The sequence below is a fragment of the Heteronotia binoei genome, chromosome 2 (assembly GCF_032191835.1).
Source record: "Heteronotia binoei isolate CCM8104 ecotype False Entrance Well chromosome 2, APGP_CSIRO_Hbin_v1, whole genome shotgun sequence".
Taxonomy (NCBI): domain Eukaryota; kingdom Metazoa; phylum Chordata; class Lepidosauria; order Squamata; family Gekkonidae; genus Heteronotia; species Heteronotia binoei.
This window is the reverse complement of record NC_083224.1, coordinates 141,000,000-141,118,597: the sequence shown is the minus strand read 5'-3', so window position 1 is coordinate 141,118,597 and position 118,598 is coordinate 141,000,000. Positions and strand designations below refer to the sequence as shown.

General features: G+C 42.1%; 1 protein-coding gene across 3 annotated transcripts; it reads right to left on the bottom strand.

Moving 5' to 3' along the window:
- Nucleotides 1-12,893: 12,893 nt before the first annotated feature.
- PRKACB (protein kinase cAMP-activated catalytic subunit beta) lies at nucleotides 12,894-110,556 on the bottom strand. 3 transcript variants are annotated; one of them, XM_060232113.1, is made up of 10 exons: nucleotides 110,305-110,556; nucleotides 53,597-53,658; nucleotides 51,171-51,299; nucleotides 46,815-46,913; nucleotides 45,486-45,568; nucleotides 44,350-44,476; nucleotides 43,770-43,865; nucleotides 43,043-43,165; nucleotides 20,442-20,606; nucleotides 12,894-15,773 (listed from the first exon to the last, which is right to left on the bottom strand). In XM_060232113.1, exons 1-10 carry the CDS (start codon nucleotides 110,348-110,350, stop codon nucleotides 15,648-15,650), a joined length of 1,056 nt encoding a protein of 351 aa, XP_060088096.1. In that variant the 5' UTR covers nucleotides 110,351-110,556; the 3' UTR covers nucleotides 12,894-15,647. The 3 variants fall into 3 exon arrangements, with proteins under 3 accessions (XP_060088096.1, XP_060088095.1, XP_060088097.1); XM_060232112.1 differs by lacking the exon at nucleotides 110,305-110,556 and adding an exon at nucleotides 76,469-76,696; XM_060232114.1 differs by lacking the exon at nucleotides 110,305-110,556 and adding an exon at nucleotides 69,845-70,120.
- Between the last annotated feature and the right edge of the window lie 8,042 nt (nucleotides 110,557-118,598).

The window sequence follows — 118,598 nt, the reverse complement described above, 5'->3', positions numbered from 1 at the left end:
TACTTCATAATCATCAGAAGTATAGATGAGCTCCCATACCTGTGATCAAAAACACAGGGGCCACTGGGCTCTCTGCCTGACACTTCTGCCAGAAATGGGGCTACCTGATGTCACTCTGGAACAGTGTGGGAGTCTGGGAGACAGAATATCCAGAGTGAGATAAGATTTTCATCAAAACACTAGTGTTACCTAACAGCCACCAGATGGAACTGCAAGCCTGGGCTCCTTTCATTTTTCAAAAGTTCATATTATGACTATTATGTACAAGACGTGGTGGAGTTTAAGCACAAATTCTGGAAAAGATGCTAAGTGCAATGAAGAGTTTCAGGGCCAGGTTCCAGTACAGAGTAAAAGTAAAGAGAATTCTATGCTGAATGTGACAATAGAATAATATTATGGACCAGATTTTTCAATCAAGACCACAGTCTTATGCACGCATCCTGAAGGGGTCTAACTTCTGATGCATAGGCTCAAAGTAGTAAGGAAGGATCCTAAAAATGCTGATTTCACTAGTATTGAAATTGGATGTACATCTAGGCAGAACCCAGACAAATGGCTGAACTCAGATTCTATGGCAACAATATTTAACTGGGAGCCTAAGTTGCATGGAACCTCTGAAGTGTTCCATATAGATTCTATACAGATTGATATAGATTCTAAATTGTAATTAAACAGGTTGAAAATACTGCCTTTGAGGAAAAACAAAATGTGGTGGTGGAAAGTGCTGTCAAGTCAAACCCAATTTACGGCAACTCTGCCTGTCTCCATGTCACAACCCTGGACTTCCTTTGTAGTCTCCCAATCAACTCTTAATTAGGGACAGCCCTGCTTAGCTTCAGGAGATCTGACACATTTGGGCTAGACTGAGCCATCCAGGTAAGGGCAAATGTACTTCTACTCTTTCTTCTCAAATTGTTTCCCCATATAAAAATGAATGTGTGGAAATTTCATTTCTGCAGCCAGCTCAAGGGTTGACTCAGCCTTCCATCCTTCCAAGGTTGGTAAATTGAGTACCCAGCTTGCTGGGGGTAAAGTGTAGATGCCTGGGGAGGCAATGGCAAACCACCCCATAAAAAGTCTGCCGTGAAAACGTCATGATGCAATGTCACGCCACAGTCGGAAACAACTGTTGGAGAGGCAGTTTGGTGTAGTGGTTAAGTGTGTGGACTCTTATCTGGGAGAACTGGGTTTGATTCCCCACTCTTCCACTTGCACCTGCTGGAATGGCCTTGGGTTAGCTATAGCTCTGGCAGAGGTTATTCTTGAAAGAGCAGCTGCTGTGAGAGCCCTCTCAGCCCCACCCACCTCACAGGGTGTCTGTTGTGGGGGGAGAAGATATGGGAGATTGTAAGCCACTCTGAGTCTCTGATTCAGAGAGAAGGGTGGGGTATAAATCTGCAATTCTTCTTCTCCTTCATCTACACTCCCCCCCGCCCCCAGCAAGCTGGGTACTCATTTTACCAACCTTGGAAGGATGGAAGGCTGAGTCAACCTTGAGCCGACTACCTGAACCCAGCTTCCGTTATCTTTTTAAGGAAAAATAAGGCAATTTCTGAGAAGCAAAATGAATCTTATCTGTCTGTGTTGTTGAAGAAATAAGGCATATTCTGAAATGATGTTTTCAGGAGATGGGCATGTGGAACTGCGGAAAACAGTGGTGAGAAGGGAGGAATTTCTAGAATATATAGATGAATTGCAAGCTAACAAATCACTGGGACCAATGCTCCCTCTAAGCTGTGGAGTCTTGTAAGCAAAAATTCTACTTTGTTAGCTGCTGGCATTAAAATTGTGAGCAGGTGATTTGACTACTGCATAAATTAGTTTGCTCTAGGGCCAGGGACTTTGCCACCCCCCCAGCAGCCCTCATTAACCCCTGGAAAAGCCTGTGCCACCCTTTCTCTACTTCTTATGTGATTTTGGGTGGCAGGTGGCTTGCTGGCCTTTTGACTGGGGGGGGGGGGGGAAGTGGCTCAGGAGAGTGAGGCCTGCTTAGGCTGGCTGAATCTCAAGCCAGCCCAAGCAGGCCTTGCTTGCCTGGGGCTCTCCTTTCTTGCATCGTTGCTTTTAGCTTGGGGGGGGGGGGCAGGCGGCATATGATAATGAGCTATGCTAATAAGCTCTGCCACCTATTTTTCTACAAAATGACCCCTGCCCAGGGCATTTTAAAATCTCTTGAAAATAGCAACAGTGTCTTTGTGGTAGGCACAAGGACACCATCAGCTCTAGTTAGGCCTTCATGCAATCAGAAAAGGGATAGGTTACATTGGGAAGATGGCCTGTGCATTCTGTCCCATGCTCAGCCTCATCTAGACAGAAGAGCAGTTTCTGACTTTAAGGCACATTTCCACAACATACATCTCCCTGCAGCATGAGACTTCAATGAGCTGAGGCCCACCCTCTCAGCCGCATGAAACTTTACATTGTTGGTGGTGGACAAACAGAAAGGTTCAATTTTGATTAGGCCTGAACTTGGTCTTCTTGCATCCAAATCCAATCCACTAAGCAAAGCACTGACCAGTCTCTGCGCTGCTTAGTTACATAATCACTAATGGAGCAGGGCATTTTCTTTGTCCCAAGGTGCTAGCATATGTCCTCTCTCTCTATTTCTCATATATAGTTTAAAAAACCCCTGTCATTTAAAAAAGCACAGCTATAAAATATATATCATGGAGCTTATGTTCTTTATGGGGAAGCCATCCTATGTAAAATATGCAATGCAGGAAAAAGGCACCAGAATAATTCCTGCAAAAGTATTCATTTGCCTTTGTTAATGTAAAGGCAAAACCCTGAAATTAGGGGCAAAAATGTCAAGTCAGGAAACTTGAATGCTGTATTCAAAACAATTTATGCTAACTGTACAATTTGATCTGCCTGACAGTATGGTAGAAAAGGCTAAATTCTGTATGAGCTACATGAAGCCCACCTCTTCAATCATGGTTACAATCACAGCACTAGTATGTGAGGGTGAAATAAGAACCACAGAGAAAGTAATATAAACAAGTGTACTCCATGGAAAGAACATCAACAAGACCATTGCATCCCAAGCAGATGCCCATAACTTTAAAGAGACTACAGCGATCTTTCAGAGGGATGTCAGGTATAATGGAAGAAAAAGGCATAAAAAGAGCAAGCCATAGGAGCTGGTACACAACACTGAAAAGAATATATCAAGGAAAATGATTATGCATAAGTGATGGAAACAGGTTGTGGGTTTTCCTTTAAATGTTCAGGCAGGGCATGCAAAACAATATAATTCAGGACTGAAGAGCTCTGGGCGGGGGCGGAGCTTATATAGCCCCGATGCCACACCCAGAAACAGACCCGGATATGCCGGGCCAAGTGTCCTGTTGCTCCCTCCTTCTGAGGGGGCAAAGACGGCCCCCAGCCTGAACGCCGGGGATGCCGGCTTGGCTGGGAAGGGCCGGGCCTTCATAAAGCAGACAAAAACAGAACTGCTTTATTTTTACTTGGAATTAGCTGACAGCCTGGCTGGTACAGGAATAGGCAGTCCTTGATCTTTCGTGGTTCCAAGCTGTCGTATTTTGTCAGAAAGCAAATTAGTCACCATTGGAGGTCTCATGATATGGGTAAAGTAGGCTTTCTGTAATACATGATGGCAAGCAATTTCAGCGCTTCTTTTTGCATAAACTGAAGTGTTTTTATTTACTTTACAGTCTTCATCTCTCTCACAGACTCAAGGCAGATTACACAGTGCAAAATGATGTAACCAAACAGCACAAGAGATCTAATCAGCAATGCAAAAGAACTAAGAATCTTAATCTAAGATTACAAAAATTGAAACAATACAAAAAGTATCAGACATGGTATGACAAGTGAGGCAGAAAATGGAATTACAGAAGTAGAAAACAGTGCAGTAAGAGCAGAAAAATGAATACAGTAAATAAGATTGCATATACAGTGACACAGACAACAGCCCTGTTCTCTTTATAAAAGTGACTTCCCAAATTATTGTTATACTGTTGTCCTATTACCTTCATTAAAATGTCCTCCTGAACTCCTCTGTTTTACATAATTTGTGCAATGACAAAAGTGCAGGGATCTTCCTGACCTCCTTAGGCAGACCATTCCTCAAGGTGGGAGCCACAACACAGAATCCACACGTACAAGTAGCTCCCACCATTTGCAGGGAGGCATCTTCAGAAGGCTTTGCTCAGATTTTATTTTTATGTTTGTATTACTATGCTTTTCTCACTGAGACTCAAGCAGATTACAGAGGGCAAATCATTACAATCAACAGGATGGTACATCCGATAAACAATGCAATAGGATGTAGTCAAGGCTTTTTTTGTAGAAAAGGCCAGCAGTAACTAATTTGCATATTAGGCCACACCCCCTGATGTCACCATTGTTTCACATAGGGCTTTTTAAAGAAAAAGCCTAGCGTGAATTCATTTACATATTAGGCCACACCCTCTGCGTTCCTGCTCAAAAAAAGCCCTGGATGTAGTAATGATGACTGCAGAAACCTGAAATCAAGCAGAAATCCAAGACAGGCTGAAACAAAGCATAAGGAGTAACATGACATGTTAACAATGCAGAAATAAGATAATACAAGCACCTTGCACTGCGATTGGCAGGCAGAGGCTGGCTTGCTGCAATCCGGCAGTGCAATGCGAGCGGGCAGGGTGGAGGGGCAGACATGGGGACCGGCTCGCCCCATTGCTGAGCAGGTGACCGCCATCTGGGACAGGAAAACTAGAGAAAGATCTTGTGCACCATTCTCCGTGAGTAGAAAGCTAAGCCAAAGGGAATATTGACAGACTCGAGCAATGCATTTTCAGTGGGAAACGGGAGATCAACGACCACCACACTCAAGATGATTGTGCAAACGGTGGATTTGAGATTTGAGATTTTACTACTTCTTCTGTAGACCATTTCAACAATAATTTATATATTTTTGATATTAATTTTTCATTATCTCCAAGCAGAACCTTTTCCAATTCCGTTTGCTCATGTCTAATTCCAACAGATTTAATATCATTTTCCATCAAGCTTTTTATTTGTTGCATTTGAAACGAGTCATACTTGTTATTTAACTCTTCTGCAGATTTTAATTCAACTTTATCACCTTGAATCTTTAGCAGTTGGTTATATGACATCCCTCTGTCTTCATCAGATTCAGCTGTTATTTTTATTATTTCTGTTGGCACTATCCATAGCGGCTTTCTTTCATCACCATATTTCTTATATTTTATCCATGTATTTAGTAAGTTATTTCTGATATAATGGTGAAAAAAAAGATCATCCATCTTATTTTTCCCATAGTACATATAAGCATGCCAGCCAAATTTGTTCCCATGAGCTTCTAACAATAAAAGTTTTTTATTTAACAGCATCATCCAGTCCTTTGTCCATGTCAAACAAACTGCATCATGGTACAGTTTTAAATCTGGAAGCTGAAAACCTCCCCTCTCCTTAGCATGTTAAAATTTTCATCTTAATCCTCGGTTTCTCGCTGGTCATAGTTTTTGATCGGACATTCCCTTCCTTTGGTGCACATCGTTGACAAGGTGGGTCAACCCATTATCTGCGATCAATGCATCCCGCATGCACGACACCATGCGCCCCTCCCCCCAGCTAACAGTTATTAATACACTATCCATACTGGATGCATTCAGAGGTGTTTTGTCATTGCCTTTCAGTGAGCGCAGATCCTCCCATAACGGCAACATCTACCTCACTAATCCTAATTGGGATTGAAGCATCGGGTTTCAGGTTACCTCAAGGTGTGAATTCGTATTCCAGCCATTTCAAACTATTTAAGTTAATGTGGCCTTCTGCAATGCTTTTTGGGACACCCCCCCCCCTTCCCACACTTTGAGGATCCAACATGGCACACACGGTGTGATTGGAAATGATGAATAACTTTCTTCAGTTGCTTGCCCTGACATCCGAACATCTGAGCTTGCAGGACATGAGTTGTTCTCTGCAGCTTTGCGCACATGTTCCTTCCGTGTAGGGCTCAACGTGTCTCGTGTACATACAGTTATCATATCCTCTAAAATGTTTTTTTAACTCATTTGAACTTAAATGTTTTTAACTCAGAGTTCATGGAGGAGCTTAGGGCTGGCAGGGTGGAGGACCGGACCTCCAAGGAGTCAATGCATAGTTTCATGCAGGATGCTGTGACAACCCTGGGAGACATCTCTAGGTCCCTGGTCCCTCTAGTGCAGGTCATCATAGCTAGACACTATTTCTTGGTGAGCAGCCAGGGACCAGCCCCAACTGCAGATGTAGTTGATGCGGGTGACATTCCATCCAATGATATGGGTGAGCCCTCAAAGATTACACAAGGCGGAGGGAAGGTCCCCCAATGTTGAAAGCGTGCCCCCAAGAAGAATGTGCCTTACTCACCCACCAAGTGACACTTCTTGGATTTACTTAACACATGAAGGGTGTCTCGACATGGTTCATGTCCCCTGACCCCCATTTCTCTTGGCCATAGTTGATGTGCAAGTTCGTTAAAACAGCATGAGGTTCATGACCGTCACAAAATTGTGCTTGTTAATGTTTTCCCCATGAGTTATAGGGCACAGAAAAAAGTTCTAAATTTCGGAATGCAGCACGATTGTACCGTGAATGTTACGAATAAACGACTTTGACACATTCAAAGTTAAGCAACTATTTATTGCAAATACAAATCAACAGTGCCGGGATAGGCATTGGTGCATACATGCCTTTTTAACATAGTGCAAACAAAACCAAAAATGGTGATAGTCAAGCCTATAACACAGTGCTTGGGGTCTTCAATTTAACATGTGGGAGAGTCCAGGTTCCTAGTCGGTGGTGTGGTCTTCCTCTAAACTCTCCTCATTCCTGGTGACCACCTTGCCTTATGCCCCCCCACTCCAATGGTGTGCGGTGCACTTCACCAGTGTCCAAAGCCTCCTCCTCCCTTTCTTCATCCTCCCCCACTTCCTCTCTCTCCTCTTCATTCCCCTCCTCCACCCAATCCTCCTCCTCCTCTCCCTTTGCATCCCCCTCTCCCCGCCTCTTCACAACTCCGCCACGCTTTTCCAACTGCCCCCCCGGACTCCAGACGTTGTTGACGCTGAGAAACAACCATTTGCCTCCTCAGATCTCTCTGGTGCAGACGTTGCATGAAATTCAGCTGGTACTCATGGGGCGTTTTCGCACTGACCTTCAAGTAGCGCGACCACCCTCTTCACACCGGAGGATCTGCCCGGATTTCGCACAAGAAGCGCTGGCGCACCCAAAAGAGCCGGCTACTTCCGTCGCAAAACCCGCTCAAACGGAAACCGCCAAGAAGCAGGAAAACGTTTGAGCGGGTTTCGCGACGGAAGTAGCCGGCTCTTTTGGGTGCGCCGGCGCTTCTTGTGCGAAATCCGGGCAGATCCTCCGGTGTGAAGAGGGTGGTCGCGCCACTTGAAGGTCAGTGCGAAAACGCCCATGGCGTCTCACTATAAGGTAAACAGATAGAGGGGTGCTGGGCAACGCTGACAGACAAGTAGCTTGACAGCTAGTATCTGGCAATGGAACAGTGGATGGAGGAGGATGTCAGCTTATCTTATGAGGTCAGCTCAACCATCAACCAGCCACAAAGTGTAGCCTAGCTTCTAGTTTTGCACACTCTATGTCATGGCATGGCCAATTGCTAGAGTCTGCCAGGAACTTACATCTGCTCTCCACATCTCTCATGTGTATCTCCATTTGTGTGAGCCGCTCTGTGAGATCCGCCAGCATTCCTCCATTGTCCCTTGTCCTGGCGCGGCCACCCACCACTCCAGCTCCTGCAAATCACATCATTGATCTGACTTGATGATCAATCACAGCTTTTCTGATTTCTTCTCTCATTTGTTTGCTCTGATTTTCCTGCCCTACTCAATCCCTCCCTCCCTTCCAATGTGCCTTTCCTCCTCCCTTCCCTCATCCCTCCCCCCTCCCTTTTTCTCCCTCTCCTCCTTCCTCCCTTCCTTCTTTCCTTCATCCCTTTTCCCCTCCCCTTTCCTCCCCCTCCCTCCCTCCTCCATCCTCCCTTCCATATTCTATGTCTTGCTGTCATACTCTCTTGGTGGTCCCACCATGGTGAACTTCATTATGGGATCGTGAGGGGGTATAAGGGTTCCCCTGGAGGAGTGTCAGGAGCTTAATTGGTCTGTGAATGACGAGAGATAGGTAACTCGGGTCGTGCGTGGGGGGGCGGTGGTGGTTTGGAGATCGTGATCACTAGACCATATCGATGTGGATAGTGGCAGAGGTGGTGTTTTGGGGGCCGAAATGCATGGCTTCCAAGGACATGTGATGCGGCTGTCCAAAGATGCCCAGGGACCCTTCTCAATTTCCAAAATCTGAAGACACTGACACAATTTAACGGGATGACATGCAGGGTCCTCACATTTATGGATTGAAGACTCACCATCGTCGGAATCCTGGCCCGAGGTGACCACAACTGGCTCCTCCACTGCCAGCTCTGTCTCTACCTCTACCTCCGCCTCATCACCTGTTCAGAAAAGTGTAAAGTTGTAATCTCGGGCTGCATTCACAATGTTGCAGTGATGGCAATGTGACATCAGGAACTCAGTAGTAGTGCCGCGCATTTGAGAACATAGTGTGGGAATCAATGTCCACTCTCATCTGCCTCTTCCAGTTGGTCACTTCCCAGCATCTACTTGGAGCCGCTCACCACAACACCTGCGAGTAGACAGAAGGAATAACTCTCAATTGGACTCGTTCACCCGATGGTCTTTTCAAAGCTAGAAAAACAATTTTTTGCTCAGCGACCCATTTTTGCCTCTTAACTACTCAGAGACATCCCAGGTCAAGACCCCCCTCTCAGCCATGCACCCCTGTCATGCCTCAAGGTGGACTTGCAAACCAGCAACCACAAGGGGCCATCATGAGTAATGACCACCACATCTCATGATGCAGCCATGCTCCAAAAAAGGGGCATGCTGTCTATAGCCATGTTGCACATTGACTATCCATTTTAATCAAGGGTCAAGTTGCCCTTTTTTTTAAGAATGATGTCCACAGTGGTCCCGACCACATTGGGGTGGAGGCCAGCCCTAATCTTCATGGTACACCGGGAAATATTAATGTCTTCTTGGGAGGCGTTAAGCTAAGAAGGAAAAGTGGCGCATGTCCAATATTATCCGCAGCACTAGAGTTCAGCAGTGCTTAGTGTTTAATGTGAAGGGGTCCTCACCTGAAGCCTCCTCACCACAACTGCTTGGCCCCTCCTCACGAGATGTCTGTTCTGCCAGGTAGGTGAAGCATTTCTTCACTCTCTTGAATCCTTGGAAAAATATAGAGAGAGGGTGGTGAGAGATGGGAGTGGTCGTGGAGCAATGGCCACACAACATTGAGTTAGTGTGTAACCACAGCCACCAAGCATGCAAGCCTTAGGGAGCTGAGTGGGTTCTCACAGCAGCAGCAATTTGGAGGACAACCCCTGCCAGGGCCATGGCTTGCCGTGGGCCATTCCAGCAGGTGAATGGGCTGCACATGGTACATAGTCTGCATACCTGTTAATGTTTTGAAAGAGTGCTTGCAGCTCTTTCTCTAAGCCCTTCATGTTAGATGTATTATTACAGGGCTGACCATGGATAAGCTCCACCCAAGACTTCTTGTATTTTGTTGAAACAAGGTCATGGATGAATGGTTTTCTATTGGTATAAATCTTTCACAGGCTTTTCCATTATAGCAGTATTGAACCACAATTACCAGCTGGTCAACATGTGTCAGATCAGGTATAGAATCAACAGTAACAAGAGTAGTATTTCCTGTCTAGGTCATGGATTTGATTCACAATTTCATCTTGCACATTTCCTCATGGTTTCTATCAGTTCTTCATACACTGTTTTGAATATTTACTTTTTCATTTTTACATTTCTCAAGACATTCATGTAAAAATGGGTCGAACTCTGCAATAAATTCAATGGCCCCCAAGAAGCTTCCATTATTTGGTGAGCCCCACTTCCCATGACTTTTAAATCCCAAACCTTTCACTTAAAAACTTTGTAACGACGACTTTTCAGTACTTCAAAATAGTACTTTGTTTTTTCTCATCTGTTCCTCAAGTTGCTGATCTAAAGAGTTTTTACTTGACTTTCTTGTTATCCAACATAACATCACCCTTTTATGTCCTATGCTGTCTTCATAATTCTCCAGAGTTCTCAGTACATTCATCCAGTCAGAAAACCCACCTGTTGTAAGTAATGTTTGGCATTTAGAAAAGAGTTTGCAAGCAAAACAGTATATACAACCTTTGCTTTTTGAGTAAAATAATCTGATCTGTAAACTAAAAGGAACTGATCTGATCACAGCCTGACCATTCTTCAATCTTTTTTCAAAGTATTTGAGAAACTTCTGTTTTTCTCCTTGTAAAGCCTGCTGGATTCAGTATATACATCATCTGGTTTTTTATTTTGAAAAAAAACCTAATGTCTTGTGTTAAACCATTTTGTATGAAATCATTAACTGTTATGGGCCAGTTTGTGAGGCCACTGTATTCTTTGAAATCACTGAATTTGCTTCCTGCTTCTGCTCTGTCTCTTCTTGTTCCACGGTACTTCCATGTTGACCACTGTGATCATCATATGTATCAAAAGTGTCAACAGTGAGTTGAGTATTGCTAGAAAGATCTCCCATGGTTTGTGCACTATCACTGGTTTCATTGGTGCTTGCTTGGCTTGTTTCAGCTGGAGGTATTGACAAAGTTTGACTTGACATTGTAAAATAGTTTGATAAGTTTTTGACTTTCAGAAATTTTCCTTTAGTTTGCATTTTCAGTATCCACTTAAGTACCTTCTAAAACTCAATGCTATTCCTCTTGTACAATTACACCCATAAAGTTGTTATTGTTAGTTCTACTGCAACTACATGTAGTTATGGATATCAAACACAGTTGGAGTCCAGTACTTTGTTCGACTGCTCCAGACTAACATGGCTGTCCATCTGGATCTATCTACACTTAAACCAAACATAAAAGAGGCAATGCAACAGATTATACCCATAAAGTTGTTACTGTAAGTTCTATTGCAACTACATGTAGTTATGAATATCAAACACAGTTGGAATCCAGTACTTTGTTCTACTGCTCCAGACCAACATGGCTGTCCACCTGGATCTATCTACACTTAAAGACAAACACAAAAGAGGCAATGCAACAGATGTACTCTAACATTAAAATAAACTGTTTATATAAACAAAAGCATGGAGGTTTTCATAGGAATCTTTGTTCATTCCAGTCCAGTTGCTACTACGTCATAGCAAGGCTCTTTAGATTGTTAGCTACAAATAACTTCAGCATCCACAAAGATGCACAGTACAAAAAGACTAAACACATAATACATATATTGGAAGTCCAGGTTAATGCTCACAATACAGGAACAGTAGATGAAATTTCCAGGCTATGCCTGGGAGGCTGCAGTTCTTCTCACATGGATCCTGAGTCCCACTTCACCTTTGTTTTAAAAGATCTTAAATGATTGCACAGGTTACCAACATTTACCTGCAATAATCCAAAGCAGGCCTTGAAACAACAAGATCTGTGCAGGCTTTTCCCCACCCTTATGGTGCTGTTGTTTCTTTCTGGGCCAGGCTGATCTGCTAGGCTGCTGGGAAGTTTAAGCTTCATTAGTTTCAGAGTAGATCCACCCCTGAGGATGGGTGTAATATGCATACTCTGCCTAGCTCCTGACAGTAACTGAGCAGTGGAATTCTAGAATTTGTTGACCTCAAGGGTATGGTGCATAGTTGCATGGATCCTAATGACAGAGTCATTATAGGGAGCTATCATCTAGCCCACGGGTGGCCAAACTTGCTTAATGTAAGAGCCACATAGAATAAACATCAGATGTTTAAGAGCTACAAAACATGAACAGCAGATGTTTGAGGGAGGGAGGGATGAAAATAAAGCAACTTTAAATGCATCCTCCAAACCGTGGCTGGCTTGGCGAAATGATTTAAAGAGAGAAATGCCTTCTCCAAGCTTGCTGACAGGACAGTGGGGGCTTCAAGAGCCGTACAATATGTGGGAAAGAGCCACTTGTGGCTCCTGAGCCTGCTTGGTCACTCCTGGTCTAGCCTAAATGAAGACAGAAGAGTTTTTTGCAACTTCATTACCTTGCTTCAGCAATAGAAAATGCCCTCTGTGAAAATTTGCGCTCCAAATCCCAGTTGTACTGATAAACCAGTGGTGAAGTTGCCATTTACAAAACCAAACCATTTTATGTACATAATTGGACACCTCAGTTAACTTCCTAAGCAGTTACAGTATTTCACACACTCCCATCTTTTCTTTTCTTTTTAGGAAGGGTGATGGCTGCCCTGATTGAACTGAATGGGGAACCTACTTCAGACAAACACAGCTTTTCTGCATGGAATCCAAACCCCCCCCCCCCTTTTTTTTTTACTGTAAAACAACTTTCAAATTGGTGGTGTACATGGGAATTAGGTCTAAATAAAATTATCATAGGCTCTTCAAAACCTTTCGATAGGGCACACAACACAGAAAATTGGACGCCAAAAGTAACTCCTCCCCTCAGCCCTTGATATTCCTGTAATATTGCTCTTGCAGGCTGGGAGACTCTCAGGAAGAATGTGGGATATGGGAATTTGAAACAAAGAAAGGGACTGACAAAAACATATACACACACACACTACTACCCCTGATGAATGCAGTTGCCCTCCCACATGCAGAAGGAATCTCTGGGTGGGTCCCATCTTCAGCATGTACTCTGGGTCCTGTGGCAAGGCAGAATGCAGAAGATATCATAGCTTATAAAGAAGCAGCACAGACTTTATGCAGTGTTGTATATTATTTAATTTGCATTTTTGTATATAAACTTGTACTGTATTGCACACTATTGTAAGCAAACTAATTATTGGTAAAGAAATCAGTAAAATACTTAAAGGGTTTAAAAACAAGGGTTTTAATGAAGTTGACAAGAAAATAAAAGAAGCAATTTACTTAATGAGATACAATTCTTTATGTTGAAAATGAGAGTTACATACAACTAGAGTACAGTTAAAAGATACCACACAGTCCAACACTTAATTCCTCAATTGTGTAAAATCAACAAGTCTCTACTGTCAAATATACAGTATTTCATATGGTGGAAAAGATTTTTGAAATTAAATACAGGCATCATGATATTCTTGTGGCTTTTATATATTTATGGTAGGGCCTTTAATACATTGTCAAAATTGTACTCCAATGAGATGTGAATGACACCTCCTTGTCTTTTGCCAAAACTCCTTTTATTTCGAGTCTAGTACTCCGTTTTAAGATTACCTTGGTTTTTACTTTCCATTTTTAACACATTTCAATAGTTAAGTACAGCATAATAAAGAATTAAGAGGGTATTTCAAAAATGTCCATCCAGAGTTGAAATCTCAGACATGCTGGAATTCGTCCCTTGCAGTTCTTAATGGACATCCAGAATGAAGTGTCACAACCCCTTTTTAAAAATACATACGCACACCCAAGACAAAGCATCTTGTATGTTATCAGATCAAAGTAATGGCTGAAATATAACAGAATCAAAACAATGATCTCCAGCATTTATTAAAACCTTTTCAAGTCCAGAAACAACAAAGCTACTGTAGAATTTATTGTATACACCTAGCATACAACAGCATGTCCTCAGTCTAAATGAAATACAAAAGATTTAACATTTTTCATACAAATAATGTCTTTAAATTTATTAATGTGACAGTATATTTATTACATAAAATTTGCTACTGCAAAGTATCGTATGCTTGCTTTGCACATACGTAGACAAGGGTGGACAAAAATGGCAAACAGACGTCTAAGGAGGGTGTTGTGCAAAACTGCTTGACAACTTAAAAAGACACACAGAATGTTGTATGGTACATCTCATTCCAAGCTGGAAAATGTCTACAGAGGTTCTCTTAAAGGAGTGTCATAGAGATTAAAAGGAAGCAATGCCAACAGTCTCATCTGCATCAGCCTTCTACAAAACACTCATGACTACATACCAATCTAGATCCATTTTAATAAAAAGACATCATTCTTGTATACATGTAAATTGATCAAAAAACATGAGCCTAGTTTATTTTAAGCCATATTGATGTGCCATCCTAAGACAGGCCACTGAGTTACCAGAAACTAAAAAAAGTTGTATTGATTTTTTTTTAAAGCACAAGATTGTGTGCTGAGCCATTGATTGTTCACAAACACAAGTGTGTGTAAAAGTGCTGGAAGCTAGCACATGGCAGCAATACCTTTAAGTCAGTTGGTGAGATTGTAACAAAGCTTAACTCAACCTAAATGAGTCTCTGCGTGACCATACATTCCATTTCAATGAAAGAATGAAATGAAGACACCACATTGCTGATGGTGGCAGTTTTAAACTTTGTCTCTCCCTTTCATGCAAATAAAGCGCTGCTATTAGGAACCATGATTGGAGCAGCACCTCATCCTCAATTTACTAATATAGTATACCAGAATAAAAACTTGGCATTTACTTCTTTTATTCTTCATAGTTAACAGAAATACCAGGTTTATCTAGCAACACATTGATATTTTAATACTAAATTTCCCATTTGCTAAACCATTTATTCTCACAGCTAAAGAGGTTTTTTAAAAAAAGAAAAGGTATTTTTCCCCCTTCATTAAAAAAGGGTTGAAATGTGAAATACTTCAGGAGCCCCAACACTGAAATTTCTAAAAAAAACAAACAAAAACAAAAACAAAACCAGTCCTAGTTTGACAATACTGACCAAACCTTGTGTTTCAGGTTTTAGGGTGTTAAAAAGCCATTTAGATAGCTACTTACTGAAATGACGGTAAATTAAGCATGGTTAAATATGGTCCAAAGCCCAGGCTGGATGGGACTGTTCCTGCTTATTGAGATGGTGCTTCCCATGGCACAGTATGCTTATGCCCTATCTACCTACAGCCCAGGGAGGGAAAAATTAGTATTAGGCAGGGAGAAGAACTGCCAGTATGTAGAAAACCAAGGCACGGGATCTAGCTACTTTACCTTACACAAGCTGTCCAATTTTGATACTAAGTTTGGTCAGTCTCCAGGAAGATGTGTTTAAGTCAATTAGCATACACTCATATGGTGATAAATACAACCTTCAAAAATGCTAATGATTGGCTAGATTTAGTTCAAGCTACTAAAAAAAAATTACAAACTTATGAACTGTAGCCTCAGACATGAGACAGACACAGAAGGATCGGCTGGCACAGACTAGAAGCAACACTTATCTTTCACTTCGGTCTAAGTCACGCTATCCAGAATACCTTCGGTATCATTCACACAAATACATTGTTCAAAATAAAATGGAGAATTCTTGGGTAAAAAGCTACTTCATTTTAAAAGAGGAAAGGAAAGAGAAATCAACAATATACAGAAACCAAAAGGAAATTACAGAAACCAAAAGGTTAAGTAGGAAAAGTGGTCTATAATCTGTGTTATAGCACAAAACGTGCTTGCTTAATTGTGCCTAGTTATAAGGGTTGGTGCAAACTGCACACATGGAAGATGGCAATAAAGACCTCAGTCAGCTTTGTGGAATGAAGTAACTAGGTAATTGTTTTGACATATGATGGTCTCAGCTCCACTTCATGAGTTAACAGAGTGCAAAGATCCCAATATGAGCCCTGATGTCCTGTTATCCTCCAGCAAGTACTAAAAGTCAGCAAATTCCTTTGCACACTTCTCCGTTAGGGACACACGAATGTCTTCTTCCTCATAGTCATCGAAGTTGCTGGTATCTCCAGGGCCTCTACACTTTGGTATGAACGGAGCTTCCACCTACATGTGAAACATAAGTATGGAAAACTGTAACTGCCAAACCAAAATAATTAACCAGAATACCAACTTGCAGCAAGAGCTTCCTGACAGAGAAATTACTACAACAAAAAGTAAATATGAGACTACTGAAACAAAAGAATTACAGCATTTATAGTTTTGGGACAAAGATAGTCCTCCTTTTTTAGGAGGTCACTTTCACTTTTTGGATGCAGGAGAATTAAGAACCATAAGAAATGAACTTTTTTCAAAATCTTACTGGTGAGCTATTTTACTCAGCTTTTGGAAATAAAAAGTCTACATAAAATAGGACTTTTAATGATTTCAAAAAAGCTGATTTTACAAACACTCTTCAGGCATATTATAGAAAAAGACTATTTAAGTATTGCTACACATATTTGCTCCAGCTGCCTTCTAGCTTAGAAAACAAGGTAAGTGGAGAAGCTCAAGCAATGTGTGGGCTGGTAGGGTGTCAGATGCAGTCTCTTATATCATTCTAATCAATATTTCTAATACTCAACTAGGACAAATCTATGGATAGTTAAATCCAGAGACGGAAGTCACAAATAGACAAGACAGTTCTTTCTATAAACCTGAAACAAAAAAAGATTGCAGAAAAATCTGAAATCTTAAAAAATAAAATAAAATCCCAACACGCACTGGGGGTTAACCTCCCCCCCAATAATAGAAATAGTGCATGTAACTTTAAGAAACAAATGCCTTGTCAGTGGCCACTGTGAGGTTGCTACACAACCTCAAGCCTTGGTTTCTGTCTGGAAAAGGAAGGGAGAGGGGACAAGGCATTTTCCAGGTCTGTTTTGGCATTTGAGGGTGAACCCAATGGAGCCAGGCTTGGCAGCAAACACTAAGTGACTTGATACACACAACTTGCATGACTCACTCAGGCCTGGTGGCTTGCTACTACAGCAGCCCCACACCACAAAAGTCAGTGTGATGTAGAGCAGTGGTCCCCAACCCCCAGGCTGCGAGACAGTCCTGGTCCGTGGCCTATTAGCAACTGGGCCATACAGGCATGGTGCTCTCAGCTTTGCGGTCACAGACCCGGGAAGCTGAGAGGGGTGGGATGGTGCATTGGCATGTGCTCTCCTGCAAGTGCAGCTTCCCAGCAACTTCAGCTGATTGGTGGGGGTCTTTAAATGGAAGGGAAAGGCAGTTCGGATATTTCTGCCATCTCACTGCCTAGTGGGGACATGGCAGAAGTGGCCCCAATATCTCCCCCAACATTTAAACCTTCCCCCCATGGGGGCCAGTGACAGGGGCACAGGGTGGCCTGGGGGGGCAAAACCCCAGTGTTGCCACCCCCCCTCGGTCTGTGGAAAAATTGTCTTCCACAAAACTGGTCCCTGGTGCCAAAAAGGTTGGGAACCGCTGATGTAGAGGTTAGAGTTTCAAACTAGGAACTTGGGGTTCCAGGGTCAAATCACCACTTTGACAAGAAACCTCACTGGGCAATCCTGGGCCAGTTATACATTCTCAACCTAGCCTACATCGGAGGCTTGTAGTGAGAATAAAATGGAGGAATGGAGAATACATGAACACATGAAGCTGCCTTATTACTGAATCAGCCCTTGGTCCATCAAAGTCAATACTGTCTGCTCAGACTTGACAGAGGCTCTCCAGGGGGTCAATCAAAGGTCTTTCACATCACCTACTGCCAGATCCTTTAACTGGAAATGCCAAGGATTGAAACTGGGACCTTCTGTATGCCAAGCAAATGCTCTACCACTGAGACATGGCCCCTGTTGTTTTGGTGCCCCACTGGGGCTACAGATGAACTAAATTACTAGTTTAAAGAATTTTATTAATAACATATGGTAACATTATCCATTAATAACTTTTTTATCTTCTATTTTTTATCTTCATATGCTATTTTCTAAATCCCCTCCCCCCGTTACTTGACACCGCCGATGTTATAAACTTAAAATGTTAACACTTAAAGGTACCCTTAAATCATATGAACCATATAAGCCTAGATTCATGTTCTTTTTTCTAATACGTAATCATTATTAAAAAATTGTTCAATGTCCTTTTATTTTCCATTGTTTTTCTACATAACCTCTAAACTTTTTCCACTCCTTTCTATAAACTTCCAAATCATAGTCTCTTAAGATTCTTGTTAGTTTATCCATCTCACTCCATGTTATTACTTTTGTAATCCAATCCCATTTTTCTGGTATTTTTTCTTGCTTCCATAACTGCGCATACAATGTCCCAGCCGCTGAAAGCAAGTACTAAATCAAAGTTCTATCTTCTTTTGGAAATTACTGATCAATATAGCTGAAGTTGGGTGTCAGATAAAAGGTAGGTAAATTAGAAAGGAGAAAAGTAGGGAAAGGATTACCAGATGCTGGGAAAGGGAAAATAGTGTGGGAAGGGTGATACAGGGGAAAGAGCAGTACCCACCGCAAGTTCTTTCAGATGCCCCACCATGCAATTGGGCCTGACTGCTGACCCCATACAACTGGACTTGGCCCAGCAGCTAGCATCATGTAACAGGCCATAGTTTTCCTGTGTAAAGGTTGCCCGGGAATGTAAAGAGGGAAGAGGGGGGACAGATAAAAGTAGGATGGCTGGTGGGTGGAAAGGAGATAAGGAAGCAGGAAAGGGGAGAAGCTATAGGGGCATTCAGGGAAGAGAAAGAGGAAATAATGGTGGAGGAGGAGATGAGATGAGATGCCCCTGCAAGACCTTGAGGGTCCTCCACATGTACTAACACATATCCCAATGGAGCCTGAACAAAATTATTATTTATCATTCAAGAATTTTTAAAGAGGTCCCAGCATTAGAATGACTAATTTTAATAAATACTGAATTTCAATTAAATAGGAAACAATTATTTAAGGCAAGGGTGTCAAACATATAGCTCCACAGGCCAGAACTGGCCTGTCCAGGGCTTTTATCTGGCCTGTGAACAACTGGTCATTACCTTTATTGTCAGATGACAGAGGCTGTGCCTTACGTCCCTGTACGCCATCCCAGTGCTAATGAGTAACGGATGGTAAGAATCAGGGAGATACTTTAAGGAAATACTGTAGGGAGTGTTAATGTTTTGAGCATGTTTGTATCTTGAGTAAAAATAATATTAATTGGGTTTGCCTGTGGATTCAGGTGGGGTAGCCATGTTGGTCTGAAGCAGCAGAATAAAGTTTGAATCCAGTGGCACCTGATCAACAAAGTTTTATTTTATTTTATTACTGCTTTTGTGTGCAAGCACACTTCATCAGATACATTGAATCCGTTTCCTCAAGCCTTACTTTTAGGCAGTGAGGGAGAGGGTTGCTGTCAGGAAGGGCCACTTGGGTTTGTCAGTGTCCTGTATAAAGTTTATATCCATCATACCTGGCATTACATTTTATGGCACACATGGCCCCAGTCTGACAAGGTTACATTTATGTCAGATTCAGTCCTCATAACAAATGAGTTAGATACCTCTGACTTAAGGGAGGAGGGGGGAGAAGATTTCACAACATGGACTAAATGGATATTTTAAAATGCAGAGAAGATTACCCATTTGGCAGGAACATTTGCTTAAGAGGTCTTCCTTAAAAATAAAAGAATACGCTGAGGTGTTAATTGCAGCCTGTCTTGTTATAATTAATGCATTACTGATTATAACTACTACTATACTGTCATGTTGTATAGCTAAACCACCAGTTTCTTTTTATAAACGATTGTTGGATTTCAGAATCAGCTTTTTCAAGTGTTTTTGCACAGAAAAGACTTTTGTATCACTAAATCACACACAAAAAATAAATCCATGACATGACCATCAAAATATGCTTGATCTACAAAAGGTCAGTCCAGCATAGATCATTCCAAAGATAAAAGCTTAATAAAAATTTAAAAAATGTTGAAAATATTTCTTCATGAAGTAACCAATTGTAGAACTACGTGATGGGATAATTTTCAGGCATTTTTAATCATAGCTATAATAACACCATGGTCTTGTGGCTGTTGAAAATGTTTCAGAAATCATCCCAAAAATTATCTCTTTCCAACTCTTTGTGTTTGAACAAGAGGAAAGAACATGTTGGTTACATGTTTGGAGCAGTGTTAGTGCTGGAGGAAAAAAAAAAGTTCATTTGCTGAAAGTGGACAAATTGAATATATATATTCAATATATAATTGCATACATATTCAATATATATATTTAATTTTTAAATATATATATTTAATTGCAGATGGGGGAAGGGACGACAGGGTGAAAATGTGTATTTGTTTTTTATGGAAAGGAAGAAGAGAGAGTGCTCAGAAAACAAAAGTTCCAAGAAAATTCCAGAGATGAAGTCTGTTAGTCTGTTACAGCAAATCTAAGGAGTTTTTGTGTATCCTAAAAATGGCCAGATTCACTGCAGCATACTTGTGGGCTACAGAAAACTTCACCACATAAACTGTGTGAAGTGAGTTATAGCCCATGAAAGCTTACACTGCATAAAATCTTTTAGCCTTTAAAGTGCCAGAAAGCTAACTTTTGTTTCAAGAAAACATGAAGCATTGCCCTAGATGAATATTTTGATATAGCTACCTCAAGATCAAAGCAAAATAGCCCATATTTAGATTTTAAAAACACTATGTGGTAACCTTAATTGCAGAAGGCTACAAAACTTTGCATTCCATTTTTAATAGTAATTTTATCTGAAAGAACCATACCTTTCTCTGATAAATGGCAATCCAATCTGTAGTGGCAAACCATTTGTGATTTTTTATGTCATTTACACCATTCTTGAGATTTCCATACCGTTTGGTCAAGTCTACCTGGAGTAAATTTCTTAGTAGATCCTTAAGGTCTGAACTGAAGTGAGATGGAAATCGTACCTACAAGACATACCACATTTTTACTACTGTAACATAAGCATATTTTGAAATAAAAGGCATATGATTTGGTTTGTATTTTGGGAGCAAAACTATGAAATAAATGAATTGTGAAATACAGCCTATTGATACAAGACAAAACAGAGTTAGGTTAGAATAGGTAGGTACTACAAAACAGAAGTCCCATATCTCTTTCTCTTCTCTCCCTCAGTAACATCTAGCAATATGAAACACATACTGCGCCATCTAGGGATGTTTATACCCACAATCCCAAATTTGCAGCGAAGATCACCTGGATTGTGGCTTATGACGCAAGGTCCATGAAGTCTTCTCTCATCAACCCTCTCACAACCCTCCACATGATTGTTGGAGGTTTGTGCATCTCATGTTGGGGCATGTTGGCCATGTCTGTGACAAACACACAGGCACCAATATATTACTACTGCCAAAGCAATGGAGGGGGATAGACTTCTGCAGCGCTGGAAACACCAATAGTGGCCCTCCAAAGCTTGACAGGCAGTTCTGGCTGTCACTGAAAGAACTCCCATTGTGCTCTATGACTGAATCTCTCCTCAACACACATGCAGCTGTTGTCTTTTGTCAGCAGCAGGCATGCCACACAATAGTTAGAATACAATCCGAGAGAGGTCACAACAAAAAAATGCAAGCTAGTGACCAATTTACTAAGAAGTATATAGAAATCAGTCCAAATGTCCAAAACATGTATATTCAAGTCCCAAAGTAGTGCGGTGACAAGGCAATTGATTAAGTACTTGTTACTTTCCAGTCTTCATCAGACCTGGGACCACTAACAAAAGAAAAAGAGGGACGCAGAGCGTCTCCAGTAGCAATTTCACTTCGGCTACAGCTCAGTATGTGGCTTCTTGTGCACCCTAATGGTGCAACTAACATGTTTAAAAAGGCAAACATCTAATTTACAGCTGCCATTACACAAACCTCTTAAAGGTAAAGTAACATATTTCTAATGCAACATGCTAAAAGACAAACACCACAAACTATATCACAGCAGATACAACATACAAAGTATTCCAAACAAAGAATGTCAAATCCCATAATTTATACAAAAGTATGTTATCACACAGACAAATTATGCACAGCACTCATAATATTATAAAGAAGACCATTCATTAAAAACATGTCAAATCATTGGTCATATTCAGTTCATATGGAGAAATACAATTCAACTGTTGTATCCAGTATGCCTCTTTTTGCAGCAGGATCTTGTACACGTCTTCATTTCTGTCTGTTTGTTCATATTTGTATAAGGTGAAAAATCTTCACAGTCATGATTCTTTTGCATAAAATGGCTGACCACAGGAGCTTCAAGCAAAGTGCCCTTTAAGAGTATGATTGACCGATTGGTATTCTCTAGATCTTCCTTACCACATTACAAATTCTGCTAGACAATCTGCTAAATTTTAGTCCTCATTGTAATCTAGTACTTCTCATCCTCGGATTCTGTTTTAGTAACTGTGTTCTATCTAGATTAGCAGCCCTTTTTCTAGCCATCCCAACATCTTTTTCTGGATAGCCTCTACCAACAAAATGAGATGCCAACTTATCACTATCCTCAAGGTAATCAGACATTGGGGTACTATTTCTTCTCAACCTTACAAACTGGCCATATGGTATATTCTTTTTCAAGGCACGTGGATGGAATGATGAATACTGTAAAAAAGCATTCCTATCTGTTGGCTTTCTGTAGGTTTAAGTTGCCAACTTATTCTCAGTAGTTTTGTACATAACTGTGTCTAAAAAGGGTACATCATTAGTGCTTTTCTGGTAAGTAAATTCCACCTTGTCATGCATTGTGTTCATCCAGTTCATGAGCTCTGTCACATATTTAGCAGATTGTCTAGCAGAATTTGTAATGTGGTAAGGAAGCATTGGCACATTGTAAGTAATATCGGAGGTTGTGAAATGCCACCACAAATAGGATTGCATCACACTTATTCCATTAGGAACAAATTCGTAAGATCTAGAGAATACCAATCGGTCAATCATACTCTTAAAGGGAACTTTGCTTGTAAAAGGTGTGCAATTTGTCATTTATCTATGAATGTCAAAGAATATTATTTTGCTGAAAAGACTAGACCATTTGTTCTACCCGCTGTGTTGTGTATTTGATCATCTGTGGGTGCGGCCTACGGTATGTTGGCAGCACTACTCGAGCACTTAGAGTATGTATTCTGGAACACAAGAGCAGACTTAGGAACCATGTGATTGAAGCTCCTATGGTCAGCCATTTTATGCAAAAGAATTATGACTGTGAAGATTTTTCACCTTATACAAATATGAACAAACAGACAGAAATGAAGACGTGCACAAGATCCTGCTGCAAAAAAGCATACTGGATACACCAGTTGAATTGCATTTCTCCATACGGCCTGAATATGACCAATGATTTGACTTGTTTTTTTATGAATAGTCTTCTTTATAATATTATGAGTGCTGTGCATAATTTGCCTGTGTGATAACATATTTTTGTATAAATTATGGGATTTGACATTCTTTGCATGGAATACTTTGTATGTTGTATCTGCTGTGATATAGTTTATGGTGTTTGTATCTTTTAGCATGTTGCATTAGAAATATGTTACTTTACCTTTGAGAGGTTTGTGTAATGGCAGCTGTAAATTAGATGTTTGCCTTTTTAAACACGTTAGTTGCACCATTAGGGTGCACAAGAAGCCACATACTGAGCTGTAGCCGATGTGAAATTGCTACTGGAGATGCTCTGCGTCCCTTTTTTGAAAATTGTGTAAAAAATCTATATAATTGAATCAATATGTAAGTATGATATATTTTTTTCACTGGAAGAGGGTTTGTGGTGTCTGAATATTGTTCTGATATTTTTGTATAATATTTTCTTTTGTTAGTGGTCCCAGGTCTGATGAAGACTGGAAAGAAACAAGTACTTAATTGATTGCCTTGTCACCACACTACTTTGGGACTTGAATATACATGTTTTGGACATTTGGACTGATTTCTATATACTTCTTAGTAAATTGGTCACTAGCTTGCATTTTTTGTTGTGTTACACAATAGTTAGAGGCAGAAAGAAAGAGAAGGGAACTGGAAGTCATTCCTCATGTGAACAGTGGGGTTGGAGGTGTTTAGTGCCAGTGTGATAGACTGCACTTTTAAAAAGCTCAGAAGTGCTGTACAAACAGCTGAAGGGTTAATTCTTCACAGAAGCCACAGAGCCTTGAGGGACAGGCTTTTCCAAGCAATCTGATAGGTTAGCATCAGCTGAGCAGAGAAAGACTTCTGAACTGCATGCTGAGGAGAGATTCAGTCAGAATACTTTAAGGTAGTTTAGGAAGTAATTCTAAGAAAGTCTACTCAGAAATAAGTCTCGTTATTCAATAGGACTTACTCCCAGGAAAGTATTTTTTAGGACTGTGGTACAAGATGTTTGTACAACATCATATCCAGATGGCCTTAAGAGAGCTGTCTTGCTAATAAGAGTGCGCCCAATTAGATATACCCCCAGCTCACAAGCAGCTGTTGTTTTCTATCGGCAGCAGGCACACTGCACATTAGTTAGAGGCAGAAATAGAGAAGGAAGGGAACTGTGATTTTCCCAGAGAACACTTTCCTTATAGCCCCCCTAAATCCAATCCTCACCAAACTTGACAGGCAGGTAGAGGAGAGTCAGCTGGAGACTCACTGTGAGTTTGGTATCTCTGGTTTACAGGACGGCTGTTCCACTGCATCACAAACCTCACAAAATGAACCAGTTCTGTAAACAGGAGTGTCCATGAAGTGTCATGGCTCATGTGGCCCCACAAATCACGAACCAAAATGAACCTCCATTTTTCCACTTCATGCCCATTCCTAGTATTGTCACACCTTTGAATTATGAAATTAGCCATGGAGGACAAGGATGATGATGATATTGAGCTGAGATTGCTATTTTCTAAAGCCAGTACTAGGTCTGTGTCTTACACTTTTCTTTGCACAGAATTGTTCCCCATTTCAGAGAGTTTTCCTCATGCAGCATTCACTACAGGAACTCACTTCACAAGGGAGGATCACATAGCACATGTGTAAGGTAGGTACACAGTTCATGTCTTAGATCCCTTTTGTACAAGACCTTTCACATTTTTTAAAGGTTTCATACTCCTTAAGGATAAAACACTGTCCTCTCATAGTTAATGAAGCCTTCCTCTGGGTTTTCCAAAACCTGTGTTGATTCCCCTCCATGTGCCCCGTTTTATTCTTTGGTTGTGTGAAACCTTTTTTAAAAAGTCCATTTGCCTTCAGAAGCCAAAGTGGGTTTAAGGAGTCCGTATGAAACCAGCCTTAGTTCTTTAATTTTATTAAAAGAGCATTAAAAATTGTAATAAAAAGATTAATTACAAACTCCATGTTTTTCCTTTTTTATACAACTCCCTCTCTCAAAATAATTAAACCACAGACAACTCTTTTGACTGGATGTTTTTACTGATTCCTGTGTCATCCCAGCATTATTTAAACCAGAACTGGCAAAGCAAAGGCATATTTAGCTAAGTAGAAGCTGGTTAGTTTTGTGGATAGCTCATAAAGTTTGCTTTTAGAACCCTAAGAATTACCAGACTGTCAAGATTGGTAAAGGCCAAAAGGTTATATATGTCCTTTACCATCCTGATATTCTATTTTATACAGATTTTAAACTAAAGGGGAAACACAAAGCCCTTTAAATCAGTAGCACTTAGATAACTATGGCCAGCATCAAAGCACCTATTGAATTAGTCGTGTATGGTCATGGATGCCTAGTTGCTTCAAAACCAGTTTCCAAACTGCATAGTAAGAGATACTTCAAACTACATCTTAGGAGTTTGCTTTTTAAATAGAAGTAATTAGACATTCCATCAGAGAAGCAGAACATCATATTCTACCCTAAAGTAGCTCTCTGGATCCTGCAGCACAGAAGATGTGCCTAGCTTCATGGGTAAACAGGGTATATCAGAAGCTCTGTCTGGCTTCCTATGAAGGACTGTTGGTGAATAAATTGTACTAGATTGGAGTAGGCAAGTGAGTTTGCCTCTAATACTGGAATTGTAGGCTACTAAACATCTGGTTCCAGCTCCATGAAGCATAACAAAGCAAACAAATTTAGGTAGTAGATTTTCAAGTGATTACTATCCTTTCTCCATAGCTTACTATCCTTTCTTGCTGATCCATGTGGGAACAAATGATACTGCCCGTCACAGCCCTGAACGTATTAGAAAAGACTATGTGGCTCTGGGTCAGAAGGTGAAGTTTCTGGGTGCACAGGTTGTTTTCTCGTCAGTGCTTCCTGTTAAAGGCCGTGACTTAGGACAAGAAAGAAGAATATGTCAAACAAATGACTGGCTATGTCAATGGTGTCATTAGGAAAGATTCAGATTTCTGGACCATGGGCTTACGCTTTTGAGATGGTGGTCTTCTATCGGGAGATGGTTTGCACCTTATGGTGGAAGGAAAAAGGGTGTTTGGTAACAGCCTTGCTAACCTATTAAGGAGGGCTTTAAACTAAATTGTATAGCGGAGCTAGACAATAATTCAAAGCCTCATATGATGCCAGAAACTAGGGATAAGAATATTAAAGATTTGCAGAGAGTAGCGCATATGCTAGGTAATGTTAATTTGCAGGTTTGTACAGAAACTAAATCCTCAGAATGCATAAAACGTGGATTCCAATGTCTCTACACTAATGCACAGAGTATGGGAAACGAACAGGAGGAACTGGAAGTCCTAATATAGGAAGGAGACTATGACATAATAGGCTTTACTGGAACTTGGTGAGATAACACTCACAACTGGAATATTAGGATTCAGGGGTTCAACTTATTTAAAAGGGACAGGCAAATGAGAAAGGGCGGAGGTGTAGCAGTATATGTGAAGGAGGTATATAAAGGTAAAGGTAAACAGTGATTTACCTGTTCTGGACTTATCTTGTATTAGTACCAACTGCCTAGGATTCAATTGCCTTGGAGAAAGGATGACACCATATGATCCTGCCTATAATAGATGTAGTAGCACCACTGTGATTTTATTTGATTTTTTTATTGTTATGGTTTTAATACGGTTTACTAATGTTGCCTCTATTTATTTTATGTTGTTAGCCGCCTTGAGTCTTCACAGAACGGGGGGATACAAATCTAACGTAATAAATAAATAAATAAATAATAAAGGTAGTCAGTCCCCTGTGCAAGCACCAGTCATTTTCGATTCTGGGGTGACGTTGCTTTCACAATATTTTCACGGCAGACTTTTTATGGGGTGGTTTGCCATACTTGTGAGAAAATATGTAAATCTGAGCATGGCAGCTCAGTTGAGAGTCTCTGGGTAAAAATAAAAGGAGTAAGAAATAACAATGATATTATTGTGGGGTCTGCTATAAACCACCAAGCCAGACTGAGATACTCCAACAACAGATTGCAAAGTTCTCCAAGAGAAGGAATACAGTGATCATGAGACATTTCAATTACCCGGACATCTGTTGGAAGTCCAACTCTGCTAAAAATGAAAAGTCAAATAGATTCCTGACTTGTCTTGCAGACAACTTCCTTTTCCAAAAAGTGAAGATGGAAACAAGGGGATTTGCTATCTTGGATTTGATTCTCACCAACAAGGAAAAATTGATTGAAGAAGTGGAAATAATGGGCACCCTGGGCAGTAGCGACCATGTGATTTTGAAATTTACAGTCTTAGGGAAGGGAAAGGCTATATGTAGTCAGACCTATAGGTTGGACTTCAGAAAGGCAAACTTTGATACACTTAGAACTATGCTGGGTAAAATCCCATGGTCAGAAATATGTGGGAAGAAGGGGGTTCAGGAGGGGTGGGAATTTCTTAAAAGCAAAATACTGAAAGTGCTATCACAGATGATTCTTTATTAGAAGAAAAAATGGAAAAAGCCTAAAGAAGCCGAGTTGGCTCTATAAACACCTCTCTAAAGACTTGAGAAATAAAAAAGACTCCATTAGGAACTGGAAGGAGGGCCTTATAACCAAGGATGAATATAAACAAATCACCAGTGCTTGTAGAGAAAAAGTTAGGAAAGCTAAAGCTCAGTATGAGCTTAGGCTGGCCAAAGATGCTAAAAACAACAAAAAAGGGTTCTTATGTTCAGAGTAAGAAAAAGAGCAAGGACATGGTAGGCCCGTTGCGAGGGCAGGAAAGTGAAATTGTAACAGGTAATGAAGAGAGGGCAGAACTGCTCAATTCCTACTTTTCCTCAGTCTTCTCTTCTGAGGGAAACGATGCTCAACATGGCAAAAACAAAACATACAAGGAGGGTATGAAATTCCAACCTAGGACCAGCATAGGATAGTACATAAACACCTAGTTTCTTTAAATGAAACTAAGTCCTCTGGGCCAGATGAATTGCATCCAAGGGTTCTAAAAGAGCTTGCGGATGTAATTTCTGAGCCTCTAGCTATTATTTTTGAGAATTCTTGGAGAACAGGAGAGGTGCCAGAAGATTGGAGGCAGGCGAATGTTGTCCCCATCTTCAAGAAGGGGAAAAAAGATGATCCGGGTAACTATCGACCCGTCAGCTTGACGTCTGTACCTGGAAAAGTTTTAGAACAAATCATCAAACAGTCGGTTCTGGAACATTTAGAAAGAATGGATGTGATTACTAAGAGCCAGCATAGGTTTCTCAAGAACAAGTCCTGATCTCTTTTTTTGAGAAAGTGACTACCTTGCTGGATCAGGGGAATGCTGTAGACATCGTTTATCTTGATTTCAGCAAGGCTTTTGAGAAGGTTCCATGTACTATCCTTGTTGAGGAGTTGGTAAAATGTGGTTTGGGTCCTGTTACCGTTAGGTGGATCTGTAACTGGCTGATAGATCGCACCCGAAGAATGCTTATGAATGGTTCCTCATCCATGTGGAGAGGAGTGACAAGTGGACTGCCTCAAGGATCTATTCTTGGACCTGTTTTGTTCAACATCTTTACCAATGATTTGGATGAAAGAATAGAGAGAATGCTTATAAAATTTGCAGATACTAAATTGGGAGGGGTTGCAAATACAGTAGAAGACAGAAACAGGATACAGGATGACCTTGACAGGCTGGAAAACTGGGCTAAAACCAATAAAACAACATTGGTACTTACCGTGAGGGGTCATTCTCCTCTGAGTACAGGAGGACATCTTGGGTGCTTTCCACCATCTTGTCAGGGAGGCAGGAAATAACAGTCAGTTAATATGCAAAAAGCATAACATAAGGAACTGTAAAGAACTGTAGAGCAGCAGAAGAAAATGAAATAGATATAGCAGAATAGACCCTAGTATGAGCGATGCAACGTGGTGGGCAAGATGTCCTCCTGTACTCAGAGGAGAATGACCCCTCACGGTAAGTACCAATGGTCGTTCTTCCTCTGAGTTGGAGGCCATCTTGGGATCTCCTATAGCAGTAAATTAATGACTGGGTGGGGCATTGCTCTCTTCTAGGACCACATGTTGTAAAACCTTTCTGCCAAATGCTGCTTCTGCTGAACTGTAGGAGTTTAATTTGTAGTGTCGGACAAATGTTGAGATAGAGGACCATGTTACGGCCCTGCACACCTCGTCTACCGAGGCATAATTGTTAAAGGCTGCGTTAGTTGCAGCACTTCTAGCTGAATGTGCTGTAATACCTCTGGGCACTTCTAATTCCATCTTGTAGGAATTCCAATATGTCTTGAATTGATGGATTTAGTGGATCTTTTGCTTTTCTGCGACACCACCTATGAAAAGCTTTCCAAGTGGTATTATAAATTCTAATGGTGGACTTCTTTCTGTGTCAGTGATCTCTAAAGAATAACCTAACTTAAGGAATGTAGACCGTTCAATTTCCACACGGTCAATTGCAGCCAATCTGGATGTGGATGCCAAATTGGACCCTGCGTCAACATGTCTGGAACGATCTCTAGCCGGAGAGGTTGAGTGGTTGATAGCCTTTGGATAGATGAGAACCATGGGTGTCGTGGCCGCCACGGGGCTACTAATATGACCCGTGCTTTCTGATGTTGTACCTGTCCAAGAAACCTTGATAACACCGGAATAGGGGAAGGCATACAGTAGGCCCTGAGGCCAACTCACTGTCAGTGCGTCCACCGCTGCCGCAGCTGGGTGAAAAAATCTGGTGCAAAAGGTTGTTACCTGGTAGTTGTCGTGAGAAGCAAACAGGTCCATTATAGGTTGACCAAATTGTTCGACTATCTGCTGGAATATTAACATCTTTAATCTCTATTCCCCTGGTTGTATGGCCGTTCGGCTGAGATAATCTGCTTGAACATTGGCAATGCCCTTGATGTGTTCTGCCCTGATGGAAAGAAGGTGGTGTTCTGCCCAGTTGAATAATGTCTTTGCTTCCCTGGACAGAGCTGACAACCTTGAGCCCCCCTGATTGTTCAGGTAGGACTTTGCAGCCACATTGTCTGTTCTTACTAGTACATGCTGTTTCTGTACCTGATCGTTGAAGAATAATAGGGCTAGGTGTATTGCTCGTAATTCCAATACATTGATCGGCAGTTGGGTTTCTGACGGTAACCATCGACCCTGCATTGGTATGTTGTCGAGCGTTGCTCCCCAACCTAACAGACTGGCATATGTGAACAGCTGCATCTCTCTGGGAAGATAGTAAACTCTACCTTGTCACAGATTGGAACCCTGGACCACCACATCAGAGATTTCTTGACCTCTAATGTGACCTTGATCTGTGGATTCTGTTTTGTCATGATCTGGTACTGGTGAGGGTGGATTAACCTTTGTAACAGTCTCATATGTAATCTGCCCCACTGAACTGCAACTATGTTTGAAATGAGCAAACCCATCAATTTGGCTAAAGCCAATAATGGAGTGTGAGTGTTCCGAATGACTAAATTCACGAGTTGCTTGGTTTTCTGTGTCTTGTCGTTCGGAAGAAAGATAGAGTTCTTTCGTGTATCTATAATCATCCCCAAGTGTTCCAACCTTTGTGTTGGTTCTAGAGAGTTCTTGGCTATATTTATAAGAAAGCCGTGTTCCTATAGATACTGCATAGTTGCTTGGACATCTGACAGAGCTTTCCGGTTGGACGCTGATATGATGAGAGGTCTTCTAGGTATGGATGAACGTGTATCCCCTGTTGTCTGAGATGTGCCACAACATTTACCATCACCTTCGTGAATACTCTGGGGGCCGTGGCTAGACAGAACGGAAGCACTCTGAATTGAAAGTGTCTGTTCCCCACACAGAACCGAAGGAACCGGCGATGAGATAGCTGGATCGGAATGTGCAAATAAGCTTCTGTGAAATCCAGTGAGGTGAGGAAACCTCCTGGTTGTAAGACCTCTGTGATTGACTTCAAGGTCTCCATATGAAAGTGTCGTAGATGAATGAATCTGTTGAGAAACTTTAGATCGAGTATTGCTCTCCAGTCCCCGTTTTTCTTGGGAACCGTGAAGAATATTGAATAAACACCTCGACCCCTCTGATCTGTTGGAACGTGTTCTATGGCATTGATCTCTAAGAGATGTGTGATGGCCTTATTCATTTTTTTGTAGAGTTCTTCTGGATCAGGGACACCAGAAAACGTTCTGGTAGAATGCTTTTGAATTCTGTTGCATACCCGCATGACACGATTTCTAATGTCCAGCAATCTGTTTGGGAAGCCTCCCAAGCATCTTGAAAATAATGAAGTCTTCCCCCTACCAGAGTTGAAGTCCAGTCATGCCTTATTGAATTTTGGCTTCCAGTCCTGCTTGTCTCTATGTTCTGAATTCTGCTTGTTGAATCTAGGATTATTGAACCCTTTTCTGAAGGGTTGTCTTGGTTGGTTCTAGGATGATCTCTTGTTATCTCTATAGTATCTTGATCTGGCCAATGTGTGTGAGGAACGAAAGGACTGAGAATAGAAGCTTCTTCTGTCAGTTCTGCGAATGTTCCTTGGCATGGCTTTCTTTTTGACTTTGGTTTCCACTAAGATCTTATCTAAGGCACTACCAAAGAGCTTTTCTCCTTGAAACAGATATGATATCACGATTTGTTTGGCATGGTTGTCTGCAGGCCATGCTCTAAGCCAGATGCCTCTTCTGGCTACTGCCCCTGACGCCAGACCTCTGGAACAGAAGGTGAGGGCATCTAGAGAAATGTCGGCTGTGAACTCTGCTGCTTTAAGTAGTCTGGTGGTTCCCTCCATCAATTTCTTATTATTTTCTGGTAGCAACTGAGAGAGTCTCCTAGCCCAGACTATGGCTGCTCTAGATACAATAGATGATGCAGTACATGCCTTAATTGCCATAGTTACCACCTCGTGTGATCTTTTTAGGGCTAGGTCAATTTTCTTGTCCCAATTGTCTCTAATGGAACTGTGCCCATCTTCTGACACCAAACCCAGATTTTGAAGAGCCATCACTGGTGCATCCACTACTGGAACCTGCAATATTTCGTTTGCAAAAACAGGCAAATCATATAACTTTTTTACAAAGGCAGGAAACTACCGATTAGAGTTAGGTTTTCCCCATTCAGCTTTTAATTGTCTCTCAAAGAATTGTGGAAAAGGGAAAACCTTGGTAGTCGTGTGTGAGCCTGGGAAAAACTCCCTATCCCCAGTAGTTTTATTCCTGGGATTGGTATCGGTACTGGGATTCTCCTACCCAGAGGCAGAATCTTGGAGCGCCAGTGCTGCCATGACCCTGGTTAACAAATACTGATAGCCATCAGCTTTAAAGCAGCGAACTGACTGCTCTGGGACACAGACATCCTCTACCTCCTCATCTGAAATAAAACTCTCTTGATCTTTGGATTGTGCCTCCACATCCAAATGATTCTCCTCTGAATCTTCCTATAACAATCTAGAGTTAGAGATCTCTTTTCTGGCTGCCTTAGTTGGCCAGTTGTGCTCTCTGGAAAGATTTTTCTCTGGGCGCCTTGAGGAGGAAGAAGGAGGGGAAGGAGATCTGGATCCCACTGACCCCATGCCCATAGCCCCTGATTGACAGGAAAAACAGGTTTCCTACCTGTAACTGATGATCTTCGAGTGGTCATCTGTGCAGTCACACTGATGGGAGTAGGCGCCAGCGCCGATCTCGATCGGTAAACTTCAAAAGCTGCGGATTTCCGCGCCGACGTCCCAGTGCGCATGCCCGGAGCCCCCCTCCCCCGCGCATGCTCACTGGGACAGGAGCGGACATCCCGCCAGTTCCTTCTGACCGCCACGTTAGCCCCTCAGGAGGGACCGTCAGCAGCGGGGAAGGTCGGGCGGGTAGTGTGACTGCACAGATGACCACTCGAAGATCATCAGTTACAGGTAGGAAACCTGTTTATCTTCTTCGTGGTCTCTGTGCATCACACTGATGGGAGACTAGCAAGCTCAAGCCTACCTGGAGGCGGGTGCGACGGTCCATCACGAGGAGACGGACTGCAACACAGCGTGGCCCACGGCGGAAGCTCGTCTCTGCCCCAGGTCCAGCGCGTAGTGTGTCACGAAGGTGTGAGCTGATGCCCAAGTGGCAGCTTTACAGATGTCCTGCAGGGCCACTCCCTTCATGAACGCAGCCGAGGTTGCCATTGCTCGCGTGGAATGAGCCCGTAGAGGGCCGGGCAGCGGCCGCTTGTGGAGCATGTAGCACAGGCGAATCGCCCCCGTGATCCATTTGGACAGACGCTGCGAGGAGATCCGCAGGCCCGTGGAGGGTCCAGCGTACGACACAAACAGTCTGGGGTCTCTCCGCGACTGACTTGTGCGGTGGAGATAAAAGGATAGCGCCCGCTTAACATCCAGGGCGTGAAGGCGCCGTTCTGAGTCATTAGCCGGCACCGGAAAATAAACCGGCAGAAAAATTTCCGAATTCAGGTGGAACGGGGATACCACCTTTGGTAGGAACTTAATGTCAGGGCGGAGCATCACCCCGTCCGCTGAGAAATTAAGGTAGGGGGCATCGCAGCGGAGCGCCGCCAGCTCCCCCACCCTCCTCGCCGAGGTGATGGCCACCAAGAAGGCCGTTTTCCAGGCCAATAGGTGAGGAGAGCAGGAGGCCATAGGCTCGAAGGGTCTTCCCGTCAAGGCCCTCAGGACCAGGGGCAAGTCCCAGGCTGGGGCAGGGCTCCGAACTGCCGGGTACAGTCTCATCATGCCCTTGAGGAACCGCTTTGTGTCCGGGTGCGTGAAAACCGACCGGCCCTCTATATTCCGATGCTGTGCCGAAATGGCCGCCAGGTAAACCCGCACGGACGACTGGGCGAGGCCCTTGTCCAGCAGCGCAATCAGGAAGTCAAAAATCACGGGCAGTCCCGCTCTACTGGGAGGTACAGAGCGACTGGCCGCGAACTCCGCGAACTTCGCCCACTTAGCCGCGTACGACTTCCTCGTGGATGCCTTTCGCGCGTTCATAATGACAAACTGCGCCCTGTCCGAAATCACAGGCGCCATGCCGTCAGCCTGAGATGTGGCACGTCGTGATGGAGGATCCTGCCCTGGTAGGAGAGGAGAAGGTCCGGGGCCTGTGGGAATCGGTAATACCTCCCCTTGGCCAGTCGTAGGACCAAGGGGAACCAGTGTTGTCTCGGCCACCATGGCGTCACCAAGATCCCCTGTGGGCGTTCCCGTAGAAGTTTCTGCACGACCTTGGTTAACAATGGGATAGGTGGAAACAGATACACTGTGTGGTGAGTCCAGGGGATTAGGAGACCGTCCCCGAGGGCCAAGGGGTCTGCACCCCCCCTGCAGCAAAACAGGTCGCACTTCGTATTGTGCCTCGTAGCGAACACATCCAGCTCCGGTGTCCCCCAGCTGTGGAAGACCGGATCCAGGAACTCCGAGTTCAGTTCCCACTCGTGAGACAGGGCTCCTCCGCGACTGAGGAAATCTGCCTGCACATTCTTCACTCCCGGCAGGTGGGCTGCTTGTAGGGAGACCCCCAGCGATCTGCACAGCTCCCACAGCAAGATGGCCAATTTGCAGAGGTTGCGGGACACCGTCCCCCCTTGCCTGTTGACGTACGCCACCGCTGTGGTGTTGTCGGTCAACACCGCTACTGCTTTTCCCTGTAGAAGAGTCTGGAAGGAGAAGATGGCGTGGAAGATGGCCAGGAGCTCCAGCAGGTTGATATGCTGTTGACTGTAGCGACTCGGCCACCTGTCCCCCACGCATATTCCCCCCATGTGGGCACCCCAGCCCCATAGGGATGCGTCCGTTGTGATCGTTAGCACTGGTACTGGTTTGTGGAAGGGGGCTCCCTCCACTAGGCACTGTTTTTGACCCCACCAGCTTAGGGACTCCATCACCTCCGGCGGTACCGTTAGGAGTCTGGAGTACGGCTCCAGGTTGCATTTGAAGCTCCTCAAGAACCAAAGCTGTAGAGTCCGCATCCTCAGCCTTGCGAAGGGGAGCACCGCCGTGGTGGCTGCCATAAGTCCTAACAGTCTCTGGATCTTTCGTGCTGAAACCACCGGATTCTGCCGGAAAGCCGCTACCATTTGCACGATGGCATTCGCGCGGTCTGGAGGGAGGAATGCCTTGCACTCCGTTGAGTCCAATATCGCCCCTATGAATTGCACGCGTTGTGCTGGCTGGAGATGGGACTTCTTCTGGTTTATTTGGAGTCCCAGTTCTTCCACCAAGGCAAGGGTGATTTCTATGTGCCGCAGCAAGGACTCCCTGGACTCCGCCACCAGGAGCCAGTCGTCGATGTACGGGAAGAGTGTTACCCCTTGCTGTCTCAAGTGAGCGGCAATCACCACCATCACCTTGGTGAACACCCGAGGGGCCGTGCATAGTCCAAAGGGAAGAGCCCTGTATTGGAAGTGCTCCTCTCCAATTGTGAAGCGGAGGAACTGCCTGTGGAAGGGATGGATCGATATATGGAAATATGCGTCCTTTAGATCGAGCGTGGCCATCCAGTCCCCTTGTCCCAGCAACGGGAGGATATACTGTAGGGTTGTCATCCTGAACTTGTCGCATCTTACGAATCGGTTCAGGGCCCGCAGGTCCATAATTGGCCGACGACCCCCGTCCCGCTTCGGGACTGCAAAATATCGGGAGTAGAAGCCACGCCGGAGTTGTTGCATAGGGACCCTCTCTATCGCGGCCTTGTCGAGGAGGGAGCATACCTCTTCCCGGAGGGTTTGCGAAGGAGGGGTGTAAACAAAAGTCGGGGTGGGTGGGGGGTTGGTAAACTCTATCCCATAGCCCTGTTGAATAATTGACAGCACCCAGCGGTCCGATGTGATGCGGGCCCAGGCAGGGAGGAAACGTGCCAACCGGATACTGTGCAAGTCCACAGGGCCATACAGGGGCGGGAGGCAGTCAAAGGCCCTGCTTTTGTTTGGAACCCTTCTGCCTGGGTACCTGGGTAGAGGGTGGCGAGTACTTAGGTTTCTGCTGGTACTGGGGCCGCGGAAAAGCTGGCTGCTTGGAGCGCCATTGCCGCTCTGGCGACTTTGAGTAGGGCTTCTTGTGCCACGTCTTTGGCCACTGTCTCTTGGCTGGAGTGCGGGGGCTTGTTACTCCCAGGTTCCGAGATGTCTTTATACTTTTGTCTAGCTCTTGCAAGACCGAGTCCGTGTTTGAGCTAAACAATCCCGAGCCATCGAACGGTAGATCCTCCACGTAGGCCTGCGTGTCGTGTTGCAGTGCCGTGGAACGGAGCCAGGAATGTCTGCGTAGGGCGATAGCAGTGGTCAACGTTTTGGCGCACGTGTCCCCCGAGTGTTTTGCTGAGTTCAGCTGTTGTTTTGCGAGGGCCATGCCCTCCTTTTGCAGCTTCCTCAGTGAGGTCTTCGCCTGCTCCGGGATGGAACCAAGAATGGTGGAGACCTGGTCCCATAGGGCATATTGATATCTGCCCATACAGGCCGCATAGTTTGCAACTTTGACTCCCAGTGAGCCTGTGGTATACAGCCTTCTTCCTATTGCATCCAGTTTCCTACCCTCCTTATCGGGGGGCGTGGAATGGGTCTTTTTCGCCTTAGACGAAGAGGACACTACCACTGAGTTCGGTCTCGGGTGCACGTACAGGAACTCTGCTGATGACTCCTGGATCCTGTACATATGGTCCAACCTGCGAGAGGACACAGGCGTGGACGCCGGCTTGTCCCATGAGGACTTGGCAGTCTGCAACATGACATTGGTTAGAGGCAGTGCCACAGCGGTGGAAGTGTCTTGTTGCACGATGTCGAAAACCGTATCGGTAACGACCGGTTGTGGCTGGACCGTCGGGAGCGAGAGGGTTTGAGCCATCCTCTTTACTAAGTCGCCATAGGACTTGAGGTCCTCCGATGGCGAGATCGGCTGTTCCTCCGAGGTCTTTCCCGGTGGCGATGGCTCATCCGGCGACGAAGGCCCTCCTTCGGGAGACGAACCCCCCGGCGACCTGGGAGACTCGTCCGGGGAGTCGGACAAGTCCGATGGCTGCACCGGCTTCGATGGAGATGCTGGGGCTGTCGGGGTCGACCTCGGCTTTAACGGTGGGGTGAAGTCTTGCTCCTTCGTGCGTGGTTCTAGGGGTTTCGACACCGACGCCGACGGGGCCGTCTTCACCGTGCGAAAGGACGTGCGGGACCGGTAAGATGTCTCAGAAGCTAGGTCCCATTCGGGTTGTCGCGGCGGCAGCCATGGGTAGTGAGGCTGCATTGGGTAAGCCCCATACAAATACTGCCATTGTCTCTGGTCCCACGGGACGTGGGACGGGGCTCCACGAGGCGATCGGCCTTCGTCCTTGCCGAGGGGAGATCGTGACCTGCTGGCTGAACGGTCTCGAGGCCGATCACTCGGTCTGACCAGTGGGCTTCGCTGTCGAGGGGTGCTTCGGCCGAGAGGGCTGCGGTCGGTACCGACCCTTTGGCCCGATTCTATGTCCGAATCAGAGTCCGAAATGACCAGCTGCGTCGACCTCGAGTCTAGAGGAGTGCCGGAGTGGCGTATCGGGGACGCGAAGAGCTTTAGCGGAGGGACTATCGGAGCCGAAGGGTCCACGGGAGACACCGGTGCGGAGAGCGGCGCCGATTTGTGTCTCTGTTTCTTGTCCTTCTTCCCCTTTACAGCTGATGCCCCTTTCTCCTCCTTGCGCCTTTTAGCTGGCGTCGAGGATTCCGAGGTTACCGCAGCGCCCGACTTTTTCTTAGGGCGGTCGGTGTCGGGAGGGGTCTGGTCGGTGTCGACCGACTTCGGTGCCGACTGGTCGGAATGACCGGAGGGCTGTTCCGCCTGCTCAGCCTGCTGGCGACGAGGGGAAAGAGCCTGCTCCATCAGTGCCGCTGCAAGTCGGGCTGCCCTGTTCTTCCTCGTTTGGCGCGAAAACTTGGCGCAATGAGGACAGGAGTCAGGACGGTGCCTCTCGCCCAGGCACAGTAAACACAGTTCGTGCCCGTCCGGAGGGGCGATTTTACTCCCGCACGAGGAGCAGCGGCGAAAGAACCCCCACCGTCTTTCCATACGAGGGAAACGAACGGCGGGGAAAACGAAAGTAGGGAGAGGGGGCCCCGCAGGGCGGGAAAAAACTACCCCGCTCTCCCGCAGCTATACTAACTATCTAAAACTACACTATAACTACAACTATAACTACAACTATCTAACTAACAATAATAGAAGAAAAAATTCTATCCAAGAGTAAGTTCACCGACCGTAGCAGAGAAGATCGACTGATCAGCGCGGCGGTCAGAAGAGAACTGGCGGGATGTCCGCTCCTGTCCCAGTGAGCATGCGCGGGGGAGGGGGGCTCCGGGCATGCGCACTGGGACGTCGGCGCGGAAATCCGCAGCTTTTGAAGTTTACCGATCGAGATCGGCGCTGGCGCCTACTCCCATCAGTGTGATGCACAGAGACCACGAAGAAGATTAAACATTTTTGCTCTAATTGTTTGCTGGAGCATAGTCATAAATTCAATAGAAAATGGCCCTTTAGGGTACAGTACATTACCACTTTGTTGTATTAGGGCTGAGTCGACCTTGGAGGCGTGATCCGATAGGGGTTGGCCTCCTGTATTGTCTCCCGCCGGGAGATTGGTAACCATCCCAAGGGGCAAAGCATAAGGCTCCTGGCGCCTGTCTGGCGAAACGCGTGCCAAAAATCCTCCTTCAAAATGGCTGCCGTCAGATGTGAGCCTCTGGTGAGGAACTTCAAGCCCTTCCATTGAAGCCCCTGGACGTTTCAGCCCACGGTGACTAAAGTCACTAAAATGGGCAACATTGCCGGGAACCGCAGCAAGCTGGGAAGACATACCGGTCCCGGGGTCCACTCCCACAGCCTCAGTGCGAGGACTTACGGAGGACACGTCTTCTAGGAACTCATCCCTGAAATTTTCCATCCACTGCTCTTTGCCACACTCCGCAAGTGAAGGCAAGGAGAAAAAAAAAGTCAGCCGCTTTAAAAGCAGCCGCAGCTGCGCCGCTCTCCCAACTACTGTGAAGGTGTGAAGGCAGATGGAAAGTGAAAGTAGCTCAGTGTAACAGACTGGAACTTAAAAAGATTGTTAGACAGAGGAGTAAGGTTGGGAAAAAAGGAAGAATTAGATTAGGAATAAAGAATAGGATTAAAATTGCTTCCTATCCTCTAGGAGCTAAGCTAGCTAATTGCTCTTCCTCTAGAGGCAGGAAAGAAACTGAGGAGATCTGGATGCTCCAGGGTCAAGGAAGAGGAAGAATTATTCTATTTCCTGCCTCCCTGACAAGATGGTGGAAAGCACCCAAGATGGCCTCTGACTCAGAGGGAGAATGAATTTTAACAGGGATAAGTGTAAAGTGCTACATTTAGGTAGGAAAAATCCAATGCATGGTTATAGGATGGGGGAGACTTGTCTTAGCAGTAGTATGTGCGAAAAGGATCTAGGGGTCTTAGTGGATCATACACTGAACATGAGTCAACAGTGTGATGCGGTGGCTAAAAAAGCAAATGCAATTTTGGGCTGTATTAACTGAAGTATAGTGTCCAGATCACGTGATGTGATGGTATCGCTTTACTCTGCTCTGATAAGACCTCACCTGGAATATTGTGTTCAGTTTTGGACACCACATTTTAAGAAGAATATAGACAAGCTGGAATGGGTCCAGAGGAGGGCGACGAAGATGGTGAGGGGTTTGGAGACCAAGTCCTATGAGGAAAGGTTGAAGGAGCTGGGGATGTTTAGCCTGGAGAGGAGGCGGCTGAGAGGTGATATGATTACCATCTTCAAGTACTTGAAGGGCTGTCATATTATAGAGGATGGCGTGGAATTGTTTTCTGTGGCCCAGAAGATACGACCAGATCCAATGGGTTGAAATTAAATCAAGAGTTTCTGGTTCAACATTAGGAAGAACTTCCTGACTGTTAGAACGATTCCTCAGTGGAACAGACTTCCTCGGGAGGTAGTGGGCTCTCCTTTCTTGGAGGTTTTTAAACAGAGGCTAGATGGCCATTGGAGAGAAATGAAGATCCTGTGAATTTAGGGGGAGGTGTTTGTGAGTTTCCTGCATTGTGCAGGGGGTTGGACTAGATGACCCTGGAGGTTCCTTCCAACTCTATGATTCTAAGTTTCTGTATATCAATAACTTAGGAAACAAATGCTGTAGCTTTTAATCCTGAAGTTGTGCATTATTGCACATCATCTATATACTTGCCAATAATGCTAAAAGGAGAAAATTTTCCCTTTATAAATGGCTTGTAAACTCTGCAGGGTGTAGGATTAATTCTTACGCTTTTCATTAAGGGCCTGGCTAACTGGCAAAGGTGAAAAGAGGTGGTTTGGCATGATGGCTATTTCAGTTAATATAAATATTTAACATAACTTTATGTTTCGGATACTAGTAATTAACACTCTTGGAGTTTAGAGGACAATCAGAACAGGAACATTATTAGAAGTGAAGTTTAAGAAGACCATAAAAGGGAAGCTAGTTTTCCCCAGTGATAATGTTTTGGAAAACTGATCACTTTTAAGGCTTGAATCATATGAACAAGTGATATGAATGCTAAATAGTCTCTGCCATGGAATGCACTTCCTCCTCTGCTAAGCATTCTGTTTTCACAAGATCAATGGGCTGTTGGCCAACTGTAAGTTTTTGCAGAAGAGGAAATGCACTCCATGGCAGACTATTTACGGCTCATGGAACTCATTCACAGGATCCAAACCTATGCCTTTTGGTGAATTAATAATAGTTTCTGTAATTTAAAACATGTCAATTTTGCTAGCCTAAACTAGTGTTTAACAGATTCATAGCACTGGGATAAGATCCAACCAGATGTTCTGCTGGTGAAAAAGGCAGAAGGAAGGTTGCCTTTGGCAATCGAAAAAGGGTGAGAAGATCATGGGACATGCATGTACAAAAGTCAAGTGGGACAGAGGTTCTAATAAGAAGGGGGAATTGGTAGAGACTGAGTGAAAAAAAGTAAATATACTTTCTCAAGGCAATCTGGACAAATGTTGCCACTAATCCAGGCACAAAGCAAAATATATGTACCACATTAACCATACTTCCTTAGTATGTAAAAGATGTGAAATAAAACTGGTGAATAAGCAAAGTTGTACTTCAGCTTCCCATTTGTTATCAGAATGAAGTATAGAAAAGTATAAACTTCTTTTTCCTTTACAGAATAGTTAACTATATATTTTCCCTATACGGTGAAGATAATAATTTATGCATTCCATATTGTGTCTATTGTATCTACATTTCGTTCTGACTTTACATTCTAAATCTTAATTTAAGAATATGAGAACAACCTTAATGGAGGCAAAGTTGGATTTTAAAAAAATTCAGATTAACCTCCAGAATTAATGTGCAATTCTGCCTGCATTATTGTACTTCTGTTGATGAAGAAATGGTCACCCCCCCATGCTGTCTGCGAAAGTTCCTTGACAACCAAGAACAGGAATACTTTGGAGGAGGCTCAGTGGGCTAAAGCAAAAAGCCCTGTTCTGAGAGCTTCACTCTACTTGTGGTACATTGGATCCAACTCATACATGGTATGTCTTAATTATTATTTATTTATTACATTTGACTTATATCCCGCCCTCTCCGCAAGCGGACTCAGGGCGGCTCACAGTATCATATCTACACAGTTAAACCAATAAAATATATAAAACCATAATTTACATTTTCCAGTTTAAAAACATATTACAATTTTTAAAACCATTATATAGTGCTGAATCCATACATTATAAGCGGCATTAAAATTCCAAGCAGTGATCACCGGCATTCTGTGTGATGTCCGGTGGCAGCCGTCTTTTCGTCAAGCATCGAAGGCCTGCTTCAACAACTCGGTCTTACAGGCCCTGCGGAACGCAGACAGATCCTGCAGGGCCCATATGGCTTCTGGAAGGGCATTCCAAAGCTCTGGTGCTGCCACCGAAAAAGCCCTAGATCTTGTCACGCATAACCTGGCTTCTTTTGGTCCGGGGGCAGAGAGTAGGTTTTTTGCCCCTGAACGCAGTGCTCTCTGGGGGATATATGGAGAAAGGCGGTCCCGTAGATATGCAGGTCCCTGACCATAAAGGGCTTTAAAGGTCAATACCAACACCTTGAAGTGAACTCGGAACACAACAGGTAGCCAGTGCAGCTCTTTCAGCACTGGCTGAATGTGCTCCCATCGTGGCAGCCTCATTAGCAGCCGTGCTGCAGCATTCTGCACTAGCTGTAGTCTCCGGGTTTGCGTCAAGGGTAGCCCCATGTAGAGAGCATTACAGTGATCTATTCTTGAGGTGACTGTAGCATGGATTACCATCGCTAAATCGTTGTGCTCCAGGAAAGGAGCCAGCTGCCGCACCCGCCGAAGATGAAAATTCATTTAATACACTTCAAATTGCTGCTTTACTATTCAGCAGGTGAACTGTATATGGCAAATAATCCATAGTTTCTCAAGAGTATCATTCTGGTACTGCAGCAATCCCATGGGATTTTGTACATTCAGATAATTGTATTATCTTTGTATTCAAAATGCTGTATGTATATATTTCACTGCTTTTCTTTACAAATGTAATGATTTTGTGGTGTACAGCTAAAGTAGCTTGGGAAAGATAATTTCTTGACTAGCAAATGAAACATGAAGTAGGTAAAGTGATATAAGTTTGTTGATATGGGGACTAAAAAGTTCTTCTCAAAAATAAGATTCAAATTAGAATACACTAACAGTAGAAACTGATGACAGAATTTTGCTTTTCCTTTTCAATTTGAATTTCTACCATCTAGTGTTATGCTTTAATCCTGTGGACACACCTCTACATAAAACATCAGAGATGCTAGGTAAGACATGCGATCAGAAATTAGTCAATCTTCTGTGGCCAAGAAAACAAAAAATGCACCCTTAAAATGATAACTTTATCATTATATCTCCACTATAGTCGTTTTTCATTTGTCACAGTGTTTCCCAAAAATGAACCTATAATGAACAAATTCTTAGTGAATGTAGGAATGAAGGAGAGGGAGAACACAGATACATAAACAAAAAAGGAGACGGCAACAGCAAGTGTAAGAATCCCTCCATTTTTTTAGATTACAGCAGTTCTTGCTTACCTTTCCTGAAACTATTTTTTCATAAATCTGGATTGGTTGATCTGCAAAAAATGGAGGATATCCAGCTGCCATTTCATAAATTAACACTCCTAAGGCCCACCAGTCCACTGCTTTGTTATAGCCCTGGTAAAGGAGAAATAGTACAATTAGTTTAAGTAGTAGTTTTTCATAAACCCTGAATGTTAAGAACAAAAAACGTGGTTATACAATTATGCAGTAAGCCATCTTTCATTTTCAGAAAATTTGGTAACTCTAAGTCATTTCAGGTGACTTCTACATGAGAACCAGTTCTAAGACTAAAGTAAAACAAACTGTTAATCGCCATTTAATTCTGTTGGTAGATTATAGTGATGACCAGCTGATCCAAACACAGAACCAGTCTTCTGTATATGTGCCACAGAATTCAATATTATTATTATTTTTAAATCTTCAAAAATACTGAATAGCCTGCATTTTATTTGCATTTAAAATCAGCAACACTATTTAAATTTTTGAAACAATTTGCAAGCACATAAGCACTAAGATCTCATCTTCATCAGTGGTGACATGTAATGTCAAATTTCACTTACATTTGATGAAGCAGCTACATTTCATTAATAAAACTGTGCTAACTAATTCTGTCACCCCAGACCTCATTGCTTTAATAAGAATTTGCTTCCAAATTGGTAAATTTGGGATTACAAGCCTCTTCTCTTAAACTTTAACTTCGTGCAATATCTTGAAATACCTTGCTGAGAATTATTTCAGGTGCCAAATATTCTGGAGTTCCACATAACGTCCAAGTTCTGCCTTTTACTCTTTTTGCAAATCCAAAATCTGTGACCTAGTAGTATAAAAAAGAAATACTACATTAAGATATGGAGGGTACTTCTTTTTTAAAAAAGTAATGACTTGATCTTTCAAAAAGTGTTCACAGAAATACTCCCGTGTTTTATGACCAATTCAAAAGGAGTTAATCTTGATTATTATATATCATTTAAAGCAAGAATGCAGACAACAGATAATCTTCTGTTAAAAACCATACATATACTGTGAATTAGCCAAACATAATCCCAAAAGGCATCCTATGCTTAACATTATGCATATACGGATTTGTCAATTCACTTTTTGATTAAAAGTAACTGAAATTGTAAAACCACTGCGATCAAGCTTCTGAACTCCTTCTAATCAATAGCTTATTAAATACTGAAAAGTTTATTTTCCTCATTGTCAACTTTGTTAGAATGAACATATTTAAAGCATGCTATGTCCATATTAAAAGCAAGGAAGATTCATGTGTACCATCTAGTATACATTTGCTCATATACCTGGATATATCCTTGCTGGTCAATTAAAAGATTTTCAGGTTTTAGATCTCTGTAGATGAGGTCTAGTGAATGGAGGTACTCAAATGTTAGCACTATCTGAGCTGCATAAAATCGTGCATGTGGTTCACTGCAAAGAATAAAAAAATTAGGTTTTTAACAGCAGCAATTCAGAACAATACAATTATTCTGTTTTGTATGTTACAGTATACACTCTGAAGTGGAATGCACTAGAATCTATGCTTTTCCTAGAAACAAGTATTTCCTGAAATAATTTCTCATATCAATTTTATAAAATAGAATAAGAAGAGACTTAACTGTTCTAGAGATGGACATAAACCGGTTCATGAGGCAAAATTCAGCACGAGCTTGGGAACCAATGTTTTAATTGGTTTGGCTTGGCTATTTGAGCCATGTCATTTAAATCTTACAGTAGAGTGGCACGAGGCCCACTGCTGAGCTGTTAGGTTTAAATGGTTGGCTGGCAGGCAGCTATTTAAACCTAATAGCTCAGTGGCAGACCCAATCAGCAGTTAGGTTTTGTCCCCCCTTCAAAAGTATGTTGTGGGGAGCAAAACTGAATGGTTACATGGCTATCAGGCAATTGAACCTAAAAGCTATGCAGAGCAAGGTCCGCCACCTGGACAAAGAGGGAAGGAAGTCCTTTCCCAGGCGACCCCCTCCCCCCCCCCGCTTCTCCTGATCCTGTGAGCTGTGGCCGTGAGAAAGGTGGAAGGGAAATCCCTTCCAGAGTTGTCCCCGCACCTTTTCTCCTAGCCACAGCAAGCTGCAGATGGAAGAAAGGGGGAACCAAACTTGCCAGACCGGTTCAGGTCCATTTGGATCAGTTGGGGCTTGGTCTGTGGAGCACTTCAAACCCCAAACTGCCCTTTTTAGTTTCATGCCCATCCCTAAACTGTTCTATAATATTAAAACATTTCAAAAAAACTGCCAAAAGTATGAGAGAACTTGTTTTTCAAAGGCATTTCAGAAACCCTATGAGTTTATACAGTACAAGGAATATTTAGAAAATATTTCCTGATCCTTCAAAAGCCAAGGGCTGCTACCAAGTCTCCTCCCTACCCACATTTCACTTAGTACAAGTTTTCATAAATTCTGGTTTCCTGAACCCATCTTACCTGAACCTTCCAATTCTTCTTAGATGTGAGAACATTTCACCCCCAGGAACATATTCCATAACCATATATAAATTAGAATTGTCCTAAGAGAAAAGGAAGAATGTTCATTTGGGAACCTAGGAATTCTTTGAAATCAAGTACTTCACATTTTACTTAAAATAATTCTTGTACTAAATATGAAATGAAAAGTCAGAAGTTCTAGACAAGAAATATTCACGTTTGACCATGAACTCCAGCTAATGATGTTGTCAAATGTTCTAATTGCTTGATCTGGAATACAGATTTGCCTATTTTGTAAATCTCATATGTATTTTGATGTTAGCATTATTTCCTCCTTACAGTTTTTTTCCTGGTTTGACTAGTATACTAGGAATAAGGCTATTGTGAAGAATAATACAATGGGCTCTAGAAAGAGGCTCTGGGTGAGTGACCCTCCCTTGCTGTCTTCCCACCCACCCCCATGGGTCAATCACTGATGCAGTGCACTACAGCCAATGAGAGATCTGAATTGGGCCAATACTATGATGATCATTGTATTTCAAGTTTGTTGGACTTGGACATTGTTGTGTTGTTGCAGAAGAGTGAAAAATATAGGAAGAAAAATTGCACGATTGCAGCAACAGTTTTAGAATTTGCAACTGAAATATGCATGCATCCGGAACATGCAAGCTTTCTTCATGATTCCCAGGGGGCAATGCCTAGCATCTCACACTATAAGTGCACATATGCCATCAGAACAAGTCAGAAGACAAATCTTAGAACAAGGTATTCCCCTCCACCCAGTGTTTCTTAGTAAACTTAATTGAGATTCTATCCTGAATCAAAGTGGAGGAGACTTCACTCATCACTAAATGAAAGCTGATCAGACTTACACATTGTTCTCAAAGTTTGAGATCGAGGAGTGACATTACAACCAATCCCATTTTAGGATTCATTTGATAATTCTCTGTGCAATGAAAGATGTACAGATCTGTGGGCTTTTATATTCTTTAAGATCACTCCTCCAGTCCCTGAAGGTTGAAATAATTCTAGATGGGTAGCCCTTTTAGACTGAAGCAACAAGACAAAATTCCAGTGGGTCTTTAGTGACTAACAACATGGATTCCAGCAGAAGCTCTTGTGAGTCAGAGCTCACTTCACCATGTTGCTATGGAGATTTTTTTGGATCCATCTGAGATCTAGAGGACAGTCTGTAGTTTAAATAACTGGGAAGTCTAAACCATTTCTTCCTTTACTGAACAAAGTTCACCATTAAAACCTAATCGAATAATAGATACAAAACTATAGAAAGACAATGTGACCACTGATACATTCTAATTTAATGTTTACCTTAAAAGAATACTCCAGTCTTACAAGGAAAGGAAAGTTCACTGCTTGTAATATTCTCTTTTCATTCAGTGTGTGTTCTATTTGTTTCAGTTTGACCACCTATGGAAAACACAATCCATTAGTCAAAAACAAAAAGCCCCAAACAAATGCTATTTATGAAGGAAAGAACAATGTAAGAAAGAAATACTAAAGAATGGTGGCAAAAGTCATACGTAGCCCTAATACTGGCTGAGAACCTATACCTTGCTTCTGCAGCCCTTCATCTGCTGTAAAGCATATTCCTGTGACGCTAGTTGCCTTTGGCTCATTTGTAAAATATTGTCATGTAAGTTGAAGCACCTAGCGCAAGAGAGCTACCTCTGTAACAGAACCATGGTATCGATACAAACCACTGTCTGCTGTACATGAATAGTTTTTCTCTTTTGCTTTATAGAGTTTGCTTCATCAGTAGATGTATCATATAGCCTCCATGCCTATCCCATTTTCAGCTCTCTACTGAGACCATCAAAGAAAGATTAAAACTATTCTAGCAAAGATGGCTTATGTACTACAAGCACTACAACAAGAATCTAGTGTCCAGAAGGTTTCATATCAAACCCATCAGTTAAAGAGAAGCACCTTTTCCTAGAAATATAAGCACTACTATGCACAGCATGTTTGTGCTTATGTTACAACAGGAACTGGTGGTGGGCATTAGCAAGTAGCATGATGTAAATTTTAAAGCTTAAATTGACAGTGGTCAGAATTAACATTAAATGATTAACATTTTCCTGTAGAGCAAAAAGATGTTCATTAGGTAACCAATCACAGTTTCTTACTTTTGCTCCTCTTCCTTCTCAAAAGAGGCTTCAAACTGACAGGTAATTTACAGATTATGTGAATTACTGACCAGGGATTTCTGATCCTTGGTTCAAAGTGTTGGAATATTTGTTGTGAAGTATTGTCAAATACTTCCATATGATTTATTTTATTAAGATGGGTGAAATGTCTTAACAGATCAAGCCCATTCTGGAGAAAGGATTCTCATTTTCAAGCTTAATCAACATAGTGAAGGACTAAGTAAAAGGCTGTCATGTACTACTCCTTAACTGTTGATTTCTTTCTTCCTTTCATTACTGTGACATTACCTATGATGTTCTGCAAATATTGAGAAAAAAGTTACCACAAGCCACAAGGAATTGAGGGAGAGGGGAAATCCCATTTCCTTCTTGCCGGTCACATTGCCCTCTATTTGTTTAAGAAAGGGCATTATTTCCCTACAATATCTGCACACATGAAGATGTTGATCATGTTTTCAAAGCTACAAATTATCTGTTTTTCAAAGAATAAGATTTTTCTACACACCTACCGGTAGTAGTATCATCAGTTTTGCTCTTAGCTCTGTATGGCCTCACTGTGGATTTTTTGATCGGGGGGGGGGGCATACTTGATTGTTGATATATGATATAGATCTATTATAATAGGGTGGGTCCGGCCATTTTACTAAACAAAGTTTGAAGCCTTCCTTTAGCTAGTCCTTTAGCTTCAACATAAGCAGCTCACTGTTCAATGGAACAGCCATTTCAGCTGAAGGAAGGCAAAAAACTTTACTGAGCAGAGTGGCTGTATTCATTCTGCTGGATGGCTGAAAAGTTACCTGCTCTTATTTCAAACAAATGCCATATGTTCCTTCTGTAAGGAGCAGGGAGTGGTCAGTCCTAAAGCAGACTATGTCATCTACAATTCTGCCTTTCCTTGCCCAATACCCTGTGTTTCACACTCTGCAGATCTTCTTTTCAAAGACCTACCATTCTAGTCTGGCTAAACTTTAAAAATTTCACTAAACACAACCCTCCACCCAGTGAAAGCTATAAAGCTTAATCTATATCTTCCAAGCTTGTAAATGACATTCAAAGTGTACTGTTTTGGACAAGACTATTCCAAACCCTTTTTTTTCATTGCATAAAGCCCATTAAGGTTTGTTGCTTAGAGGCCTTCTCCTAGGTTTCTTCCTTTTTCTTTGTTTGCTGAGCATGACTGCCTTCTTTTGGTGAAGACTGTTCAAAACCATAGCCAAGCATGGGGCAAGGGGAGAAATAGATTGCATAGTAACTCAGGCAAATTTATTAGCCCCTGAAAAATGCCCATTTGGCTTTGTTCAGCAAAGTCTGTCAGATGGCTGATACTATCCAACATTCCATCTGTTCTTAGACAAACTACCACAGTTAGCTAATTTCATTACAGTGAATGCACAGAGCTAGAGAAAAAAAGGGAAGGAGCAGGGGCATACAGATACACTGACTAGCACAAGGTTCTCAACGGTGGAGAATTGGGAATGATAAAAAATGCAAAATTTCCAGCAAATAACAAGGTGGATAGTGTGCATCTCAGTTTACATACTTGTACAAGTAGCATATACAAGAGTATGCAATGCTTAAGATGGTAGGCAACTATGGCGCACTTTAGACACCAGTAACAAAGGGGCTGCTTCAACACATGTAGCTCCCATGGGTTTGGGGGAAAGTTCTGACAACTTAGCCAAATGGATGGAATCACATCAGCTGGACTTCAGTGACTGAGACAGTACATCCCCCTCCTACCCGTGCTGCCTATTCTGGGTGAAGGACCAACGTGATTTGGGTCATTTAAATATGCTCCAGCCAGCTGATAGTTCTTAAGAGCAAGTAGGTCATGCAACTAAAGGAACATCTCATTTCCCCCCAGCTCCCACAGTGGTTCTTTGCTTCCTGACTCAAGCTTTCCTCCCCCTGCCCCCCTCTCTCTCTCACACACAGGGAGCTTTGTGGCTGTTTAGTGTGGGAGAGATACAAAGACAAGCCTCTCTCTCTCTCTCTCTCACACACACACATACACACAGCTTCTGCTTCCTTCTCCGAGGTTGCTCCTCCTCTTCTGGGGAGGAAGGGAAGGGGGTGGGAGAGAGAAGGAGAGAGAGAACAAAGTTGTTGGAGTTCCATGGCAGCTTTAAGACCAACAAAGTTTTATTCCAGATATAAGCTTCTGCGTGCAAACACACTTCTTCAGAGAGAGGGAGGATGGATTCTTCTGACAAGCACAATTTACACTGAGAATATTATTTTGGCTTATTCTGAAAAATTAAAAAAAAATGGATTTCTCTGTTCTCATCTGGATTTTAATTTTTTCAGAAATACTCCTGATTAGGAATCAGAACACTTGGATTGGTCTGTATATATTGGATAATGGAGTGATTTCAAATGATAATAGCACACATTGGTAAGGAGACAGGAAAACTAGCTTTCAGTTCAGTCCTGGATGATGCATTGTCTTGATCTTCATTATCAACTGCAATTCAGCAGGCTCACTTTCTAATCTCCCTTTGAAATTCCTTTGTAAGAGCACTGCTACACTAAGTTCAGCAACTGAATGCTATGGTTTCTAATATCAGATTTATTTCCAGTTATTCTTTGCATCCTTCTGGATGGAACTGAGACCTAGATTTCCTGTCTCATTACCAATGCTGGTATCTCCATGCCTACTTCCCTTTGCATATCACACTTAATCCAATCAAGCCTGCTATTGTCATTCACCTGCTATGGCCATTCAGCATCTGAAATCACCTTTATAGAGTTTATATCTCCAATACCTCATACTACATTTTATAGCACACACTGGCCCAGCTCAACAATCCGTCCCTTGGAACAATGAGTTTGACACCTCTGGCCTACATTATCTGAATAATGCATAGCCAAACATAATGAGGTTCAGTTGACAGCGTTAGATTATTTTTCAAATCTCGATTTAATCAATATAGAACCTTGACATTTTAATTTAAAAACAAAATTCTGAACTCAGACATTTCAAATGTTAAGATATATGAATAAAATCTCGCATAAAATTTTGCTCTTAAAACTAAAAAAAGGCTAAAAAATTCCATCAAGATGAAAGTAACACATGCAGTGCAACTGATTTTTCTGTTCTAACCTCCACAGCTTCATGTGCAGTCTTTTAGCTATGATGAATATATTATCCACCATATCCATTTATTAACACTTCACAGATCTACCCTGTACTAATTTATGGTGGATCTCTTCTACTCAGGAACAATTTTTTTAAAACCTCTTGAACTACAGCTGATTAAGTTACTCAACTGTGGTAACTTTATGTAACACAATTAAAACAAAGTGAAAACTGGTGCGCCGTGTTTGCACCTTAGATGGGGAACTGTTTAATTTTCCAGTGTTGAACAAGTGCAGAATAGTCCAAGCAAAGTCATATAAAAGAAACAGTACAGTATTGGCTCAGATTTGCAGTGAACTAAATTTGGAAGATAGCATTCACCAAACACACCAAATCATTATTGCCAAACACACCAAATAATTACCAAACTATACAAACTTTTTGTTTATCCAGTATCTTCATGGCATAATACTGTTCTGTGGATTTATGTTTCACCAGCATGACTCTGCCAAATGACCCTGTTCCAAGTGTTTTTAGCCTCTCGAAGTCATCTAAGCCAGCAGTATTCTAAATAAGCACATGACAAACAATAAAATACAAAAAAAACATTTTATGACAATTACATTAAAATACATTTATTTGTTTCCTGATAAACATCATATTGTATCATATTGCAAATCTGAACAAAAAATCAGAACTAGCTACTGCTTACATTCCACATTCAATTAAGGTATTGGTGAAAATAATCATCACTAACAAAAACGATATAGTGTTTTGGAATTGGATAAACAATAATAAAATCAGCCTCACTAGGAATGGTCAAAAATTGATTGCACAGAGTTACATATTTCACATATTTATTTATTTATTTATTTATATCTAGACTTATATCCCGCCCTTCCCACCGAAGTGGCTCAGGGCGGCTCACAACATTTCAATTCACACAATTCAACTTAAAAACATTTACATAATAAGTTAAAACCATAATTAAAATACAAATAGGAATATGCCAATTCAGCCTCTGTCTCAGTTATCACTAGGCATCTATATCCTTGTCCCATGTGTGGGGGGGGAGAAGGGAAGGAGGAGATGCCAGGCTAGATGTAAAACCTTTGCTGTCCTCAATCATATGCCTGATGGAATATCTCTGCCTTATAAGCCCTGTGGAATTTCACTAGATCTCGCAGGGCATGGATGTCATTTGGCAGAAAGTTCTATCAGGTTGGTCAATGACAGCCAGATGTCTTTTGGGCCAGGGATCACCAGTAGATTCAGCAGAGTGCAGTGTTCTTCAGGGAGACAGTCCCAAAGATACATGGAACCCAAACCATTTAGGGCTTTAAAGGTTAATACCAAAACCCTGAATCTGATCCAGTACTCCACCTGAAGCCAGTGCAGTTGGCAAAGCAATGGTTGGATGTGTGCTGTTTGTGGGGTCCTGGTAAAAACCCGTGCTGCTGCATTCAGGATCAATTGGAAGTTTCCAGATCAATCTCAAGGGTAGCCCTATGTAAAGTGAGCTACAGTAATCTAACTTAGAGGTGACTGTTGCTTGGATTACTGTGGCTAGGTTGGGGTGGGATAGGAAGGAGACCAGCTGCCTGACCTGGTGTAGTTGGAGAAACATCAGTCTGGCTACATCTGTAATCTGGGCCTCCAAAGGTGACATCGGGAGGCATCCAGAATCACACCCAGACTCTTGACAGTTGGGGCTGGTGTTAAAGGCACGCCATCAAGAGCCAGGAGTTGGCACCCCAGTCCTGAGTCTCCCATTCTCAGTCACAGAACCTTCATCTTAGATGACTCTCAGCTGGCTCTGTTCCAACCATCCCACCACAACCTCCAATTCCTTAGCCAAATTCACTGGGGTGGCATCCATCCATCAATAGATACCGCTGGGTTTCATCAGCATATTAGTAACACCCCAGCCCAAAACACCATACCATCTGGGCAAGGGGATGCATGTAGATGTTAAACAACATTGAAGAGAGGACTGCCCTCTGAGGGACCCCACACACCAATGGTTTCTAGGTGATACCCTCTTTCCTAGTGCTACCCTCTGTCCCCAAAACAGGAGGAATGACATAAGCCACTTCAAGGCTATTCCACAAACTCCTACGTTGGTTCACCATCCTCCTGCCCCTAGAAAGACTTCTCACAGATCTCCCTAATCTGGTCAGTGTTATGAAGAAGTGAGTGGCTCCCACAGATTTCTTTGGAGAGCGATTTACAGGACTACAATCTGGAGGCTGCTGAGAGTCACTAACATCTGGGATGGCCAGATTTACGTGCAACTCCAGCACCCCCTGCCAAAATCGTATCTTGTATATAGAGAGTTTAAACCATTAGATGAATCAAATGTATTGGACTTAGAAGTACCAAAGCAATGCTCACAGTCTTTCTTGCATAAGGTAAGATCTTTATAGGTCACAGCATGTAAACCCTAACTATGGGTCAATAGCACAGACAATTATTATGACAATGAGGCTAAAAGGATTTAATATTGGACTTCTATTTGGACAAGTAGATCATCTGTTAAGACTATTAAAATAAAAAAACAGGAAACAGACCACAAAATTGACCAATTATGACCTCTTTTAGGAGTTGACCAGGAACAGAATATTTTACTGGTCAAACCTTCAAGTAGATAATCAAAGCACCCACATGGCCTTCAGATATCTTCTCACAAAACAGTCTCAAGGGATAGAATCATCATTATTTTTATACATTCCTGTATTTTGAGATTTCTCATTTTTGAGTACTTGAGTGTTTTATAGGGGTGAACATATGTATGTGGTTTTTCTTTATTTCTAGAACATGTAGGATTAAATTATATATCAATGGAAGTTATGGTGTTTGCTTACCTGAGGAGGGCTTTCCCATTTTCTTAAGAAGTCTTCTTTGGCTTTGGCTAGGAACTCTTTCACTGAAAGCACAAAATATTATGTTTAGTATGCTTCACTACAATAATAACTGTATGGAATTACTGTAAGGCTGGTTTAAAGGAGTGCCAGTAAACTTGTACTCTTCACACACTAAAAAAGCAAAATATCTACTGTAGCTCTAACAGCTTTCTAAAGCTTATAAATTACAGTATGTCTCAGCACAATACTATTAAAGTTTAAATCTAATCGGCCACACCACTGTACACGCAAGCAGCTTTAAGGTGATGCAGGTAACTCAGATGGACTGGAGACAGATTTTTAACATTTCCTGTTGGTATTTGGAGAGCAAACATGGTTCTTGCTCCAGTGCATCACTTCTGCTTAAAGGCTGTTTGCAAGCTGAAGAACTGAGTGCACAGCATTATTGCAAGCAGAGGCAAAACGCAGGGTTACAAAACTGTGCATTAGAGATGCCCACAGTCAAAGACTATTTTGAACTACTGATTTGCATTTCCAGTGATATCGTTCTACATGGCTGTGTAAAATGTGCACTAAAATATAATCATTCAAAATTACTTTTGCATCTTGTGACTGCCAGAATACATTCTTCTGTAAAATTCTGTTTCTAGAAAAAATGAACTGTAATCTCTGTTGAAAGATTCTGGTCTGGAGTCACCAGGAAAGGGGTAATGTTCCATCTTTCATGAGAAGTTTTGCCTAGCTGATGCTGTTTGCAGCAGCCACAGTGTGGTATGTGTGTCAGGTGGAGGACCCCTCCAGTAGGACTGAAGAATGTTTTCTACACTCATTTCACTTGAGCTTGCTCAAGAGCATTTCAAGTGAATTGAGTCAAAATGTTGCAAAGGATTGGATATGATGTTACTAACTTCTATCTATTTTTCTCTTTCCACTAATGAACAGCTGAGGTATAACCTGGGTTATATTTTACCTGTTGGGTAGCCTCTATTTTAAAGAGGCATATTTATATGTACACAAAGTGAGAGTTCCCTTTCCTTGTTAAGTCAAAAGTTTTATACTCCTCTCTCTATGACTTGTCCTGACTCACCTCCCCGCCCCCCACTTCCACATGAACACCACCATGATGTATTGAACTATTTTAAAAACCATTTCAAAAGTTATTTACTATTTGGAAACGGGGAGTGCAAAACAGTCAGCTGCTCAGGGAACAAATTTGTACCTCTCCCCCCAACACACTGGCATAGATAATGCTTTCCCCCTGCATGGAGACTGGCATGTGTGGTTTCTCTGGGCGTTTTCCCACAGAGCTTACCGCGGAGCGACGTCCCTCTTCACCACGCAGCGTCTGCACGGATTTCCCACCAACTGCTCCACATAACCAGGAAGAGCCGCGGCTTTTGCGTCGCTAACGTAAATTGGTTTTTAGCGGTTTACATCTGCGACGCAAAAGGTCCGGCACTTCCTGGTTCTGTGGAGCAGTTGGTGGGAAATCTGCGCAGACGCTGTGCGGTTAAGAGGGACGTCGCTCCGCGGTAAGCTCTGTGGGAAAACGCCCTCTGTTGCTGCAGCAGCTACTGATATATTGCAGCAGAAACAGGTGTTCCATGTGGCTGATTTCCCTATCCCAGTGGCATCTTTAAAAAAAGAGTAAATCTATAGACCCTTTCATTGTACAGATATGAGAGGGAATGCACATCTCTACAATGGAATGCACTACAGACTTACCTTTAAAAAGAAAAAAAAGTTGGGAATTCAGAGAACCCACTATATAGGCAGTGACAATATTCAATTGGTGAAGAAAAACAAAAAAGCTTTCTGGTGACAAAAAGGTATTTTTTTGTCAATGAATCCTCCAAAATTTTGGAATTTCCAAAATTGGGATCTGGTATCTTTAAAAAATACCAAAAAAAATTCAGATCCAGTAGACCCAAACAAAAAAAATACTTTTTTTTTTGCACGCCTTAGTTTCTACCTTTCTTGTGGTTAGGTCTGTGAGGATGCTGAGCAGAGCCTTGTTTACTATAGCACCCATACTGTAGAATGGTCTGCTTCAAAACATCGGCCTGGTGCTCTTGTTCCACAACTTCCACCCACTGTGAGCTAAAGCCTATTTCAAAAGGTACCTGTAGAAATTTGTTGACTGTATTACAATTGCTTCCAATGCTTCTGAATAATTTTATTGTATTATTGTACTAGTTTTTGAATAAGTTTTACTGATATGTTATCATCATCAACTTGAATGAAATGATAAGTTAAATGTATAATACATTAAAACAAATATGAATTTTCATTAAATGTCTCACTATAAACTGCTGCTTAACTGGTATCTGACTCAAGCATCAAATTGCAAATGTGCTTTTATTCAGAATGCAGCAAGAGTAAAGGACTGCTATATTATTAATTGGCAATGGGTGCTGGTTACCTGAAACATACCAAGCCCATTGTCTGTCTTCTTTGGGGCAGAGAGAGGACTCTGTAAAATCTGAAGACTTGTTTAATGCATTGAAACCCCATCACCACACTTTAATTACCCAGTGCACATTTTAATCATGCCTCAGTTTTGTAAATTTAGTTAATTTCCTTTTCGGAATTTTATAATATAGTCAATGACTTTGGGCTCTAATGAAAGAATGAGCATACCAAAAGTTTCTATAGGTTTCACCAAGGATTTGCAGGAACATTCACCCACACAGATGTGATGAAGAAAAGAGAAGAGAGAAAAAAGTTTTACACATTTTCCACAAGATGCACAAAGGAATTAAATTCAACCCAACTCCTTCTCACCCCTATGATGGATATAACATGCCCTCCCACATTTACACAATGCTCCAGGAAAAACAGATACAATGGAGACAAAACTCAAATTTCTAAAACAAGAATGTACAGACAAGAATTATAAAGTGCTTTATACTGAAAACATACAAAAGTCACCATGAAAAATAATTTCATTTAAAATGTAAAGGAACAGTTAAAAAAGCATACGCTATGTACAAAACCTCAGAAAAACTAGGAGCCATGGTGATTATACACACTCATTTAATAGAAATATTGCCCATTTAGTGGTGCGCTGGATGGCATTTTGAAATGTGAAATCCAACAAATCTCTATTAGTGTCAAGCAAGCTCATTTCTGGATCACATTTTACTATGTAGAGAGCCCAGTCATCAGCTCTCCAACTCTCCCCCATTATTTACAACCCAGAGGGCATGCAGCGAAAACATCTGGCCCTGGGATGTTTATACATAGGCTGGCAGTTGGTACCTCAAAGCTGTCTCCCCCCCCCCACCTTTCACACAGACAACCCTCATCTCTTCACAGAGAAGTGTGAGAAGGTTTTGATGTTTTCAATAGCCTAAGATTCCTTAGTAATAAAATATAGTTGCTCAGTAACCTTTGAACCCGTGACTCAAGTATGCATCTGTAATACAACCTCTGATTATATTCTATGTAGCAACTGTGTAACTGTTGGAACTCCATTATTCCCAAGGATTATGTCCGTGGTAAAGCTCCTGAGTTTCTTACAATAAACCTATCCTTTGATTCAAAACAAAAGGACTCTGTTATTGGGAAATATCGGCGCTTGACAATTAGTATGGGGTGATAGTAGCAGCTTGCTCAACCCAAGATGGCTTATCTGCTGCAACTCCTTATATCACTTATCAGACAAGCCATATTTTGAAGTGAACAGCTGTTTGCTGATTCAACAGTGCAAGTGATTGAAATGGAAGCTATTAGAACCCTTAGCTATTTGGGAAGATACCCCCTATGCCAGGGGTTTCCAATGCAGTGCCTATGGGTGCCATGGTACCTGCTGAAACCTTTCCAAGTGTCCACCAAGTTGTCATGACCCAGATGGGAGTGACACCTGATGCTGCCACCACTCTGGAATTAGGGTCCCTTGGGAAGGCTCAGAGTCCCCTCCCAAGCCCTTCAGATCCCTTGCTTTGGCCAAGAAAATAGGCGTGTATACCAGGCAGACTACCAAAGAACAACTAAAAGGTTTATTTTACACAGGGAAATCAATAAAGGGGAAGTGAACAGATAAGGTGCTTTAAAACTACAGTAACCTGGGTGAAGGAAAATAAAGTCCCTAACATGAGAAAACTTAACTCTTCCTACTCTGTTAGGCCCCAGGCCTCGGTCTGCTCACTCTCTCCCTCAGAATGAGGGACTTCTTCCTCAACAGTAGCCATCCTTCCTGCTTGGCCTCTCAGGAGGAAAGAACAGTGTCTGACTCAGAGAGTTTTTAAACAGTTCCCCTCAGAGCCTAGTTAGACGCTGATTGGCTGAAACCAGCACCAAACATTCTGGGAATTGTAGGCTGTCTCTTTCCACTGAGACATAAGCTTCACAGGCTCCCTAGGCCCACTAGGCCTCTGTCTCACTGCACAGCACAGATCATAACACAAGTGCTTTTAGAAAGTGGGCAGTGACAAGTGAGGCTTCTGCAAAGCAAAGTTTCTGACTGGTCATTGGAGATTTGATTGGCTGTGAATTTTTTTTTAAAATGCTGCTTTTGCAGTTGTCTCCACAGTACAAGGGATCTTCACTGTGTGACTGAAGGTAAGTTGCAGTAGTGATTTTGTGGTTGCACCTCCTGCAGCAGCCATTTGTGGCTGTGACCATCACACTATGTCAGGTTTCCAAAGATACCCATAGGCTCAAAAAGGCTGGAGGCCTTTTTGAGGTTTCCTGCATCATGACCCTGAACTTTGTTACAACATTCCATCATAAAATATGTTGCCTACAACAGAAATATTTTAAAGTTCTACCAGAAAATGTGAAACACTTCATAAGATATTACATAAAATAGATAAAACCAGTTGACAAGATCCAGATAACTTCCTGGATAGCTGAAGCGGCAGTTTCAAAGACTGCTTTTTCCCCTAACTGCTCTGAATATAATGCAATATATTCAACTATTAATAAATTTCAAGTAAAAGCAAGTATGAAATATGCCAAATACAAGGCAAATCAAGTGATTATGGGGCAGGGGGGAAAGATGTAATGTGTTTTTCTATGCTACTCAACTAAAAGCATAAGGTGTTTTGTAAAGTCAGTAGAAATTCATGCTCGAATAATACGAGTATATATTTCCACAGTGTCTTATGAACCACACATTTCCCACCTGTTTTAAAAGAACCAACCACACTTTTTATACACATGCTGTGTTATAAAGGTGTTAAAAAAGCACAGTAATACTTCAAGATTTGGCACCTCTAGGACACTAGGTTATGTGACAACAGCATGAGCCAGTTTAGCAGACCCAAGGAAAAAAAGAAAAGATGCAGATGGTACTAGAGTCAGAAGGACAATGGTAACATGTTTGTGTAAGTCCCTAAATAACTCATTCACAAATAATTGGTTTTTTAAAAAAAAAATGTAGATGGTACCTTATTCACATCAGCACTTGTAAGCATAGCTGGCAAATATTGAAGAAGTGATTTAATGCACACACAGATTATGACTTAATACTAAAGGTTTCTGGAAAGATATTTTACACTTCCCCATAAATTACACATTCATTCATCCTGTATCTAGCCTCTATATTAATTATTACAGATACATTCTGTATCTAGCCTCTATATTACATTATTACAATTATTACAAAGTCAGTCCATCTTAAACTGCGTAATTTGCAGTGGGTTCTGGGGAGGGGGGGGACTCAGGGAGCCAACTGGCCTTTGTGTCAGCATATGTCTGAGATATGCCAACAGGGCCCCAGTGCAGCTCCACCACCTGTGAGCACCAGTTGGCACCCACGGCAACCGCCCATTGGCACAACTAAGGCACAGGCCCCTGCACCAACATGGTTGTGGGTGGTTTGGAGGACACGTCCAGAGTTAGTTGGCTCTCTGAGCCCTTTTAGTCTGGAAACACCCCCTGCCAGAGGCAGAAACTTATGCCAACAAAAAGCATGGCATGGCACATGGGTGCCAATTCAGCTCAAGTAGTTCTCCCACTGCTGCAGCCTCACCAATTAGACTTGGAGGAGCTCAGGATGCTGACTACAGGCTCAGCCAATCACCTCCCTCCCCGGGGTAGCCAAGCTCCCTCTCCAGCACCCAACTGCTGAACTTAATTCATTCAGTCAATTCTAGGCAGATTATTCTTAAGGACAGTGTCAGCATGCCAACAATTGATGAGCAGAGTCCTCCCTGCACATAACTCATGGTTTAAGGGGAAAAAACAGAGTAAACTGATGAATCTAAAATCCCCATTTGCTCTGGTAAATGCTACTTTCTACTTGTTATTTAGAATGCCCTTTATCATACTACAGTTTAATTTCCATGTGAGAACTATAATAAAAATCACAAGATCATGAAATCAAAGCATCCTGACATGGAATAAAACTGGAACTGCAGCAGATGTACTACTTTTTCCTTTAAAAAGTATCCAATTCTGATACTGCTACCTAGCAAGCACCGCTGTGTTCATAATCAAGCCCTGTGTAAAATAAGACTTTGGAGGCTTTTCCTCTCATCGATTCTTTGCTTCATGATGGGTTTATGGGGGCTCTGTGATGGTGCAGCCTCATTTGGAGTACTGTGTACAGTTCTGGTCACCGCACCTCAAAAAATATAGCATTGAAAAAAGTGCAGAAAAGGGCAACTAGAATGATTAAAGGGTTGGAACACTTTCCCTATGAAGGAAGGTTGAAACACTTGGGGCTCTATAGCTTGAAGAAACGTCAAGTGAGGGGTGACATGATAGAGATTTACAAGATTATGCATGGGATACAGAAGATAGAGAAAGAAGTACTTTTCTCCCTTTCTCACAATATGAAAACTCGTCAACATTCAATGAAATTGCTGAGCAGTTGGGTTAGAACTGATAAAAGGAAGTACTTCTTCACCCAAACGGTGATTAACACATGGAATTCATTGCCACAAGTGGTGGTGACAGCTGCCAGCATAGACAGCTTCAAGAGGGAACTGGATAAACATATGGAGCAGAGGTCCATCAGTGGCTATTAGCCACAGCATATTGATGGAACTTTGGGGCAGTGATGCTCTGTATTCTTGGTGCTTGGGGGGGGGGCAACAGTGAGAGGGGTTCTTGTGTCCTTGTCCCAGTGGTGGATCTCCTGAAGGCACCTGATTTTTTGGCCACCGTATGACACACTGTTGGACTGGATGGGCCATTGGTCTGATCCAACACGGCTTCTCTTATGTTCTTATGTTCACTCAGCTACATCACAGACCATGGCAGAAAATGTAACCCGCAAATCTGGGCAGATCTTAAGAGAGGACATACCTCCTTTAATATTACCATTCAGCAACCAAACTAGAAGTATCTCTGTCTCATTTTTACTAGTTTCAACTCCTTTTTACAAAAAATCCTTTCTACATCTTCATGGGGGTTTTTGGGTGTGAGTGTGGAGACCCGACATTATGAAGATGATAAGCTACTATCTGCAGTAGCTTATGATAGCTGAAACACTATCTTTGCTATTAACTAAAATACTGAGATTATCTATGGATACATATCAGGAGAGACAGTCCTTCAAATATGTGTGCCTCAAGAGGAGCAAGTCTTTAAATACAAAAATCAGAATCCTAAAGTGGATTCCTTGCTACTAGCCTGGCTTTCCTTCGCAGCCCACCGTCTGGTAAGGATTTCAGTTTGTATACCCAGTGGCAACTGATAACGTTTTTGTTAGCAGGCAAATTAGTCAAAGTAAACACTCCATTTTCAGTAAGAGAATTATGTTCTGCTTGCATGGCAGTTTGCCAAGCTTGCCTCTCTGTCTCAGGCAAAGTTAACACTTCCTGGTAACTCTTTGGCTCTCTTACATATACATGATTTACAGTAGCGGTATCAAACCCAAATCTGACTGGAGGTATACCCTTTGTACTTCTAGTAGACACTCTAGGCACCTTTTGCTCACTTTGTTCACTCTCAGAGGATTGTTGCCTAGGAGACACTATCTCTTGTTTTACACTTGGCGAAGTTTCCTCTGATAAGGGGAGTATGACCTGAGAAGGCGATTCATTAGCATGCACTCTGTGCCAATTCTGGTCTTCACAAAAATTGGCAGACCTGCTAAAGCTCAGTGTTTTATGTTCATTTGCAAACCTGTATGCCTTCATTCCTGTCTGATAGCCTAGAAATATAAGTTTTTTGGAGCGAGCACCCCCTTTGGTGTAAAGGAACATTCACCCAGGCCTTGGTGCCAAAAATTCTTAAATGTCCCAAACTGGGCTTTTTGTTGTACAACACCTTATAAGCGTTATCTATGGACCTAGTCCAAATTCTGTTGCTTATATAGCATGCAGCCTTCCACGCTTCAGCCCAGTAAGTGATAAACCAGCATCAGCAAGCATAGACTGCATCATAGCTTGCAAAACTCCCCCCTTTCTTTCAGCCACACCATTCTCCTGCGGTGTTGACACATTTGCCACTCTATGAGTTATACCTTGTGCTTGCAACCATTTGTTAAATTCAGAAGACATGAATTCACTTTCCATGTCAATCTGCAAAGCACATAACTCACCCAATTGTTTCTGTACCTTGCGTGCTCAATATTTTACTGTTGTGAACACCTCAGACTTCTTTTTGAGCGCATACACCCATGAGATTCTGGAAAAATCATCAACTAAGATTAGGGCAAACCTCTTATTAGAGTGGCTTTTGGGGTAAGGTCCTATTACATCTGCATGTATTAAAGCCAACGGTTTAGCAGACACTCTATCACTTTTCCTGGCAACCGGGAATGCTTTTGATTTTGTGCATTTGCACACTTCACAATCAAGGAACTGTTTACATTCTTTCACTCCCTCATGCCCCACAATAGCAAATGTTTGCTTATAGTGTTAAAACTGGCGTGCCCCAGCCTTCGATGGAGCAAATGCACACAATTATCATGAGGTTTGTTATTAGTTACCATCTGTGCTCCCACAGATAAATTGTCTATAGCATAGACATTGTTTTGCAACCTTCCCACCGCAAGCACCCAGCCACCCTTCATTATTTTGCACGAGTTGCTGGCAAAAGTCATGGTAAAACCAGCTTTGTCCAAAGCAAGCACACTTAGTAAATTGTTTTCCAGAGCATGAACACACAGCACGTCTTTAAAAGTGTGTTAAGTGTGGAATGTGACACTTCCCTGACATCGTACAGCAGAGTTCCTGCCATCAGCAAGACTCACATGTTGTAATGTTGAGGAATGAATGTCATGAAGCAGGTATTCACCTCTGCAAAAGTTCTGAGACACTCCTGAGTCTAAAAATCCATGTGCCATGTGCAGCAGCCACATCTGTGACCACCAATGTGGCCTTCTGGCTATGTGAAGAGTTGTGAGGCAGTCCTCCAGGTTTGCCTCTCTTTAGAGCAACTTGAGGTGCCTCTCCATGCTTTTTACTCCTTGCTTGGCCAGTCTCGCAGCTGGCCCCTTTTGCATCCTCCACTTTGGAACGCTGCCACGTCTCTGAGGAACGCAACTCCCTCTGCCTGTTTTCTTCCTCCAGCAGGTGTCCAGTGATGCAGGCCAAGGTTAATTTCTTCACTTATGTTGATTCTAGCGAAGTTATCAACATATTATAATCCACAGACAGGGAACTGAGTACAAGTTTTGCCACGCAGCTCCAGTTGCTGAAAGCATTCAGCCAAAGTGTTTAAATAAGCCCTCACAGACTCCCCCGTCTCATTATAGTCCGATACATGCGACGGGTAATTGCTATCAGAGACCCAGCTGTGCTCTGCACGTATACAGCCTTCAGACTGTCCCACGCTTGTTTAGCCTTCGGCTTACCAGATACGTGCACAAGCTGGTCATCTGCCACACTCAAAACAATGGTCGCAAGAGCTTTTTCATCCCTGAAGTTGTCTCCAGCAGCTGAAGGGTCTGGGGGAGCGTCGACATACAGCCACAGACCTTCACATTTAAGATACTGTTCCATACAAAGAGCCCATACATTATAATTAGTAGAAGTGAGCTTCACCACCAGCAGAGCAGTCGGTGCCAGACCCATGCTGTCATCTCCGTCAGGTAGCTGGTCCTCAGAATCACTCCCATCGTCTGTGCTGTTCTCAGGAGCCTGGCTGAGCACGTCTTCCTCCTCAGCTCCAGAAGTGGCAGCTGCGGACATCTACTCAGTCACAGGTCACCACAGCAGTTCAGCCTCATTCAGAACCACCAGAGCATGGTGCAGCAGAAGCATGTTGGGCCCATAACCCTGTTGGTGTATTTGCTGGTATGCTCTGGATTTGTGAGGCTTAAGAATAGACAGAACACTGACTTGTGCTAACTATTTACAATTTACAGATATACAAGTTATAGTTGGTCTGATATACACTCAACAAAGTGCTTCGCCAGACACCATGTCTGAGAGCAGAGGATACACTGTACAGACTCTTCCCAGTTATATACAAATAGCTATATACAAGCACTAATCAGCACACAGTGCTGAGTCATTCTGCATAAGCACAAGTACTCTGGACAGAACCGGTATGCACCTGTTAAGGGAAGCTGTCAGAAACTGTCACAGATCACAAACTGTCATTTGCATTAGACTCCAGCCTGAAGTCTTACTAGCAAGCATATGCTGACCCACCTACCCCTCAATTAACCCCCCCCACCATGGGGGAGCAGGGATGGGGTGTGGGGGCAGCCTGGGGCAGCAAAATATCCAGCATCCCATTGGTCTGTGGAAAAATGGTCTTTCATAAAACCGGTCCCTGGTGCCAAAAAGGTTTGGGGCTACTGGTCTAGACTATTGTGTTCCGTTAGTTTTCATAAACTGCTCTTGTATGTCACTTCTGCATCATTTAAAACGTTATGTTTAAATGCTTATGCTTTAATCCTGCTCTGTTTCAGATTTCTGCAATCCAAACCCTTTTGCACTGCTTATTGGATGCCTCAATCTGTTGACTGTATTTGACTTACACTATGTAATCCATTTCCAATCTCAGTGAGAAATAACGTAAATATATCAACTGAAACTTCCCAGTCTTCTTCAAAGGTGGTGCTGCATAGAGCATACAGAATTAATCTAGCACTGAAATTACAAAAGCATGTCTTAATATGGCCAGATCAGCAATGCTCAAGAAGGATACCAGCCTCCAGGTGGGACCTGGGGAACCCCCAGAATTACAGTTCATCCCCAGACTAGAGATCTGTTACCCTGGAGAAAATGGCAGCTTTGGAGGGTGGAATCTATGGCATTATACCCAAGTTCCTGTACTCCTCAGGCTCTATCTCCTAATTTCCAGGTGTTACTCAACCTGAACTTGGCAATCCTACGCTCTCATCTCTTACTGGTGGCCAGGTGAGACCTGGCAACCCTAGCTGAGAGAAAAGAATAGATTCCTTACAACCATATTGATCTGATTTTGAAGCAAAACAGTGTCTAATAATCTTTCTAAACTCTTTGTAGAGTTAGTACATTAAGCACCATGCCATCTAAAGTGAACTTCAGAACTTCTATCTTACCTGGATTCAGTTTTGGCTTGTTACACTTTAGCCAACTGACTATGGCTGGTGGCACACTGCTACTTCTGCTATCTTATTTAAAGAAATAGAGAGCCAGGTACTATCAGTTTACTGACACCACCAAACCCAAAGATGCAGATAATCTCACTTAAAAGGTTTATAAATTGATAAGCCTTGTTGAACATCACACAACAGGTTCCACAGGTTCAGATTTGCTCATGGCTTCCTGAGTTCGCTCAGACCAAAACGATGACAAACCACTTTAATGTAATATTGTTTAAGCCCACTGTGAACTCATCTCAATAGACAGATCCACTCTGTGAAAATGAAAAGAAAGTTCCTTTATCCAGCTCCAAAAGGATCCCACCATAGCAAGTTAGCAACTTGCAGTTTCCCTCTCAAAGCCAGTTCTGATCAAAAAGGGACAAAGGCAGAAGAGTTATCCAGGCAACCCAAAAATTGCTTTACCCTTCTTCCTTGAATTGCTTTAATCAAAAATGGAAAAAAATTGACCTGTCTATTATTATTCATGGCCACTTTATCAGGATATGACTTTTCTCACAAATTTAAAAAATCATTCAGAGACCATCACCACCTCATAGAGAAGAATTAACAATGTTAAAAGGCAGCACCTTTACTTTATCCCAAGACTTAGAAGTGGAACAGGCAGCTCCCAAGACCCTATTCAACAGTACTTGGAAAAACAATACAGTGACTAATCCACTTCTTCCTCTTAAGTAAACCAGAATCTTAAGGATCCCTAGAGGAATCTGGAAGAGATTCTGTCAACTGACTTCAAGAGCTTGCCACTCAGGCCTTTTGAATAATAACTGTAGAACCCTCATGGAAAGTTCTGAAAATCCCTAAGAGCATTCTGGAAGCCAAAGTGATCCATTAGTTTTCAGAACTGCCTTTACAGGAAGATGGTGTTATGACCAACCAGACCTTGTCTCGAACACCCTGAACTTTTCTTGCTTCTAGGGAATGAAAGATGCCTCACAATATGCACACACACAGTAAACATGCATCCAGGTGCTTCAGCCAGTTGTGCCTCTGGAATACATGCTTTCTAATACATGAAAGTATGTGAAGTGTAGCAGTAGAAGCAGTAACATGAGGTGTCTCAGAATAATCAGCATATGCTTCTACCCCACCCACGCTGTTTTCTATTTAAGGCTCAGGTTTAAAAAAAAATCAGGGAAATTTACTTCTCCAAGTATTCTAAGACTTCATGGACCATAGATACAAAGCTCTAAGGAAGATAAATTGCTGAAGGAGAGAAAAACAATAACTAGCTGGTTAGGTTCTGGCAAGCTTTTCAACAGCAAAGAAATTCGATTACAGGATTTATGACTTAACACTTAAAAAAAGCAATTGTAAAAATTGATGGATGGATGTTTGACAAGACCCAAAAAGAGATATGTTTGGGGGGGGGGGGGTCACAACATGTCATAAATATTGTAATTCCCCCAATTTTCTATGTGTTTCTATAACTATGCAGATAAAATGCTTTAATAATCAAGAAAGTCCTAGAAACAAGACTAAGCACAAAACTGGCATCAATTGCATCTGAACAGGGTCTTTTCTGGTCAGACAAGAACTGTGTGTTTAGTTTATTTATCTACAAACACTATGCAGTCATCAGCTTTTTATTTATACGCATGGTGGTACCACACCTATAGTTATGTTTCCATGACACTTTCTAACTTGGACTTTCAATAGTAAAATTTAACCTTTGGGCTTCACCCCCCTACACATTACAACTAAGGTATTTCACAACTAAAATCAGCAAGACCCACAAAATGTGCACATCCATGTAAGAACGTATTGTTGAACAGAACAGCCAAGCTAACCACAGCAACAAATTTAGAGGCCACATTATCTGATAATATAGTTTGGTCTATGAACACAAACTCTGATGTGACATGTTTGCAAAATTTTATATGTGCACTCTTTTAGGCAAAAGCGTTTAGAAAACACAGGACTATGGTCACTATGTGCAAGTTTTACAGCTTGGGAACAGATGCAAGTTGGGGGAGCGGAATGGAGAAGAGGGCAGCAGAAAATACTAAATATGAAAGCACTTTTTAACACAAAGACTTTCCACAGCTACTAGATATGTGACCATGAATATCAGTTAACAGATAAACACCACCATACAATGCAGATGGGGCTGTCAATATTATCCTGATGAGAGAAAGTGAAATCTGTACTTACAAATAAGGCATTAATTTGGTTGCTGAGGGTAAAAAGTTCAGAAATCTCAAATCATTGCATATGAAGTTTCAACTAAATCCTTTTGGGAAACTAGTTTGCATGAATGGCAAAAAAAACTTTTCTTGCTAATATCCAGTCTTTTGTTGGTCTAGATTAGTTTTAACCACTATGTTCCCATTGCACTGTATGCTTTTCCATACATGTTTTATAAAAGTTCATACTAGAACTATTCAAACAATTCATTTCTGTGTTTATAACTTTAATATAACTGAAGAGTTTATGACTTACAAAATGCCACTAAAATACACAAACAAGAAAACAATGTATGTGGAGAGCAAAAAGCAGACTATATCGTTCTGTCTTTGTAATCATCTTATAACACGTGTACATATGCAGAAGTACACAAATTAGCCAAATTACACACTCCTACATATGGATCTCAGACACCTTCATCCCCACATTATAGTCATCTTTACTCCTTTAATTTTGTTTTAAAAAAGAATTCTGGAACTGTCATACCCGTGCCACAGCCAAAGTGAACCTATAACACGAATATACGATGAGTTAATATGAAAATCACCTCAACACAAAAATATCATGTGTGCATCTACAATGCTTCAACAGCCTCAAATAATAGAACAAAGTAGGAGTCCAGTAGCATCTTGAGGGAAATGCAGATCCAACATCACCAGTGTGTGGGAGGGAACGATGCTAGATGCTCACACATATATTCTATGAAACATTATGGCTCTACAGTAGTAGGATATGGAGAGATACAGTGTGCATGTTTTCAATAAACCCTATGAGTGGGAATACAATCCTAAACTGAGTTACACTCTTCTAAATCCACTGAAATCAACGGTCTTCGAAGGGTGCAACTCTAGTTAGGATTGCAGCTTCATATTTTCTGCAGGATGATACCACACGGGCAGTTGAAAAACAGGAATTGTCTCCAGAAGAATATTCATTGGTTTACAACTTCTTGTACACTAAGCACACGAGTACGAAATAAGGAACTATGGATGCTAGCCAGATGCTGAATAGTCACAGCCTACCCCCTTCAGCCCAGTCCAAAGAACTGGCCACTATACTCACTCAGAGTCAGGGTAGACAGCTGACCAAGGTACCATTTGATTCAGGCTATCCCTCTCAAAAATGATAGTTTTATTAGAACCAAATGATACTATCCACTCTAAATTAATGCAGCCCTAGATCCAGTACAGTATCCTATTGTACATGAAGATACATATGCTGGATCAGGTCATAACTTGCTTCTGCAGACTGATTAACCACAACACCAAAAGTAAACTACTCAAAAGGTGATGATGACAACATTATTTCATTAAGTGGGGGTGGGGGGAGACACCCAAAAGCACAGTATATTTCTTGCTACCTAGTCTTTTGTAAAATTCATGGGAAAAATAGTCAGGATAAACCTACCAGCTTACAATCCTTAAGAGTAAGATTTTTATACTCTATTTGAGCTGATGCATATACAGTTACAATGAATAAAACAGGCAGCTATCCAGATCAGATTCCTTTCGTGCATGTGCTCTGCCTTGCCAAAATACTGAGAGTTTTTTATTTAAAACATTTCTATCCCACCTTATCTCCTCACACTCAAGGTAGAAACATTTCAGCAACCAAGTTTCAAGGCCATAAACGTGAGGATCACACCTCATGGTTCTTCTATGACAACAGGACTGGAACATTAGCAAGACATTGTTTTAGTAATAATTCTTAAAAATGATAGCCCTGCAAAACTCTTTAATTTCTACTATCTTCTGTTCTCAGCTTGCCTTTTATGGAATAGCTACCAAATACTATCTGAATTACTTAAATTCTAGAATGTGCTTTGCTCTTTAGATTACATTTTAACACTACTGAAGTATTCAGCTTTCCTGTAAGGTATACTTGATTTTGAGATAATATATTTTGCAAGCTGGAATAGAATAACAAAATTCGGTTTGGCAAGCTGATCACAGCATCTGCCCTATTGCCTCACCAGATCTGTTTTAAATGCACCTTAATTTAAAGATGAGTCCTGAGACACAAACAAGATGCTTTCCTTCACCATAAATTGGAGTGAGGTGGTTAGTTTCTCTGGCATATCTTTTATAATCAGAGAACAAGATTCACCATTCACACACCATGAAGCAAATGTGTGATTGACCACCATTTGCAGAAAGTGATAAAACACCGTTTATGAAAGAAACCAAGAAGCTAACTAAAATAAAATTTAGAATATTTACACAATTTTTATTTATACAACTTCAATAATATAAAACAGAATACGATAAAAAAGCATTAGCTCCACTATACATTTTTGTTCTATTAAAAACTGCCATGGTGGGAAATGCTGCATTATAATACTTAAAAGACTAAATCATCATTTACTATAATTTAGAATTGTAATTCATTACAATTTACTATGTAACTCCATGATAACTGCATTATGAAACAAACACACACACACAACCCACCCTCATTGTCAATTTGTGGTATGACTATAATTTTGTAGATTATCATTTAAATGAACAGTCAGCTGAACTCTTGATTAAAAACCTGTAACATTAACAATAATGAAAATGACTTACCATTCATGTTGAAAGTCTAGTTTTTGGAAACATGTTGCTAGTAATATTTGTCCAATAAAGGGATTATTTAATCTCTAGAGTAGAAGCATTGTTTCTATAAATACAGCCACTAGAAGACAAGCAAATCCAGGAGCTTCATTCAGGCAGTTTGAGAAGTATCCAATACGAATGCCAGCAGTGAACAGCAGATCAATATTCAGGACCTGAATAGTGATGCTCATTAATGACTTGTTTTTGAGCTTTCATTACCTATACACATTTTTTTAAAAACTCAAAATGGCAGAGAAACACGCACGCATGCCAGGATGTTTTAAGATGTTCTCAATTATATCAAGCACTGCTTGTTTCCATAGCAACCTTAGAGGAGAATTATCGGTTCACTCGTACTCAACCAGCAGATTTTCCTAAAGCTTTAAAATTGTTCCATGTATACAACATCTCTCCCTAGTACCCACATTTTATATAAAAAAAAATTCTGATTCAGTATTTCTTGTCATGCACACAACTTGGAATTTTTTGGCAGAAGCTTCAAAACGTATCAAATGTTTATAGCAAATACTTCTAGAGCACAACTTTTGTCCATTATAAATGTTTCACTACAATGTCAACTAAACATGCTTAGTATATTTGATGATGTATTACTACCCATTTTATAGAAGCGGCAAAAATAAAATAATTTAATGTATAGTGTTTGGTGCTTTTCACATTGGTAACATTGTAAAATATGGCTCTAGCTACTACCAGTTCAATTTCCACTTGATTATCCCTGATGGTGTCGCCTAATATGCTAATGAGTGTGTGACCTAATATGCTAATATTAGGGGATGTGGTCTAATATGCTAATGAGCTCCTGCTGAGCTCATTAGCATATTAGGTATTAGCCTAGGGCGGCTGGCTGGGGATGTGTGTTTGCCAAATTAGGCTCTCCCCACATGTCTTCAAATAGAAAAACAATTATTTGCATTAACTTTGCCAGGCTGCATCATTCCCCCCTTGCTGGAACACTGTTTTTTAAGTTGATAATTGTGTATGGCCCATAAATGATGTAATAAATATCCAAATGGCCTTTGGCAGAAAAAAGGTTCCCCACCCCTGGTTTAGACAGTCAGTGATAATAATGATAAAATCAAAACACAGTTTGATTTCCTGAACTATGTTTGCAAAGAGCTACTATCAAGAATTAAAGAGTGGCTCTGACAAATCAGAGAGAGATGTATCTCGTCCAGTGCCCTCCATCCACACACTAGCCAGCCTGGTATATTAGACTACCAAAATGTTATGCCTGTGTGATAAGGATCTTAAAGATTCAATCTAGCAAACTCATTACTAGGATTTGTGAACTGAGGCATACTGCATGGAGTCCCTATTTCTCTAAAACTGACCGACATAAGCTTTATTCCAAACTCAGATAAACAGAATAAATGGGGGCCGTATGTCACAGTAAAATTAATTTATTTACAAAATTTATACCCCGCCTTTCTACCCTCATCAGGGCCACCATGGCAACTAACAATAAAAATAGAATACAGTATGATATATTATACTGCATTGTAAAAAAAGTCAAGCTTATTTATTCCAAAATTTTCTGTCACCTCTCCAGGAAACTGGACTGAGGGAGCTTACAATGTAAATCATGATAAAAGGTAAAGCACCATAAAAGTTGTTTAAAACACAGCATTCAAAAACACAACTAGAACACACAACACAAAACACAGAGTAATTTAAATAGAGTCTTAAATATTTTTGATTTAAAGTAGTCTTAAAAAAAATAGATTAACCCCTTAGTTAAAGGCCTGAGTAAACAGAAACATTTTGGACCGGTGCCTGAGAAGAAAGTACTGTAATATCAGATGAGCCTCAAGGGGAAGGGCATTCCACAGGTGAGTTGTCACCACTGGGAAAAAAACCCTGCCTCTGGCTGCTCCCCACCCTCATTTCTGAAGGCCAGGACACACAGAGTAGGACTTGTGAGAAGGGTCTTAGCTGGCAGAAAAGACTGCATGGGAGGAGAAAGTCCTTCAAGTACGCTGGATTCCAAGCCTTTTAGGGCCTGAAAGGCACTCTGAATTGTGCCCAGAAACAGATGGGCACTCAGTGAATATCTTTCTGCACTGGTAGAATATCTTTCTGCACTGCACTGATACAAACCCTGCATTTCACCTGTCAGTAGCCTGGCTGCCACAATTTGAACCAACTGACATTTCCAGTCTTCCAAGTCTCAACCGCAGGCCCTATATATTATAGTAATCTAATCAGGATGTAATCAGAGTAAGGATAGTCATGGCCAGATACCTATAGAGATAACTCTCTTTTTGTTCTGCAAACAGAGTACACCAAAGAGTATGTGATTTTCCCCCTTCCTCCCTTGGTGGAAGTCTTTTATTCTTGTTTTCTTTTATTCTTAGGTGAAGTGAGCTAAATGCTCCCTACTCCTGTTCCTTACTGTGCTATTCCCTAATGCATTTTAATCCCAACCAGACTCTGATACTGGAAGTAAGCCTCAGTTGAAGAAAAATGTTTCAAGCAGTAAAGAACAGCAAGATAAACCACAGGAGGGGACACCATTCAGCCCCCTCCTTGCATATTACATTTTATTTTTTAAATATATCCCAATTCTTGCTTTATTTACACATGAATGGGAAGTAGTCTTTTTGATCTCTAACAGGGTTAATAGCAGCTTGGAATGATCCATTTTTCTGGGGCAAAATAATGTGGGTGTTGTTGAGAAAACTCCTTCACTCCCCCCACCCCCGGCAGCAGTGCATACAACAATCAGTTGACATGTCAGACATTGCCTGATGTCTGGAGGTATTTGTCTACAATACTGTCCTATATTAGTTAATAAATAGCATATAGCATTCTGCATACAATCCTACTAACATATCATACTTTGACTTTTAAGATGGTACAGCCAGGACTTTTTTTGAGCAGGAACACACAGGAACACAGTTCTGGCTGGCTTGGTGTCAGGGGTGTGGCCTAATATTCAAATGAGTTCCTACTGGGCTTTTCTTACAAAAGCCCTATGTGTAACAATGGTGGTGTCAGGGTGTGTGGCCTATATGCAAATGAGTTCCTGCTGGGCCTTTTCTACCCCAAAAGCACTGGGTACACAAAAACAGAATGACAAACAAATCTTAACCCATGCTGTAATTTCAGTAACAATTGCAAGGATTTAAACTTTGCAGTCCTTGAGCACACAAGGACATGCTAGTCTTACCAAATAGTGATAAGTCTTGCATGAGTAATGCACTTTAAAAAGATATATATCCAAAGAATTGCCATTCTGAACAGTTTTTCTAGGAAGTAAGTCCCACAGAATTCAGTGGGACACTTCAAAGCACTCATGCATAGAGTTGAGTGACAGAGCATTTAAAAATAAATAAAATCCCAGAAGTAGCCTCTCCAATTAAATCGGGGGGGGGGGGAATCTTGGGGTCCCCCCCCATGTAAGCAAAACAATCTCTGATGTTATGGCGTGGTGATGCAAGTCTTCACTATCTTGTAATGGTTCGGACTTTCTGGTTTCTAGCTCTTGGAAATTAATAGAAATACCTAGCTCATTCATACCTATTTACGTACCGCTACGAACCTAATTCTGCTTCTGAAAATACAATGGAATACAAAACACAGTATAAACATGTGTTTAGAGATATATTTTACAATGTTGCACAGGAATTTTATCTACCTTTGTTTCAGCTGCAAAAGTTGAACATGAACACATATCAGAGTAGCGTCCTGAAATATGTTAACTGTTTCTATTAGGCTCTGTGTGCTCTGGTTTCTATTTAATTTAAAATCTACAAATGATTATTACTTTCAACAATGCTACATGGATAACAGTTATTTAGTTATGTTCACAAGGTTTAAGCAGCAGACACTTCCTTGTCAAACAGGTCATGCAAGTAAGTATGTCTTAAAACTGAGGAAAAGGTTTATGCATAAACTGGGGCACAGTATGACAATATCAACAAAACGTTTCTCAGTTTTAATTTACACCATGGTATGCTCAAAGCTAACAACACAATAATGCTTAATTATCCTTGAAAAACCAGAATCCCTCCTATAATCCCATCCCCATACTTTTGCATACAGAATGAACTAGTAAGGGCAACAATCTTCAATAAACTAACTTTAAAACACATTCCATTGAGGTATAAAGCTGCAGTAAGAGCTGTAAGCACCAATCATTAACAGAGACTGGAATCCAGCCTCTATTTTCTGCAGTATATGTTTCATCTTAATTTGGGAAGATTAACCATATTTAACTTCTGGTTTGAACATTTTAATAGGCAAATGAAGATTTGGCATAGGTGTAGATGGAGTACGTTTAACCTGCTTACCAGTCTTCATGGGTCCTAAAAGCAGCTGATAAGGCATTTAAAATCCATTTCACAATAACAATATAGCGGCCCTGTGGCACAGAGTAGTAAAGCAGCAGTACTGTGGTCTGAACTCTCTGCTTACAGCCTGAGTTCGATTCCAGTGGAAGCTGGATTCAGGTAGCTGGCCCAAGGTTGACTCAGCTTTCCATCCTTCAGAGGTTGGTAAAATGAGTACCCAGCTTGCTGGGGGAAATGTGTAAAAGACTGGGGAAGGCAATGGCAAACCACCCCGTAAAAAGTCTGCTGTGAAAACGTTGTGAAAGCAATGTCACCCCAGAGTCAGAAACGACTGGTGCTTGCACAGGGGACCTTTCCTTTCCAGATGCACATAGTCTCTTCACTTCTAAAAAGCTACAACCGTACAAGAAACTTCTACCCAAACGAACAAATACTATATAAATTTGCTATATATTAGATTTGTGAACCAAAGTGGGTGGGATTGCACTCTCACATAAATTTCATTTATGTTAGCATAAATGCAGTTAATTTCCCCTGCCCAAGTTACCCCCAGTGGTACTTATCACTAGTGTAAGAGTTACAACTGTCTAGTGGCTAGTGTCCAGAACAAAAGCCAGGACTTGAGTCTGCATGGACACAACTGACCATTAAGCTCTGCACCCGAACAATGGTATTTAAAAAACTGGCTGCAGTTAGCTAAAGATAAGGGAAACAGATTTTAAACATAACCACAGAGAGAATTAGTACCTCATTGGTCCTAGAACTGAGTGCTACAATTCCACACAGGCCAAAATTAAATAGAAACCACCATTTTATTATTGATCAATATCCATGGAAATAGGGAAGAAAGCCAGTTATGAACAGTGCACTTTGCACTTTGTTTTCTATTTTTGTTAAAATACTATACTTTACACAAACACATTAATGAGGACAACCTCTTCAATATTATCTAGGGTTTAAAAGCAGCTTCTTTTAGGGTTCTAAGAATTTTGAAAATTTCCACCAATGCCCTTTCAGGTCCTTCTCCAAGGTTAACAATCCTTATTCTTACAAGAAGAGTATAAATGGGGTGTCAAACATATAGCCTGGGGGCTGAGAATGGCCCACCCCGGGTTGTTATCCAGACCATTAGCAACCGATGTGAGGGAGGAAAGACAGGAAGCTGCTGGTGGGGGGGGGGTGCATGGGTGTACACGGTGAGGTGTGTATGTCAAGAAATGAAAGGAAATGGCTAGGGGGTGGGTATGGCATCCCTTGTGGGGGGGAACTTGCATATTGATTAAATACTTTTATGAGGGCTTTTGTGAATTCCCCAATAAAACAATTGATTCTACTCCTAGGAAACAATTGCTGTTTGTATTTTTTTTTTTGGGGGGGGGACACATTGTTAACTGGCTTTGCCTGTGTAATTTATAAAGTTTTTATCTCTGGAACCTGGCATTACATTTTATGGCTGACATGGGCCAGCCCGACAAAATAACATTTATGTCAGCTCTAGCCCTCGTAACAAATGAGTTTGACACCTCTGATATAATAGTTCCTGTGGGAAGGTACTACTCTTCTGTTCATGATAATGGTCGAAGGAACAATAATTGAGTTGGAATGTACCATTCATTGCCTTCAGAAGCCGGTTGATATAAGCTGAGGCAGCCCTACACGTACTTTGGACCCTAGCTATTTGGGGGCTTTAAAGATCAATGTCACTATAGCTGACAATATTATAAGATCACTCCTGACAATCTCAGGATTCTTGCTGCCACACTCCAAACCAATTGCAATTTCCAAGAACACTCTCTTGCACAGTCTTACATCCATAATTTCCTTCAAGTGTTTTCAACAAGTTAAGTCCACACAGGAACAGAAGACAACAATTACCTTAATGTAAGACATTGTATAGGTTACAAAGAGTTACACTGGAGGAAATTAGCCAAGGGAGACTGTATAACTCACATTTCTTTCTAGCAAAAAATTATCACTTTTCACCAATTGTGATGTTTCATGTTAATAGTTTTTTAAAACCATTCAAGATACTAATATGTACTGTTACAACACAGGCATTAGCTGAACAGGGAGGAATGCAAGATGACAACTGATTGACAAAAAGGAAGCTGATGAGCAGTACATACTCTGTGACCTATCTGCCAAGTGTTTTTAAGATTTAAAAGACTACATCCACCTGCTGAACCATTTAATTCAGCAGTTTAGCTGTCAACATTTTTTCTATATTTAGCTTGAAACATTCTATAGTTTGCCATTACAAATTCAGGAAGCCTACACTTACTTGATTTGTCCCACAGTGCAGTAAGTTCAGAGAACTGAGAAGACTCATTTTCCAAAGGTACTTTCAGTTCATTTGCAGAACTCTTGGAGTGCCTGTGAAAAAGTCTATTGGCGAATCCTTCCAGTCTCTGCAAAGCACTAGTTGTCCCTGTGCTCTGGCTGCTTGATAGTTCTCGATGAGATGCCATCTATATGCATTTAAGGTGTATATTAAACGGAAGCAAAAAAATTCTGAACTTCTGTACAGAAGCTAAGTACGATGCATGTGTCAGACTTCCTGTATGCAGTGTGTTAAAACCGCAACTGCTGTTCTGCTTCCTGTTAATATAAAACCAAACTTCAAGGAGCTATTCTCAGCAAAGGCCTCTTGATATCAGCTCAGGGTGGTGACTAGTAAAAAACACTGTCCTGTTGCATGTTAACGTCCCTCTCTTCCCAAACAAAGCCAGTGATTATGACAACAAGAAAGAGCTTGTTAAATGCAAGGAGGACAATTAGAAACAAATGTGTGTGTTCATATACACATATTTTATAATTGTCAGTAGCCAGTAGTCTAATTTTTGTGTACCTTGTTAACCAAAAGTAATCTTAAATTGATGGTTCTGTTACAGTGGTTGAAAAGTGATAAGCATCTCTTCAAAACCGTTCATGTTATGGAAACTTGAAGGCAACTCCTGTATCATTGGATGTATCTGTAGAGTTCTCTATAATGTGCCACACATGCTAACATTAGTATACTAAAAACAGTTAACATTTTAAAACAGTAGATAGGAAGGCAAAGGTAATGCAAGGGTAATGCTGACAGTTTTATGAAGGGAACTGCTAGCATTTTTTCTCCTTTATGTAACAGGCATACGCGCCCCCCCCCCCCCCACTTACTCCAGTAGAGGTTGCTGGGGAAGTGGGTCAAACAGGTAACTCTGTGGGAAGGCTTAGCCCACCTTAGTCTTGTGAAGAGATCTCAACCAAGAAAAACAAATACTGCTTGTAATAATTACAGGATGTATGGTATTTTATATAAGTTCTGCAAGGGGATAATAGGAGAGTTTCATTGTTACAACACATTTTCAGTTGGTGAAGCTAGTGGCAAAAGGTCACTAAAAAAGCACTTTCAAGCTCAGAATAGGTTTTCAATTGGGGGGATATTCTGATGGGGTTCCTAAAGTCTGGAATTCCAGAGCCAATCAGAACAAGCCTTAACAAAGTGTCACCAGTTGATTGGACAGAAACTTTCTGGGAGGGGGTTATAAGCAGCAGTTGAGAAAAGCAGTGAGGAGAGAGGCCACAGAGAAGAAGCTGAAAGCAAACGTGAAGAAAGCTACTATTTGGGCTTCCAAGAACTGAAGTGAGAGGCTGAAAGCAAAGATTCACCACTGAGAGGAAGGCAAGAGAAAGAGCACAGAGAGCCTAGGAAGAGGATAGAAGATCTGTGGCTGAGTCACTCTGAAGAGATGGGAAGACTGAGAAGTTTGGAGCAGTTCTATTCCAGAATCAACAGGGAGCTGCCAGACCAATCGGAAAATTCTCCAGCAGAAAGAAGTACCTGCTGGGGTGGAGAAATATGGAGATCTGGCCTTTTAAATATGGAGAATGTCTATTAAGACATATTGGCAACAGTCTGATAGTGAGGGACAGAGATTTGCAGTTAATAAGACTTAAATGCTTATTTCCAGGGTGCCTGACTGCACAACCTGGTGTTGCTTACAAATCTTTAGGGGTCTTATCAGATTGTCACAGTCAGGGGTCTGCATAGCTGTCAAGTAATGGTAGGAATTCTGCTTTAGCTCTTAAGCAATTATTTAAATAGGTAGAAATCTAGATGGAAAAAACCTGGAGAATTACAACAAATAGTGACTTATGTGGTTCCCCAAGGAATCTTCAGTCTGTGTTTAAAGGTGAGTAGTAATGAGATAATCACCAAGGGAGGGGGATTCAAAGACTGGAAGCAATTGCTAAAAAGAACTTTCTCATGCAATATGTTGTCATACATCAACACTGTTCTTCTATGCTTGACATTGGACAAATAGGTCAGTCCATACGTAATACAATAAACATATATTAAAAATCACAGTATTCAATGAAGAAATATTCTGATCATCCAGGGCATTCTGTTCCTGATGCACACATTCCAGTTCTCTTACAAAAGAACTTCAAAGGGAGAACTGAATGCAAATTCAAGACAATGTACCCCACAAGGCTTAAGAGGTATCTGGGATTCCTAATTCACTACAGGTGCAAATACCTTGCATATGGCACTCCTTACAGATGTTAATTACTGCAGCTATACCCCTCTATAGCATCTTACTGTATCTCATTTGTATTTTGCCTATCTAATAATAGCTGGGAAGTCTCATTCCAATTCTTCATGAAGTTACTATTCTTGGACTGGGCATGTTTTTGAACTGGCTTCTTTACAGTCTCTCTCCTCACTTTCAGTTGTGTGTATATACAAGTTGGCTTGATGGATTTACACAACCATACATTTGAAGAAGTAAGCTCTGACCCTGGAAAACTTGTAGCTGAATACATTTTGCAGTCTTTAAAGATACCACGGATTATGACCAGCAATGGTTTTATTGTAGCATTTGATAATTTTCAATGAAAAGCTTATTTATAATTTCTCACCAGAATGCTTTGTTGTGTGGCATAAATGTGTATGAAGCTCTTGCCACCGCTTATTTATACACAGACTTATTTATACACAGAATCCATTTCATAACGAGTTGCCTTCTATACTGGCTCCAATATTCAGTGAAATTGAGATTTTAAAAGCAATACTGAGAAATTAGGAGAAGTTAGGTTCAGGTTATTTACTTATGAGCTATAACCTTTTATCATAACATTAACAGAATTACATGAAATTGAAGAACTCAGGATTAGTCTTCCGTGAAGAATTTAGGAAGCGGTTTCAATGTGGCAGTAATCAGAAAATATGATAATTAAATGACAAAATCCTGAATTACTGTGGCTCCTAAATTTCTGGTCTGGCTTCTAGAACCAATGACAGTTTGTCAAGGTCCATTTTAAACATATAAGCCTTTCTTCAAGGATGCTCTACCACATATTTCTAAAATTCTCCCTAAATCCTTTACAATATTGTGTTAGTTGTGAATGCATTCCTTTACTGTATTACTGCAGTAAGGTTTTTTTAAAGTTGTTCCCTAAAACAGTGGTAGAACTGCAATACAAGAACATATAAAACTTGCTGTAGCTACAGTTAATATGAAAAGTATTTTTAATGTAACAGGTAGAAGGTACCAAATATATTAGTCTAAAGAAAAAAAATATAAAAAGTTTTTAATAAAAAATGATTTTTTTAAAAAAAAAATATAGTATCCACTCGCCTGGATACTACTCTGTGAAAAGGGAGAAGAAGAATATTCTGTGGATTGTATTAAACCTGATGTTTTAATTGGGGATAGAGAACAAAATACATTAATTGCCACACAGAAAAACCTTAAGCGTGGTATGTATTATGGATGTATTTCTAATGTGTGACATAATTACTCTCCCCATCACTCCACCAAGTAATTACCAGTCAAAATTTAAGCAAAGACCTACTTCGCGCACAATAACTTAATGAGATAATTGGAGGAGGCTGGAACAAGCAGTTTTTAAAAGGAGGGATATAGACATGATGAGTATGGATTAGCTAATCTTAAAATGTAAAATGAACATTCATGACTCCCAATAATATGCATTTTGTAGTTCTGCTATTGTTGCACACTGGATGGGTGAAAGGCACTTTAACCTGGAATGCTATTTTTAGTTTTGCAATTCAGTATGTTCTATTTACCTATGTACTTTATGTTAATCTGTAGTGAACATGAGCAAGATTCATACTTTACACCAAACTCAATGACTGGTTTCCAGAGATCCAAACAACTAGTTCCCCACAGGGGTTTTTTGTCTCACACTATTCAAACTCAAGCCAGCCAAAGAATATATCAAACAGCTTTTTAAAGCCAAGGAGACTTCCAAGCACAGTTTATGGTATGTTCATTCAAAAGGATAGCAAAATTATAATTTCCCTGGTTTCTGAAAAATCTCTCATGTGCCTGCCTAAAGAAGCTTTCTGGGGCCAGATTAACACATTTAGCACTACTCACAATAATTATTAATGCACGAGTATTTAAGAGCCAGTCCAGGGCTGCCTACATCCACAACTGGTCAGCAGAGCTTTTAAAACTGTTTAGAAAGTCTCTTTAGAAGAACAGCAATGTAAAGATGAGACAGCAGCACTTCTATAAATAGTAGCGCCAAGAGGAAGTTGTTGCTATGGCAGCACTGGCCACATTTCTATTTTAATTCAGAAGATATACACTGGCATCTACTGTCCAAATACTATAACTACACTTATACAGGGAAGGGAACTTATCTAGAAAATTCATTTATGCTAAATGAGCAGAGGCTATACCTGAGACAAGGCACTAAATACTTGACTGTGGGAAATACAAAATCGGTTACACTGCAAAAAATCGAAACTCAAACAAGATAATTCTGCTGCATAGCTATGTTGGTCTGAAGGGGGAGTGGGGGTTAGGGATGTGCAAAAAAAAAAAAAATTCGGAATTACACGGATTCGGAAGTACACGGGGAAAAAAAATTCGGATTCCCCATGCACTACTGAATACCGTATTCGGAATAGCCGCATATACGGTAGATGCACGGCTATTACCGAATATACGGCCCTATTACACCCTATGGGCCATTGAAATCAATGGCAAATAGGGTATATTTGAAGCCGCCTGGAGGGGGGGGATTTGAGGGAGAGCCCCCAAATTTGCAGGGGACCTGCAGGGGACTCTCCCCTCCAACCCCCCCAAGTCCCAAAAAGATTGGGCCAGGGGATCCCATTCCAGGGGCACCCAAAGAGGGTTCCCCTATTCCATCATTATACCCTATGGGCGATTGAAATCAATGGCAAATAGGGTATAATTGAAGCCGCCTGGAGGGGAGGGGGTTTGAGGGAGAGCCCCCAAATTTGCAGGGGACCTGCAGGGGACTCTCCCCTCCAACACCCCCAAGTCCCAAAAAGATTGGGCCAGGGGGGTCCCTGTCTTTGGGCTCCCCAAAAGGCCCATTGCCAACAATGATGGGGAAAGCCCAATTAGCCACTTCCTCCACTACAATTGCTGTGGGGAAAGTGGCTCTGGCCAGAGGGGGGTTTGAGGGAGAGGCCCCAAAACTGCAGGGCAGCTTCAGGGGACTCCCCAGCATGCAACCCCCCTGGCCCCAAAAGACAGCACCCATCTGTGGGCACCCCAAAAGGAACACTGCTCCCAATGGTGAGAAAAAAACAATTAGAGCCACTTCCTCACTGCAATTGTCATAGGAAAAGTGGCTCTGGGGAGCAGGAGGTTTTGAGGAGAGCCCCCCAAACTGCTGTGCAGCTTCAGGGCACTGTCCCACACAAAACCCACAAGGCCAAAAAAAAATTGGACCAGGGGGTCCAATTCCTGGGGCACCCAAAGCCAAACCTAACTTCACACCAGAGAATCTCTGTAGGCCCCAAATGCACTACATCCCTCTATCTAATCTATGAACCCTGCAGGCCTGGCACCAATATAAACCCAGTTGCCAACATCACTGCCACACAAAACACAATCTGCTCAAGGTCTGCTCTGCAGACCTGGCTGCAGCAAACCCAGATGCCAGCTCACACCCTCACCAACCCCCACACCAACCAGAGGCAATTTAAAAAACCAAAACAAAACCAGCAGAATCACAAAAGGCCAAGTGTTAAAAAAGTGGCCTTTTCACCAACAAGAAAAGGGGGACAAAAGTGGCCTTTTAAACAATGGAAATTAGGCCAAACAGCACCCCCCCCCCAGCACCCAAAGAAAAGAGTAACAGCAGCAGCATAACACAGCACAGCAGCAACAAATCAAACACTGAATACTTTTAAAACAGTAAAAAATTAACTTTTAGCAATACAGGAACTTTGCCACCCCCTCCCCCCCCCCAAAAAAAACCCCTTCACCCTAACCCCAAGAAATTCAAGCCACCCAAATCAGGAGAAGTAAAAGGACACTGCACTTTTAAAAGTCCTCTCACTAAATTAAGATATGGGCAAATTGGCAAACCCCCCCACCCCAGGCCCCCTCCCCAAGCAGAAACCCCCAAATAAGCTACCCCACCACCACCCAAATCTGGATAAGGGACTCTAAGTCTTTAAAAAAAAGTCCTTTTACCAACAATAAATAAAAACAAGAACCTAAAGAGTGTCTTACCTTGTCTTCTCTAGTCTAGGGAAGTCTGAGTGAGAGAGCTGCAGCTTAAGCGAAGGGCCAGCCAGCCACTGCCAGCCCTTTGCACAATCTCTCACACACAGCATGGAGGAGTCAGCCAGGAAGGGAAGACTCCTTAGAAAGCCCTTCAAAGCATGCATTTGCAATGCATTTTGCAAATGCATGCTTTGGATTGGCTGCTGGGGCTCCTCTTCCCCCTCCCCCCCTCCGTGATCCCAGGGAGGTTAAGGCAGAGGCGGGAAGAGGCCACTGAAGGCGCCAAAGCAGCTCCTTTGAAGCTCCAGAAGCTAATTGCTGCCTTTTGAATTGACAGCTGTGTGCTTACGAATAGCTATTCGTAACTACACAGCGAGCCTATTCGGCTGCCGTATAATGGGTGCTTATGGAAGTCGGCTGCAGGCTATTCCGTATGCGGCCGAATCAGCACTGATTCGGCTGTAAATATGGCTCGGCCGAACCGAATGCACATCCCTAGTGGGGGTCAAACTTGCTTAAAGTAAGAGCCACGGAGAATAAACATCAGATGTTTGAGAGCTACAAGGAAGGAAGGAAAATAGATGGGGAGAGGAAGGAGGTGGAAAGAAATCAACTTTAACTTTAAATGCATTTTCCAAGCTGCTAGCTGGCTTGGCTTGCAGAAGTGATTTAAAGAGAAAAATGCCTTCTCCAAGCCAGCCAATGAGATGGTGGGGGCTTCAAGAGCCACTCAATATGTGTGAAAGAGCCACATGTGGCTACTGAGCCACAGTTTGGCCACCCTTGGTCTGAAACAGGAGGACAACATTTGAGTCCAGTGGCACCTTTAAGACCAACAAAGTTTAATTATGGGTATAAACTTTTATGTGTATATGCATTTCTTCAGATACAGTGTATTGTATAATACATTGACAATACAAGGCAGCTTGCCAAATTTAACAAGCAACTAAATTCCAGGGCTTTAAAAGCTGTTGATAGCAGGAGTTTTAGCAAGGGTTCATCCTCCATCATAGCAGAAGCAGCTGTATCTGCTATAATTCTCCTTCCAAACAGCTGTGTTGAATTATATGCTCTGAATTACATTCTACAAGGCTTAGGTTAATGGTTCCTCACATTTCTACAAACTTAAGGTAAATCTAAGTATCTACATTCCTGGTAATTAAAAATACAAGATTGGATATCATCAGCTAACAATCAAATCAGGTGCAGGGTACTTTCTGTGTGTGTTCTGGCCAGAAGAATACCAGACCATTTTGCTTGAGAGAAAGGGCTAGTTTTCTGGAAAAGGTACTGGTAGCACGGCTGAGGTTCATTGCATTTTAATGTATGTGCCTAACCAAGTCTTCCTGTACTTTGTTTGCCATACAAACTACATAGATAAATGCTGCAAGATTTATTTATTTATTTAATGTACTCTGGTCAAAAAGGTTGCCGATCCCTGGACCAAGTCAGACTAATAGTTACTTATCATGCAAGTTCAAATCATGCACAGTTTTATTAAGCTCAAAACCCTATAATATTCTAGTAATAGAAACGTCTCAGCTTTCCAAAAAGAAACTGCCAGCAAGGAAGTCAACAGTGAAGTTTCAGAATTAGAAAAGGTGGTCTTCCAACAGGCAGATTCCAATCCCTATCAAGTCGCAACCATAGGGTTGTCAAGGCAAAAGACGCTCAGAGGTGGTTTGCCATTGCCTGCCTCTAAATCACAACCCTGGTATTCCCTCCCATTCAAATACTAGCCAGGGCTGATTTAGCTTACAATATCTGACAGGATCAGGCTAGCTTGGCCTATCCAGATCAGGGTGGTCCAGGCAGATCAAGGTCATCACAAAAAAGAAGTGAAGACAGATCATTTTATGCTTTCTTCACTCTGCCGCTTCAGTTTCCTACGCAACAGATCCCATGTCTACTCCCCTCCCCTTTTGCTGGCTGTGGTTTTCCTTATCCAGTAATATACATTTCTACTAAAACCTATTTCAATTGTTATGGTTTCTCATAAGGCTTAAACAGCCAGTGGGTGAGTACTCTCAGCATATCTTAGGGGGTTGGACTAGATGACCCTGGAGGTCCCTTCCAACTCTATGATTCTATGATTTTCTTTAATCTTTACAGATAATCTACTATGGATCTGGGAGACATAAAGCAGGTTACAAAATGCCCAGAATATTTTATTCAACCACCCCCCTCAAAGTACATCTGACAGAACCAGTTGATATAAATGTACAGAGCCCATTTGAATGCAGTTATAGCAGCAAAGAAACCATACTTCTCTGCTACCACTATATCAGCTAATTGATGTCCAGCTCAGTGGCATTCCAGCACCTGTTGGACTCTTAAATATGAGTCATTACATTTTCAGGAACTGGTGCTTATAAAAAAAACTGCAGAAAATGTCACAGCTGAAGTTCTTTTGCTGATAAACATCTTGAATACGCTCCGATTTGAATATGGATTATAGTACATTTGTGCTACATATGCACTCACTTGACAGAACAGGTAATTTTAAAGTGCTACTATAATGGGGAATATTATCAAATCGTAAGAGCATATGCTAAATTTTGTGTAATCCACAGCTGAAAGGAAATTTTCTTTTAGAAGCCCAGAAGGGCCCCTTCATTTTATTCTTTTCAATGACCCCAGCTTTAACAGCAGTAGAGTAGACTAGAAATAGCACTTCCAGCACACAAAAGATAATTGCATTTGTACATATTAGACAATTACGTAAAGAAGGCTTTTGAAAGCACAGTATTGAATTATGGCTACTATGGATTTAACGTGTTAGCTGTTGGTAGCTTCAAATTATCAAAATTTCTGACAGTTTATATTCAACACACTCTATTAAATAAGCCCTCAGAGGTATCTGACAAAGGGAGCTCTGACTCTCAAAAGCTAACACCCCAAAAATCTTGTTGATCTCTAAAACACTACTGGACTTGAATCAAGCCCTTAAATAAGCAGCTGCACTCTGAGGGGAAATGGAGGGGTAATAAACACAAGAGAAATGACCTCACTGGACCTTATACCTCAAAAGGGTTAATAGTTTTAATATCTTTGGTAGTTCTTCAGATATCAACGTCCAGAGATCCTGAATAAGACTTCTAAGATGAGCTGAAATGAGGGTTGAAAGAAAGTTTAACTTCGATGCCTAGTGTTCTACACAAGGGCCACACTTCAGAGGTCACAAAACAGTGCTTCTTGCGCTCCTTTTAACTGCTTTCCTTAATCTGGTAAATCAAACATTTTCTTCCTGTACCTATGACAGTAAAATGTTGGGTCACAAATACCGGCCACCAATTCAGGTCACAGGCTGTATTTCATTCAAAATAGCCCTCTATATCCAGCTATAACAACCTGAACATAGGAGCATACAATTTCCTGTCCCCAATATTTTTATTTATGTATATCAAACATTTAAAATGTGGAAACAAACTATAGTAATTGGAAACATGTCCAGAACATTGCACAGTACATTTGAGAAATTTACCAAGGGAGTCTTACAGAAAACAAACAGCAGTGATGATTTCTAAAAGCTGAAGAATTCTATACAGTATATAGAAGCAATTTAGTTTGGGATATTTTTATGGACCACTAGAAAAGAAATACAGGGCCTTCAAAAATATTCTGATTTGATAAACAGACAAAGTGACAATGGCAGAAATTATCCTCAAAGGACACCCATTCTTGGTTGTAGCTGAAACTGCTGACTGACTGGTTCCCTATGATGCTACAAGGGTCCCCAGCCTCATTCCAAACAGTTTATTAACTTTAACAATTAATGTATATTTTCTTTAAAATAAGATGAGGAATGAATATTCAACTGAATTTTTATTAGTGTGTGGAAGGGGATTCCAAATAAATTAGCCCCTACCAGATTTTTCTGTGAAAAGATCACCACCACAGATCATAAGCATAAGAATACAGTATGGTAAGCTGTCCATAAACTTGAGCAGATATTCTTCAGTAAAAAAACATTTAAAGCAGTTCTGAATGGGCTCTGTCTCAATCTGAAACAGATCTAAGCCATAGTATAAGTACTTCCATAGACAATAAAACTAAAAGCACTAGACATTAAATGCTGTAGTATGCATTACACCTAATTCTTTTTAGTATGCTATCATTAGGATGTTAGGTTTACAGTGCCTTTGTATCTTAATATTTAAACGTGTCTTGTCCTTCACTACCAGGTCTTCCAATACAAATAATATCTGAGTAGTTTTGAGTTTATTTGAACATTTAAACCATTTACTTTATTGAATTTTTCTCCAATAGTTTAAATTCAGATACCTTGACTACTAAAAAAAACTTCTGAGATATTTACACTGCATGTGAAATCAACATGGCATAATCTTACTTAATGCAAGTCATACATGCTAAAGTAGACCTCAATCTGTTTAGGATATGAGACAATTTTCTAAGACATGCAACACTAATCAATACATTGTGGCTGGAAATTTAAAAGGAAGACTGCTAACCTAAAACTTGGTGTGAAGACTGAATTGTAGGGTTGCCAGCCTCCAGGTAGGGCCTGGAGATTTCCCACTTTTACAACTGATCTCCAGAGATCCCCTGAAGAAAATGGTTTCTTTGAAGGGTGAACTCTATGGCATTGTACCATGCTGAGGTACCTCTCCTCCCTAAACCTTGCCCTCTCCTTGATCCACCCCCAAAGTCTCCAGTTACTTTCCAACACAGCTCTGGCAACTCTACTGAATAGGCATTCAGGTCACTTATTACTATGCCTACCTAGGGTTGCCAAGTCCAATTAAAGAAAAATCTGGGGACTTTGGGGGTGGAGCCAGGAGACTTTGGGGGTGGAGCCAGGAGACATTGGGGGTGGAGCCAAGAACAAGGATGTGACAAGCATAATTGAACTCCAAGGGAGTTCTGGCCATCACATTTAAAGAGACAGCACACCTTTTAAAATGCCTTTCTTCCACAGGAAATAATTAAGGATAGGGGCACCATATTTTGGGGCTCATAGAATCGTTTTGAAACTTGGGGGGTATTTTGGGGAGAGGCACTAGATGCTATACTAAAAATTTGGTGCCTCTACCTCAAAAAATAGCCCCCCCAGAGCCCCCAATACCCACGGATCAATTTCCTATTATTCCCTATGGGAATCGTTCTCCATAGGGAATAATAGAGTGCCCAGTAGACATTTCCCTCCCCCCTTACGCTTTCTAAAGGGGGGGACGGCCTCCAAACTAGGGAATCCCCTGCCCCCTCCCTCTCACACACACACACACACACACACACTTACCAGATCTTCCTCCGGACAACTCTACTTCCTGTGAAAACGAAAGCAAAAGAAAGGGAGGGGCCGTTCTCAGAAGCCCTTTCTGCTTCCAGCTTCCTGCCCAGCCTTAAAGGGGCAGACATTTTGCAAACGGCTCAGGAGCTCTACAACATGAAGCCTAAAGGTATGTTCTCCCCCACCCCCCCCCCCGCTTCCAGAGTTTTGCAGAGCGGGAAATGAGGCTGGGAACCCAGAAGTCTCCCGCCAGAGCGGGAGGTTTGGGAAGCCTATGCCTACCACTGGCATGCCAAATACAGGCGCTAGCTAGCCTTATCCTGCTGGAGAATTATGTGCTGCAATGCCTTGTAGTTTTGCCATGTCTGTATACAGACACTGTCACTCCTGTTTGTTCCCATTTAATCATACACTTCTGCTCAAAAATGCTTAATGATGACATAAAAATCAGTGCAGCATTCATGTTGGTCCTGCTTTAAGTCAAAATATAGGAAAATAGCTGACAATGCTACCTTGGGCTAACAGAATAGGAAAAGTGTAAGTATTTTATTTTTTTTAAAAAACTAATATATATATAATTTCAAATACTTGAATACTAAAGTCTGTTTGAAATGCCTGTTCCAAGTCCCCATTCATTTACTTTGTATCCTGTTTTACTATGAGCAATGACCATAAGAAGCATGTAGTATCTCATGAAGGCACTGTTCAGGTCTAAATCTGCTAAGCATTGATAAGGTAACTGCACTGTGCACCTTAAGGGCCCTCACCAGACTAGCTTGTTATTGCTATCAATGCCTTACTTAAAAAATTGGAACACATGGAGCAGGGGACAGAGAGAAATCAGCATTCTCTTTTCCCTCTCCTGCATTATTTAATTATTATCTGAGATATCTGGTCAGGAAGCACCAAAGGAATAGACGTGCCCTCCTGCTAGTGGATGTCTGAATCATGCACTTCAGCTTCATTAAGGGCTTGGCATCTTATTCATAAATACCACGACAGAAGAAGTGATTGAAGCCTTGGTAACTTCCTGCCCTTAGATCTCAGTGTAATCAGCTTTCACTACTTTTCAATAGAGGAGTTTATAGAAGGTCTACATTTGCTTACTAAATAGATACCATGAATAATGAAAAGAGAAACTATATAGCAATAGAATATGAACAGTCAGCATTATAAAGATGGGAACTTTTTAGAAACATCAAAGTCACTAAAGTTCAGCAGTAGCAGTATTCATAGGATGTGACCCAAAACCTGGTGTGAACAGCTTCTCTGCTCACTTGAATCACAGGAAATAGTCTATATGTGAATGGGAAATCCTCATTTCTAGAGTGAGTTAAATTTAAACCATTATATGACAAAGAAGATTTAAATAATTTCAAAAGTTTTCCATTTCTACTTATATTACATTTTTACTTAGAAAAAGTCATATAACATTTTGATTAACAAAACAAAGCATTTATTCTGCCTAAAAGTCTGCAACCAGAATAGAAGCATATCTAAGGATACTGAAAAAATTCATCTGTTTGAAGGTTAAAAGACCCAGCTGGACCTGGGCATATTAGTAGGGATTGTTGTTTTTTGAGGAGACAAAAATTAAATAGTTTGTGTTATCAGACTGGCAATGGTAAAGCCATAAATATTTTTGTCATTAGAAATTAGTAAACTGCATTTTTTAAGTACAAGACCAGCCAAATGGTCTCAGTTAATGATTACAGGAGATACCAGTATCTCCTTGAGCCCTGGCTTAAACCCCGAATGGCTGGATAACTTGGCAATCCTTGGCTTCTAGTATTGTTCTCACTAGTGTAAATATAGAATATAGATCTACCACCCACAGTACCAGAGTTACAATACTTACCTTCAAATGAACCACTGGATACTTAACATGAAAGGTCCTTCTCCTCTGAAGAAACAGCATGGGTTAAGGATGATGATGATTTTGAGAGAGACAAGATGTCCTCCTTTCCTCAGAAGAGAAGGATCCTTCACAGTAAGTATCCAATGGTCTGTTCTCCCTCTGAGACAGAGAACATCTTGGTGGGACCTCTCCAAGCAGCATCCCTATTCTCTCGGTGGGCCGTCTTCTGTGTCCAAATATCTTATAGCACTCTTCTGACAAAAGCTGCATCTGCCAAGTTCATCTTGTAATGTCTAACAGAGGCTGATATTGTTGACCAAGTGGCCACCTTGCAGACCTCTTCATCTGTAGTGTATCTAGCAAAGGCTGCGTTGGTTGCAGCACTTCAAACTGAATGGGCGGTATCCCATTTAGTATGTGTAACTTTTGAACTTTGTAGGCTTTGATAATACAAGGCTTAAGAGTGCTGCTGATGGCTGATCTTGACATCTTTAGACCTTTATTGGGTGGAGAGACTGAAATGAATAATGAATCTGTTTTCCTAATATGTTCTATCCTGCCATATTAATGCCTTTAGTGCATGTCATACATCCAATGTATGCCATAACCTTTCTTTAGGATGAATGGAGTTTGGGCAGAAAGAAGGAACACAAATCTCCTGAGATTTATGGAAAATCAAATTCAGCTTTAGTTTGAAGGTAGGGTCTGTCCACATGACCACCTTGTCTTTATGGAAGATGCAGAGCTCAAGATTAACTGACCAAGTTCTTCGTTCAGATATCCTCCATGCTGATGTGTCTGTTGTAAGGAATAGGGTTTTCATCCTCAGCCATTTCAGAGGAATCTCTTTGATAGGTCTGAAGGGATGTTTAGTGAGAGCTGACAGCACAGTATGCAGTCTCCATGTCAGGAATCTACGCACTTGTTCCCTTAAGACTATGTCCTTAAGAAAATGACAAATATGTGGGTGTCTAGATAAGCTCAGTTTCTTGAACTGAGTATCAAAGCTGCAACCTGATGTCTTAGTGTTGAAGCCTTGAAACCTTCTGCATGATCAGTGTATACAGGCAGATAGTATAGGTGAGAGATTTAAAGACACCAATCACTCACATGAGTTTACATTTAACAACATTCCTTTCTAGAACAGCTCTGTGCTAGGAAAATCTCTGAAAAAGTTACAAGATTACAGGCAAACCAAGAAAAATCTGCACATTGATGCACACAGCATGAAGTTGTGCTTTCTACAAACAGAAAACAATATTAACTCTTATAACAACTACAATGGGAGTAGTTTTCTACTGCTAAGTGCAGGGGTGTGATTCTATATGCTTTTTTGCCACTGGGGCTTGCTTCTGAATAATCATAACTAGGATTGGGCTGTAAGATATGGTTTCAGATACAGTAGTGGTAATAAAACCATCAACATAGCCTTTTATGTACTCAAGCTCCCTTAGCCAGCCGTTAATTCAAATTCCACTTGAATTCTATTCATTGCTCTAGGAGACTGTGTTATTGCTTATGTTTCTATGATGTTTGGAACAAGTAGAAATTGGAAAAGAAACCATGACGACAGACCTGAACATTTAATGAGTATGCTAGAATATGGAACGCACATTGCCTGCCTTGTAAACTCAAATTTGACATCTGTGGCTGAGTTGCCACACTAATGTGAAACTTTCTAAAGTAGCGTTCAAGTGCCCACCCACACAAATCCAAGTGAGTAGCTGAGGCTAAAACTTTAAATAGCCACTTACTATATAACCGTGCACAATAAATAGAAACAAATCAATGGAGAGGCACTGTAAACATTGAGGCAATTCAAAGAAGGCTGTTATCCTGTAACAGAGAAAAATCCTCCAGGGAAAAGCAGTTAAAGACACATGGATATACCGAAGATCTCTAAACATCAACTCAAAGTAGCTGTCAGCATTTTTAAGTGTTCATGCCTATAACTTTAGAAGTACAGTACTGCATAACATGCAGTTCTATTGCAGGGAACATACTTTTTAACATTAAACGTTTATGAAGTGGCTAGGTCGGAGCCAAAGTGCTGCTTCCACAAGCAGAAAACACTTCTTGTGGGGGGAAGAGGCATGTGCCCATTATTGCTTTCCTCTAGATGCAGCCATCTGAACTACAATCAAAGCCCATCCCTAAAGGTGCTTCAACTTTTACTTCTGATTTTTCAATTGAAGCAGCAGGAGCAAGGACAGAAAACTTGTTCCAGAGTGAAACATTGCTCTGGATTCTTAGGATCTAATTTATTTACTTTTATCCCAATTTACACTGTACCTATTAATCCTCTAATAGCCTGAAGAACCCAGAGTAGCCTGAGCTTGGAAAATAAGCAGGGTCAGCCATGGTTAGTATCTGAATGACAAGCCACTAAGGACGGTGAAGGCTGCTATGCAGAGGAAGCAATAGCAAATAACCTCTGCTCATCTCTTGCTTTGAAAACCCCATGGTTATGAGTTGTTGGCCTATTCTTATTACAAACTTTCTTTATATTATCAGCAATATTTTATGAATAACAGAAAATATTAAAGGATAGAATAAACTTTCAGGACATTTTTCCCATCATGAAAGAACCTTTTGTCTTTCCCAACAAGTGATATGGCTTATTTTTATCACATTATTTAGTGAGTTGGATTCTAAATAGCCCTTTTGCTTGCATAAATTGGTGCACTGACACTAGGTGCTTTCTAACGGAGGACTGCACTGCACAAGTGTAAGCAAACATAGGATCCGAACCAACAGTTTTTATACTAAAATATTAAAAGAAAATGCAGCATAACATCTCTCAGGGTTTTGTACACAAATTGCATGAATGTGAGAGAAATGTATACTGCTGCATTTTGTCATCTGCTTCTGATAGTCTTCTAATACCAAGCATGTAGCTTGTTTGCCTCAATAGGCTCAGTTGTGTTGGGGTTAACTGACCTGGTGGTAGGTGGAGCCTGCTTAGTTATAACTGCTTAGCTTCTTTAAATCACCAATGAAAGCTTCACAAACTGTACAACTGCTAAGTTTCCAAAAATGTAGCATTTAAATAAAATGACAGATAGAACCGTTGAACTAAAAGAAAAATAAATAGAGTAAGCAAATTAGATACAAGTTAGACAATTTTAATACAGGAAGGAATAAGTGAAGTATAGGGACACAAAGAATAGAAGAGGAAAGGGAGAGCTCAAGCACACAGTGTGCTGCACTGTCTATGCAAGCACTATTATTTAGTCACTTTTTATTCCAGATCAGTGTTGAGTGGCTACATGAATCCCTCCTAACTCAGACAACAGACAATCCCTCCTAACTCAGACAATCCCTCCTAACTCGGGGAGGGAGAGTGGCTCAGTGGTAGAGCATCTGCTTGGGAAGCAGAAGGTCCCAGGTTCAATCCCTGGCATCTCCAAAAAAGGGTCCAGGCAAATAGGTGTGAAAAACCTCAGCTTGAGACCCTGGAGAGCCGCTGCCAGTCTGAGAAGACAATACTGACTTTGATGGACCAAGAGTCTGATTCAGCAGAAGGCAGCTTCATATGTTCAACAGAGGCACACCATGTATTAAGACCATGGGACAGTAAAGTCAACAGAAATGGAGCCATGCAGACAAGCCTCAAGAGTTTTTGTTCCATGTAAAGTTCTATTTTAAAATCCACAAACCACACAATCTTTGAAATAAAAAACTTAACCAATTACCTTGTCATTAAATAACAGTTTTTACTTTCAGTTTTTGGTATGCAACAAGGAGGGTACACTGTAATAACTTACATGTGTACTACTACTATGCAGGTATGTTGGGTGACTTTGTGCGTACATATACGCATTTAATTACAGAATGCAAAGTCATACAATACTGCTTGGATTACATACCCTTCTATGCAGATAAGAGCCCCGTGGTGCAGAATGTTAAAGCTGCAGTACTGCAGTCTTAAGCTCTGCTCACAACCTGAGTTCGATCCCTGGCGGAAGCTGGGTTTTCAGGTAGCCGGCTCCAGGTTGACTCAGTCTTCCATCCTTCCGAGGTCGGTAAAATGAGTACCCAGCTTGCTGGGGGGGGGGAGGAGTGTAGATGACTGGGGAAGGCAATGGCAAACCACCCCAAAAAAGTCTGCCGCGAAAACGTGAAAGCAACATCACCCTAGAGTCGGAAACGACTGGTGCTTGCACAGGGAACCTTTCCTTTCATGCAGATATAACCAGGAGTAAATGCTGGGGCATGCCTACTGCCAGATGCATATGTAGTTTGCACATATTAATAGTTTCACTGTAGTCTCTGGCTGTTATCCAAAAATGACAAGCAGCAGGAAATAGGTTTACTTCTGTTACATCTTTCTTTTGATGTAAATCCCATTCATTTCAGTGGAAGTACCTAAAAATGCTCCCACTACACTGTCAACAACTCATTGTAAGCTGCTTTGAACAAATGACTTGAAAGGCAGGATAACTGCAGAAATCAAACTGAATAGCCTGGAGAGGAGACAATTGAGAGGTGAGATGATAACCAAGCACTTGACCAGAACCAACAGGTTGGATCAGAACAACAGGTTGAAATTAAATTAAAAGAGTTTTTGGCTAAACATTAGGAAGGAACTTCCTGACAGGTAGAACAGTTCCTCAGTGGAACAGGCTTCTTTGAGAGGTGGCGTGCTCTTCTTCTTTGGAGGTTTTTAGAGGCTAAATGGCCAAGTGACAGCAATGACGGTTCTGTGGATTTAGGCAGATTATGAGAGGGAGGGCAGCAAAGGTTGTATCAAAGCTTAGTTCTTGTGGCCCATGAAAATGCTGATTGCAAATTTGGGGGTCAGGAAACTATTTTCTCCAGTTTGGTCAGTTTGGTAAGGGATCCTGAAGGTTTTTTGCCATCTTCTGGGCATGGAGCAGGGGTCACTGGGGGACTTGGGGGAAGGTAGTTGTGAATTTCCTGCATCGTGCAGGGAGTTTGACTAGATGACCCTGGAGATCTCTTCCAACTCTGTGGTTCTTTGAGGCAGTACAATGTGAGAGGATACAACATATAATGAGCAACATGACCATTAAGACAATCTGGACATGTCAAGTCTGTAAAATGTGCTCATGTAATCAATATTTGTATGCAATTACCTCAAAATATGGTAATTCATCTTGTTCTCACACTAATGATAGAAGTTATAGTAAAGAGAGCAAATGTGTATCTTGAGTTTGGGTATCCCAAAGTAACAGTCCATGAAGATGGTTACACTTCAGAGTAGTTTCTGTTAGCATTCAAATTATGCCAAAAGTTGTACTTCAAGAACAATGCTGAAACTTGCCAAGGTAAAGTCTCAGAAGCCTGTGTACTTAAATAATTACAGCTTGAAATTAGGAATTTGATCCCCCCTCTCCAATCCAAGATCTGTGCTTCAAACATTTAGCAGATAGACCAGGGATGCTTAACCTCAGAGTCACACAGAATAAACATTGGATGTTTGAGAGCTGCAAGACACAAATATCAGATGTTTGAGAGAAGGGAGGGAAGGAGAGAGATGGGAGAGGGAGATAGAAAGAAAGAAAGCAACTTTAACTTTAAATGCATTCTCCAAGCTGCCAGCTAGCTTTGAGCAGTGATTTAAAGAAATAAGTGTCTTTTCCAAGCTGACTGACAGGGTGGTGGGGGCTTTGAGAGCCACACAATGGCCCTGTTCAGACACACAGTATAATCAGATGTCACTGCTGTTTCCTTCCGGATTTAAAGTGGCTGATCGGACAGCAATATCTGCCTCCCGGTATTAACTTGTGGTAGCCTCCCCAATCCTTCTCGGAACTGGATTATTCTGTTACCTGCTCCTTTGTGGTGTTTTTTGAGTTCTCCGGTTTCACCTCGTAGTTTTCTCTGTCTGGATAGTTCTGCTGTGATATTAACCAACTTCCGGATGTCTGAAGGCCGTCCCAGAGCAAAAGGAGCCTCAGACATCCGGTTTACAGTCACCATTTTATTTACTACTTAGTGATATGCGCATAACTGCTTAACCACATAATATTTTAACCCATGCACATGTGCATAATGCATGCAGTGCAATAGTGGAGGAAAAAAAGAACTGCATGGTGCCGTCATGTGGACGGCAGAAGACGGTTTCACCGCCGAGTAATTTGAATTGCAGTATGGCAGTCTGATCGATAATATCTGGAACAAACATATTCAAAACAGAACTGGGTCAGTTTAACACAGACTCAACACGCTGTGTGAACATGGCCAATATGCATGAAAGAGGCTCATGTGGCTCCCAAGCCACAGTTTGGCTACCCCTGAGCTAGACAATAAAGTAAATAGGAATAGACATTTATACAGATTTGGAGGAACAGAGTTTTAGGCTGCATTTGAACATTATTATGAACTGTGATTTTTAAACTATGCTTTAATAAATCTGAATACAGACAGTCCAGCAAACTGGATATTGTTCGTTTGGCACCAAACCAAGATTTCAGATGAGGGTTCAAAGAGGCCGTTGTTAGAAAGCCAGAGCAGTGTAGTGGTCAGAGTTTAGAACAAAGATCTGAGTGAGTCAGGTTCAAAAACTAACTCTGCCATGACAGCTTACTGGGTGATCTTGGAACAGTCACATTTTCTCAGCCCAACCTACCTCACAAGGTTGTTACTGTAAGGAAAAGCTGGATGATGGGAGAACGATGTTGTAAGCAGAATTGTTTACCCACTGGGGGAGAAAAGCAGGGTGTGAAGAAATATACTTTTCCTGTGAGGTATGAAATGAACAAAACCTTCACAGTGCAGGGTCAGAGAACAGGCAGGAGGGGAGAAGTCACTGTGATCGTTTTCCAGCCATACCTCAACAGATGACACGGAGGCAAGGCCTCAGAACTTGGAAGGGAAGCTGGGAGTCTCTGACCCTCCAAGTGGGCAATTCTGTACAAAGTTCAGGTGATGGTGGAAGGATACCATCTTTGGAAAAATGATTTGTGGAAAAGTAAAGCACTGGAAAATTTTCTGCCCCACATCACTGTAACAAACTATGGCAGTACATAGTGACATCATTGTGACATCTGAATATAGCATAAAACTGTCTGAAAGTCACTCTAAAGAGCACTGACTCATTTTAGTTGAATTAATTTAGAGCATGGAAGACAAAATACTAAGGAAGTCTTGCTAAGTCTGTGAAGCGGCTATTTTAAAGCACTTACAGTGCTATCATATGCAGTTACTTCAATCTAAGCCCATTGATTAGGGTTGCCAGGTCTTGCCTGCTAGCAGGGGGACCTCCCTCGCATGTGCAAAGCGCACAGGGTGCAATGACATCATGAGGAAGTGATGTAATTGTGTGTGTGTGTGGGGGGGCCCTGCTCTATTATTTTGGTTAAAAACTCTATGGCCTATAAAGGGGTTTTTAAACAAAATACTAGAGTGTTCCTGTGTGACATGCCCAGCATGATTATGTACTTCTGGGAACACCGAGCACATCAGACGCCGATGGAGCTCTTGAGGGGCAGGGCTTCCCCTGCTGGCCAATCCTGCACCGGTGGGTTGGAGGCCTCAAAATTGGGGGAGGCTGGGAACCCTACCATTGGTATCAGTGGTTGCTGCCTTGTTTGGAAGTTTAGAGTTCACAGTTTTGCTGACAAAAAGGTCAAAAATGAGTACTGTATTCAGCAACCAGCCCACAAATACCTCTACCTAGCAGAGTATATGGACAGATATAGCTCCAGTCATTAATATAAAGACCACAGTACTATCTTATATCAATGCATTTCTCCTTTAAAAATCTACTTCCATGATGAATTGTAATTTTTTATTGTTATTTTTTTATTGTTCATAAAATGCTTCAAGTTAATTGCAATCTGATAAATTCAAAAACTGTCTAGCGACTATAATTTATCATTCTGGTAGTATTTTTGTAATAAAATTTCTTCTTACTAGCTGTAAGCATACTATTATTTTTAGATATATAATATGTACTTACAAATATGTTCACAAAACTCATCATACTAGCCCAAAGAAGCTTATATTAGCCTGTATAGTAGCACATTTATGTTTTCTGGAATTTCAATCTTAAGAAAAACAGTTTTCCAACAAAATGTTTTTCTGCCCACCAGGGCTTTTTGTAGAAAAAGTCCAGCAGAAATTTATGTGCATATCAGGCCACACCAAGCCAGCCAGAACTGCGTTCCTGTGCATTCCTGCTTAAAAAAAGTCTTTCTGCCCAGTAACATAAATTTTGTCAGTCTAATAGGTAAACTGCTATTTACAAACCTCAATTAAAAAATGGTATCTGTAACAGCACCTTCAATGTACATGGAATTTTTCAGTATTTGTGTCTGCAAGGCCACAGAAGTTGGTAGCCCACAAAAATTGTACTAGCCTTCTTATCCAATGGTCTATCTAAAAGAACAAAAAAACAATAAATAAAAATTTGCTTTCACAACGCTTTTCTGCTTGGGTCTCTGGCAACATCTTTTATTCACTGCAGTAACCAGTTCAGGGCTTCTTTACAAGTGTAAGCCAAACAATACCTATAAGCTTCTGCCCTCAGGAAATTATAACCAGCATGATGTAATGGTTACAGCACTGGAAGAAGATAAAGAAGAGGAGGAGATTGGATTTATACCTTAGCCTTCATTTGGAATCTCAGAGTGTCTTACAATCTCCTTCCCTTCCTCTTCCTACAACAGACACCCTGTGAGGTAGGTGGTGCTGAGAGAGCTCTCAGAGAACTGCTCTTGAGATAACATATCTGCAAGAACTGTGGCTGACCCACAGTTACCCAGCAGTTGCTTGTGGAGGAGTGGGGAATCAAACCGAGTTCTCAAAGATTGAATTTTGTGCACTTAACCACTACTCCATACTGGCTCTCAGGTCTTGGAGACCCAGATTCAAATTCTACCACAGAAGCTCACTGGGAGATCTTGTGACTGTCGCTCACTCTCAACTGACTTTACCTCACAGGGTTGTTGTTGTGATTATAAAATGAAGGGAAGAAAGATGATATAAACAGCTTCAGATCCCCATTTGGGGGTGGGAGTGGGATATAAATAACTAAATAATTAACCTGAACAGATCCAAGTGGGCAGCTGTGTTGGTCTGAAGCAGTTGAACAAAGCAGGAGTCAAGCTGCACCTTTAAGACTAACTAAGTTTTATTCAGAACGTAAGCTTTCATGTGCTAAAAACACACTTCTTCAGATGAGGGGATCAGGTATAGTGGCTTGAAATACATGCATTAACCTAAACAGTTACAGATGGAGAGAAGCAAGATTAAAGAGGAATGTAATATAAAGAAATAGAATTATACCAACTTTATTGTAACTGGGGATAAGAAATGGTTCACATTTTTTCAGCCTTCAGGGCTAATTTTATGACCATATTTTCTAATTATTGCTACTACAGAATCTGATCCTATCCCTTTCTCAAAGTTTTTCAAAAATTTATTAATACTATGAAAAAGTATCATCACCACTAAAAAAGCTAAATTCTACTGCAGTTGTAAAACGCCTATTTATGAAGTGCTATAGAACAGTTAGGGGGGAAAATCTTATTAAGTAGGACTCAGGGGTTAATTTACAAATATGTCCAAGAGGCTGACAGGATTTCACTGAAGCCATTCTGAAGATGTACAGCTTTTCAAAATTCCAGCTTCCAGTATTTAAAGTGCACTAATGCAATATTAGTGTTACATTATGCCTTTTCATGCCATGAATATCTGACCCATCCCAGACAGGTTAGGACAAAGCCTTCTGACACAGAGTGCACCTCAATTATGGCTGGGGAAGGGCAGTGGACAAGAACTGTCAGAAGCCAAAGCAGCAGGCTCCCAGATGAAAGATTTACCGTATTTTTCGGACCATAAGACGCACTCCCCCCCAAAAAAAGTGTGGGGGGGAAGTGTGTGCATCTTATGGAGCAAAGGTACCTCCTCCGGGGGGGAGGGGCGATCCGCTGCCTCCGCCTCTGATCCCAGCGCTTCCCCCGCGCCTGCCTGCCTGGCTCCAGCTTCTTCCAGCAAGCGCTGGGATCACTGCACACTGCCCCCAACGCAAACCCAGCGCTTCGCAAGCGCCGGCTGTGGAGGGGGCAGCGTGCTTTCTTTGTGTCTGTCTGCCTGGCTCCAGCTCTGATGCTTAAAGCAAGCGCCGGGATTGGAGGGCGGAGGGAGCGATCCTGGCGCTTGCTGTAAGCGTCAGAGCTGGAGCCAGGAAGACAGGCACAGAGCAAGCACGCTGCCCCCTCTGCAGCCGGTGCTCATGAAGTGCTGGGTTTGCGGTGGGGGCAGCGTGGAGCAATCCCAGCGCTTGCTGGAAGAAGCTGGAGCCAGGCAGGCAGGCGCGGGGGAAGCGCCGGGATCGGAGGCGGAGGCAGCGGATCACCCCCCAGGAGGAAGGTGCGTCCCATGGTCCGGAGCGCCTTATGGACTGAAAAATACGGTACATTTAATTCCCCCCCTCTACCACACACTTAGGTTGGTAGCCACTGCTCCCAACAGCTCTTGTCCACTCTTCCTTGCTTCCAATAATGATGGGAGACTGCGCTAGCTTTGGGAAACTCTGTCCCATCCTCACTGTTGGGGTGGAGCAGAGCTTTTTGAAGCTAGACAAGTCCTTCAGATTACAACTCTTGTGGTGGGCAAGTGAACAAGAGTTGTCAAGAGAACCATCAGCAAAACTAAAAAACAATAAGAGATGCAGGATTTGAGTTCATAGACAATAGTAGTCACCATGAAGACTTTTCAAGTCATCATGGCAATCTGGCCTTTACCGTTTGTCAAGCCCTGACATACATATCAGATTGTGCTCTGGCACTCCTTCACTTCTTGCATTGTGATTCAAATTACTTCCATTTTACAAGACATAGTTTGCTATTCTACCATGCCAGTAAGAAAGAGTTTCTACATCCGCACCAAGCCAGGCTTACAAACAAGCTTCAAGCCATGGCTTGCAAATCCTGATTTGAAGTCCAAACCACATCTATGGCAAGCTATGGCTTGCTCCAAGGTAGAAGTAACTATACTGACAACACATGGTGGGGAAAAGCATAGGACTTGTTTTCCATAATTTTAGTTATTTCACTTATACCCTGCTTTTCTTGCCAATGAGAACCAAAGTGGTGTACAGTATCCATTTTATCCTCACAACCATCCTGTGAGGTAGGATAGGCTGAGAGAGTGTAACTGACACAAAATCAACCAATTAATTTCCAAAGGAGAGTAAAGATCTGAAACCAGATTTTCCGATACTCTTAACCACTATGCCACACTGAATCTCATCCCATACTCTGGCTTTTCAGAAGAATCAACATACTAAACAGCTCTCCTCAGCTGTTCTTGGAAGACATCACAGGATAGCAGAACAAGGAGAGTAATTTAAGATGTTCTGCTGCTGAGAGATAATGGAGGAACAATCTCATGGCTCAAGAATGCTCAGAAATAAGGACAGAAACTGACGGAACAAGACCATGGAAGACTTTGAAGGCAAATACATGGAGTTTGTAGTGGATATAGAAGAAGATGAGAAGTCTCTCTGTCAATATATCAAACTTCCTGCTCTCACTTTTCTCTTTAAAAATAAGCCCACCCTAATAAGCTGCTTTCTCATGTATTCTTTAACTATCTCACAAATGAGTTAGGGGCAGGATGAATAAAACTGTAACAAAATATAAACTTGGCAAAATGCAGGTAATGTTTCTGTTCTGAAAAAGAAGATGATCTGACTGCTGTTTTTATTCAGTCGGTCTTATTTACACACACCTATTCCAACAGCCTTGTATACTGAGGTAGTTTGAAAAGGCAATCCAATTGTCTGTACCTACAGCATACACAGCTACAGTACACACAGCTGTATGTGTATAAGATTTCCCCTCTCCCTAAAAACCAGTAGGTAGCCAGAGGGCTCTTATGACAGCCCTAAACATACTAACAACCATCTTGTAGTACTAATATCAAGTCTTTTTTCCCTTGCCCTCCCTGCAAAACATCTGCTTAGCTACCTCCTCTAGTGCCAACAAGAAAAATGAGTTCAAGATACTGCTGGCCATGCTTCCTGTACTAGCTGTTTCCAGCTATAGGCAAGCTAGCCTCACACCATCCCTGTAAAGAAAGGTAAAATCATTCAAGATATTTTAGTATAGAAAAAGACAAGGTGATGTGTGGAAATGTATAAAAGTGTGTCAGATCATGCATGCACAGACGAAAAAGTGGAGAACTTTTTTCTCTCTCTTCTATAATATTAGAACTGAGATCACCCAATGACACTGACAGGCAGCAGTTTCAGAACAAAGGAATCTCTTCACCCAACACATAATTAACTCATGGAATTCACTGCCACAATTTGTAGTGATGACTACTAGCACAGATAGTTTTATGGAATTAGACAAATCCATAGGTCCATCAACATCACGGACATCAGGTGCTTGGGGGGCAACAACGGGAAGAGCTTTTGGCTTCAAATACAGTTAGTAGGCTTCCCTTAATTTATCACCGGCCTTCTTGAACAACATGCATAGTGCTCCTGGTCACCCAGCAGTGATGCTCTAGTCAAATCCCCTTATTATTTTTTTAAACTCTCTCGTGTGTCATGTAACATGGCATTTCCAATTCCTGTTGAAGACACCTCTTTTCTAAAACATCTAAGGATACTATGTTCAGCGAGTGTAGGTAATGTAACTTGCTTTAACTCAAGCTACTGTGGATCTGCAAAGAAGTACATACTGCACTTACAAAAACCAACTGATACTGACTTATACACAAACATATTTAGGATGTTAAGTTCCACCACAATAACTAGGCATTAAGTATGTGTGTGCCAATAATTATGTGCCAATAATGTGCCAAGTGTGCCAATAATAATGTAGGAGGTAAAGGTAAAGATAGTTCCCTGTGTAAGCACCAGTTGATGTTTTCACAGTAGACTTTTTTACAGGGTGGTTTGCCATTGCCTTCCCCAATCATCTACACTTTTCCCCCAGCAAGCTGGGTACTTATTTTACCGACCTTGGAAGGATGGAAGGCTGAGTCAACCTTGAGCTGGCTACCTGAACCCAGCTTCTGCTGGGATCGAACTCAGGTTGTGAGCAGAGAGTTTGCAGTACTGCAGCTTTACCACTCTGCACCACGGGGCTCCTTAATGTAGGAGGTACTTCCTTGCTAAATCAATACAAGTTGGAAAATATGATGGTCAGTACTTTAATCAACAAGGCTTATATTTCTGGGTACAGTAATACATAAGAAGTAAAGGTCCCCTGTGCAAGCACCAGTCATTTCCAACTCTCGGGTGACTTTGCTTTCACAGCGCTTTCACGGCAGACTTTTTACGGGGTGGTTTGCCATTACCTTCCCCAATCTTTTACACTCCCCCCCCCCAAGCTGGGTACTCATTTTACTGACCTCAGAAGGATGGAAGGCTGAGTCAACCTTGGGCCAGTTACCTGAATCCAGCTTCAACTGGAATCGAACTCAGGTCGTGAGCAGAGAGTTCAGACCACAGTACTGCAGTACTGCTGCTTTACCATTCTGCGCCATGGGGCTGCCTATACATAAAAAGACTCCCATGTTATTAATCTACTGCTAATATCATTTCTATGATCTGTAGCTATACTAAATGTGCCACTGGTAACTAGAGTAACCATGACTAAAAGTTTAGTATCACAAAGTACATATAGATGAATTGAAGTTTTAAAAAACTGCTAAGCACAACAATTCACAAAATGTTCAGAACCCTTAAGCCTAACATACAGATTGTCACAGAAGTGAGTACTAGGGATGTGCAAAAAAATAAATAAATCGGTTTTACACAGATTCGGAAGTATACGGGGGAAAAAAATTCGGAATCCCTGTATACTCCTGAATACCGCATTCGGAATAGCCGCATATACGGTAGATGCGCGGCTATTACCGAATATACGGCCCTATTATACCCTATGGGCCATTGAAATCAATGGCATATAGGGTATATTTGAAGCCACATGGAGGGGAGGAGGTTTGAGGGAGAGCCCCCAAATTTGCAGGGGACTCTCCCTCCAACCCCCCCAAGTCCCAAAAAGATTGGGCCAGGGGATCCCATTCCAGGGGCACCCAAAGAGGGTGCCCCTATTCCATCATTATACCCTATGGGCCATTGAAATCAATGAACCCTGCAGGCCTGGAAGCAATATAAGCCCAGTTGCCAATGTCACTGCCACACAAAACACAATCTGCTCAAGGTCTGCTCTGCAGACCTGGCTGCAGCAAACCCAGATGCCAGCTCTCCAGCCCTGCCCCAAACAACACGGGGAGAGCTGGCCAACCACAACAAGCCTGCTGGTTCTGGGTCTCTCACCCAGGTGCCAGCTTCCCTGCCACAGAACACACAATCTACAGATGCCAGCTCTCCAGCCCTGCCCCAAACAACACGGAGAGAGCTGGCCAGCCACAACAAGCCTGCTGGTTCTGGGTCTCTCACCCAGGTGCCAGCTTCCCTGCCACAGAACACATAATCTACTCTATAAAAACAAGAAAGTGACCCAGCCCACACACACCCTCGCCAACCCCCACACCAACCAGAGGTAATTTAAAAAGACCAAAACAAAACCAGCAGAATCACAAAAGGCCAAGTGTTAAAAAAGTGGCCTTTTCACCAACAAGAAAGCTCAGGCCAAATCAGTCAACAACACCCCCCCCCCTAAAACCAGAACCAGGAAAAGGGGGACAAAAGTGGCCTTTTAAACAATGGAAATTAGGCCAAACAGCACCCCACCCCCCAAGAACCCGAAGAGAAGAGTAACAGCAGCAGCACAACACAGCAGCAACAAATCAAATACTGAATACTTTTAAAACAGTAAAAAAATTAACTTTTAACAATACAAGAACTTTGCCAACCCCTCCACCCAAAAAAACCCCTTCACCCTAACCCCAAGAAATCCAAGGCACCCAAATCAGGAGAAGTAAAAGGACACTGCACTTTTAAAAGTCCTCTCACTAAATTAAGATATGGGCAAATTGGCAACCCCCCACCCCAGGCCCCCTCCCCAAGCAGAAACCCCTAACCCCAAATAAGCTACCCCACCACCACCACCACCCAAATCTGGATAAGTAAAGGGACTCTAAGTCTTAAAAAGTCCTTTTACCAACAATAAATAAAAACAAGAACCCCAAGACTGTCTTACTTTGTCTTCTCTAGTCCAGGGAAGTCTGGTAAGGCTGAGTGAGAGAGCAGCAGGCAGCAGCTGAAGCCAAGGGCCAGCCAGCAGCAGCACAATCTCTCACACACAGCAGCAATGGAGGAGTCCAGCCAGGAAGGAAGACTCCTTAAAAAGCCCTGCAAAGCATGCATTTGCAATGCATTTTGCAAATGCATGCTTTGGATTGGCTGCTGGGGCTCCTCTTCCCCCTCCCCCCCTCCCTGATCCCAGGGAGGCTATGGGAGAGGCGGGAAAAGGCAACTAAAGGCGGGAAAGTAGGCAAGCAGCTCCTTTGAGGCTGCAGAAGCTACTTTCCCGCCTTTTGAATTGACAGCCGTATACTTCCGAATAGCCATTTGTAAGTATACGGCGAGCCGTATTCGGCTGCCGTATAATGGGCACCTATGGGGATCGGCTGCAGCCTATTCCGTATACAGCCGAATCAGTGTGATTCGGCTGTAAATACGGTTCGGCTGAACCGAATGCACATCCCTAGTGAGTACACCCCCTCACATTTTGTAAATATTTAAGTATATCTTTTCATGTGACAACACTGAAGAAATGACACTTGGCTACAATGTAAAGTAGTGAGTCTACAGCTTGTATAACAGTGCAAATGTGCTGTCCCCTCAAAATTACGCAACACAAAGCCATTCATGTCTAAACTGCTGGCAACAAAAGTGAGTACAACCCTAAGTGATAATGTCCAAATGGGGCCCAAAGTGTTAATATTTTGTGTTTTTATTTTCCAGCCACCATTATTTTCCAGCACTGCCTTAACCCTCTTGGGCATAGAGTTCGCCAGAGCTTCGCAAATTGCCACTGGAGTCCTCTTCCACTCCTCCATGATGTCACGTAGCTGGTGGATGTTAGAGACCTTGCGCACCTCCACCTTCTGTTTCAGGATGCCCCACAGATGCTCAATAGGGTTTAGGTCTGGAGATATGCTTGGCCAGTCCATCACCTTTACCCTCAGCTTCTTTAGCAAGGCAGTGGTTGTTTTGGAGGTGTGTTTGTGGTCGTTATTATGTTGGAATACTGCCCTGCAGCCCAGTCTCTGAAGGGAAGGGATCATGCTCTGGTTCAGTATGTCACAGTACATGTTGGCATTCATGGTTCCCTCGATAAACTGTAGCTCCCCAGTGCCGGCAGCACTCATGCAGCTCCAGACCATGTCACAGTACATGTTGGCATTTATGATTTCCTCAATGAACTGTAGCTCCCCCAGTGCCAGCAGCACTCATACAGCCCCAGAACAGGACATTCCCACCACCATGCTTGACTGTAGGCAAGACAAACTTGTCTTTGTACTCCTCACCTGGTTATCGCCACATATGCTTGACACCATCTGAACCAAATAAGCTTATCTTGGTCTCATCAGACCACAGGACATGGTTCCAGAAATCCATATTCTTAGTCTGCTTGTCTGCAGCAAACCATTTGCGGACCTTCTTGTGCATCATCTTTAGAAGAGGCTTCCTTCTGGGACGACAGCCCTGCAGGCCAATTTGATGCTGTGTGCGGCGTATGGTCTGAGCACTGACAGGCTGACCCCACCCCTTCAACCTCTGTAGCAATGTCATGGTCTGGGGCTGCATGAGTGCTGGTAATATTTACAAAATGTGAGGGGGTGTACTCACTTCTGTGACATCCTGTTTATGGTGTAAGCGAACAATAAAAATCCTTATAAGTTCTCTCTTCAGTGAGCTCCTGAGGGACCCTACTGTGCCCTCTGCAACCTGCAATCCGAAATCACGGTGTCATATAGCAGGAGTGGCTTCTGTTCCAAAGCATGAAAATTATACACAGAAGTCTTCAGACTTGGTGAGAACCTCATGTATAATGTAATTCTACATTCTCTCTCCAAAGAACTCCAGTTCTCCCCCCTCCCTATTCCTGACTTACCAAGGAAAGTTCTCTAAAAGTTTCTTCCTAGACATGCCACACATACTAGTACAGCTACCACTGCCTTTTTGTATCCCCAACTCCCAACCCCTATGAGATAAGAGATATCACACAGGTACTACCAAGGAACTGTACTGCTGTTGAGTCACACATAAGCTGCAAATGGCTTCTGAACTATGTTACTGAAGAAGAGCTGGTTTTTATACCCCACTTTTCTCAACCCTAAGGAGTCTCAAAGCAGCTTACAATCACCTTCCCTTCCTCTCCTCATAACAGTCACCTTGTGAGGTAGATTGGGCTAAGAGAATTCTGAGAAAACCATGACTGGTTCAACCCAGCAGACTTCATGAGGCGAAGTGGGGAATTCTTAACCACTACACAACACTGACTCTCTACCGCCAAGCAAGCCAAATCTAGGACCCAGCTAACAACTTAACAATTGATACCTCAATTACCAGCATAGAGCAGTTAGAGACTGCAATCACTATATATTCTGAAAAGTTACAGATCTGCTTGTACACTTAACATTGCAAGTCATGTGTAATTATGGGTTAAAGTTGGGGGTGGGGGAGAATGTAATGAAGCATACTGGCTGTAACCCAAAGAAATAACTGGGCACATGTAAGGAACATTTTTGGAGAGGTCACAATTCCATTATCTGTGTGCATGGATAACAGGGGCACAGCAATCAGTATATTTAAAAGGAACTTTAAACTCCCTTCATGGCTCCAGATGTCATGTCTGTTCCTAGTACTGTCCTGGGCATACTGTGATATAACAGGCCACTGATCTGCATCTAAGGAATACCTTCAATACTCAATAGCCAGCCCATCTTCCAGGCCCTAAGCATACAGGATATTTTCTGCAGAAGCTGGAACAGAGCTTTGTTAGGAGGCCTGAATAAGAAACAGTGCTACCCAATAGTCTAAGGCAAGTAAACGAAGGTTGTTGCTTCAAGTAATGGGCTTGCTGCACACCAGCACATTAGGACCACTGATGCAGCATGTGAGAAGGTAACTTTAAATTGTTTAGCATTTGTAACAACTGCCTAACAAAGGATCTGTGATGATGGTAAGCAGGTGACATGACAGGGAAAAGAGAGTTTAATAGAGTCAACCTGCTCAGGATGGTTTTTCAAGCTCAGGCACACATGGATTCTCTAATCAGACCACTGCCACTGTGCTAACAGCCATAATCAGTGTTAGGACAGTCTTTAGACAGATACTATAGTGCTCTGTCATAACTTTTTTGCTGTCCATTTCCACACATACTTTTCATGTCACTTCCACTCTGAATTGCACGCTATGGATGCTATCTTAGAATCATAGAGTTGGAAGGGATCTCCAGGGTCATCTAGTCCAACCCCCTGCACAATGCAGGAAATTCACAAATACCTCCCCCTAAATTCACAGGATCTACATTGCTGTCATCTTGGTCAACACAACCTCAATACACTGAAATAAACCACAGTGAAGAATCTATGTTGCCCTGACCTGGATAGCCCAGGCAAGCCTGATCTTGTCAGATCTCAGAAGCTAAACAGGGCCAACCCTGGCAAGTACTTGAAGACCTCCAAGGAATACCAGGGCAGTAAGCCAGAGGCACACCAGCAAACATGCCACCTCTCTGAATGTCCAAGCCCCAGTAGGGGTCACCAGAAATCACCCATGACTTCCAGGCAAACACACACACAAAACACTCGCAAAATGTTTTTAAAAGAATCTAAGTCCTGTAAAGTAAGGCTACTCTACATTAGAGTTTACATACATGCCTCTATGGATTGAATTTATTGGGGCTTACTGCCAGCCTTCATTACTATGATGAGTCAAAGGATTTATTTAACTAGATAATAAATACAGTTACCTCATAACAACAAAGCCTATACTTTTCTGCATGCCTTGCAATCTTTATAGTTAAATGCAATGACTTTAGACAATGAAAATACATACTAATGAAAGTATTAAACTACCAGTCCAGTGCCAAAACTGGTGCTGAATCCAAACGTCACAATTCATAGGTAATTAACAAAACACAAAAACAAAAAAGTGAAAATAAATAACTTTTCTACACAGACCAAATCTTACAGTCTTCTCTAATTCTTGTGAAGTCTAATATTTGATTCTGAAAGAAGGAAGATATGGAACTGTACCTGACTACAGATGAAAGATTACATTTCAGAATGTATACTCTCCTATACCAAGAAGCCCCTACAAACAGCAGCAATTTACCTGCTATTCTAGTTTTCTATTTGCATGGCATTTTTAACACAAAGGAATGTTCAAAAGTGGAATCAACCATTTGCAGGTCATTCTACAGCCTCTTGTATGTCTAAACCTAGTCAAAGTAAAGACAGTAGAGTTGGCTGTGAGTAAAAAACCCCCAAAACCACAAGTTTTTGAGATTACTGCAGTGTTCCTAGCCTACCCTATGACAAAGCCATTACAAAAACAGTACACAGGCAAACTGCAAAGAGATTAAAGCTGAAGAAAAACAAGTTTTAGCTTTCAAAAGTTATTTTCAGTAACTATACATATACTTTGTCTTCTTTTAAGTATGTTAGTATGGTGAAAAAAAGATAAACTTGTCAAAAATTATATCAACTATTAGTTATCTTTAGCAAGGCCACACAAAAACTGTGGATGACTAATTTGCTAGTATTACACTATCTGTCATGAGATAAGAGCTAACTCTTAATACTTTCTTTGCACAGAAAGATAAAATACTTTATATGCACTTCACAACACAACCATGCTAGAAGGAGACTTTAACACCCCCCCCCCCCCCCCGACAAATCTGGGAATAACTGTACCCATAAAGCCAGTGAATTAATAGCACAGGCAAGGTTAGGGAATTACTTTGTAGCACCAGTGGGACAAGGAAACACACTTGTAACATATAAATCACTGACTGCCGTTTTCATCATTATGCATCTATTTGCCTTGGCACCACCTCTCTGAATGTTTAAAAAACCCAAAGTTAGTAAATACAGCTCCTACAAGAGCTATACAACAAAACTAAGGGGGGACCCTGTGCCGCCCTCTTTAATGGAACGGGGGGGGGGGTGAGAAAAGGTTCAAACCAAGGCAAACCAAAGCACACTACGGCTTCACCACGGCTTCTGCAGCTGGCGGGAGACTAATTAACCCGCTTACTTCTAAAGCCCAGCGCAGGAGGGGGATGCAGCAGCTCCCCCGCACTCGGCAGGCCTGCAAACATGTTAGGGGACAACGGCGCTCAGCCAGCCACAGCCCCCGACCACCAGGCCCTGCACCGGCTGGCCGGCCAGCCGAGAGGGAGGGAGGAAAGCCTATGGGTGCCGCAGCCCGCTCGGCTAGGCCTCAGGGCCTGCCATTGGCTATCCCGGTGCACCTCGCAGCCGAGGGGGGAGGGCAGCGTCAGCCTCCCCCAAGTCCCACCACCACCATCGCTCGCCGAGCCAAAGGCTCCCGCTGCCAGCGGCCCTCCCCACGTCCTTCTCTCACTCACCGCTCTCGATCTCGTTGCCCTTCTTGGCGGTGGCTGCGTTCCCCATGGCCAGGCCGGGGCAAGCTGGGGGAGGTCGGGTCGCTCCGTCCGGCCAGCAGGGAAGGGCGGGAATCCCGAGTGCGCGTCCAGCTGGACTCGGTGGCGCGGCCGGTGGCGCTTCCCTCCCCTCTGCACTGGCTTTTCTCCCTGGGCTCTTCAGCTCTCTCCCCCGCTGGAGGTCTCCGGGCGGCTTCAGCGGTGGAGGAGAAGAGCTTCCAAGCCTGCTATTTTCCCCCTCCTTCCCTGCTTCACACAGGGCGGAAATGACGGCTGCGGAGGCACCTCCTTCTTAGTCGTCTCTTCACCGGTACTTCGCTCACAAACTCCCCGGCCTGGCTTTCTACCTCCTCAGGAGAGCCGAGGAAGGTTTCCTGGATTTCAGATTAAGTTGACCTTAAAAAAAATGTTTCCACAATGGGAGGACGGCCTTTGCAGGAGGAGGGGGAAGAAACTGGCGGACGCTGCAGACGCACAAGATGACAGACGTTCTTTCTCGCTGAGTTAATCCATGCAAAGCAGTCGTCTACCTATCCGCTTGGGTCAGCGGCACTCTGACTGGCTGAGATCGATGGTAGGCAGGTTTTTCTGAGAGTAAGCCTGCAGTAAACTCACTAACTTCTGCGCTGACACGTATAAAATCCCTTGGAATCTTCCGTGCTCTTGGGAAAAAGTGAATCCCACTGAATCCAGTTGGATTTCCTTCTGAGTAAATACTGATAAAATCCCTTCCTGAGGAGCGGGTCCCGTTGAAGTCAGATGTACATTACTGAGTATATGGGCATAGGGCTGCGTGGCTTCAATGCGATACACACGGACTTGTTTGGAAGCAAGTCTTACGGACTTAAGTGTCTGTTCCATTTATGCCTCTCCACTTTCCCCTGCTGTTCCTCCAAGAAGCTCATGGCAATTGCATGGTTCCCCTAGCCTTCATTTTATCTTCACAACAATCCTGTAAGGTAGGTTAGGCAAAGAGAGGCTGACTTAAGTTGTTCCAGTGAGCTTCATGGCAAAGTAGGGGTTCAAGCCTGGTTCTCCTGGATCCTACACATCACCCCACCACACTGGTTCTCATTCTGAAATATGCATATGGTTGCATTCCTACTTGGGAATGAGTGCAGGACTTACTTCTAAATAAATATGCTCACTGAAAGGTGTATATGCAAAGACTGCTGATGCACATTTAAGTTCTTGCAGAAATAAGAGGGCTAGGTTTGAATTAGGACTTAACCTGAACCTGATTTGAAAAGCACACACATGTGAAGGAATGTTATTGATGATGTCATCAAAGAGCAGAGTGGCTCTTAAGAATGTGCAAAGTACATTTTTCTGGCTGCTGAACAACCATGGCTTTTTGCCTACTTTTTATTTGCAAAAAGGACTCCAAATATTTTTATTCAGAAATTAATTAGTTAAACGGGATTTACTCTCTTATGTTTAGGATAGCAAATTCAATAAGTTATTTGAAATTTACTATTACAGTAGGGTTAAAACATCAAAGGAGGATCCTTTGAATGCATTTGTATGGATGCAGTAGGAATTCCATTCTGTGTTCATGACTGTGTACTGTTCAACTCTGAGAACATTCATGTTCCAGTTTAATTAATATGGGAAAGAAGGATATGATCTTGTGTATGTAAAGAAATGTTAGAATTACTTGTCCTTTACCACTCTTTGAGAAAGCATAGTACTGTTTTTTCAGTTTCTTGATCCGGAGTACAAAAGCTTAGTTATATTGTATAAAGGGGAGGGGGAATGATTGGTGTTGTGACCCTGAAGGCAGTACTAAAACACAATTTGGGGGAGCTGGTCTTTGAGCCTAGACAGTCTTTTTTGTTTGTTTTCCTGGATTATTCCAATAGCAAATAGATTCTGTGTATGCCACTATTTCTTACATAACTCTTGGTCTGAGTGCTGGAAATTGCTGCTTTTGGTAAACATCTGAAAAATATTGTGAATTGTAGAAAGGATAGGACAAGTTGGTGATGCAGGTTTATAGAAAATATATACCAACATAAGATGAACAGGATCTTAAACTGTACTTCAAATCTATTAAATAGATTGTCATGCCTTTTGCTGTATAATCAATATCTCTTGTGCCCAAATCTGAGGATATGTAAATCTGGAGACATGAACTCACAAGACATATCTTTCTTTGTTGTTGTTCAGTTGTACAGTCGAGTCTGACTCTTTGCGACCCTACGGACAAAGTCACGGCAGGCCCTCCTGTCTTCTACCATCCTCCAAAGTCTGCTCAAATTCATGTTAGTTACATCAGTAACACTGTCCAGCCATTTCATCTTTTGCCGTCCCCTTCTTCTTTTGCCTTCTGTCTTTTCCAGCATCAGGGTCTTCCTTCTCCAGTAAGTGCTCCCTTCTCATTTGGTGGCTAAAGTATTTCAGCTTCAGCATCTGACCTTCCAGGGAACAGTCTATCTTTCTACAAACCTGAAAAATGCCCCAGGTTTACAGAAATCTCTGCAGCCTACACACACAGTGGAGGGATGAATCACACACCCCAATACCATAAGCAGCATCTATAACTTTAAGAAACAAATATCTTCAGTGTGTGGCTGTTGCTAGGCCACCCCAACTGGGGTTGCCAGGTCTGTCTTGGAAAATACCTGGAGACTTTGGGGGTGGAACTGGGAGAGGGTGGGGTTTGGGGAGGGGAGGGGCCTCAGCATGGCACAGTGCCATAGAGTCCACCCCAAAGCAGTCATTTTCTCCAGGGGAGCTGACCTCTGCCAGCTGGAGATCAGTTGTAAAAGTGGGAGATCTCCAGGCCCCACCTGGAGGCTAGAAATACCAAGAGATAAGTCATTCCAGACAATATATCAAAAACAACCCACAAGGTTATTGTGACAAAATTACTAAATTATGTACTACAAATAACTGTATCTTTATAGTGAAATATAGATCACATTGTGCATACATTCCATATTGGATACAATCTCAATATGCTCTCAAATCAAATAAAGTTTACAAGACAATTAGAGTTCTGATGTACAGGGGCCCAACTTAATATCCTGCTTCGAAGTTTTCTTCCAGCAAAGGTGCACTCTACATTCTATTTCTCAATGGAGTCAACTCCAATAAGTTTTACAACATTCCAAATGGAAGGCAACTCCAAACTCTTCCTTCTTCAGTATTTTATAACATTTTCCTTATATAATACACTCATAAACAGACACCAAGTCTCAGTATTTTTTACAAACGGCAACAGCTCTAATTATGGCTCAAAGCCACAGAGTATCCATTTGGAATGTTGTAAAACTTATTGGAGTGTCTCCATTGAGTAAAAGAATGTAGAGTGCACCTTTGTTGGGAGAAAACTTTGAAACAGGGTATTAAGTTGGCCTCCTGTACATCGGAACTCTACTTGTCTTGTGAACTTTATGTGATTTGAGAACATATTGAGATTGTATCTAATATGTAATGTATGCACAATGTGATCTACATTTCACTATGAAGATACAGTTAGTTGTAGTACATAGTTTAGTAATTTTGTCACTATAACCTTGTGGGTTGTTTTTGATATTATACCCACCTGGAGGCTGGCAACTCTAACCCCAACAGTATTGTCAGCCATTCAATATGTCTGTATAGGGCATGGGGAGGCATGGGGGCCGTTTCCCGGGTTGTTTTGGCCTTTAAGGGAAGACTCATTGGGGTGAAACCCAACAGCAGCCAACAATAACTTGATACCACAAGACCTTCCATGACTCATCTAGGACTGGCTGCTTGCTACTGTCCAACAGCAGCCACCACATAAAAGTCAATATGGTACAGTAGTCAGAGATTCAGACCAGGATCTGGGAGACCCTGGTTTGACTATGCTGTGGAAGTTCCATGGGTGACCTTGGTCCAGTCACATACATACTCAACCCGAACTATCATGTTGTGGGAATAAAGTAGATGAGAGGAAAATGATGGAGCTGCTTTTGAGTTCCCATTGTGGAGAAAGGTGGGGTAAAGGTAAAATTTCCAGAAATTTTGAAAACAGCAAAAAAAAAAAAAAAAAAAAACCTGGAAAAAATGTACAGTTTGGGAAAAATTGAAATACATACAATGCTTGCTGTTCTACCAAGACTAATTTTATGCCTTTAACAAGATAAAATCCATAATTTATAGTTTACTTGTATAAAATTGCAATACTGGACACATTTTTTTCTTCCATCTGTGGCTACTGGTTACAGAGAACTCAATACAACTTTCAGAGTTCTCATCTGAGCTTTTGGTACAGTTTCTGGCTCACTTCCTTCTGATCTGTTTTTCCCTCCTGAAAGGTAGGGCAGTAAGCACCTTGTTACCCAGGGTCCCAGCCTATGGGTCTATGTGTCAGAGTAGTTTGAGGGAGAGGAGAAAAGATCCATCACAAGGGAACAGTCAGGCCAAATGGAAATCAGTAGGTGCCCTGACCTGGATAGCCCAGGCAAGTTCAGTCTCAGAAGCTAAGCAGAATTGACTTTGGTGAGTACTTGGATGGGAGATTTCCTTGGAATACCAGCAGTTGGGAGGCAGAGACAGGCTTTATTCAGCCACCTCTCTGAATGTCCTTCATGTCCCCAATAGGGGTTAGTCACCAGAAGTCGCCATGACTTTCAGGTGTACACACACATGCACATTTTTAAAAATACAAAAATTAAAAAAGAGGAAAGCAGTAAGCATGCAACAGTTAAGAAGCAATGAAAGCTCTGCATCTTCCCCTCATGAAAATTAGGTAGTCCTCCATGTGTAGAAATGCACCTTCAGTTTAAGTGCTGTATATGTCTACAGCATGCACAACTTGTCTTTAAAAGCATTTCACTCATTCTAAAAACATTTCATGGTACTATTTTTAAATAACTCCTCAAATTTTCCATTTTTTCCATTGGAAAATTGAAAAAGAAAAAGGCTTCAGAAAAAAATGGAGAAAATTTTTTTTATTCTTATCTTCCTATCTCTAAGCCTTCCCATCTCTAGGTACAAATGGAAATAAAAAATATAGCTGAAGATGGGGGACAGATAAGAGGTAGATGGTTGGTGGAAGAGAACAAAGCAGGGAAAGTTGAGGATATGGGGGCTGCTAAGAAGAGGGCAAGAGCCCTGTGGCACAGAGTGGTAAAGCTGCAGTACTGCAGTCAGAGCACTCTGCTCACGACTTGAGTTCGATTCCAGTGAAAGTTGGGTTCAGGTAGCTGGTTCCAGGTCGACTCAGCCTTCCATCCTTCCGAGAGCAGTAAAATGAGTACCCAGCTTGCTGGGGGGGGGGGGAGTGTAGATGACTGGGGAAGGCAATGGCAAACCACCTTGCAAAAAGTCTGCCGTGAAAATGTTGTGAAAGCAACGTCACCCCAGAGTTGAAAACGACTGGTGCTTGCACAGGGGACTACCTTTACCTTTTAAGAAGAAGGGACAAGGAAATAGCAGGAGAAAAGGGATATAGGAGAAACTGAGGTGCCCTCTGTGCATCTTTATGGGTTCCCCACTAGGCCAGGCCCAGTTGCCAACACCAAGCAACCAGGCAATAGTTTTCCCAGTTAGAGGCTGCCAGGGGGAAGGAGGGAAACTGAAGACAGAAGTGGGGGGGAAGGGAAGTTAACTGGTGGGTGGGAAGGAGACTGGTAAACAGGAAAAAGGGAGAGGCTATGTGGGTTTCAGGGAGTGGAAATTATGGGGGAGGGAAAAATGAGAAACCTCCTTATAGGTTCCCCAATTTTAATTCGCAAGATTCCAGTAGGTCAGTAAATAGTTACTATTGTTGGGGTGAAGGGATCTTGTTTGTAGTTTTTTTACCATAATTTACCAAATATTTATTTACCATAATTTTGTTCATTACATTACATACAAAATTTGTCTCATCCAGCCCTGAGTACTGGATTAAATTTTCTTATCCCAAAATGGAGCAATCTATAATCTAACACAGTGGTTCCCAAAGCGGGCAGTGGGGTGCTAAGAGGCAAGGGGGCAGCAGGGGGTGTTAAAGGTGGGCCCCTTTGACAGCTCTGTTCACTTATTTATGATTGACCAGGCTATGGCACCATGCTGGGGAATAGCACTCCAAGTTTCTGTCTCTGCACAGTGCTGAAATCTGGTGGAAACTATCAGAATTTTTAGTAAATACACCACCAGAGTTCTAATCAGACCAGTGTATCACATTTTGAGAAACGGTCATCACTGCATATGTTTTTATTTCTGAAACTGCCTCTGGTGCAACTTTTTCTTTAACCACTAAATAAATTTTTTCTTTAACCGCTAACGATTGTGCAACTTTTTTGGTACAAAGCACTCAGATCTACACCTGTGAGGTAAGATGCATTAGCATGGTTGAGTAGTATGGTTTTAAAATGTTTTATCTCTGCTGTAAAATCATATATGTTTATACCTGACACCAGGGCTTTTTTTTTTTAGCAGGAATGCACAGGAACACAGTTCCAGCTGGCTTGGTGTCAGGGGTGTGGTCTAATATGCAAATGAGTTTCTGTTTGACACCCTTCATTGTGTTTCAGAATTGTTATTCTTCATTTTGTGGAGAGATATGCTATTCCTAGAACTGAGCTGGCTTCTAGTTCAGAAATGCAGTCCTTATCAGCAACTCATCTACCATACTGAATATGGCTAAAGACACCACTGTTATCTTTGGAGACACCCAAAATAACTGTACAGCTTGTTCATGTGTTCCATTAGAATCAAGACCAAATTATTACCACAGTTTTTTGTTGTTGTTCAGTCGCATAGTCGAGTCTGACTCTTCACAACCCTATGGTTGTCAGGAGGTATGGGCTGGGATGCCATCTGTGCAGATGACACTCAGCTCTATCTGTTGATCGGTGGCCAGTCTGACTGCACTCTGGAAAACCTAAACCTGGCATTGCAAGCTGTGGTATCTTGGCTCAGGCTGAGTTGACTGAAGTTGAATCCTGCAAAGACGGAGGTTCTCTTTCTGAGCCATGGTGGCCTGGGAAGGGAGATCCCATTGCTGGCTTTTGGACCACATCATGTCAGGCCCTTCTATCTTTCACCGTCCTCCTAAGTTCTCTCAAGTTCATGTTCATTGCATCAATAACACTGTCTAGTTATAGAGTTGCCAATCCCCAGGTGGGGGCAGGGGATCCCCCGGTTTGAAGACCCTCCCCCCGCTTCAGGGTCGTCAGAAAGCGGGGTGGAGGGGAGGGAAATGTCTGCTGGGAACTCTGTTATTTCCTATGGAGATTTATTCCCATAGAAAATCATGGAGAATTGATCTTCAGGTATCTGAGGCTCTGGAGGGGCTGTTTTTCGGGGTAGAGGCACCAAATTTTCAGTATAGCATCTAGTGCCTCTCTCCAAAATACAATCCAAGTTTAAAAAAGATTGGACCAGGGGGTCCAATTCTATGAGCCCCAAGAGAAGGTGCCCCTATCCTTCATGATTTTCTATGGAAGGAAGGAAATGAAAAGGTGTGCCGTCCCTTTAAATGTGATGGCCAGAACTCCCTTTGGAGTTCAATTATGCTTGTCACAGCCTTGATCTTGGCTCCACCCCTATTGCCTCCTGGCTCCACCCCCAAAGTCCCCAGATATTTCTTGAATTGGACTTGGCAACCCTATCTAGTTATCAAAGCTAAGAGCACTGTAACTGCTTCAGCAGTACCATGGGAGCATGCATGGGAATCTTTTAGAGAAGTTCTATCACATGGACAGAAGAAGTCATACAAGTTTCTGCTACTTGATTTCCCCCCCCCTCCTGATTACATGACAGTCACATTTAAGGACCCATGATCAGTCCCACTGTCAGTGGCACACCAAGGGTGGGGTGGTCCATTGTCATGGTTGTACCCTCAGGGGTCATTGTCATAGCCTCAGACAGCTACACCTTAATGAGTGAAGTAGACTGGGGAACTTTTCAGGTTCCTCCCCCCCCCCCCCCCCTGGTTCTTGCTCGCTGGATGCTGGATCAGGGAGATAAATGTATGTTGTGGTGGTTTAAAATGTAGGCCGCTAGAGTAAGGAAGAAGGTGGCTGGATGGATGAATGAAGTGTGTTATGATTAGTTGGTTGCTGTACCCTAGGAGGAAAAATTGGCTGGATTGTTCTGAGAGGCTTTGTGTGAAAGACAGCTAATAGTGGGTTTCTGTGAGGGAGAGTTCAGAGTATGTGAGACCAGAGAAATAGAGGCTGAATTAGGTGCTCTAGAGTGTAAGAGAAATTTGTGTTCTGTGTGAAGGTTATGAGTATATGGGGCAAATGAGGAAAATTAGCATTTGTGGGCAGGGCCAGCGTCTGGGAGTAGGCCAA

What these genes read in the sequence shown, in the direction of transcription:
- PRKACB (XM_060232112.1), bottom strand. Translation starts at nt 76,655, where the DNA reads ATGGCATCTCATCGAGAACTATCAAGCAGCCAGAGCACAGGGACAACT. An exon ending in TGCACTGTGGGACAAATCAA is followed by an intron (nt 53,659 to 76,468) that starts GTAAGTGTAGGC and finishes TTGTGCTTTCAG; the next exon opens with TGAAAGAGTTCCTAGCCAAA. An exon ending in AATGGGAAAGCCCTCCTCAG is followed by an intron (nt 51,300 to 53,596) that starts GTAAGCAAACAC and finishes GTGCTTATTTAG; the next exon opens with AATACTGCTGGCTTAGATGA.